General features: G+C 28.1%; 2 protein-coding genes and 1 long non-coding RNA gene across 7 annotated transcripts; 2 read left to right on the forward strand and 1 right to left on the reverse strand.

The window, feature by feature from the left end:
• Positions 1-25,168: 25,168 nt before the first annotated feature.
• On the reverse strand, positions 25,169-52,262 carry LOC111612510. Its single transcript, XR_002754614.1, has 3 exons — positions 52,188-52,262; positions 48,720-48,885; positions 25,169-26,921 (listed from the first exon to the last, which is right to left on the reverse strand). It is a non-coding gene; the product is annotated as an uncharacterized LOC111612510 (long non-coding RNA).
• A 24-nt stretch (positions 52,263-52,286) lies between these two features.
• Positions 52,287-87,168, forward strand: LOC111612509 (microtubule-associated protein 2-like). Of its 5 annotated transcripts, XM_023353742.1 has the most exons (10): positions 52,289-52,505; positions 65,532-68,772; positions 68,812-69,594; positions 70,775-70,812; positions 70,935-71,052; positions 85,308-85,426; positions 85,508-85,708; positions 85,843-85,878; positions 86,090-86,284; positions 86,767-87,168. In XM_023353742.1, exons 2-10 carry the CDS (start codon positions 65,541-65,543, stop codon positions 86,953-86,955), a joined length of 4,911 nt encoding a protein of 1,636 aa, XP_023209510.1. In that variant the 5' UTR covers positions 52,289-52,505; positions 65,532-65,540; the 3' UTR covers positions 86,956-87,168. The 5 variants fall into 5 exon arrangements, with proteins under 5 accessions (XP_023209508.1, XP_023209511.1, XP_023209509.1 ...); XM_023353740.1 differs by having other exon boundaries at positions 52,287-52,505; positions 65,532-69,594; positions 85,523-85,708; XM_023353739.1 differs by having other exon boundaries at positions 65,532-69,594.
• Positions 87,169-90,361: 3,193 nt separating this feature from the next.
• LOC111612508 (microtubule-associated protein tau-like) lies at positions 90,362-93,794 on the forward strand. The gene is made up of 6 exons (XM_023353738.1): positions 90,362-90,368; positions 90,790-90,908; positions 91,005-91,190; positions 91,325-91,360; positions 91,572-91,766; positions 92,249-93,794. Exons 1-6 carry the CDS (start codon positions 90,362-90,364, stop codon positions 92,435-92,437), a joined length of 732 nt encoding a protein of 243 aa, XP_023209506.1. The 3' UTR covers positions 92,438-93,794.
• The last annotated feature ends 24,120 nt before the right edge of the window (positions 93,795-117,914 follow it).

Here is a 117,914-nt window from a genome sequence, read left to right on the forward strand (position 1 = left end):
AACGAAAATGAAAATTTGCTTGATAATTCAACTACGCTTGTTGGAGAACAATAAAAACACTACACTCAACAAGCCACCAATAAAACTCAACTGCCTAACCTATAACCAAAGTCTCCTTTTAATTTGTTTTTTAAAAAAAGCGCTTGACAAACTTGCCCCGCATGCCGAAGTTGCCCCGATCTCCCCTATATAGTACAAAAATAACATTTTTGTTTCTTTAACTACTTTAAAATATTATAATTAAAATAGGCTAATTGTGGAATGAATGTTTATTGTGAATTAATTTTAAATTATTTTAAAGTAATAACACTTCTAAGATATAATACGAATTATTTTTCAACGTATTTTAGAAAAATTGCAAAACAATAAAAAAAAAATTAATTCCCATTCAGAAATATAATCCTCACAATTAAGTTTTTTCTTCATCTTATTTTATGACCATCGATTCAAAACTTACATTAATAATTAGCAACCATAGCAAACAATCGAAATTTTGGTTACTTTTAGTGTTTTAATAGCGTAAAAAATTCGTAAAATATAAAAATATCAATTTAAAACACGTAAACATTATGATTAGTACAACAACGAACAATATATTGAGATATTTTATAATCTTTAATTGTTACTTTCATTGAAATTTTTTGCAATAATCATAATTTACATAAAATTTCCCTTTTAAGAATTTCTGCACGGACATGAAATTAACGCACTTTAGCACAACTGTGATTTTGAACACATTCCTTTGCGAACGTCGTGGCTTTATCACATTCATCTAAGAACATTTTCCGATAGGAAACTCGATTACACTACTTAGTCGAGTGCATCATCTCCCTATTGAAATCCTTGTACTTTGAAGGTATGCGTCCACACGAGCGTTAGCAACACTCTCTGTGGCAGGTACACGTGGTCCGCCATAATTGACCGCCAGTGAATAGCATGGAACTTTCCACGTGGACCACTGAACGATGCCACTAAATGGCGCTAGAAAACGCGACTGCTGGATGACTGAGTTAGTTGTAAAGACGTCAGCCAATCGCACTAGTAGATTCGGGATTAAATCTAGGAGAGGAACTCCTCGGAATTTTTTATGCACAATCCCTCACTGACTGCGCCTTCATTGTGGACCAGGCCAACTTCATGATATACATTATTGGATTGATGAGATAAGGCAACACAATACCAGGGAAATCCACTAACAAGGCGCCTCCTGTAAGATTTTCTCGGAAAAACTATCTATATTTAGGCATTAGTCACGCGAAAAAAACTCAGAAAACACCACGCGACCAACCCGTTAATTAGGTTCAAACCCATGGTCAATTATCAGTGTTGAGTAGTTTTATCCTTTCGGCATCTGATGGGCTATATCCGGAACTGACAGCTGAAAAAATCCCCGTGGTTTTTCCACCCGTCCGGATTCGATCTCGTGTGTCCTCAGAGCTGTATGCTTCTACCTTAAAGTTAAGAACCATTCTCATCTTGTCAGGAAATGTTCACAATTTTAGCATGTATATTATACTGTACCTCAATTAGTTTTAAAGTCTCATATGTGAAAACGGACGACAGCAAAAGTATAGAAACCTACGAATGTAAATCCTCGTTCTGCTTCCATTTTCTATGCATATCTGTCGAGATTGTTATTTTCTATAAATTCGTTAAAACTTTTCTCTGCAGCTGCAAGTAGAAACGACAACAATTACTTTCGAATTGATGAATGTTTACCTCATTAAAGTTAAGCAATAAAATGAAGTCTCTAGGTATTAGAATACGAGAACTGATAGCAAAATTCCAAAACATTTTCAGATAACGCAGGAAATGGCTTTAATATAATATCTCTGACTCACTTTATATTGATACGACTTTACTAAAAGAAAAAGTTTACCCCTTAGATAGCTTTGACAATATTGGATGAATAGAAAAGTTGAATTTCTTCAGATGCCAAATGAATGTTAATTTCGGAATAATTCTGAATAACTCGAGAAATGATTTAGCCCAGTCTATAGATAAGTAACGATGAAATAGCAAAATCGAACCGTTTTAAGTAAAAATATGTATCGACGGTGTGATACTGGAATACTTTTTTTGAATAAAATGTTGGCCTGATGGTTCTTATAAATCTTCGACTTCAGTGTGTTTCAGCCTTTTTCTGATAGAGGCACTTTCAAATTGGTAATTTTTTCTTGCAATACTTCTGCAATACTTTCTACTTCTGTATTGTGCTTTATATAAGTTTGCTTTTAGTAATACATATAAGAAGTGTTATAGCGCTGCTCGGAACTATTTCGCTGCATCCAATCCCAGTGTGCCGCAGCATCCCGGTTGAAAACCACTGACTTAATCTACGGAGACCGGATTTTCGGTTAAAAAAGATTTCGTTTTGCAGATAAAAAAATGATTTAAAAACCAAATTAAAATTTTTAGAGACGATTCGAATGCATTACAGGATACTTCAAGCACTGATTTCATTGACGATGTGGAGAATATTACACATTGTACAACAGAATTAGAAATTGAGCATTAATTAATGGTTCCCCGAAAATGCGATCGAAGTCGTTAAATGGTAACTGTTGCGTTTGACAACTAGAGATTGATGGAGCTGTATTTACACGGATTTCTGAATTTATATTTTTATAAAAGTTATTTCATTTCCAAAATTACTTAGTTTTAAAAATCGAACAACGTTCAGAGCTTTTCTGCAAATAATTTTGGTAAACTGATTTCAGAATACACATCGAAACGAAATATATGCTTGATCGAAAGATTCTTTATTTTAAAAAAAGGAATTATTTAGGAAGTAAATATAGAGAAAACTTTTTTATATGAAAAATTACTTAAGAGTAAACAGACGGAAGTATAAATTACTCTTATCTCCAATGGACAATGCAAATTATGCAGTTTTAGTACGAACTGGAATGGAAAGAACTTGGAAAATATTAAGAATTTATCAAAATAAATTGCACGGAAATCGTAAATTTTGGTTTTATCTCCGGAAACGTTAATTATCTTATCGCTTGGAATTTTATGTTGCATTTTGGATCAAATAGTCTGTTGACAAATGACAAAATGAGCATCCCAAATATATTTTCTACAGCAGTTTTGTATCTTACACTTTGACATTTACACATTCGAAGATATTACTCTAGTTTGTATTTTCCATCTGGAGCATATCTGCATATCGACAAACGTTAAATAACCCGATATCCACTTACTAAATTGCGTGACCAACAAATATCTATCTTTATTCATTAGCATTACAATTTTTCATTAGTTTTTGTTTCGCTTTTTGACGTAATCTTCAAAACTAAGCTATTTTATTATCTCATTTATTTAATATCCTGAAAAATAAGTTCTATATTAACGTTACGTGATATAACAATGACCGTAAATATAAAGGTCAAACAGATTTCACTGAATTTGAATGAATTTATTTTACTTATTTTGTTCGGTTTATTTACTTAAAAACTAAAAGTTTTTAAAATATACATCACTTTGAATACAATTTTTGAATATGAGACGGAAGTTAGTTTATAATTTTTTGTGTTTGTAACTTTCAAAATGCAGAAAATTACATAATAATTGGGTAGTTTCTTTTCTGCAAACAGAATATTCAATTATATCAAAATTCGATCCGAATAATCTCATAGAGAGAGAAAAGAATAATCAAGCTAAATAATTTCATATTTTTATTTCTATGAAACTGCAATAGAAAACATTATTATATTATATGTATTTACGTTTAGATAACGTACAGAGTGGAAAGGTAATTGCTACGAATTGATTGTAGATTGATTGTTCTGACGGTTTTGTCGCCACGACGGTTTGTCTCGACATAATGTCGAGACAAACTGCCATTCCATATTTGCAAAGAAATTGTCCTTACAGACTGGTGCCACTTGCAGAAGACATTTGCGGTAAGATATAATGAATAAATTCTTAAAATGACTTTATGGTATGAAGTAATTACAAACATTTAATTATATTTTTGTTAAATTTATATTGTAATTAACGAAGCTAATGATTTTTACACAAAACTTAGAGTTTTAAAAAACACGGATTTTCAATGTTGAGCTTTTCATACTTATTACTTAAATAGCTGAAGAATTTCTTCGATTCTGCAGAATGTTATATATTAAGTTTTTTGGCAGTTATATTTAAATAAATACATAAATTTATTTAAATTATAATGACTTTTAGCTAGCATTTTACGATATTCTTTGCGTACACTACAGAGAATTTCTTTTATTTAATTCGTTTTCTTAATTATTTTGAAAAAAATGTCCATTACGAATTAATTTATTGCTGAAAGAAGATCAAAAACATCTGTTTATTTAAAATAATTAACAACGTACGAGGCACGGATTTATAAACGGGATGCGAATTTTAATTTAAGAGGGCGTAATTATATAAATAAGGTTATATAAATAATAGTTATATATTCTTCCTTTCGAAAACAAAAAATAATACGTAAATTTAGAATACGTTAAAGGTGTAAAACGAATAACGTATTCGACTTACGAATTAATTTCTAGAAAGTTACGTTAACCTCAAGGCTAGCGCAGCTTTGCCAAAATCCCTTAAAATAGAAAGTGATGCGGATAAACCGGACTTACTCATCGCTTATTTAATCGTTCGTATTTATTTTATCGACATTTATAAATTTCTCATCCCAGCTATATTATGCTAATATGTAATTTATGTTAATTTCGTGACGTCACGCCCACGTAGTAATTCGCCGATCTTGCGATGCTCTTGAACTCTTGCTAGTACGAAATGAGCGTAGAAAAATCGATTCGGTTGAAGTCCATTACGATGCGAAAGGGATGGAAAGACAAATCGAGAATTTTAATTTAGAAAAATTTCAAGAAATATAATTAAATTATTTTAATTTAGTAACTTTGTTAATCGAACTGGATGATGGAAGAGCTAATTTAATGGAGATTTTTTTTTTCTTTCTTAAATTTAGACAGGATGATGGTATTGAGGAAGTGTGAATTAGCTTTTGCCCGATATATAACTTAATGTATGATAAATATAATAATAGTAACGATATTTATCATCGAACTAGAACAGAATTATAATTTCGAATGCAGGATTGACAATGGAAAGGGGAGGAATACGGCGTTGGATGTTTAGTGCGATAATTTAAAAAGGAAAATTTTTAAAGTTTAGTAAAAATTCAGCAATAGAGGCGTAACTAAATCTGTATAAGACATTATTAAAAATATTTTCGTTTGATGTGTCTCGCGATGGTCATATTAAAGCGATTTTGTTGTAGCATCATTAATGCATCCACCCCCGGTGTCGCGAGTGGAGTGGTCCGGCCTCGACTCGGAGTAGAAGCTCCGAAGTAACGTAGAGACTGGCTACAACATCGAAGAGAAGCTTTCGACGAAAATTTTGTGAACTGTAAACGATATTAAATTATATAATATGGATAATCCCACGCAGGAGAAGCAGGAAGAATGCAATTCCGGTAAGTGTTGGTTAGGTCGAATGATAAATCTGCCTTAACTCCACAAGTGTTCCGGTGGTTGGTGGTGGAGCGTGATATTTAGGAGCTAGGTGTAAATATCTATGTTTACTTTTAGCCATTGATACAACTTCCCTCTGGTGGATATTTCCGAAATTACGAAATATTACTCTAATACGATTGTCCTTGTGTGGGTGTTTACTTGTCGGCAACGATTAAATAATTAATATTTCGACATTTAGCGTTCGGAAACTGGTACCCATCTGTTGGCATTACGTCAGGCTGTAATGCCAGGGGGAGTTAACAAGTTTCCACCTGCATCCTCGTAATAATTATTATAAAGAAAATTTGGAATTTAAATATTAAATTTCTCTTCGTTTTAACTTTAAAATGAATATATGCCAGCGTTTTTCGAGATGTAAACATAAATGGAAAGAATGTGTCGCCATTTTAAAGCATGGCGAATGTTTGTTTTCGGTTGTAAGTATACACCGCGGAGGATCCGTTTCGAGAAATTAATCGTGCTAATCTCTAAATATTTTGTTATTCGCCACGATTTAAATTAACAAAAACACGTCGATTATTTTACGAGCCACATTTTTAAAAAATACATGAAATTTGTTGTCATTTAAAACATGCAGATAATGAAAAAAACTATTAATTTCATAAAATATGCTGTAAACGCATCAATACACGTACCAGAGACGTCTCCTGCTCTCATTTATAAAAAAAACAGATAATATATTCTAGAAAGGATTTTATTGTTATAGTGCTTCGATTGATAGCAGTCATGTGAAGAGGCTAACGATATGAGGCCCGAAACGATCGATGGAGATGTTGCCAAAGAGACTCCTAACACAATCATTGAAAATAAGGGACAATTTATTATTGTTTGTTATAAAAGTTTATAATAATTGGAAGATATTAATATACAAACGATCGATACGAGTCGTCAAGTCCCTATACATCGATAGATTATAGATCGGGTTTCCGCCTATTTTCTAGATGGCCTAACTAAATTTTTAATATAGAACTAAATGGGTTTAATATAAAAATAATTTATTTATCGCCGTGTGTTATTCTGGTAAAAATAGAGGCTTTTAGGGTTAACGAACAGATGGGGTTATAAATTATTTATAGTTTTATACTTAGTGAACGCAATTAATTTAGCATACACTTACTTTAATTGCATTTTTTTCATTTTCTTATCGAGTTCGTGCGAGGTTTGGATGCGAAAATGGCTGTTTTAATGGTTAATAAGAAAGCATTAATCGCGTCTTTAAGTTTTACTTTGATTTAATAAAAAGTTTATTATTTAAAAGAGAATTTTCTTTACTCTTTTTGGAAATTTTGTTTTGTAATTCTAACGATTATGGTTTAGAAATTCGATTACGTCAGCATAGAAATTCAAGTAATTGACAAAGAAAATTTCTGTCAAATACTTGAAAAATCAACTGTCCATAATAGTTTTATTATTTTTGTCGTGTAGAAAAATATCTATCGTTGGAAAATTGGCACTTAATCACTTTTAAAGAGGGAAAAATTTTCTATATTGTCACTAAAGTTGAAAATTTTACGTTATTGTGACGTCACGAATTTCGATACGATTGTCCAGATTATAACGAAAAAATTTCTGAACTTAATAGGTCAAATGTTTTCGACCTATCGGTCGCTTAGCAACAGAATTGTTCTATGGTAACGGAACTGACGTCACTTCCTGATAGTGTCGATGTCGTCTTCCAAGGTATATTGTTTCGAATTGCATCTAATAACGTTTTTAACCCCGATAATTACGGTCAAATTAAAAAAAAGAAAAAGAAAATACATTTGTTTATTAACATATTTTGTAATTGTGCTGATAATGTATTACGTAATTCAGATTAATATTTCGGTGCTAAAATTAGAATAACGTGACGTAATTGTAAAACACATTTTTTATCGTCGTCGTGGAAACGTGTTTATTTCATCTTTATTTATAAAACAGTTATATCATCTTTCATATTTGTTACATGCTATAGAATTTTTATAGCAGTTATAACGTTTGTTTAAATAATTTACAACTCAAAAATAACTTCGCTTAGCTGGAGGTAAGGTTATATTTGAAGCAATTTCAATTTGACGGGAAAAGGAAAAAAATCGATAAATTCGACAATAGATGGCGTGGTTGACATTCTTGTAATAGCAATTTATATATATTTTTAAAAGAAAATTTAAATGCTTATTATTATTATTTAAAAATTTTTTAAAAAAAAACTTAAATAACTATCTTGATTAAAATTATGCTGTTAAGCTTAAATTAGTAATTTTTGTTTAATATTAACTATATACTTCATCTAAGTCTTAAAGCTCGATGTTATAAAATTTTTATAGTGCCATCTGTTGTCAGAGTTTTGAAATAACATGGAAATTTTGTAGAGGAGCGTGATTTGTTATTAATGTCCCAGATTTAACTGACATCTGCATTCAAGCAATTAGAAATTTTTATAACCAGTCACGATTCCCTAGTAAAAATGTGTTCTATATTTAAATTCCTTTCAAATTACAAATTTCTATTAATTAAAAATAGATCACATTTAAAGAAATACGCTATCGAACTACAAAAGAATATTACCTCAACCAAATTATAATTATAAAAAATATCTCGAATGTAGTAGTAAACTTTTTATTTAAAAGAAGTGAATTTACATACAAAAGTTATACAATTTTTAATTTTGGAATTCAATTTCTCATCCGAAAATAAGAGTTACACAACGGATTTAAGATGGAAAACAACAATTATTTTTGTTATGGAGAAACCGTTTCCTCTTTGAAGGTAATAAAAATTGCTCGTCTAGTTGCAGCTGTTTTATGCATTCGTGCATATTCCATAATAATATAGAAAATTGTATTAAATTTATTTATATATTTAATAAATCATTACTAATTATATTTTATTAATTTTTTATGTTTGCCAACATACTGTATGTATAAATACCTGTGACGTATACATGCGTGCATACGTCACAGGTATTTACATAATGTAAAATACAATACATGCATAATGTATTTGGGTGTTACATTAAAAATTAATTTTTAAATTCTCTTTACAGTACAAGCGAAATTCTTTATTCATTTTAGTTTCCTTCATTGACACGATATTTATTTATATTTTTTAAACAGTTTCAGCATTAATTTAATTATTACTTTAACTAATAACGGTAAAATAATTAAATAAATCGTTTATGCAAATTTTCTAAATTTAAAGTTTTAGCGTACGACTTTATGACATTTAGAAGCGATTTGAAGATGAATGCAATTAATTTAATAGAATATATAAATTTCTAATTGGAATTTTAAATAAATTATTGAATAGTCTATATATAGAAATTCTGTAAGGAAAAGAAGAGTAATGATGAATTAAATCTACTAATAATAAAGATAGTTGGGGAAAAAATTATTTGATAGTGGAAAATTTTATATAAAAGTTGAATCATTTATGGAATTTTCCCAAAAATGCTTTTTAATTAATTATTAATTAAAATACAGGTATTTACTAACTAAATATTCAATATATAAATCTTTAGTTTTGGCTGTTTTGGGATAATAGTGTCTTTATGTCCATCGTGGGTTCGGCCAGGCCTACACTTGAATCTGCCATGTGGTGAGGGATGGAGCACCACATATCCGGGACACAAAATTCCTGGTTCATCCGAATTCGATCTCGGTTTCCTCAGAACGTAATATAATTAAATACATGTAACCTGTATTTGAATATACATATGTAAAATTATCATAATCAATTATACAAATATAAAAAACCACTACTAAGTTTATTAAGATAATTAAAATTTTATCAAATTTATATTAACTTTGAAGTGTCGTACATTTATAGAATATTTAATAGAAAAATTGCGGACTTAGTATTAAAACATCGATGTCATCAAGCTTTGTGGATCAAAAATTATTGCACAGATTTGTAAAATTTATATCGTTTTTATAAGTGCATAAATTTATTTTTGTACTTTTCATACTATTATGATAATGGTAGAGTATTGAATTAAAAGGAAAGTCGATACGTATAATTATGAAGCAATTAATGTTTCTGAAGTTTTGTATACTTTTCCATAATAAATAAATATATATATATATATACAACCACAAACAATCAAATACCTATCAATAATTATAAATATAATATCATCAACTAAAAATAAGAAGTGCCTGCATTTATAACTCAAATATGTTGTGAAGATATCGTATAATAAAGCGGATAAAATTTAAGAATTTTTATTTTTTTTGTAGTACATTTAAAGCCTTCAAACACACGTAAATAAGCAGAGTATTTGGTTTATTAGTATCATATGTAGTCTATAATATTGAAAGAAAAGAGTGTGACAGTCGTATTAGTATTTTAAAACGAAGTAATATAAAATGAAAAAATAGCTTTATTTATGCTTTTCCTTCTTCCAACTAGTTTACACAATATTAGGTAGGCTATCTTGCGTATTTTTAAATTATGAAATAGAACCAATCATTATGAGAAAATTCAATAAAGAATTCTTCAAAACACATTTCATAAAAAGTTATTTTGGAGAGTTTTGGGATAATTGATTTTTTCTTTCTAGCTCTGTTTGTACATATGGCGTGATATTAGAGGTTTTCGAATTTTTAATCAATAGGATATTCGATGATCTGGAATACTTTCTAGTATTCGAGTATTCGTGAATATTATTAGCCAGTCTCTAGTAAATATTAATAAATAAATTAATTTTTTTAATAATATAAAGTTATAAAAAAGCTATAATTTCTTAGATGGGTCTTAATGGAAGTAGAATGTTATTCAAGTGTATAGATTTTTCTGAAGAGGACAAACGATGGACGAATTTAAAAGTAAATAAACAATTATCAAGCAATTGATTGCTTGATAATGCTTCTTTTATAACAACGAATCATTATTTGTAATTGGAAACGCATTTTATGCAACGTTTGATAACTGGTAGTTCCAAAATTAGTAAATCACTTAATCTATATAAATCAATACTGTACTTGAATAAGTAGAGTAAATTCGATTTTTTAAAATGAATCATAATATTTAATGTCAGAACAATAAAATTATAATAAATAAATAAAAACACTTTAAAAACTTTATTAATACAAATGTTACTATAGTATAAACGTAATCATATAGAAAAAGTAACTAGCAGGATTATATTTTATATGCTAAAATATAGTAGATATTTGTTTAAATATCATTATGTAATTCCATTCCATAGTTTTATATAACGCAATTCAATTTGCAGTAAATGCGTTGAAACTTTAGGATAATTCTGATTTATATAATAAAGAATTTCTCTATATAAATTTCTCCCTTCATTTTAGGTAAGAGTATCTTTCATAAAATGAAGCAGGAATGATCCAGTTTCTTTTATAAAATGAAGCAAGAAAAGACGAGGCGTTTTCTGTTATTGACAATAAATGAAAAAACCTCTTAGATAAAATCCACTACAGCATTTTTCTAACATTTTATAGAAAATATATACGGTAATAAAACTGTTATTGCTGTCAGATCTTAATACTTTATAAAACTGAAATTTTATCCTTTGCGTCGTATTTTTATTTAAAAGCATTATATAACTCTATGCTCCTCGTTAATTATGCATGAAAATGTTGATATAAAGAAGAAATAATATATAGAATTATTTATTAAATAGGATAGAAGAGGTAGAAAAAGTAATTTTAAGTAAGTATGACCTTTTTAAACAGGAAAATAAATTTGTATTAGTTTACCAGATAGAGAGAGATCAAATCTAACAGAAAATAGGCTGCTTTCTCAGCTCCAGTGTTCCGCCGGAAAGCCAAACTTTTAACGACCTTAAGTTCTTATCTTTTTCCTGTGAAGATTAAACGGTAATGCCTGAGAAATTATCATTACAATATGCAAATATGGCAATTTATTTTTAATAAAACGAGAAAGTTGCTAGCATTTCGTTAATTACGGTGCGATTCAGCTGGCCCGAGCTTATTGATATGCATTTCTGTTATGGTAGTGCAAACGACAAAAATGAAGAACCGCAACGAATTCCTAATCGAAGGTGTCTTCAACATTTTATCTTTACCTCGATTCGTTGTTGATTGCGAGCAAATGATTCATTTGTAGACAACAGAGTGAATGCCGAACGCCCTTGGACAGTTCGCACACCGCAATTTGAAAAAGAAGTATTTCAAAATGATAGAATAAAATGGTAGAGGGAATACACAAAATGCCATAGTGAAATTTGATAACTGTACAACGCATGAGTGAGATTATCGACGACATATTCCAGGACAGTTTCCTCTTTCGTAATTCTTGTTAGTTGCTAAAAAGTAGTTACTTCTTTGTCTACAGAATTTTTGAACATAATGAATGGCAAATAATCCTAAAATACTAGTGTAATTGCAAAGAATATTTAAACTTTTTAAAAGTATAAGAATGTAGCAGATAACATAAAAGCATAAGCCGTTACACAATAAATTTATGGAAATAACTATATATTCTACGACTTACGATACGATATGCATTATTTAATTTATTTATTTTGTAAAAGAAAATTACAAACTGGATGGCTGAATACAGTATATTGACCTGTTCGGAATATTAAAAGCAAAAATTTGCTATTCAGTTCCATCTGGTTCGTGTAAGTTAATATTTTCTGAATAAATATGGCTTTTTTATGTTATTATTAAAGCTTTTACATAATATGAAAGCTTTAATGAGAAAGTTGTCTTTCATATTTTATAAATTATTGTTCAAATGTTGCAGGTAGAGTTCAATAAAAGTACTGAGTTCTCCTTCTATATTAAAAAAATGCAAATAAAAGCTTCCTTAATAAAATCACAAATAAATATATTGAAAGTAATTTGCATAGTGAAATAAATATAGAATACTCAATATCTTTCGAAAGAGACTGTATTTAACATTATAAAAAATAAATTGAAGTCGGATCTTATTCTCTAAATTGCATTAAATTTTAGCTTGTCTGATTTTTACTTATTTTAATTCTAAGCGATATAATCCCACTGTTTTAACATTTACCACGTTAAATATTACACATCTGTAGGCCTAATCTCTAGTTTTTCTGTAAAATAAGGTCAAAATTGACGTGTTTTTATAGTTTTACTATTCCATCAATAAATGTCGTGAAGCACTTTACAACGTGGATCTACAATACGGATTATTAACAAGGCTATTATTTGTATACATTAATGATGATTTATTTAGTTACTGTAAATATAAACCTTCATAAGTGCTCAAATATTTGTTTTATTTATTAACATTGTTGCTTCTGCAAATATATCTTAATGTTATTTAACGAAGTCTGAGCAGATTCTTTTGTAAACATTTGGAGGAAACCCAACGATATCAATACAGTTTGGTGCTTGCTCGTTAGTTTAAACGTTACTATAATAATAAGTTATAGCGTTATTAAATATTAATTATAATTTTAAAATTTGTTTTAGTATCGGTAGCTGCTGGATACTTGTGATGCTTTGCACTACAANTGTTGACTGATGAGGGGCTAAGTGCCCGAAACGTGTAGAAGGTTGGTGTTTAGCTATATTAGTTGTATTTTTCAGATTGGTATAGAAAATGGGCGTACAAAAATGCTTTGAATAGTTTATCAGCAATTTGTGGCAGAAAGCGAACAATTTATTTTATTTCCTCTATGTAAGCATTAATTCTCATCCTTCTTGTCAATTTCTGTTTTTTTTAAGGAAATTTTCTATACGACATATGTAAATTTTGCCTAAAAATACAGAATACATGTGATGATAGAATTAGTTTAAGTGAATCATATTGCAAGAAGTATTGAATTATTTATGATAATTTTTTATTCATCTTTAAAATTTGAAATTATGAATTTTTTGTAATAAAAACAATTCCTTACTTGTGTTCGTATATTCTACCAGGGACAGTTTCCTCTTTCGTAATTCTTGTTAGTTGCTAAAAAGTAGTTACTTCTTTGTCTACAGAATTTTTGAACATAATGAATGGCAAATAATCCTAAAATACTAGTGTAATTGCAAAGAATATTTAAACTTTTTAAAAGTATAAGAATGTAGCAGGNTAGAAAAAGTAATTTTAAGTAAGTATGACCTTTTTAAACAGGAAAATAAATTTGTATTAGTTTACCAGATAGAGAGAGATCAAATCTAACAGAAAATAGGCTGCTTTCTCAGCTCCAGTGTTCCGCCGGAAAGCCAAACTTTTAACGACCTTAAGTTCTTATCTTTTTCCTGTGAAGATTAAACGGTAATGCCTGAGAAATTATCATTACAATATGCAAATATGGCAATTTATTTTTAATAAAACGAGAAAGTTGCTAGCATTTCGTTAATTACGGTGCGATTCAGCTGGCCCGAGCTTATTGATATGCATTTCTGTTATGGTAGTGCAAACGACAAAAATGAAGAACCGCAACGAATTCCTAATCGAAGGTGTCTTCAACATTTTATCTTTACCTCGATTCGTTGTTGATTGCGAGCAAATGATTCATTTGTAGACAACAGAGTGAATGCCGAACGCCCTTGGACAGTTCGCACACCGCAATTTGAAAAAGAAGTATTTCAAAATGATAGAATAAAATGGTAGAGGGAATACACAAAATGCCATAGTGAAATTTGATAACTGTACAACGCATGAGTGAGATTATCGACGACATATTCCAGGACAGTTTCCTCTTTCGTAATTCTTGTTAGTTGCTAAAAAGTAGTTACTTCTTTGTCTACAGAATTTTTGAACATAATGAATGGCAAATAATCCTAAAATACTAGTGTAATTGCAAAGAATATTTAAACTTTTTAAAAGTATAAGAATGTAGCAGGTAACATAAAAGCATAAGCCGTTACACAATAAATTTATGGAAATAACTATATATTCTACGACTTACGATACGATATGCATTATTTAATTTATTTATTTTGTAAAAGAAAATTACAAACTGGATGGCTGAATACAGTATATTGACCTGTTCGGAATATTAAAAGCAAAAATTTGCTATTCAGTTCCATCTGGTTCGTGTAAGTTAATATTTTCTGAATAAATATGGCTTTTTTATGTTATTATTAAAGCTTTTACATAATATGAAAGCTTTAATGAGAAAGTTGTCTTTCATATTTTATAAATTATTGTTCAAATGTTGCAGGTAGAGTTCAATAAAAGTACTGAGTTCTCCTTCTATATTAAAAAAATGCAAATAAAAGCTTCCTTAATAAAATCACAAATAAATATATTGAAAGTAATTTGCATAGTGAAATAAATATAGAATACTCAATATCTTTCGAAAGAGACTGTATTTAACATTATAAAAAATAAATTGAAGTCGGATCTTATTCTCTAAATTGCATTAAATTTTAGCTTGTCTGATTTTTACTTATTTTAATTCTAAGCGATATAATCCCACTGTTTTAACATTTACCACGTTAAATATTACACATCTGTAGGCCTAATCTCTAGTTTTTCTGTAAAATAAGGTCAAAATTGACGTGTTTTTATAGTTTTACTATTCCATCAATAAATGTCGTGAAGCACTTTACAACGTGGATCTACAATACGGATTATTAACAAGGCTATTATTTGTATACATTAATGATGATTTATTTAGTTACTGTAAATATAAACCTTCATAAGTGCTCAAATATTTGTTTTATTTATTAACATTGTTGCTTCTGCAAATATATCTTAATGTTATTTAACGAAGTCTGAGCAGATTCTTTTGTAAACATTTGGAGGAAACCCAACGATATCAATACAGTTTGGTGCTTGCTCGTTTGTTTAAACGTTACTATAATAATAAGTTATAGCGTTATTAAATATTAATTATAATTTTAAAATTTGTTTTAGTATCGGTAGCTGCTGGATACTTGTGATGCTTTGCACTACAAGTATCCAGCCTTGCACTGCAGTGGTGTACACTGCTTGCAATATAGGTTTTGCTTGAACTACCGTGTGGGATTTGCATTTTAATGCGGTCCAACCGTTATGATTTTTGTATTGATATTGGATGGGAATGTCATCCTATATTCCTTATCTCACTGGTCGATCTAATGCATTACGGGTCAGGCTCTTCCGTATTGAGGTCCTATACATGGCTCTGAAATGCTGTTATATTATATTGCAAAAGTAATCAATAGTAGTTATTTCCAATACAAAATATAAGGAAATAATAATTTAATTAATAATAGGAAGAATTAATATGCGAAATATCAATTATGTAAATTTATGTACGAAATATTCACTTAAACTGTAAACATCCGAAATTTACTTCTAAGTAAAATAACATTTTTCGATTCAGTAATGATAAATTCAAATATAATAAAATATTATTTTATAAAAAACTTGAATGCACCAGAGTATACTGCGTATTAACACATATCTTTTTCAAATGTAGAAACAAATATAGACTACTGTAATATCGAGAAAGCAAGCCTTTATATTTAAATTTTCCATGTTTCTTTATAGAGTAGGTATCGACCATAACACCTCATAATCTAGATAAGTAATCAGTGAAATTTTAATATATATATAGGGCCTATATAAATAGTAATTTCAGTTTCCTGATAGTAATCCAAATGATTTATAGAAATACTCCTAAATAAATGAAGTACACCTGTTCAGTTTATAACACGTATGTTTGCTTTTAGTATTCAAGTATATGCGTTTGTTTTCGATAGAACCAATGAAATAGATATTTATCTACTTCATCAGTTTAAAAGTGGAAAACCAACTTCGAAAGCCAGAAATATGGCTGTTGCGATAAATAATCGATTCGAGTGCGTTCGATACGTTCACTTTGCTATTTACCGTGCTGTAGTGGTTTGATATTACCGTCATCCATCATCTCGAATGTTTCTCAGCATCACAAATAAACATAAGAAAAATAAAGAGCGAAAAAAATCATATAAAACTTTCTGGTTATAAAAAGCTATGAATGCTGCAATATAAGTTTTAGATGGCCGATTTATATACTCTTTCTCAACTTCACATTTCTTCACAGGTTTTAAATAATGCAACATAATAAGAGAGTTTCGAAAATTTTTTTTTACTTGCCAATAGATGGCATTGATCTATAGAGAAACATTTTCAGCCGCCATTAATAACTTATTGTAAGTTATCATTTATTTTATTTGCTAGGTGATTTTTATCGTTAGTAATTTATTATGCTATCGAATGAAATTAATATTTTGTAAAAACGTGAATCGTCCAATAAATTGCAGTTAACTGCTATAACTGCTGATTCAAAACATTTTTAAATAATTCCGAGAAGCATATATCTTCATTGTGTTAAGTTAGAAGGAACAAATCTCTCTCGGTCATTTCGGCAACGGTAGATCAGCCATCAGGTATACCTCATTTCTCTTGAGATNACGTATCTTCTGTTGTTGATGATGAATGAGATAATGAGTGCTTTAATCATATTCTAGAGAAATGGAATAATAGATCTTTTATTTATTAAAGTACAGACGTCGACGTTACATTTAATTATCAAATTCAAAATTCTGAAAGTTAAAAGTATAATTTATATTTTTTGTTTTGAAAGACCTAAGCTTTTCTCTTCGGTTTTTAACGAAGAAGCCATTTAGATCTTTGTTGATATTTGGTATTTTTAATGGTTATTTAGATTATCACTAGTTATGCTGTGGTTTTTACAATTTTGATTTTTTATTTTGTTACGAATGAACTTGAAAATTGTTGGTAATGATTATATTTTTTGTAATAAAAACTATTAATACTAGACTAAAAATACTAGACGAATAACTGAAATCTTTCCAAAGATCTATAAGTTCTTGGAAAGTTAGGCTACCTTCTAATAGAAATTAAGAAATGTATGTGTGTTTTTTGTATGTCCATGTTGTTATAAAACAAAGTATTAAGGGTAAACCTGTAAAATTGAAAAAGCTTTTAATAACATCATTTCGCGGTTCGATTGTATGAAATTTTCTTTGATAATACAGACTAGATTATTGAAATAATATAAAATTTAAGCAGAGATAAAAAGTGAAATTTTCTTTTAAAGTCGAAATTGTAACATTGATTCTTATTGCATTTACTATGCCTCTTTTGTATGCATTAGATTCATAACAAACCATATACTATTAAATTAATTAAATAAAATTTTATTTTTAATTAGCAAACATTTAGGTAAAATTTCCGACTTAAACCTGGGTCTATTATTAATCATAAATAATAGAATACTGCAATTATTGTAGTATTCTAACTCTTCAATACGAAGTACTCCAAAATCAGTTCGACGAAGTCTTTCTGATCAAGTAAATGAAATTAAAATTAAATGATTTAATCTTAATGTCATTTACTTAAATTAAATTTAAATAATTTAATTTTACTTTCCGCTTACATAAATTTTAATTAGATTTTATATTCGGTTCATCTTTTTAAATTTATTCTAAATAAAGTAATGTATATTCATTTCATTTCTTTAAAAATAGTTTTCGAACTAAAATCTTCGACAGGCAGAAATCTTTTTTACACTTTAAGTATGCATACTTTGACTCGCAGACACAAAAAAGGTTTGCCATTTCTGGTCTACACCACAGTCCTCTAATGTATTCCCCTTCTAATATTAATAGAATCCAGTATACTATTAATGTGCAAATTCTAATACATCAGAAAAATTTTAGTTTTTCTGAAATAAAACTGCTAATGTATTAAAGAAAAACTAGTTTTTCCGGTCTTAAAATATGACTTGTTCTTCGATATGGAGTTCGTTGCGTACGAAATCATTGGTTTGTTTGTTAGGATTCGAATATAGTAACTCATAAAAAAATTCCTTCCGGAAATGCATAATTTTAAGATTTCAACTTTGATAACGATTAAAAAATGTTTTATAGCATTGAAGAAAGTAATTTCTTTTCCAATATTTCAATGTAATTATACTAAAATTTCCGTGATGAACCGAAAACAAATAAAATATACTATAGTAAGTTAAGAGAAGTTTCTCAGATTCTGTGATGTGCCAAAGTAAAAAATTGAAAGAAGTCAGCCGAATATATTCATCAACTTTGATAAGAGGATGGAAGATATACTGTATTGCGTCTACTTAACAGTAAGAAACAACACTAGATCAAACTTAGTACGTCTTTGTTTCATACTCGTATAAGCTTGTATATTTATATAGTGTTTTATTGTTTAATTAGATGCACGTAAATTTTATAACGTTGATTCAGTCAACTTATCCTTCTAGTTTGGAGAATGTGAATTTGTGCTGTATAAGTGTCATTGCGTACATTGCGTGTTTAATGGTACGTTTTTTTTAAAAAAATATACATGTATTTGGATTAAATTTGTATAATTTATTTCTTGTAAAATGTGATAATCCGATATTGTATATGTTCTTTCTTGTTAGTTGACTGATGAGGGGCTAAGTGCCCGAAACGTGTAGAAGTACCCGTATCAACTGAATAAAGATGGAAAAAAGCCAAGTGTTTAATTAATAACACAATGCTGTGTTCAACAGTCAAAAATAAAACTGTACTGTACATATGCTCGATTGTTTTAGGCCTATGTACACAAATTGTTTTACAGAATGACATGGCTCAAGGCTGGCTTAAAATTGCTATTCCGATAAAATATTATGCAATTAATATTTAATATGGAAATTATACGTAATACGTTAATATATTTATAAACTGATAATTCGTTTTTTATGTAATAGACATAATATTCCATTCTTCTGCAAGACGTATTCGAATAGATTTATTTCCACGTCTCCTCATAACTTTCGATCTGCTCCTTTTATCTTAATTAAATATCACAAGAAATAACTTTTTCAGTTGAAGTTAAAGTGCGATATTTACGAGGCATTTTGTCTGTATTTTTTAATACTTTCTATCAACAATGGTCTTTACGCTTTTCTACGTTTCGTCTTACTGCAGTATTTAAAGTTATCGTTTAATGTCGATAATATTTCTAAAAGAATATTTTCAATTTAGACTAAGCTTCTTTTACTTTTGGTAATAATTTCGGCATTACAAAGATTTAATGTTTACAAACATATTGTTTATTAAAGTGTTTTTTGTTCATTGCTCAGACAGATTTTTTCAATTTTTCTCTATTTATGTATAGTAAATCGCAATATAAATTTTTAAAATTTTACAAAGATTTATATTACGATTTTAGTTATCGTCAAGTGCAACATTTTTCACATTTTTTAAAAATGTTTATATCCATAATCAATAAGTATCGATCAAATATTTAATCCACAAGAGAAATTGAACCTAGAAAAATAAGTAAATCCATTACAGAGTTTCAATTGGTTAATTTTTATTTATTTTCTAGACTCTACTAAATCAAACTAAATTTAAGACGAGGAAACTAATATGTAAGCTTTCAGATAAATATTTCAAGCATTTTGATTTTTTTTCTTCACAAAATAACAATTTTTTTAAAACAAACATTTTATTAAATTAAAATATGGCATATGCATATGCTTTGCAGGCATTCCTATTAAAAATAAAATACATATTTATCTGTATGGCAAAGAATAAATAGAAAATAACTGTATTGAAAAATATTATTTCTCTATTAAAAATTTCTCTTTTAAAAAAATAATCAAAGTTTTTAAAATTTTGATTATTTTTTTAAAAGAAGAATAATTNAAAAAAGTGTTTTAATATTGATATTATACAGATTTAAGTTTGACGTAAATTTTATTGATATTTTTTTAAATTAAAACAATATAACTAGAAAATTGAATTCTAATAGTTATTTGAATTGTTTACGTTAGAAAATTTGTAATCTAAATTTATTATTAATTTTAATAATTTTCCGTTATTTATAAATGATTTTCTTCCTTGTAAATTATTAGCTTATTCTTTCCGTTAAAATTCTCATATTTTTTCATGTTTTTATAATGATTATTATTCATCAAAACACATCAAATTATATATGTTTATGAAGTACTTCGCGTGTAAAAGGTTAAATTAATGCAAATAAAAAAAATAATTTTTAACGAACTATAAGTGGATGCGTGGTACTTTATTCATCAGAACTGTCAAATTCGTTGCCGCAAAATTTGAAAGGTTATTGTTTTTAACAAAATTGATTAGCTACGAAAGTATCGGGTAAAAACAGTTTCGAAGTTGTGTCAGATGTTATTTGTTACACGCTTTCACATAAAATAATGCTAATACTAGTGTTATGGCCCTCTTTTAGTCCATTCTTTCCATTATATACATTATTTTAAACTCCTAAACCAAAGCTCATATAAATTTAAATCTGGTGATTGTGGTTAACGTGTTACAGGAAACCCAATTAATCATCCTCCATGAAATGTGAATGAATCGGCTTTTGTCACGATGTGAGGAGGATCACTGTCTTGCATAATATTGTGTGGCTACACCCATGTCAGTACACTTAACAATGACAGTTCTAATCGAAAGAACATCTTTGCCTAATACTACGTGTGAACAATTCAGAATAAATTATTGTTATATCAATTTTTGTCCACGATAAATTTATTATTTTGATTATTTTATAATATAGAAACTGTTGTTATAACTACGTGTAAAAAACGAAAGAAACAATTCATTTTTTCTTCTTTCTCGCTCATATAAACACCCCTCTCCTAAACAATTGAATTTAGAATATGAATATAGAAACATTGTTCATATTATAAGTTCCAAAATTAATTGCTACTATAAATCTTGACATTCCTATTCTATAATCATCTTCCCACTAGTTTAAACATCTCAAATATTCAATTATATTCGTAGGCCTACTCCATCGATTCATAAATAATAATTTTGTTTCTTTATTTTTTTTTATTTCTTGGAAATGATTCGAATCCATGCATAATCTCTGCTTGGATTTAACTCCCTTCAAAGAGATTTAAATCTCTTTGAATAGAGTTTACTTATTTTAAAAACAAGTTACACACAGTGAGTGATGTTAATTGGATGTCAGAGCTTAAAGGATTGTTGTATTTCTAAATGTACTAGTAGTAATTTAACATAATAAATTCAAATGGCATTGTCCCAACAGAAGGAATAAGCACGTGTCTATTGTCTTCTAAAATTCTTTAAACTATTAAATAAAACTTATTTTATTGGATCCTGCAGCAGACTATTTCGTTACAAATGCAAATGTGATTGAATAGAACATTTAATACTTGTTTAATTGTAAATTTTAAATGTTGTAGCTATTTAGAAATGTCATTTCTAAATGAAATGCAACTCAATTGAATGTCTTATTTAACAAAGTAAGACGTGAAATTTGATTGCCTTTTCTTTATTAAACTAGAAAAATAGAGCATTGAGATTAATGGAATCAGTTATTGAATCATTTATTGAAAATTATGCAATTAAAATCACATATAAAATGTAAATTTATACAGAATGTTATACTTTTAATATCAATATATGAAAATATTACAGTTACATTAAACAGGGCTGCTAATTAATTTTATAGAATTTAATATATTATCATTAACTTTATATTTTCTTGTAATTTTAATAGGGAATAAATAAGTGAAAAAGAATGTGAAAACCATAGACTTATCTTATTTTTTTGTAGATAAGAACTATCGGATCATTGGAATGCGGAATTAAGAGATATATATTATATATCTAAGCCTAAATACGTACTGCAGTAGATAAAATATTTACTCAAAAATATGTATTTCTGTATGCAAGGTAATGCGGGAATAAATATTTTTTTAATATAGTTTTGAGTATTATTGTTTGCTATATAAATATTTTATTTGAAAAATCTACGTGTTTAAAAAATAAATTACAAAGTATGTTTATAATGATAAAACAGTTTAATGAATTCGTCAATTGAAACAAACTGATCAATTAAATTCTTTATTTCAGTTCCTATTTTTGTAATTTAGTTGGATAAGTGTCGCCATCTATCCGTGTATATATAATAATGTATTTAAATAAAAGAAGAAAAAATGAAAAAAAGTGTTTTAATATTGATATTATACAGATTTAAGTTTGACGTAAATTTTATTGATATTTTTTTAAATTAAAACAATATAACTAGAAAATTGAATTTAGTTTAAAAGTTGTTAATAAGATGGCGCTTTAGTATATTCCTTATCGATCGCTTGTAGTACAGTATTAATTAATTAATTAATCGGTTCACCTATATATTTAGTCCTAAACATTTTAATTTAAATTTGACTTTATCAAACAGCAGTAATGTAGATATTGCAAACTGCATAACAAATACAAAACCTTATAAATACCCTTATACTTGTATAAAGAAAACTAGTGTAAAACAACTAACAAACAATACTGTTTTTGATTTAGTTTTCTAAACAGAAGGAATTCAATTTATTATGAGCTGCGGTTCATTTTTTTATAATAAAATATTATTTTATAAAAAACTTGAATGCACCAGAGTATACTGCGTATTAACACATATCTTTTTCAAATGTAGAAACAAATATAGACTACTGTAATATCGAGAAAGCAAGCCTTTATATTTAAATTTTCCATGTTTCTTTATAGAGTAGGTATCGACCATAACACCTCATAATCTAGATAAGTAATCAGTGAAATTTTAATATATATATAGGGCCTATATAAATAGTAATTTCAGTTTCCTGATAGTAATCCAAATGATTTATAGAAATACTCCTAAATAAATGAAGTACACCTGTTCAGTTTATAACACGTATGTTTGCTTTTAGTATTCAAGTATATGCGTTTGTTTTCGATAGAACCAATGAAATAGATATTTATCTACTTCATCAGTTTAAAAGTGGAAAACCAACTTCGAAAGCCAGAAATATGGCTGTTGCGATAAATAATCGATTCGAGTGCGTTCGATACGTTCACTTTGCTATTTACCGTGCTGTAGTGGTTTGATATTACCGTCATCCATCATCTCGAATGTTTCTCAGCATCACAAATAAACATAAGAAAAATAAAGAGCGAAAAAAATCATATAAAACTTTCTGGTTATAAAAAGCTATGAATGCTGCAATATAAGTTTTAGATGGCCGATTTATATACTCTTTCTCAACTTCACATTTCTTCACAGGTTTTAAATAATGCAACATAATAAGAGAGTTTCGAAAATTTTTTTTTACTTGCCAATAGATGGCATTGATCTATAGAGAAACATTTTCAGCCGCCATTAATAACTTATTGTAAGTTATCATTTATTTTATTTGCTAGGTGATTTTTATCGTTAGTAATTTATTATGCTATCGAATGAAATTAATATTTTGTAAAAACGTGAATCGTCCAATAAATTGCAGTTAACTGCTATAACTGCTGATTCAAAACATTTTTAAATAATTCCGAGAAGCATATATCTTCATTGTGTTAAGTTAGAAGGAACAAATCTCTCTCGGTCATTTCGGCAACGGTAGATCAGCCATCAGGTATACCTCATTTCTCTTGAGATCACAAAACAAATTTGATAGTATTAGCGAAGACACAAGAAAAGCTTTTTGGATTCCCTTAGGTACTAAAGTATTCCCAGTCGAAAATATCCAAAATCTTTCATTTAAAGATTATAAATTGGAGAAATCCCTTTATTAAGCTCTCTTAAATAGTCAGTTACGAAGATATGAAATAACTAGATAAGATATAAAGTAACCTTTATAACTAGGGAGACGATAATAGAAGTATTAAACACGATATTTTATTTAATTTTAACGAAATATGTTTAAGTAAAATTAAGGAAAAAGATATATGTGGGGAAATTGATAATTTTAGTATTAAACTATCAAATTTTATTCAAATTTATATATGTTTTAAAATTTATGTTTTGATTAATGCGAATTTTATCTAGTATCAGATTTGTGCGTAACCACTTCATCAAACCAACTAATTTTGTTCGAACTGCTTCGTTGCGAAATTAATCTCCAGATGGTGATTAGCACAGGCGAAGTAATCTGTTTTCGAGTGGGGTAGCTTTAATTGATACTTGCCTGTATACTTGTAATAGAGTGTTATCTTGGACACGAAATTCGGTCAGTTATTTAGAGCCTTCGGTTCGTATAAATATCTAATACAATTAAATACACACGATTGTTATTAGTGTAATGACATGATATTTTTAAATAATCAACGTGGATAATAGGAAAAACCATTCGTGGTCTACTACTATTTTAAAAATAGGAAACTTAGTATACTTTCCAATTAAATGAGTAAAATAACTCTGTATAAGTGTATTAATACAAATAAATAAGCAAATATAAATTGCACTCTCGAAACTTTTCTGCTTAGCCATGCAAAACTTTATATCTATCCGGATCGGTAGTTAGATTGTATCTCTGTCGTCGGCCATATAAGCACTTTCTATCGCTAAGAGACATTATCTATTATGATTAAATATCAAAATAAACGTCTACGGTCGAATGTAGTAAGTTACATAAAAGAAAAATCTGACTACCAGCCATTAATCAAATAAAAATTTGTAATGGATTTTAAAATATTTCTATTGCATTGTTCAATTAGCTAAATATTTATCGCTTGTATTAAATTTAATACTCTTAAAAACAATTTGAATAACTCATTATTCATTTTCTGCTGAACAAAATAAACTGAGCAGCTTTAAACGAAGGATATGTAAATTAGACACATGATTGATTAATATTTTCTTACTTGTTAGTATTATATAGTAAATATTTAATAATTGTTTACTTTGAATTTAAATGTTACCTTTAAAAAATCATGGACTAAAATACAAAGGTTTGATACTTTTTTTAATAATATAAATTAACATATAATTTTGATGATGATTTTCCTTTGCTAAAAGTGATGGATTTGGTTTCTGAGCTATAAAAATTAAATCGTTTAATAAGATCAACAATGCTTTTATTTAATTTAATTATCCTTTAGTTGTAAGATACATAATTCTAATTTATACGTCGATTTTTAATTTAATTCTATTGTTATGTATATAATATATTTAAAATTAACTCGTAGATAGCAGTGTTTAACTCGAACATAAACATATAATTCCAAATTTAAGTACTTTCAGTAGTTACATAGTTTTAGTACATTGGTTAACTAATTAGAATTTGAATAAAATAAGATAATTTGTAAAAAAAAATTGAAAAAAGGACATTGTAGAGTGTATTTTCTGCTATTATTTTTCACTTTAAATCCTTCAATGATAGAGAAAAATTCTTTATAACACCTGCTTCATTATATTTAATAATGCAAATTTTTATATTGCTTAAGGCGCATCGAAGAATATTTCAATTTCATACTTTCACATAAAATTAAACGCTGAAAAAATTTTTATTTACATTATTTTTATACATTGTTTAATTTCGACATCGCTATATCTCACATTAATAATGTATAATTTTTCTATGAATAAATCATTTTCTTTCTTTTTTTGTGCGTGAAAATAACTTTTAGTTACACTATCTTAATTTTTTTATTTTCAATTTTAAATTAAATTCAAACTTTAATTTAAAATAAGAAGAAAAACATTCCGCTGCAGTAAAGCTGAATACGTACTGTACATCTGTTAAAATTCCATCGGTGGAAATTGGTAAAACTCCAGGCGATTGGTCAAATTTGATTTTAACGCATCTAATCAACCAATAGCGTATCCCAATATCAAATTTTCGTAATATATGAAAAGATTCTATTAATATTTAAGACGAAATTTTTTAAAATTGAAAAAAATAATAGTTCAAATTGAAAATATTACAAAACAAGGTCGAAGATGACAATACAGTTTCAAAATAATAACGAAAAGTTTATTAGTTATTTACCTGAAGGATGTGAGTGACTCATGCAACATCTATAGGTGGGATTTACAACATTGGAAAGTTCCCTGCTGAGAATACTGAGTCATATATTGTCTACAGTGTACTGTTAATTATCATTTATTGGATTTTGGACAGTCGGGGGCGAAGGGGGAAACGGTAGGAGGGATTTTGACGGACTAGTCACCAATCGTCCCTAAGGGTTTCTTTTCGATTTCTACACGAATTCAGAACGTTAACAAAATATTATAAAAGATTTTGTATGCAACCACACTCGATCGACAATATTTTTACCTCAGTCGTTAATGATAGGATCGTGACTGTCTGATACCGTCAGAAAGTTAAGATTTATGCTGGCTAACTGGATATATATTTGTTCACAATAGGACAGATGGAATTACTTCGCGGATCTTTCTTTGATTGCATTGGTTATCATTTCCTCGTGAGATTCTGTTTTTTGTAGGGAGATTTTTTTCGTAACTGCAGTCTCAAAATTAGATGGATAATGAAGGAAACGAATTTCCATGTATTTATCCCATTCTCTATGCATCTGAACAATTTAAATTGCTCAAATGCGTAGCCGAATGTGATAAATACGTACACTTAAAATCTAATACATTTAGATCTTAGAGATGGAATAGCGATGTTTCTGTTAGATAGTTTTTTTAGTGTTTTTATCTACAAGAAAAATTTAAATACTTTGCAAATTCTCTTCTTTTATGTGTTCGGAGTAGCTGAAAAGAAAAAAATAATAATAATTGAATAGAATTATTATATTTACACTTAATGGCATTTCATATTTATATTATATAATTAATACCTCATTTTAAAATATAAAATCGTTAAAATTTGAATGTAAATGTTTAATTCATGAATTAATGCGTTTAAACTTTTACCAACTGTTACATCGTCGGTGTAATCAGCTTGAACTTTGACGTTAAAAATACAATTTGGCGTAAATGTAGATGGCAGAGCAAAGTGATTTATACCACAAATGACGATAATTAGACTCATTTTAGGAGTTACCAAGTGGCTAAATCGATTGTAGTTGATTCAGTAGCCGCATCATAAATGATCATATCGCAGCGTGCCGCAGCACCCTCGTTTGTATTCTCCACGAAAAGTAGCTCCGAGTGGTAAAATCATTGAGAAATCCCCCTTCTTGTTAGCGGTAATTAATAGAAATTTAAATATTTTCATTTACCTTAACAGTTAATGAGACTTGCACGCTACGAGAAACGAGAGAAGAATTTCGTGAAAGGTTCAATTTGGAATTACTATATTGCTTCTCCCAGGCTATTAAATTTCGGAAATTTAAGAGGAGAATGCTAATTATTTCACTATCGGGGTGATATCTCATATCCATAATGGCCAATACCCTGCTTTTAATAATGCAATGTGTCAGATCACATGGTACCAGATTGGGTGGGTCTTTATTTTATCAACACGCGATGTTAGATTTTTCTTGATTGCGTGGGTGCAGTGTAATGATACAAAGCGAAGAAATTCTTTCGGTTAAAACCCTTGATCACCATTCAGAAGCGGAAAATTTTTTGGGCGATCACTTTTACTGTTTATTGTTGTTTTGCGAGATTGGTTTTATTGGAAAGGTTGATTTTTTTATGGCGGAAGTCTTGGTCTGATGGGAACAAGTTCGTCTTGTATCACAGGTAACATCTTTTACAATTTCTTTTGTTTCTATATAAACTTACATGTTTATGATTTGAAACTTCTGAACCGAAAAGTCAGTCGCCAAATTCAGTATATTCGTAAATTATTAGTTTATTTATCCGCTGTCAAAATGAAATCTCGTTACTCTAATGTTAAGTTATTGCACAATTCTTAGAGTATACCAGAAAGATCCGCCATTTCTTTATAATATAGCAGTTTGCGATTGCATTCTAGAGGGGATATAAGTTAATGGAGCAGAATATGTAGAGAAATTGCCCATCATAATGCTCATAAAATTGAAAATTCGCTATTTATAACCCCACAACAATATAATTACTCTCGATAAAATTGCGGTTTAAAACGGCCTACGTGACATTACTAAAATTTATTGCTAGGCGATATGTAACAATTTTTCTCATCGAAAAATTTATTTCTGATGGATTATTTCTTTCTAAGCTCAATATGTAGAGGTACTTATTCTTCAGTTGTTAAACTACATTCTTCAAGGGGAGGAGAACATTCTTTTTTTTTATTCGCAATCTAAGAAGATTATGAAAATTTTTTTCCATTCATTTCACATTAAATATTCACAAATATAATATTCTCTTGTAAATTTTCATTTCTAACGAGACTAAACGCAATCATTTCTAACGATATGAAGTTTTAAGATATCTGATTTCATAGCTAATGATCGTCAGGCAAATAACGTCTTGCATAAGCTAAACAACCTTTAAAGAACATTAACAAAATATTTGTATAAACGTGATCGAGTTTCATATTTATTATATTTTGTAATAATTATTATTTGAAGCGCAAAACAGATTTCCTTACCCGATACAATAAACATACAAAGCGGAAAATGGAAAATACATTAACTTCTGTTTCGTGAAAGTGATAGAGTTCTTCCAGTCGAGTTTTACCTTACTTTTATAGTGACAGAACTCGATTTCGCTCTCCACTTCATGTACTTCACTTTCTCTAAAAATTGAGTCGAGTAAGAAGCTCGAAATGGATCTGTAAAAATCAATATTTAAAGAACATTTTCTGCCTCTGAGGGCCTAAAATGTTATCTGGCCTAGAATTTATATAAATTTAAATTTACTCTGGTAAGAATGGCTGCAATTTTATTTATTTTCTATTTTAAATTATTTAATATCATTAATGAAAATTGAAAATATTTAGTAGTGTTTGCAGTTATTAACTATTTATACGCTCGTTTATGTTTGTGAATTAAATGAATGAAAATGGTTTCTAGACTTAAGTTCTGTTTTTAAGTTACACATAATCATTCATGAATATGGAAAAATTATTGAAATTTTTGAGTGTAAATGGAAAAAATAACAAAATTTTAACTATTTCTTCAGAAATATAGCAAGGAATATTCTATCCAAACAAAATGAGACGAATATAGTTAGTCGGAATAAAGCTCCTATATCCCTGTTTGCCTGGCTATACATGAGCTGTAGTGAAGATTAAACAATCAAACTATTACCGGGATAATCCAAATAACATTTTCATTGACCGGATTGATCGATTTTTCAGCTTTTCTTCATCAAATTAAAGGACATTGCCGGCTCCAATTAACCAGCTAATGGAAGCTTACCCAATAACGTCATGTGGCCTTGTTCTCGTAGTAAATAAATTTCCTCGAAGGGGAGTGATTGAATAAATTAAGCCAACCACCGTTAAAATATCATATAATTAGAAAAAGTAATGATTATATCAAAGCTATAAACTATACAGTAGACAGTACCCAATTAATATCATTAGCCTACACGATGTGATTTTGACCATACTTTAGGATCCTATTTAAGGATGTATAGATAAACTATAATTTTATTTTTTCAGAAATTGTTAAAATTCAAATCAAATTAATAAATTAGCACCACAACATGAACTTATTTATTTATAAAAAGCTATAATTTCATATTAAAATGATATTAAATAGTTACATTTATAGATCTTGGCAATATGAAGCGATATATTGATCTAAAAATAAATATTATATATTATTAAATAGATAAATTTTAAGTAAGACAATTTATGAAAATATCTTTACTATTTTCCGTACATTATGCTGTTATAAATGTGAACTTAATAACTAAGTTCCCTTACTCCTCTGTTGGCTTTAATAATAATAATTAGTGGTGTAAAGAATGAGAATTTTAAAATATTAATATAGGTTATTGAAAAGAATAACAGCTTTCAATATTAACAAATAATTCATTAGCATCAAGAAATTAAAATTCTTTATTAAAATCATTATTTGGTGTTAGATATTCTGCGATAAATTAAAAATAATCAGAGAAGCAAAGGGATTATTATTAATTTTGTAGTTTAGCTTTTTTATTATCAGTTTAATAGTCCTAGATTCGGCTACCGATTTATAATTGGTCCAGAATGCTGGGATTGTGACATCTGGTAAGGTAGACTGCATTCGAGCTTAGACCTAATTGCACGGTTTCTGTAACGTCGGTGGCGTGAACAATGCGAAACGTTTTTTTAGAATTACACAGTATCATTATTGATGTAATAAGCGGTTTGAAGTATCGCTTAATGTCTGGAGATTGCTAATGAAAGTAATTGTGGAAATAACAAAATATGTTAATAAATGAATAATATTTATTTGAAGATTAAGACAAGAAATTGCAAAATGTAAAAAAATGTAGTCAAAATGGCCTACTTGTATTATTTTTCTCAGAAAAAAACTAGAGAAGAGACTGAAAAAGTGTTCTATTTGTCTAGCACGTATTTTGTTTGAACTCATATTCAAAATCTTCATATTTTAATAGGAAAATATAATATACTGTACAAAAGACTTAAAAATTTGACATCGTCTTAAACAATTTGCTTGAACAAAGGTTTGAAATTAACAAAGAGTTTATTAGTGACATTCCATAATGACGACGAATTTAAGCTCGAGATGCTTCTCTATCTTTATGCTTGAACTCTGAAATGGGCAAAAATAAATTACAGAATAGAACTGGATAATATCCAAGCAGAGCTTTTCAACGAGATTATCAAATTAACAATTAACAAGGCTGCTTAAATACAAAGTGAATTTAATGTTGTTATATCGTGTCTAATCGATACGTTATGCGAGAAAGAATGCACAGGAAGTTGAAAGCTTGCCAAATTTTACATTTTTAAAATTTATTCAATATATAAAGAAACGATCACTTCCGGTTAATAAATTATAACAAAATTCAAATAAGGAAATTGCGTGACTGGGTTACAATCAATTAATTTTGGTTTTACAAGAAACTTCGCACAGATGAATGGCGATAAAGCCAATCGAATCGAATAATAAAATAACAAGGCCAAATACGGCGACGATGGCGAATGAAATATATTAATACCAACCTCGGCCAAAGAATTATTACTAATAGACGTATTATGATAAAGGACCTATAATTTTGTTTATTCGAGAAGCGGTTCACGTTCCAGCGGTAACTAGTTGTCATAGCAACAGAAGCGTATAGAGGTCGAGTTGAGAAATATGACAGCTGTAAATGACCGCGTCGCATCGCTTCGAGATATAGTCTCTATTATTTTTTTATTTATTTTCGTTTATAAGATGAATAGCCATATCGAATATATTTCGAATCTCTACGATTCTATCTTATTATTAATTTAGACCAATAACTAGGGACGAGTAAAGATACATTTATCCCCGTTGTGTTTAATGTCTAGCTAAAATTAATGATGCGAAACGTATGTGAAATTTTCACAATGGCAGTTTTCTAGTCGAAGATGTTAGTTTGAAATATTCGTCCTGTTTCTATACGTAGGCTGTGACCCCTAGGTCGGACTGTGGGTGGAAGAGAAGGATTTCTGTCCTCTCCAGCTGACGGATTCTCTACGGGTTGTCTATGTCCAATTGGTTTTTGCTTCTTTTATTTGCTACCGAGGCGCTATGTTCGGTGATAGGAATGGGCTGTGAAGCATTATTATTATCTATAAATTTGGCTTCTAGAATATATTCATCTCTAGCGAACTTTTCATGATTTACAATTGGTTTTAAATATAATTAACACTTAACATTACACCACTAACATTTAAACTGTTTGAATACAGTTTCAATAAAACTTAAGTTTTACTTGACAAACATATTTTCTAACTAAAATCGAACAGCAGAAAAAAATGTAAAATAATAATTTAAATTATAATAACTTTAAATTTTCAATAGAATTAGATTCTATTTATATATTTATCTGTTTCACACACACACATACACACACCATTTAGATTAATTGTTAATCATTTTGTTTACAGTTTCTTCTGTTCACAACTCTGTGTTTGTTCGTGTAGGCCCTATAGTTATTTTATTTTTGGCTTTAAATAATTCCTTCTGCTTAATCCAAAATAATCTTTGCATTGTTCTTTCAAACTTTTATAACTGTTGAAAGAATAAAAGAATTTTGTTGTTTTTAAGAAGTATTAAATAAATAATAGACTTATTTATTTTATCTTTTTTATATTTATATAGTTGAATGTGGTAAAAAGTAAAACATTTGTTTTACCTGACTGAGCAATTTTTTAAGTAACTTAGTTAAAAAATATTTTACTTGCTTCGGTAATTGTACATAATCGACTTTAATTTTATATTTCTTTGTGTTTGTTTTTCTATTTTAATCTTTTATAAAAGTAATTTCCTTTTAAGTAACTTAAGGCAGATGTAGAAAATCATTTCTGTTCATTTACTTAACGTTAATCATCGAAATTTCTTTCTTTATAAAGCGAATATTATGAGAATGAAATTAATGTGTGCTTAAAAAATATTGTTGATTTTTTTATATAGCTTTTTTATAGCGTTTATATATATTTTTAACAAAATAAAAAAAAATGTTGAAAACATTTTATAAATATAAATATTATACACGTTATTGCTAAAATGTCTTTTAAAAATAATATGCAGTAGATATCCGAATTAAACTTTTATTTGCCATTTAAATATTTATGCTATTGTACAGTTTAAATAAGTAAATATGTATTTGAATAGTGAATAAGTTAGAAGCATAAAATATATAAAATACGAAAATATATGCAGATAAACGATATTATAGCTTAAAACTGAGCTCTAAATTTAAATGATTGAAATTTGAAGGTCTATGAAATAATTTAAACAATTTATTAGAAATTTAAATATTGTAAGAAGGAAAAGTATATTTATATATATTTAAAGGTATAAATTATATTTATATCTACATACTGCTTACAAATGCGCTCATAGATATACAAGATCAAATATGATTTTGTTATGTATAATTTTAATTTTGACTGAGTGGAGAATAAGTTAATTTTTTTTAAATGATTGACGAAGACAGATTCAATTGCAAATTCAAGTTTTAATTTCATTATTGCTTCAATCTACATTTTAAAATCGATTAATACATTTAAGAAAGAATGAATCTTATAATATTGATCTGATCTCTCATTCTCGGTACGTTCTGCCAGTTACAATATTCAGTTTATTCATTCTCTGCTTCTGCTAAGTACAAAGTTTCTAAATAGGAATTTATATTATTTTATCGGAATATAATCTATCGGTAGAAACGACGAATGTCGAATTTCAAATATTTATTAAATAAGAAAAAATACTCATCTCTCTACTACTGTATTCAGTAAATGGTAAGCTTAATCGGAAAAGAAAATTGCTTTCGATAAAGTATGTGGAACATCATATTTTGTTTATTTTTGAGCACAATAAAACATCAGTTATTGGAGTCTAGAAGACTCCAATAACTGATGTTTAAAGTAAAATAAAGATTATTGAAAATCTGGATTATTCGAGACGGGATTTATAGAATACTTTTTTATTATTTTAATATTAATAAAACATATTTTTCCACAAATTCTATTAGTAGTAAGGAATATCGGATGTTGTATGTAATATATCATAATTATATGCAATATATCATAATTGTATGTAATTTATCTATACAGAATAAAATGATATATGACACGATAAAATACCAAATTTCAAAGTGAAACGTCGTAGGAAATTATTTTATCTTTGATATTGAAATAAATAAAAATTTATATTAATTAAGCCTGTAGGTTTTATTTATTTTGGGCTAAACTAACAGATTGTTGTGTTCCGAATTTCGAAAATTAAATCGATAAATAAATTTTTATTGATTTTTATTTTGTCTCTTCGAGATATGATACGACTACGAAGTATTGTATGATCTATTTAGAATTTTCTTCGTATTTTATTGTAAAACATAAATAAGAAATTTAAAAATCTTAGTCTGAAGACTGTTACAAAAGGTTAAAACGACTGTTTATTTCTAGAAATAACTGAATTTTGATTGATGTTCATAAACACATTGGTAAGCAATATGTAAAGTTATGAAAAGTAAGTATTTGTTCGGATTTAGACTTCATAAAGGGCCTACACTTACCTAAATCTTCACGAGAAAATTAATATAGAGATATTTAGAATTTATAAATTTTCAGATTCTTATTAATATATATTTATCAATCTGTACTAGGAGCTTCACCCCGATCACTTCGATAGCTTAACCCTTGCATTTACGATGCATCTATGTTGCAATTTTCAATAGTTTTTATAAAAAATACTAGTTATATATGAATTAAATATTTATAATAATAAAACAATGATATTATTAAAAATAAACAAACAAAATTTAATTTAAAGTAATGTGGAGCATAGTAGTAACAAATATCTTCGAAAAATAGGCAGATGGTGCATAAATTAAGAGCGTCCAGACACTGCGGCTTCAATGGGGTGTCGAAGATTGAACCTTGATATCACGTATAAGAGAAAAAAAAAACATGATTGCAGATATTTATATACTGTATATGTGCAGGTGTTTTTTTTGTACGTCTCTATAAATGCGTGTGTTGAATATAGAAACTTGTATATATATTCATATAGAAAATAAATAATGCTCAAAGCAAACTCGTTGTGAATATATCAGTAAACTTTCAGGAAAATAAAGTATTACTTTTATGGGATTACAGTTTGGGAAACTTAATTGTACCAACAAAATATTTTAGTTCCACGAATTTGTTTAGTCGGTTACTCGACATCTCCTTTTGATTATTATTTCATTTTACTGTAAGAAGTCTTTAATGCAGCTTTATATAAGATATTAAAATACGTTTTAGAATAAATAATAATAAGTTAATAATTTCATAAAGTATTATTCTTTAAAGAATAATGCTTTTATTTTAGCTTTGAAGATCTTACTAGCAAACTGAAAATTTAAACAAGGTTTTATTGTGTCCATTTTTCCGGTGATCCTATACATAGTTGTCATTAAATCTTAAAGCGTAGATGTAAGTCTTTGTGAAGCATTTTTGACATTTTCATTTGTGATGGCTTGTGTAAGTAGGATCTCATTGTATAGGAAGCTTTTCGCAATACATAATATAAATAATGAATGAGGGTGAACAGCGCATTGTAAAGGGCAAAGATGGTGATTCTGCAGTTCATGCGTTGATCGAATGATATTTGTTGCAAGTTACCTCCAGGATTCTCTGAAATCGATTCCTGTTGGTTTCCGTTCGTCTACCTCTTTGGTCGTCTTATATAATGAATCTGACCAGCTGGCATTTCTTTCAGTTAAACAACACACAATTTTAACAAAGAAGATTATCATTTAATCTATGATTTCTGTATCTAAGAAATTCTTAGCTTGACTTATTCCTTTTTTTATTAGAAAATATACGTATTGACCTATTGGTTTTATTAATTTAAAATGTTATTTCAAAAAAATTTCCTGAAAAATGAAACAAGTAAAAATAATTGTTTTATAGATGTAATTGAAAAATATTTTCTTCATTTTGAAATTTTGCCAAAGAGGGGTTGTTAATTTGTTGATGGTCTCACTATTCAATAATATTTTTTGAACTTTCGATTCGCTATATTGCTATACGCATTACAGAACAAGAAATATTTTTATTTAACATAAAGTTAATCATCTGATCAAGTCTTATTATTGCATTTAAAGTGGTGAACGAATGGCTATAATCAATTAAAATTTTAATAATTCCAGAATAAAATTACGAACTGAAAAATTCCATTACAGATGCTAACAATATACAATACCATAAGTTCTATAACTATTAATATATGTCTACGTGGCATATAGTTATAGAACTTAATAGACTTTCATCATAATTGTTTACGTCATTCTTTTGCTATGTTATCATGTAATTTTCGAAAACGTAATCTCTACAGGATAATTAAAATATTTCTCTATCAAATGTAAACATGTAATTATTACTTTTCACAATAGAGATAGAATCATTATTGATGACTTTGTTCTACCTTATGAATTTTGAAACGGATATATAATATTTATTATATAAATGTTTATTTTTAATGACATTTCATTGACGAAAAGAGCTGTAAATTTTTAATATATTCACTTTGTAAAATAAAATATTTTTAAAATTTTAACTTTCGATTTTCTCATAAATTCATTGACAGTTTCTCTGCTGTAAGGTAAATTATTAAGTTTGAGAAATATTAAATGTAAGATTAGAAGAATAGGAAAACTCAGATAATTTATGAAGCGTATTGAGAGGTATAAATATCGTATGATCCTAGAGAAGTATGATCAATCAGAATATTTAAAGTAGAGTATATATCCTTCGGATAAAGTAGTAAAATTATTTTATCATATCACTAATTAACATAAGATATTTGTAGTAAAGTTAACGAACACTGGCTGTATATAATTTATTTATTTTTATATAATCCACAAATTCGTAGTGTGCAATTCTTTGATATCATATCCAAATAATTCACAAGTCTTTTGAGACTTCTTATACAGCTTTTAAACTAGAAGTGACACGATTCAGTATTATCGCTCTCTTTAGACTATATTTAAAAGCAATAAAAGTGCAATATATTACACAAATTTGCCAAGTACTAAAGTAACATACTACTAAACCAAATATACAAGGTATATATACATATTAGAAGACATTCNATAATTAAATCAGCAAACTCTTTCATTATTTGCCGTTAAGCTTTCGTTGCCTGCATTAATTATGAAAAAAATAAATTATTTCAAGTAATCTGATTAACTTATTAAAATAATCAACGGATAAAAATGAGACTTGCACTGAAAAATATACACAAATGACACAAATTTAATTCTGTGATTATCTATTATCTTTGTTTTCTCAAATGTAAACTGCAGACAATAAATTATATGAAATAACTAATGGGTAATCATATTTATTCAATAGAATATTTTGAAAGTAAAGTGATTTGAGTAAATATTAAACCTAGTTATGGAGTAAATGACGTCAACTATCTCGTTGTTGGTAAATGTATATCAACTGGAGTGATATTAATTAATGTTGTTTTCGATTAGAACTAATTATTTTGGTGATTAATTAATTAAATTGTAATACGCAAGAGCTAAAAAGTGTACATTATGTTTATGCGTACAGCCTTTCGGCATAATCAGGATATGACTGAACATTATTTGATTAGTTGATAACATCGGGGCGCTAAACTAGTACGCACCTGTACCTTGCGACTGGTTGTATTATTCATTAAATCATTGTCTGAGTTATTCAATAATTAATACTGATAATTTACATAATAAAACCAAAAATATACTTTTTAGTGAATGTTTTGATGGGACGCGTGTTATATTTGTGTTTAGTTTTCTGTAATTACGTTTAAGTCTTTAATGGGTTTATTACGTTTATTAAACGCATAAAAAATCTTCCAAGTTTTAAAAATACCATTTTGGATTTATAAATTTACAAAAATCTAATTATTTTATTAGAAATATTTGTAAATGTTTTAGTGTTTTTACATAAATCAGTCTGTTGTTTTTTTTAACGTTCTACGAATCGTGACATTTTCTGATGAAAGAATTTCAAAATCAGATGACATCAAGCGATATTCTAATTATCGGGTTATTTTCATCATTTCAAATAAAAGAACAGAAAAGTGATGACGCTATTTAAGCTACAGTAACTTTTAACAAGATTTTCTGGCATCGTTATTGAAAGGAGGGCGCCTCTTCCTCTAACGATCCGAGAATAATTTGAAAGAAAAGAAAAATGAAGCGGAATCTTTGTTAATTAAGAAACCAAATCGTTAAGATAAAAATCTTTGACGGTTTCCGGAGAGAAAACATTACTTAGCGTCGTACAATTGCATCGTTTTTGTCCTCATCTGGGCTTGATGTGGATAGAGGATTAGTTGGATCATCTCACCAATCACGGTTTTTGTTAGAAAAAAGTAATCAGTGAAAACTATTTAATAGACGAATACGTTCATTCAAAAAAAGTAGAACATCAAAAGGGTGGTTCTAGCTTCTTACTGAACTAAAGTTGGCTTTCCACTTATATTTTTCTATATCTTTTTCTCTGAGCAAATAGAAAAGTTTTGATTCGGAAATACATACACGAAAGAAAGATTTACATATATTCATACTATTGATTTTCTTGGAAAAATATTTCATTTTATCATTGCGTTATTACGGGAGAGAGTGTCAAGCTAATATCTTAAAGCGAGAGATTAAACATTACCTAATTTATCATTGCGAGTATTGTACAGGATAATTCTTAAGATATATTCTAAATTGATTTTTTAACATGCAGAACTCAATTCCATGTTAGATATAATAGCAACAAAGTCGATTTATTTAAATATTTTCAAGATAAAAAGTTTTAAATATTGCAGTATCACTTAAAATAATTTAAAATTTAGACTATGAAAATGCTGATACATGAACGATGGTGATGAAAGTCCATTACATCAGATATTCATCCTGGTATTTGCTTTAATAACTTCTAGAAGAAAAAATCCTTTATATAGATGCGAGCTAGAAAATGCCGTCTGCGATTGTTCAGTCACGTTTCAAACTATCAAACTCTCATTAAGAGAGTGACACATCGCTAATAGCTGAAGCAGCTCTACTGAATCATGCTGAGAAGAGCGGATAGTCTACAAATATAAATAACATCTTCTTTCCGTTTATGTGTAATTTAGCTTCATTAGAAATTATTCATTAAGTACCAAATATGATAAGGATATTTTTTTATAAGAGCAGGTGTAGATGACAATCATTAGAGAAACTTCGTAAAAATTCTCTTTTATATTATCCTAATCGAGGCGGGTAGGAACGCCTTACTGTTTAAATATTTTGAAAAAACGCCTTCCTTTTATTAAAAATTGAATTTTAAATAAACTTAGCCCAAATTATAGCATTCTCAACTATATATAGAATTAAAAAATGAATAATGTTCACGTAAGATTTATTATCGTTACTCCAATGAAAACTAAAATGAAGGCCTAGACACACAATCAGTGCTTGCGTGTCTTTTCGTGTCGTCCGGCTTTTATTTATTTTTTTTCTTCGTTAGGGTTTGCTGCACGCCTTCCTTATTGGTTACATGCTACCCAAAGACAAAAGTCGTACATTGTATGTCCTTGGAAAAGAAGACACAGGTCGAGCTTAACCTATTTGTTATCCTTTTATTGGAGTTTTTGTTTTGTCTGTTTCGAACAATTAAATAAACTCTATCACAGCAATCCATTTCAAAACTAGAAACTGACACTACAGACATACAATAATTTGTCTCTTCCAGGTTTATGTTGACGTTAGTATTTAAAGTAGGTTACAATTTTCATTGTAAATTCAGAATATGAAGTTACGTCTGCGCTTTTTGTTGCGAAACCGATCTGGTTAAATAAAAATTAAAAGTTCAACCAGTCGATTAATTTTTAACAGCGAAAAGTAAATTTAATTTGAATTTTTAAATTAAAAATTCAAATGTAAATATCTGGTTGAGTAAATAGTGTAATATTACAAAAATTTTATTTACCCGAAATGAATGTGATTTATGAATTTTTTTCAATGAAAATTTATGATATAATATCGCTCTTTGTAAAGATTCTCTGGCTAATATGGCAATAGTTGTATTTCAATCTGCTCACTTTATGTTTATTTTTAATTTAATCAGTTAAGAAAAGAGGTGGAAAAACATTATATTTCTATCGATTTCCTCATAATAAAATTATTTTCAAGACGAAACACAACGTTTAGAGCGAATTACATCTTAAATATTAGCTGTTGGATTTTTCATTAAATACATGAAAGACCAAAGTCAATATTGTAACTAAGGGCAAAAATTCGTGATGACGAGAGTCGTTTGTGCATGGAAGTATTAACATTTTAGCGGTGACACGAAACAAACTGCAATATAAAGTACCACGTTAAAAGGTTTTCACTTATTTATGAGAAGTTAGGAGTTCGATAAGGAACGAGATAGTTCGGCCTTATCTAGATGAGGTCAATTTGAATTTCTCGATTCTTTCGCTTCGTTTATTGCATCATTTGTAAAACATTTACATATTTCCACAGAGTAAAGATAATTTGGATTTATGCCAAAAACTGGTAATTTAAACAATGTTTGGTGCTTGCAAAATGACGTATTAACAATGGACAAAGACTGATAAGCCAATTTAAATGTTTCAATAAAGTAGATTACGGATTAGAGATTGATTTTTTCGCTAAGAGTATGATCAATATTTTATTAAAATGTTCTTTTATTCGTTTAAAATAATTTTTAAACCGATTTAAACGGACGCTTACAATAATGAGCTATAAATTTATACATATGAGTAATGGAGGAATTCGAATCGATATCTGTTCGATTATTTAAAAAATATAGGTATAATTGGTATTAAATAATAGGCTGATCTCATTTAATATCGCGTGAAGTGCAACTGCAGGAGAATTTTTCTGTTAAAACAGACAACTCTTAGTTTTGTTCTGTTCATTACAGAAGTAGTCATACATAACTTTCCCGTTTTCTGACCCTCATTCAGTCGAATATTAATGCCGAAAGGGACTGTTTTAATTAAAACTGGATCGTATTTAATTGTAGTAGAAGAAGTGGTATGTCAGTCGCTTCCTCTTACTATATTTAGAAGACATCCAATTGCATAATTTCTGAAGGAATATTAGTCAGTTGAAATTTTTATTTTGAGCGATTTATTCTGCAAAACGGTCTTTTCAACAAATCTTGTAGATATTTGCCATAAATTCATCGAATGTAACTAGTGTTATTCGTTTAAAATGCCAAGAACTTAGATTAAATAAAATCCCATTTTAAGGATTTATATTTTACATTATTAAAAATATACTTTTATTAACAGAGTTTAACTGAAATTCCTCGCATTATTTTAATTTATTTTAACTATTCGTTATGGTTACTATTAAATACAGTTGTTTACATATGAGTAACTAATTCAAGCCAGATTTATAATTTGGCTATTATTTTACATTTATTAGACTTAAAAGTAGGCTAAATTTAAATTATTAAGTGATGATACAACCGATTCCTTTTCTTTACAGTACTGCAATTAGATACAATAAGCGAAACGTTATTTACAAAATGAAAGTTAATAAAGCCTAATTCATGCTCTGTTTTTTAAATGCTTCTGTAGGCATTTTAGGTGAAGGTAATAAATAACATTCTAATGTTAAATATTAAGCAAAAACGTGCCGCAATGTATAAAAACGGAAACAAATATATTATTAAAATACACATTTAATCAATTACATTACAGATACTACGATTTAGTTTTAACATGGACGTAGGCTTAAATCAATTATCGTATTAAATCTCTTAAGTTTAATAAGAAAAATTTTTTAAATGTTTCTTCGTAATGTTGAATTAAATCAACATAATTTTGAATAATTTACAGATTTTTTTTTGTTTAAATCGTAATTTGCTGTATTACTTATTTATAAAACTAATATTCTGCTTTATAATTATGTATATTATTTCTATAAAATAATGAAGTAAAACATTACTTTTGCATGATTCATAAAATAATTATTTATAAAATAAAATTAAAAATGGAATTTTTATACAGTTTTTATATTTATTAATAAAATATTACTTGCTTAAATATTTATTGTTAGCAATTCTTTTCGTTTAATGAAATTAAAGAAATTTGCCAATTTTAGTTTCTACGAATTATCATAGTTATTAAAATAGTGTTTTTATTAAGAGTTTTAAAAAAAATATTTAACCAGATATCTGTTGCATATTATCATTAATATTATTTGAAAATTGGACTGATTAAATTTTTTGTAAATTTGCATGATTTGTCGTTTGACATGAAAAAATGTTCATGATTTATGGTCTGATTTTATTCAAACATAATTGTTTAATTATCCGTAATTTTAAATCTTTTAAGGAAAATTCAAAGAGTAGGAATACATCGACTGATTTTTCAAATATAAGTTTAAATATTTATTTATTTTTATAAATTATAAATAACTTTAATTGACGATATTAAATACATTAGTCACTTAGTATTTTATTACTTAACAATGTTGCTATATTGGGGAAATTTATACGTAATATTTACTAGCTTTATTTTATTTGAAAATGAATTTCTCTATAATTTTTAATTATCGTAAACTAATATGCGCTATTCTTCACTTCTAATTAATTAATTCTTCATCACAATTATTGGCTAAAGATTTATATAGGCTTTCTCAAATAAATTAATTTTAGTTCTGCAACACTTCTTATAGGATAACTTTAATAATAAATGAAAGTTATATTATATATATAAATTTTTCCATTTTAAACAAACTAAAACTTTATTTTATATCTATTAAAAATTTTCTTACTTTTAATAATAATATGAAAATATAGGCAATCCTTCAAGCCAGTTATATATATATAATAAAAATATCTTAATTTTATATTTCATTTTTCTTATTAATAGTCAATTATATTTATAAATAAATAATATAACCTTTTTCTCTCTATACGCCATTCTAATAATCCTACAAATGGTAAAAAGTAGGACCACTTGCACTTAGACATTTTATTTGGTCCGCCATTTTATAAGGTTGTCCACCCCTGGACTAGACTAACGTAAAAATATTGGGTCATTAAAAGGAGTTATCTTATTTTATTTCTCTATAAATAATGTAGATATCATTGATTATAATTAGAAAAACTATTGTAGATTAAATTTTAGATTATCAGTGATGATATAATTTGAATGATGATGATAATTTATTTTTCTCGATAAACAAGCTATTTGAAGTTTGTTACTATTGATATATTAATTCATTCGCATCTCTTTATATTCGGGCATGTTAAATTTTCATGCAGGTTTTAGATTTTCTTTTATTTTTTATTGTAATTTCTTATTGTAGTCTATTTATCAGATTTGTCCGGTTGATGGACTTGACAACATAAAAGAATAAAACTATATTCGCTGATGTCAGCATAAAATTAAATTTAAAAAGTTTGAAAATGATTGACTACTAAATAAAATCTTCTGCTAACGTTAAAGAATATTTCGTTTAAATTAATCGCAAGATTTATTTTTTTGCTAAAAAAAGAACTATTTTACTAAAAGAATTGTTCGACTTATATTTTTTTAACTTTGATTCTTGTAGATAAAAACATTGAAAGAAAGAATTGAAGTTTTCAAACATACAATTTATTGCCCTTTAGACTTTTGCCAAGTTTCAGTTAAGCATTTATTCCGTTTTAGACATAAATAGAAGTTAAAATTATTTTTGTTATTTCGATTTATTAGTTATGTAGAGGAATCTCTACAATACTCTTTTGTTTTTAAATTTTTAATATATTCACTTTGTAAAATAAAATATTTTTAAAATTTTAACTTTCGATTTTCTCATAAATTCATTGACAGTTTCTCTGCTGTAAGGTAAATTATTAAGTTTGAGAAATATTAAATGTAAGATTAGAAGAATAGGAAAACTCAGATAATTTATGAAGCGTATTGAGAGGTATAAATATCGTATGATCCTAGAGAAGTATGATCAATCAGAATATTTAAAGTAGAGTATATATCCTTCGGATAAAGTAGTAAAATTATTTTATCATATCACTAATTAACATAAGATATTTGTAGTAAAGTTAACGAACACTGGCTGTATATAATTTATTTATTTTTATATAATCCACAAATTCGTAGTGTGCAATTCTTTGATATCATATCCAAATAATTCACAAGTCTTTTGAGACTTCTTATACAGCTTTTAAACTAGAAGTGACACGATTCAGTATTATCGCTCTCTTTAGACTATATTTAAAAGCAATAAAAGTGCAATATATTACACAAATTTGCCAAGTACTAAAGTAACATACTACTAAACCAAATATACAAGGTATATATACATATTAGAAGACATTCATTACCGATAATCTTAACTTAAGGGAATACAAACAAAATATTTCAAATAAAATACAATTATTTGTAAAGTATTACAACAGACCATATTATTTCACTATCACGTAAATCTTGAAAGGTATCTTGTAACTAACTGTAAGCATGTTTCACTCACAATCATATTTCTCATCAGTCGTATACTTTATTTTAGAACTCGTTGTCAAAATATAGACAATTCTGACATAAAATCTTCTATATACAATAGTATAACATCTATATAATAATAATATTTTAATTAAATTTTATTTCACACTATGAACTAATTGAATCGTACAAATTTTAAGCTACCTTCTATCACACTATATGTAAATAAACTGTAGTATCAAACAATACTGTAATTAATTATATATAAGTGAGGATCAATCAATTAAAATTATAAGTAAAGAAGAAAAAATCATGAAAAGTAAAATGTGGAAAAATATTTAAGGGAGATCGGGGCAACTTCGGCAAGCGGGGCAAGTTTGTCAAGCGCTTTTTTTTAAAAAACAAATTAAAAGGAGACTTTGGTTATAGGTTAGGCAGTTGAGTTTTATTGGTGGCTTGTTGAGTGTAGTGTTTTTATTGTTCTCCAACAAGCGTAGTTGAATTATCAAGCAAATTTTCATTTTCGTTCAATTCCATATAATATTTTTTTTCCATTTATATTGAATTGGCAGGTTTTGTTATAATTCCATGATAACGAAAGTTACTTTTCCTGTTAGAAGGATGTAACTTCAACTTATTCACGTGGCCAGATCGTGGCTTGGCATTCTGTTCTCAGGGTTGTACTTAATGTTTCGAAATCATGACTAGCGGGGTAAGATCGGCAACATAAAGCCACATTAGAAGCAAAGGATAAAAATCAAACAGATGATAAATGAAAACATGTTTGCATTTGTTATTCATGTATATATGTCTTTGAACTTGCATTTCGTTGTAATAATATTAAATGGGTGTTGGATTTGTATTTCTTTGTTTTAATAGTGAATTCCAACTTATACATTGTTAATAACATAATTTTATATACGTGCCTATCTTGCCCCATTACTGTTGCCCCTATACCAGGGGCAACTTTAATAAAAATAATTAAAATAATTACAACTTTACAAAAAGAGAGAAGTTGCCGATCTTGCCCCTATACCCGGGGCAACTTCGTCAATTTCTCTCTTCTTGTAAAGTTGTAATTATTTTAATTATTTTTATTTCCAAACTGATTTTAACCAGTTCTATAGTAAGGTAACATTCCAATAGACAATATGCAAAGCTTTTTTTTTCAGTTTACAGCAGTATTTATTACACAAAATTTAAGTAAAGCTTAACATGCCGATCTTGCCCCGATCTCCCCTATATTAATAAAAAATAATAATACAGTAATGTAATAATAATAATGTATATCAAAATGGCTTGATGATGTAATAAAAGTATGAGCGGCAATGTTTTAGATATTATTTTATTAATACTTGAAATGTAATAAGTTATATTATAGGATATTGAGTTGAAAAATATAGGAGGACTGTAAGTTGCCAATGTTGTAATATCAACTATTACAATCTTAAGATGATATTTATTTTATCTGTAATGACTTTTACAGTGATTTATTGATCTGCAATTTGAAAAAAATTGTAGACCTATAAATTCCCATTGTTGTCCACCTGTCCGTCTGTCCATCTGTCTGTCTTTCCTTAATCTCGAAAATGGTGTTAGATACATGAAAATCAAGACCAAATGTAGAAAGCGTAGGGAAGGAGGTTCCGATTAACTGTAAATCAATGTCCGTTGAAAACCGGAAGTCAGATTTTTTTCAATTCAAAACATTTCCCCTGAAAGGAGTTAGATGACCGGCACGATTCTATTGTTAAAAGAAAGTGTGATGTACAGGGGCAAGATATTACAGTACTAATTTGAGGCAGAGAGAATATATTTTAAATTAAATAACTTAAAAATACGATTAAAAATTGCAGCCCGGCGTTGTGACGATGTCACAATAAATAATTGCTCGTTTATAATTTATGACTTATGAGGACGGACTATAGATAAATCGAGTCCACTGTCAGTGGTATTGGTAGAAGGTAACTTATATATTGTATGATTTAATTGGTTCGTATGATAAAATAAAATTGTAATAGAAATATTAATATTGTGTAGATGTTTTACTGTTGTATACTGAATATTCTGTGTCAGAATTGTCTACATTTTGGTAACGAGTTCCAAAAATAAAACTAAGATTGATGGGTAAAAATGTTTACAGTTAGGTATAAGGTATCTTTCAAGATAAATTGTCTCATAAACATGATCGTGAAATAATATAATCTGTTGTAATTTTTTTACAGATAATTGTATTATATTTGAAATATTAATGTTTATATTTTGTCTTCCCTTAAGATTATAGGCAATGAATGTACATGAGGTATAGACCTATATAGCCTACTGTAGATGGTAAATATGTTACTTTCATGGCAAAGTGGTGTAATGTATTTTTATTGCTTTTAAATATAGTCCAAAGAATGTGATAGTGCAGAAACATGTCACTTCTAGTTTAAAAGTTTAAGCAAAAGGAGTATTAAAAGAGTTATGAGTTCTTCGGATACAATATCAACGAATTATACATCACATATTCATATGGATATTAAGAAACCAAATAAATTTATGATATTAGATAATATGATGAGAAATAATGCAACATAAATAGTGAATAGATGGGACGATTGTATACTGATAACTATAAAAACTAGGTTTTTAAAATAAACTATAAACTAATAATCATTTATCCTAATTAGAAATAATGTTATTAATTAATCACGACTGCCCTAAATCTGTTTGCAGAAAAGGCCAGTATGTATAATTTTATTCTGTTATCAATCCGTATTTTATGAATAATTAAAGTTCTTTTTTTAAAGATCTAAATAAGCATCGAGGTGGAATCACTAAATGCTTTACTTTCCAAAATTTTCTCAATTATATATGAAGCAAAACAATTCGAAAATTAATGCTTATAATGCTGCTAGTCCTGAGAACGATAGATGAGTTTTCACAGTGATAATAATGCATCAGTAACATTTGAACTTTAGATTGATTTACAGTCGAATGTACTGAGCAAAATTTCATAATGGCATTGTTTTTCGAAAACGTACCTTTATTGTGTTTATCGCTATTTTTACTAAGATCTATATTATATGAAGAAATGTGCGCATCATTTGTTCGTCGCACGATTACCAACATCTGAGAAGACGGTTGCCATTCCCAACAGTATTTATGATAACTTCGCTTTCCTGTTTTCTCTTTATGCATATATGTATATTTCATATATATATATATAAACAGCTAGTTTTCAAATTTTATTTAATTTGCAGTCTGACTTTAATCTTTGATCCGTAAATATGCGTCGCATTTCTCCCGAATTAAATCAAGCTGTTTAAACTCCTATAAACACTATAAGTTTTGCTAGTAAGTAGGCTTGCATTTTTTTCTTCTTTTCTCATTAAACGAGAATTAAGATTTTTTATTATAAGCTTAAAATAATTAATATTCTGCTAAATTCTTTTATAAAATAAGTAAAATTCCTAGCTTTATCTTTCAATTATAATTGTTAAATATTTAAAGTATATCAAGTCGAATTGTTAGGTATAAAAATATAGGCCTAAATCAGTTTAAACACTAGTTAGATCTGAAACTAGCAGCTGTTTTATCATTTCTCATTCCCATTATCTCTACTGGGCTGACGTGACTGCGTGGGTTTCGCAGATTGGAATGGAGAGTTTTTCCCTATACGATCTTAGTCACCCAATTAACTATGCCGTTAGCTTACATCAACTTTCGCCAAGATGGGATTAGGCTACCTAATTTGGTTTGCAAATGCTACTCGAAAATTTAAAAATAATTTGATATCTTCTCTCCCCCCATCTGCCGAAAAGTTATTAAAGAAATTGCAACTTTAGCATAATTAAAATTTGCTTTCTAGTTGTCGAATAATTTGTATATTTTCTTCTAATTATTTTCCTACTGACATAAACTTGGGAATACACACGAAGATCGTTTCTTTTACGTCTCTGTCACAGAAGTGGCGTGTTTAAAAATAAAATTCTGTAACAGCGCTCTTCACTGTCACTAGTTTGTTAGATTGTCACATTGTGACACGAAGTGCCTCATTAACTCCGATTGACTTGGTATGGCATGGGCATGGGCGTAGATTAGAAGACAATTGCCGCCTATATTATCTCGAGTGATTTATATAACGTGTAGTTGGAAAACATTTATCTTCTTAAATACAACTTTTTGAACGATTTCAGATTACATCTTCCTTCGCCAACCAATTTCTAAACAAACAACGAAAATAGAACCGCATAAAATAACGTTAATCTCATGTTTGGAATAGTTTATCTTCAAATTGGGATACCAAAACCATCTTCAAAGAGACTAAACGAACGAACAAACAATAGTTTCGAATCTTAAATAAAATCGTGAAACCATTATAACAACGTAGTTCGTTAAGAACAATCGATACTAGGCGCCATTTTGAAACATGGATCACTCGAAAATGCTGGATGAGAATTATCGATAAGTTTCGATAAACTAACGACATTCGTTATTCGTGAAATAATAATTACAACATTTTATCTAAATGTGGTTTAAAATAAATTACCTGATTTTAAAATATTTTCGTCCAATAATTCTTCTCCATTTCGATGACATCACGTCTCGACTGGCGCAATCGATGCAGTAGCCATAGCAACATCCCGCGGGATCTTCTCGTGTAAAAGGAGAGAGTTTACTTCGGTTACGTTAGAGTAGTCCGATACAAACTATTGCTGAATAATAAATAATACGATAAAATTTTAATAAATTTATGAATAAAACTAATGACGTATTCAAAATTTTTATAGAAATATATCCACAAGTAATTTATAACTGTCGATAAATAAAAGGAAAACGTAGTTATCATTCGAGTGTGACGTTAATGGATAATGCGCGTGATCTCTGTAAAATATAATAAAAATTGTAAGTTGTTGATTTCTAAAGTCAAAATTCGAAATTAAATCAATATAATAAAAGGTAAAGAAATTTCTTAGGAGAAAAGCCATGATGAAATACTGTCTCGCACTATTTGATTCACTTACGTGATATTGCGTGATTTGGAACAGTTAATCTAAATTGCCGACGACAGTTTGAATTGTTTTTAAATCAGTTTGTTGTAGGAAGTTATTATCTGTTAACATCTTTGAAATTGAACTGATATTTCTATTCTCGAATTAAAACTGAATGTCGTGATCAATCGAATCGAAAGTTTTCTCAATATCTAAAAATCTCCTATAAGAGGGAAAATAGGACATTTGAAAACATACAAAAATTGTTTTATATATATTTCAAATATAATTAACGTAAAAACTATTTGTTATATGATGCAATGTGTAGGATATATTTGTTTCTTTTTTCAACAGATTTTATAAAAAATGTGCTGATTACTAAACTAGATATGCCACTTAGTCAGCCTGACTGCGTAATGTTACTATTTTTGTTATGTTTGTCTGTATAATGCCTTAACGTATCACGCCCATGATAACTTTCTAAATTTCGGGTAGGGTCCCATTTAATTAAGTAGAATTGAAGCCACTCCCTAGGGTCAACGGTTCTCCCACTTCAAGGTTATTTTTCCTAGACGCGACCTAATCTGTTATCTATAAATAAGCCGTACGAAACGGGCTCTGCACTAAATAATTGCATACATAAAAATAATCGTAATCCGTTCGAGAGGTGACAAATAACAACAAAGGTTTGGAGACAATTTCTATTCTAGACCAACCAACCCGAAAGAGGAAGAAGTGGTCGAGACCTCTCATGCTCTACAAACTGTCCTAATCTTGACAGGATAGTTTCCGGTGACTCATCTACTACGATGACGAAACCTTTAGGGTTGTTTTGCTTCTTAGTATTCTCTACCACGACGTAATTCTTTAAAAACGGGGAGTGTTCGCTCTTTTGAGTGACGAGGCTCATAAGCATTGCCGACGTTACTTTCAAGGTTGAGATTACGTAAAATAAATTGCGAGATGATTAGCGGAAAAGGAAAAGAATATCCTTCCAGAAGTTTGTTTTCATTTCTAGACACAATAGAGTAATTTGTGTGCTTGTTGAAGCTGCAAATTTTTCATCGGAAATGAATTAGACAATTTTGAAAATAATCCGTACGAAATTAATTTTTTACTAGAAAAATTGCTTGCCGATTCTTATTTAATGGCACAATAAATAAGAAAAGTATGACCAGGTCATAGCTGCTTTTATACATTAGCTATTGTGACGGAAAAGTAGACATTATTATTGAAGATGAGGACATTTGTCATTGTGGATAGATATTCTATTCTCTTTCTCGATCGCTAGGAAAATAAAATATAATCATTCAGACAGAGATGAAAAATTACTTTTTTACATTTTAATCCTCCTCAAAGGCCGATTTATTTTAACTAAATAGATAATTTCCGGAGAATTGATGTTAAAAATACATATCTTGTTATATATATTATTAAATTGTCGATATCGACGCGATGATAGTAATAATATGTTTAATGTATGTGAGACTGATTGATTTATTATTATAGCAGACAGTAATAACTACATATGATGTACTGATTAAATACATTATTGTAATTTTATAAGTAAAATATTAATTTTATAGATGAAAAAGATCGATAAAAACGCATATCGAGTATATGCATGCTGTAAAGATTTTTATAAGAAAGATGAAAAAATTTGAAAACTTTTGCTATAAAATTTCGCTAATATTATTGTAGAAATGATTAGAATTGTTTTTTTTATTTTAATTTTTATTAAAATTTAAATTTATGGGAAATGAAATTGAATTAACTGATGTTATGAAGTTGTTAAAAATTGATATTTTCTATTTAAATTTATAAAGTTTGAAGCTAATGTTTTGTACGCGATTATATATCAAAATGCGAAAAGGGTTTTCTTTGCAGATTGATGATAGAAAGGATGCGAGTCAACACTTTCGCTATTTGTCACTCTTTTTTATTATTAAAGAAATCGAGAATAATGAAAGCGTTACTTTTGCAGCCAATTTAATAAATTTATTTATTCGAGTCCATATGTTATTTATCATCATTTGTACCAGTTTGACGCGAGAAATGTATAACTGAATACTGCTTAAAATTCATAATTATGAAGACAGTTAACAATGTTTAATGAGTAGTAACTTGTTCATGCCCTCCAAGTTTGGCTTTTCCATTTCTCATAACTTATATTAACTTGTCAAACCTGATTAAGAGAAGAAGGATAAAAATATTGATTCTTATTGAAATTTTTATACAAACGCACTCTGATTTAAGTAACCCTTTTATGAATTTAAAAGTGTACTTTTCGATGTGTAAAAAATACTTCGATTGTTTTTTAAGAATGAATTATTTAGTTTATATTTTTTTAATAAATGGCAATTTTGACCTTTTAATGAGCGTATTGTAGAAAGATCCAACGCCATTCTATAACATTAGGCAATTCTGTCAGGGCTCACCCGTTTTAGCAAATGGCACATTCCGCAGAAGGGAGCATGATCTATAGAGGAATTTGCACACATTTCTGTATTGCCATAATGTGACGCATCGTGTTACCCACCGAGAGATTACCACAGAAAACACTAGAGACGATACACCGTATCGAGCATCCCTACACTAAATATGAAAGGTGTGATGCGCAGTTTCAGTTAAAAAGTGGCAGCTTCGTACTAATGAATAGACCATACATTAAATTATAAAAGAACGATTGCACTAGCTGAATATTTAAGACAGTGCCGAATCAAATAAACAAAACAAAAAAAAGTTTTAACTCAAAATAAATTTTATAAATAATATTTAGAATTTAATATATTTATTTGGTTCTATGATATTTTAGGAATAAATGCTAACCCAAGCGTCGTAACTGAAGGTGATCGTGCAGAAGAATATAAAAGAAAAAAAAAGTAAACTTTAGTTATGGGTAAAAGAATTTAAAGATTTCCAATTGTAGCCGACACGCGTCAATATTTTGAAAAGAAGTATTTTAGTAATTTGATGAAGCAAATAGAAATGAAATAAAAATGATTGTTAAGTTTAGGCATACTTACAGGAAGTGCAGGCAGTTGATCTCGATGTTCTTACACAAATATTGGGGGTAAAAAGTGTCGAAATTGGAAAAAATGTTTCGTATTTCCAACAGGAGGCGCTGTAACCGATTCTTCCTGCTATTGGCTGTCTAGTACTCCACCCATTGCGGTATTCCGTCAGGCCGGAGGTTCCGTCTATCTCTCGCTCGCTTTTCGGCCCTCTCAAGCTCCTATCATGGAAGGAGTTTAAAAGTTAAAAGTGCATAACTGTATACTACACAGTATAAAAAGCTGCATATCTGCCTCTCATACACAGATAAATACAGAAATTGTTAAGAGGTAAGAATCAATTTTTTAAGTGTGCTCTTTTTGATATTTATTTCTAGAAATAGCGAATATTTCGGTCGTACGAAATATTTTAGTATTTACGAAGCTGCCAGAATTGTCCGACACCAAACGTGAAAGCCAGACTGCCTAGCAGACTGCAGCCACCCCCAAATGGTTATCCCCAAATTCTTCTGATACGTCACCTAGACTCAGAAATGAGTTTCGAAATTCTGACTCATTTCTTTAAAATTAATTTCTACCGACTGAAAATAATTAGTAAAATCATAAATGCATAACAACGTTGACCTAATGAATACGGTATTTATAATTTATCCAATAACAATCGCATCGTGTATTTATTCTATGCAGATGAATTAAAATTGTTTATTTATTTCCAGTTTATCAGCCGTTTAAAAAATTGAAATGGTTTTTATATTATTTTTTTACTTGCATAAAATCGATTCAATCCTTTTCCTAAGCTTCCTTTTATATTTTAACAAATTCCTTTTCTCCGCATTTCTTTCGTTTCTTCAATACTGTACATAACAACTCTAAACATATATATATANTTGGCATCGAATGCGTTTAGAATTTTTAAAAAAATAATATATGTGTGTGTGTGTATATATATATATATATAATAACTATATATATACACTATATCTATATTGTTGACATAAAGAAGCCTTGCAGTACATTTGGACATTTTTTATTATTTTTATTTCATCGTGCGCAGCTCTGAACTTTCCTATTATCTTATACAACGTATCCTTCTGACTTCAACAATGCTCATATTTTATCAATTATTCACGATCTTTTTCTATTTTTCTTGAATTTTTAAGATTTTTATATAATATACCAGACTGCGTAAATAGGTATAAATATTTTATTAAATTACTAGAAAGTTTTCAGTTATAAACGAGCCATTATATTATCTAGAGTAAAGCTAGCGTGTCTAGAAACATAAAATAACTAGGTTGGGGTCGAAAATTTTGGCAAATTTACAGTATGCGGCAGCTTTATGCAGCTCGAAAGGATGGAAGAATTCAAAAGTAATAAGAATGAAATACTTGGAAAAAATGAATTAATATTTATATAAAAATGCTTATTATAAAAGATTACGTTAAGCAGACACAACAGTATGTGTATAATGCAGCTAAATAGCCCAGACTGCGCCCAGACGATGATATAAATCAACCACGCCCTTACCTAGACCTAATATCTATAAAGTAACTGACGTGCAGCGATGATAATGCAAAATTAGTGTAAAGTATACGTGAGAATTGGAAGGATCGTCGACACGTCTACGTTCCTCTTCGATGACGTCATCAAGTAGGAAAAAGCTCGAGTGAGTAGGAAGATGGAGTCATATCGACTTCACTTAAAATAAATTTCTCCCGGTAGATAATAAATTATTGGTTTGAGTACGGAATGTTGAAAGAATTAAACGAGTATCCAACATGAAAATTTTACCTCTGAGAATGATAAATGCAAAATGGTATCAATTAACCGGAATAACTGCCCTTTAATCGGATTAGAGGTATAATTCATTTAGATTATGCGTACTTTAGATCATGGTTATAAACGACTCTCTTCATCTTGTTTTCCTACATTAGTAACGTTTCGTTATCCCGTTGATTATCAAACTGATGATGGTAGTCCCGAAAGTAGATAGTTTGATCGCTGTAAATAATGCGAAACACTTCATTTAAATATTAATTATCCTGCAGTTAACGTCCAAATTCATTCATCTGTGTACGTAGTTTTTGCCATAGTTTTTGTATTTTTCCTAAACATTTATTCACACAAATAACATTTCGAAAGATTAAGTCATTTTTTGACGTTCCCAAAATAAAATATTACCAAATATTTCTAAATTCTTTATCAAAGTTCGTTTAAATCGGTGATATATGGATTTGGGAACGTTCCAAAGGACATTTATGGTTGAGCACTTCCCGAATATTTTTGTAAAAGCGTTACAATGCCTGGCAAACGCATTTAAATATCCGAATATTTAAGATTATTTATAGCCAATCACATTTTTGTAAAAGTTTAATGCGCCTTGTATAAAAATATGACGAAATATTTAAAAATTTCGAGTCCAAACGTTTGTGTCTATTGGCATCGAATGCGTTTAGAATTTTTAAAAAAATAATATATTTTTTTACTGTTTCTGGGATTTTTATTGATATAGTAAATGTTTTTATAGCTATTTTATGAACTNTGTATAAAAATATGACGAAATATTTAAAAATTTCGAGTCCAAACGTTTGTGTCTATTGGCATCGAATGCGTTTAGAATTTTTAAAAAAATAATATATTTTTTTACTGTTTCTGGGATTTTTATTGATATAGTAAATGTTTTTATAGCTATTTTATGAACTTTTAAAAAATTATTAAACATCTTATAATAAATTAAAAAAGTACAAAGTTGTAAAGTAACTAAGATTTCTTTTTATATTTGTATGTTTTACAACTATCACAAACACTTTTAAAATTTAAAAATGATATTTTCGGCGTTATAAAATCCTCCGAACGTTTCATTTAAACATGCGAGAAATAAATATCGAGTTTTTATTAGTGTTCTATAGGAACATGAGATTTACGCCGTCCAGGTGTTGTTGCAGACAGTTGGTTACAGGTGAACGAATTTTAAAAAGGTGAGGTTATTTAAAAGATTTAGACGTTTGTCTTAAAAGTGATAGTATCACAAAGTTCAGGTGTTGGCTTCTGCACGCTTCAGTGCTTCAGACTGAAGAATTCTAAACAAGGGTTTTTTTTTTGTGAAATTTTGACAAGAATATATATTATTTTACAGTAGTAATTTGAAAGTTGATAAGCACTGCTAGTTTGGGAAATGTTCTCACGGACGTTTCTATTTTTATTATTTCTTGCGATATTTTTAAATTAGGCTTTTAATTGTTAAATCGATATACTTATCAATATTTGGGCAGCAATCGTTAAAAACAGGAAAAAATTGTAGGACAAACAGATAAAAGAATGTTAAGAGACAGACGTAAAAAAATTGAAAGAATGATTTTTTTTCACAATTTTTATTTGATAAAAGCATTACTTTTTATTATGGTCTTTAGTGCTTGGTATATAGATACTGATGTGGAATCGAGAGATATTTAGAAGAATAGTTATACATGACTTTTTACTGTAAAAATCCATACAAAACGTCTTTAAACATGAAGTAATTATTACGGTTTTTTAAAGTTTTAACGTTATTCTGTTGTCAGTATTACAGGCTAATTAGTTATCATTATTTTATTTGATTATTAATATTTATAAGTACAATGAAAAGATTGGAAAGATTGAGTGATTGTTCGATTATTGTTGATAGACAGGTTGGGATATTAAGAATTTTATTACAATGCGAATGTTTCTATCAGTTCCGCCAAGAACTTTTATTACAGAATTAAAAAGAGGAATTCTCTTCGGTATAAATTATGTTAAATAAGCATGGCGGAAGGATTGGGCGTATTCCGGTAATTGGCCGACTATTTTCTATGTTAAAATTGAAATGGCTTATAGAATTATAAACGAGGAAACACAATTTTTTTTTTGCATAAATTATCACGTTAAGTCAACCTATGATAATTGAATAAAAATAATGTTTTTATTAATATAAAATACGAAGATTTCAGTTTTATTTTTGGATAAGATTTTATATAATCAAATTTTTAAAAATATTATTTTATATTTTGTCAATTTTATTCGTTTTTGTTTCTCTAAGTGAAGTTAAATGTAGGGAAAAAATAAATTATTATATCCTGTTTATGTATTATTTTATATCTTTTAAAGAATTTTAATTAGTTAATTTTATATTTATATTATTCGATAATCCAGGAAAGGATTTTAATAAAAATTTTGTTAAATCACAATTTATTTTATGTCAAGGAAAATGATAATAGCACTAATTTTAAGGAAAAATATTATATACGTGCTACGTATTAAAAATATCTTTTCGATAGTATCTTCGAATGAAACTTAATTAATAATTCAGATATTGAGCAATATTTAAACTGACATTTTAACGTCTTAAAGTCCGAAGAAAAATAAATAAATAAAGAGAAAATAGAAATAGACAACTTTAGTTACATTTAGGAGAAGATAAAAGACGTGATTTAAACTTGTACATTTTGTATTTCCTGTTAGAAGTTGGTAGTTGTGATTGACACTCCCCTCATTTGTTGACAGCTTCGACTTGGTGGTTAAAAATAGAAAATCCCGTTTCCCACGTCTAAAATTTGCAACATTTCTAGCGAATTGTATGGCCTAAAAATGTTAAATTTCTTTTTAAAGAATTGTTTTATACTCTCGTCTGAAGCTGTTATTAACAAATTTACTTCGCCCATTTATATATGTAGCAGTCGAGACATTTATTTAAATGAAAGACTCGGATCAGACAAAATAGATGGAATTAAACTTTAAAAAAATGAAATTATGATTCGATGATTTCATCAGAAATAATTAATAATTTAATAAAATAATTTTTTTCTGATTTGATGATGATTATATACTAAATGAAAGAAATTATTAATCATTTTCTAGATGTGCGCAAAATTACTTATTTACTTTAAAACAACGAATTTAACTAAAATTTACAGGAAGAATACTAAGTAAATTTTGATTGCATGTCTGAATGAATAAAATTTATTTCTAAATGGTTTATGAATTATAGATTTTTCTATTTCTATTACTGTTAAATTTTATAAATGTTAGACATATCAAACAAAGAAGAGTCTAGATACGTTTTTTGTTATTATTTCTAGAAAAAAGTCTTTAAAATTTTAATGTTATAAGACACGTAAAACATTATTTAAGTAGTAAAACAATAAACTGTAAATTTATTTAAATTTTAATTTAAATGCTCTATATCACAGAGGTTTTTAAAATAATTTATGCAAACAGCTTCATAAAACGTTATAATAATAATAATATATAACATTTCCACTTCATCTAGCATTATTTATAAATTTATTGATAAAATATGAAACAGATTTATAATTTTCTTATGCGCTTCTCGATACGCATTCCTTGTTAATCAATAAAACTAATAATCAACGACAGAGTGAAAAATTTAGTTTAAGTAGTAATTCAAGTTAATAAAATTATATATAAAAAAGAAAAAATTCTAGAAAAATTGATGACACTAGAGATTCCCATTGCTACCGATAACAAGACGCAGTACCAAGAATAGCAATGAATTTTCTAAAGTTTTCGAAAATATATAAGGAGAAGAAGTAAGCTAGACACGACACAAATTTAGTTTTTGCAAAGAATGTTTCTTTAAACGCAAACCTACTTAAAATTTAAGGCGCAAATACTGTTGGGAGTCACGCTTCTATCATTTGTAATAATTCGTGGAATTTAATACGATTAGACACACGAAAAAAGACTGCTCCACATAAATGTTTGATGTTAAACTAGATCAAATTCTTATGAACTGTTAAATTATATATACTAAGAATTAGCTAACTTATCGAATCCTGAAACTTCTTGATATCGCAGATACAATATCAGTGTAAAATAGTACTATAAACGTTTATTAATATAGATTTTATTGTATATAAATTTATATTTTTATTCTTTATGAAGATAAGTTAAAAAATGTATTCTTCTTTAAAGAAATTTTGCTTGCTCGACATTTTATAAGCGAGAATTATTAGTAATTACATCTATACAATTTTACTTAATGATTTTCTTATCTAAAGACGAGTCGATTTACGAATTAAAAGATTCATGTTACTTTAATATTTTATAAATTTTATGCTTTAGTGATTGAATTTTTAATACAGAATAGCAATTTATGAATGTTGAATTAATTTTTAAGTCAATATTTAATTCATTCAAAATTAATATATTAAATTTGTAAGGAAATTAATTTTATTTCGTTTGTTTTATCAATTTATAAACACTTTAGTTTGTATAAAGATTTATTAAAGAAATTTCTGAAGACTTAATGGAAGGAAAAAATTTTGAGTTTAAAAATCGAAGGTAGGTAGTCTTATATAGTTTGAAAGAGAAGAACAGAATCAATTTTTATAAGAGTGTTGGATGTAAAAATATCCGATCAATGTACTAGTGTTGTGTTTGCCATAGATATGGTAGACGTTAAGCTTTAACCCCGACCACAATGGAATTTATCCAAAGTGATATGTCGAATTCAATTCCCAAGGGGTCGATTAACTTTTTTGTTGGAGTTTTTGGTGATTTTTCTATCGTGTCATACGCCCGGAGCCATTATATAAAAATTTCTTTCTTGTTAATAATTGTCACCCTGATAAATTGTAACAGTGTTTGTCATTAAATAATTTATATTCATTTCATCTAAACAACTGTGTAGGGTCGACAAGGAGCGTGCGTGAGTAAGGATTTACGCATGACTAATTAATTTAACAGTAAAAGCTTTATAATAATGTATTTAAGATTTAAATTAAGAGCAAATCAATTTATTTCAGAGAGATTAATCATACTTCCGAATCATTACATTTTGACTTTAACAATTTATTTATTTACAATTTAATATAATATATACAAAGAAGAAAAATTTCTCGTCTATATCTGTTCTTTATGCTTTTGGTACGGGTACACTGGTAGACTGTACGGGTACACGCAAACCAAACTTTCCAAAAATCAACCTTTTATCCAGGAGAAGGTCGACGATTATTTTTGTCCGTAAAGAAGACTCGTTGTCGGTTTACAACAGGGCGGCCTATGTATCTGAGGAAAATGAAATTGAAGCATTGTAATATTAGGGCACTACTGAACGTCACACTGCAAGCAAGTATAGAATTTTGAGAGTTATTTTACATTATTAAACATGAAATTTTATCCAATCACGGAATCGTCGTTATATTCTCAGGGCTTGTGCCGAATTGCCTACTAGGCATGTGAGGCATATGCCTAGGGGCTCCGGGTCTCTTGGGCCTAGAAATTGGAAAAATACACAATTTGAACAGTAAAAGTTCTTTATCATAATTTATAAATAATTCTTTAGCTACAATAAAGCGTTATTAAATTATGATGTCGAAAAATTATATAGAGGGGCCACCATCTTCTATGTCTACGGGCCTGGAAGGTCTTAATCCGTCACGTCTTCAGTACTTTGATTAGTTTTTTTAATATATTACTTTGCTTAAAAATAAAAAAAAGCTTAAATCTATCACAACAAATTCTGACTTCTGCTCGTTTCACACATAGCAAAATTAAAGTAATAAACATATATGTTAAGCGAAAACTACTGTACTTTAAGTCTCATAATGCTGACTTCATACAAAATTCCTCAATATTCAAATTAAGACGGAAAATGTGAAGCATTTTCCCACATTATCCTTCAATACGTTCAATTCATTACATATAAACGGGTAATTTAGGCAACTTTAAACTAATTTGTCTCAATTAATATTAATATGACAACTGATGTCGATTTAAATATTGAAATGACACAAAACTAATTCTACAAATATACAGGCCTATATATATATATGTACGCCATACATATATATAAAGTATTATTTGTCGTTTATGTAGCTCCTTTGTCACTCAATACTCCTTAAAATACTGTGTACAGTACATACAAAATACTTTATGACAACGCAGTTAATCTCTAAAGTACTTTATTATTTCTTGACTATAAATAGCAGTTCCATTAATTTAAGACTTAAAGTAAGGCATTACATTTATTGATAAATGTGTATTATATTGAGTTTCTCGTTATGTAATATCTATTTTAAGATCTCGACCCAAATCTTCAAACTGTTTTTCTGGATTCTTTCTACATACCATGGTATATTTTTCATTTTAGGCATTAATTTTTCATTACGATTGCCACCCGACTGATGTTTAGAAAAGGTAAAAATAAAATTAAATCGATTAAAACTATTCACAATTCATGTCGAGTCGGAAGATATTTCAATATTTGATATAAAATAATGTATTATAAAAGAAGTTTTACTATCTTCCCACCTGGGCATTTAAAATTCAGTAGCAGATGTCATATATATATATATATATTCTGAGAAGTTATCCATACTGCTGTGGTAGACAATATCTATTGTTTTCCATTTTTAGTAACGGGACTGATGCGTAAAGTCAGCACATGAGAAGAATCTGGAAGTAATAAAATTCCGAGTTTGTGGGCATCATGCTATGACAAGATGATATTTCTTCCAGAAGGGAATTATTGCTACTTAAAAAGCATTGGGTGTTATTTTTTATTGTTTGTTATTTAGATAAAACTTTTATGAAGAAAGAACTGGATGATATGTCAACAATATTATATTAATGGTATCAAAATTGATTGTTTGGCACAGCTTAACTTTGGAAAAAAAAAAGAAAAAAATAGAATTTTCAAGCCGTTGAGCTTGCTTAATTATAATCGTTCACTTTTAATGATGTTTGTCTAATGATTTTGTTCCGTATCAGATAGATTGGAATAGTTGAATTGATTTCGTGAGTTCTTCTATAAATTAAAACAGTTCAATAAGTTTCTTTTTATTTTTTTAAAGTGTATTTGAAGAGTTCCTTGTCTTTCTAGTAAAAAAGGAAAGGAATTTAGTTGTTTTCCATTTTCTTTATGCTGTACGAAAAACTTGCATTTTTTTGAAAACATGTACAATTGAAAATCCGTTATCTATTCGAAACTGTCCAAGAAAACAATGCAGAAATTCTTCCAAAAACAATTTCGTTTTTGTTTTAAAATTCTGGATGCAGAAACCAAAGAAAATTTTAAGAAAATTTATTGATCTAAATACCTTTTTACTTAAATATTTATTACTACACATTTTAGAGAATTTTTTAATTGATTAATGGCTTATTTTTTTTTAGAAATGTTTTTGTAGTGGTGCTGAATATTTGGCATTCCAATATGGATGCCACGTAGTGATTAAGTAGTGCATCTGTACTAGAAGAATAACGTATTTAACTGTTAAATATAGAATCCTGTTAATATTCTATAATAAGATTTCATTTAGTTTTTTCTCATTTTAAATAAAAAACTAAAAAATTAAAATGTCTGAATTTTAAAACTTAAAAAATAAAATAAGCATATTTAAACAGAAATATTTGATTTATTTTTGTAAACGTTATGCATTTCTAATCATTGTTAAAGGTATTCTAAATTCTTTTATATAAGTTTATTTGGCTATTTAACTATTATAATTAAGTAGACCTATATCGAGTATTTTTCATTTGTAAACAGAAATAATTGTATTTTAAGTAATTAATTGACATATACCCTATCATATTAAATATTTCGAGATGTTCATATCTTCTAAAATTATATTGTAACTACTAACAAAACTTTGATATATGAAAAATTAAAAACTGACAAGTAAAACTCAGACATTTTAAAATGACATAATTAATATTTATTTTAGAAGGAAATAATTTGAAATATTGAGATAAAAAATAATTGAAGTGATTAATTATTTATCATTCTTTTCATTATTTATTTTTAGATATCGAAAGTAAAAATATTTTTGTAGTTTATTTCTTATTAAATAGATAAACGCCGTACTTTTTATGATAAAATAAATGTTTTACTTACAATTGTTAATTCAATTTCCATCTGTATTTTTTCGTTAGTCTCTGAATATATTAATAAATTAAATTTTTATATTGTGGCATATTTATAAGAAGTTAGACACTCAACTGTAAAGACTTATATTTATTTAAACACTCACTGAATTTTAGTTAAAACTTATGAATTGCATTAAAAATTTAAGTGTTGATAAAATAGCTTTTCAAATAAGTTTACATATTTTTTTAAAGTACACCATTTAAACGAAACTTATAATATCTTCGTTTAATCAGATTGCTTAGGTAGTTTCTCTTCATTGTTCTACTGAATATTCGAAGAGCTATTTTTTGAGCGTGGCATCGTTAGGAGTTAGGAAATTGTTTATTTAAACAAAACTGCTTGTACAATTTATTGTAATGCTTAAACTCTAAATTGCTTCTTTTATATTAGTATGCTAATTAATTTTTCATGTTATACAGTTACCAATACGTTGTACTAATAAATGTTATCTTAGAGGCATTTAAATTCTTCACTGCAATTCATCCTTAAAGTAGGTAAAGCCAGCTTTACAGGGGAAATAATGAAAGTAATTCTACACCTCTCTAGAGAATCTTTCAATACGAAGATCATTAAATAATTGCTGAAATATTTTCGGAAGCGCATATTTATCTGTGGAGTAAAATTTAATTTATTTTCTATGTGAAATTTATTTTTTTTTTATATTATTTAACTTTTGATAAAATTTTTTGAATTTATTATAAGTTAGAAAAAAAAATTTAAAGTACTTCACAGAAGTTCTCATTGTTGATGAAGAAAAATATAAATGCACTTTTCTAATTTTGTCAAAGACGACTGAATCCATTAAATGGATAGAGATGGTTAAATGAAAACCTACCTTCCAGTCATTAAAATTTATTAGATTTCTCCTTTGCTTCCACCAAAGAGGCGAGCCTTGTTTTTTTAGAACAAAAAGTATTTTTCATTGCTAGACTACCATTGTTGATGAAATGTTTATTCTCCGGGAATGGAATTTTTTCCGATTTATTACTAAGTTAAATTTCCACGTTAGAATGCCTAAAACTCGTTTAATAGACCTTAAAATTAATCTATTATATAGTTAATCCACAAATATGATCCGTTATTATATATTTTACAACAAAGTACACGTTTGCGATATACGCCAACAACCTATAACTACGTTAATGCGCTGTAAAAAATGACCACAAATTAATGGAGATACTTGAAGAATACAGAGCCGTCAGATATATGCTATTATTTATTTCAACATATCGTGAATAGTAATATAATGACAGCACTTACTACAAATTGCGAATTTTCATTTCATATATTGACATAACGAAGACGATTAAGCGAATTTTTAAAACTTGATATCTTGTATAATCAGAAAGATTTCGAGATTATTTTAGTTGAAAATTTTTCTAGAATAATCGAATGAGATATTTATTTTTGAGAATATTTCGTCGTTGGTCGGTAATGTTGGAAATCGGCATAAATAGCAACTACAAATGATCGTCAAGTGTCGTTAGGCCTGTGTTGATCTCTCCATTTTCTCTCTTCAGAAGTATATAGAAAAATCTATTAAACTTGAATTAATTCAGGACGGTTTCGGTACTCGATAAACTAATTCTCGCTTTGATATTATTAGAACAATTATATTAAATTGTTTTTTATTCGCCACGGATATAATACTTATAAATATAATATATATATATTAATATTTATTAAAAATTATTAAATAGATGTATGTAATTTTATGAATTTTTGAAGATATTGTCTTGTTTTGAATGCCTTTTATAACACTTCAAAAAGCATTGCAGTAGAGCATAACATAGTTTAACGTTAATGCAGATTTATATTATAAAATAGGACGTATTGAATATTTCGGAAGTTTCGTACTTACAAATTTGAAGAGTTTCGTATTATTACGATCTTATCACACACTTTATTAAAGTAATAAAACAATTAATTTGAATGCAAATGGAGCCTGACCGTTTTCAATATGGCTTCATCCAAAGGTCTAGGATGTTTTTCCTGGACGGCGAAACAACAGGATGACACATATCACGTGCAGCGTCACGGACCGATTGCCGGCGACATTTACGGATTGATAGATATGGGAAGGGTTATTGGCACGAGACGGCGGTTGCCTAGACAACAAGTGATGACGGAGGACGTTGCTTAGCAACGTAGACGGATATTCTTTGCTGCAATTGATCGAAACTGTTTCGCTATAAATGCGAAAGGGGTGTGTTCGCTCGTCTTCAAAATATATTTTGCACTTATAAATGTGTGTATATAAATTTTGTTTATAACATCTGGAATATGTTTATTAAACTGGATACGTTCCACAATTTTCGTGCGTGACCGGATTTATTCGCAGGTTGGAGATGTTAACAAATTGTATCGAGTTCCGTTTCTGATTTTAAAATATTGATGAGTCCAGTTTCATGATACCTTTTTATATACGAATATAAGGTTTGAATAATGAATTTGAAAATACTTCGATCGATTTTTATTTCAATATTTTGTCCCCACGTTTTCAATAATTTTTCTGTTTTTGCACAATTTCTTATATTTTTGGGGTGTTGTTAAAAAATATATTTGATCCTTTAATCGTAAATACTTTTAATAAAAATTATTTAAATATAAAAATTATTTAAATATTTCGATAATAATAATTTTTAAGAGACACTAGAAATTTAATTCAGATAACAAACTTTTTATTTTAATTGTGACAGTAATTTCTTTATTCATGAATTTAATTAATGGGCGCAGTTTTAAATTAATAACTATTTATGAAATAATTTAAATCCTATTCAATTAAGGAATATAATTGAGAAAGTTTATTAGAAAGGAAGAAGTTGCGCATCGATGCTTTAAACAAACCGAGCGTGATATTGAGTCGAAAGGAAAAAAAAAAAAAAACACTAGTTGAATTCTTTGACGAGGAGGAAGCCTCTCTTATAAGGCGTCAACTTAGCCTTGAAAAAGCACTTTTTTAGACTGTGTAAACGACCCTTCGAAAATTTGTTTCTTTAACCTGTTAGTGAATAACAGTCGTTTTAAGACACTAAATGATTGATTCTTTCTGGTAATAATTTGGAAAAAATTAGAGGGAACAGAAGAAGATAAAAACTGTAATTATAGTTTTTATCTTCTTCTGTTCCTCCTAATTTCTTATTTAGTAAAATCTAAACTCGTACAATGAATTTATCTTCTAAATTAGCTGTTTATTAATACATTTCTCCTCATTTCGATAGATTAACACACATTTTTCAATGTATTTTGTTTTTATTTTATTTTATTGAACCTTTAATGCTTTTTTCAAATTAGAGAGAAAAAGAAAATAAGTTTCCGCGGTTACGATAAATACTGTTTATCTGAAAATAAATTACTTGCGTGAAATATGTGATTCGTTCGATCTTTTCTGGCAGCTTCTATTGTTAAATATGTTACGAAAATTGAAAGATGTTATTTATTTGAACCAGACAATCGTTATGGACCAGACCGGCCCAAGCCAACCCCAAAGTCAGGTGGAAAAAGAAAGTGCACCGGACAAGATGGCTCGGGTCGGCCAAGCTACTGCCTTAAAAGAAGTTGTGAACGGAGATGGTAACAGGCACCTACTCAGGGAAGAGGTCGACGAAGACGCAATACCCACCGAAGTCCAAAGGCTAAATGGGACGTCACACGAAGAAACCGATTTCCATTCTTCTGTCACAACTCTTCCGGATCGACCGGACGATGACGTGACTGTGATATCTAGAAACGAAGTGGATCGACACGTTCTAGACGGAAGTCGAGAGTATACCGTTGGTGCTGACGAAGGTGTTCCTACATTAGACAGTTTAACATTAGATAATTTAGAATTAGATATGGATTTATCCCAAACTGTTTCCTCTACGACACATCCGGTAGAGGTTGCCTTAGATGCAAGTGATACGATTAGTGCTCAGGGAGAAGTTTGTGCTTTACATAAAGTTGAGATCCAAGCACAACCGTCAGATGCTCAAAAAGATATTCAACTAGTAGAAAAAGATGCCAAAGAAACAGAAACTCTAGAGCCAAAATCCGCACCGACGGAAACAAAGTCTTTACAAAGTACGATCGACGATCAACAAAGCAAAATATCAGAAAAAGAAGAGGTTTCGTTGGTAAAAGAAACTGATAGGAAAGAGATGGAAAAAGAAGAAATTTCATCTGATGACAGGCGGAAAATAGACGAATTGGATGATAAAGTTACTGATGTACATATTCCTAAGGACGAAGAGAAGGATTCGTTAAAAGAGACTGAACAAATAAAAGATGTAGTCGAACAAGAAATTAGTGAAGAGATTAGAGAATACGAATCCGCCGTAACGCCAACGATAGAAGACGTTAATGGACTCCAAGAAGAAACAGACGAAATTGTTGCACCTGACCAAGTAATTTTAATTGAGAAAAAAGAATTTCAAGTTGAACAAAAAGTAGATGAAACTCATATCAGTGATGTAGAAGTGAGTAAAGAAGTTTCAAAAGACGAAATGAAAGCAGAACCTACGAGTGTGGAAGAAACAAAAGAAACAGAAGACACTCAGTTCAGTAAAGATAAAATCGCCGAAGAAAAAAGCGAAAGTGATTCATTTAAAAAGGAAACTTCTTTACAAATTGAGAAAGAGATTAAACAAGAAACGGATGAGGATATTTCAACGACTAAAGAAGTCGAAACGGAATCGATTACGGCTGAAACTGAAAAAGAATCAATTGAAATTGAAGAAAAATTTGAGAAGAAAGAAGAAATTTCTTTTGAAAAGCAATTACATGATTATCAAAAACTCGAAAGCGATTTGGATTCAGAAATACAAATTAAAACGCAGTCGATTAAAGACGAAAATGAGAGTGAAATTGTGGAAGAAAAACCGTCTGCCGAAAGGAAAGAAGAAGAAAAAATTGAAGAACAGGTTTCAAAAGAAGACTCCTTACTTGAAGGAGGAGATGTCGAAGGGAAAAAAGAACAAGTAACATCAGAAACTATTGAAAAAGAAATATCTGTTGATACTAAGGGAGATGAAACGTCTTTAATGGAAAAAGAAAAGGTTGATCAGAAAGAAGAAACAGATAAAGAAAAGGAAATAGAAGGAGAAACAATTACGAACGACAGAGATATAGTCAAGGATTCTGACAAAATGGAGGATCAACATGAAACTAAAATCAAAGAACAGGAAGACCTAATCCAGATGAAATCCGAAGAGGAGAAGGAATTGAATAAACAGGATGATGCTGATGAAATGAACAAGCAAGAAAAAGTAATTGGAGAAGATATAGAAGAGGTTTCAAAGGGAGATATTATTAGTGAAATCGAAGATAAAAGTGTAAGTTTAATAAAAATAGAGGAAAGCGAAAAAGAAACAAAGAATAAAGAGGATGAAATAATTCTCGAAACACTTTCGTCTGCGCTTGATATAAGTGAAGAAACAAAGGAAACGATTGCAGATTTATCTATTCACGACAAGGAAGATATAAAGACAGAAGAAAAAGAGAAAGGTGTTGAACTGAAAGAAGAAAAGGCCGTAGAAATTGAAAAGGAAGAAACCAGTGAAGAAAAATCTGATAAATCAGTAGAAAAAGTAGAAAAAATAGAGGAACAAATAGACGACTTAAAAGATGAAAGTGAAGATAAAGCTATTTTCCATGAAGAAGCAGCGAAAGACAAGGACGAAGTTTTAATAGAAGAGAGTAAGGGAATTCCTCAAGAACAGAATGAAGTAATAAAGGAGGATGTAGATGAAAAAATAATGAAAAATAAGGAAGATGAAGAAATATTCTCTAAACAATTGGATGAAAAAACTCATGAATTAGATAAAACAGAAAAAGCTGAATCAGAAGCAAAAGATACTTCTGTTGATCAACCCGAAAAGACAGAAGAAAAGATTTGTGATGATCATCGTGAAGATGTTGATGAAATGTTGGATATAGAGAAGGAACAACAGAGAGAGATCGCGAAAGAAGAAAGTAAAGAAAAAGAGATTCCTGTGGAAGATGAATTAAAAGAAGGGATTGTAGAGAAGATGGAAGAAACAACACATGAAATAAGTGAAAAAGAAATTTCTGGAATTTCTGAAGAAAAGGAAGAAACTGAAAAAGATATTGTAGGAAGAGAGAGGGAAGTTGAAGGAAGGAAAACGGAAGACTTTAGCTCAGAAGTGACAGTAGAGGAAACAAGTAAAGAAGTGGAAGAAGTTTTGAAGGACGTTGTTACAGAAGAACAACCCGTAAAAAAAGAAGATACTGTTAAAGCGGGAGAGATAAATGAAAGTGAATCTAAAGAGGATGAGAAAGATGTAGTTTGTAAACCTGCAAAGGAAGAATCTGATACGGATACGAAAAAAGATGATGCATTGACACTAGAGAAAGATATTGCTGAAGAAGAAATTATAGAAGACAAAGTAATAGAGAAAGAAGCAAATATCATGGAAGAGGATTACGAAAAGGATTCAACAAAAGAAAAGGAAATAGATGAAGAAAAATTTACGAAAACGTTGGAGGAAACCGTAGAAGAAAAAGTAATTGAAAAAGAAGAATTAGTGAAAGAGGAAGCAGTTGTGAAGGAAGAGAAGGAAATAGAAGAGGAGGCAGTTGTAGAAGAAGAGAAGGAAATAGAAGAGGAGGCAATTGTAGAAGAAGAAAAAGAAATAGAAGAAGAAGCAGTTGTAGAGGAAAAGAAAGAATTAGTAGAAGAGGAAGCAGTTATGGAGAAAGAAAAAGAATTAGTAGAAGAAGAAGCGGTTGTGGAGAAAGAAAAAGAATTAGTAGAAGAGGAAGCAGTTGTAGAGGAAGAGAAAGAAATAGTAGAAGAAGCAGTTGTGGAGGAAGCGAAAATAATAGAAGAGGAACCGGTCGTAGAGGAAGAGAAAGAAACAGTAGAGGAGAAAGAAGTTGTGGAGGAAGACAAAGAAATAATAGAAGAAAAAGCGGTTGTGGAAGAAGAGAAAAAAGTTGAAGAAGAAGTAATATTAGCTACCGGACAGAGTGAATCCGAAGAAGAAAAAGTTATGAAAGAAGTGAAAGAAGCCGAAGAGGAAGAAGGAAAAATTACTAAGGAAGAAGCAGAAACAGAAGAGGAAACAGAAATGAAGGATGAAAAGGAAATTGCAGAGAAAATAGAAACGGAAAAAGAAATTACGAAAGAAGAAGAAGAATCTGAATTGGAGGAAGAGAAAAAAGATAAAACTGACGTTCAGGAGGAAAAAGAAGTCGAATTTACAAAAGATGAAGAATCTTTGGTAACAGAAGAAGAAGAAAAAAGGGATGCCGAAAAAGACGAATCGGAAGAAGAAAAGCAAGAAATAATAGAAAAAGAACCGGTTAAGGAATATATAGCGGAAATTGAAGTTCCTAAGTTGGAAGAAAAAATAGAAGAAGTTCCGAAAGAAGAACAAAAAGAAGAGAAACAAGAAGCAGTTCCCAAACCTAAACGCCTCAAAGAGAAAAAAATTAAAAAAGACGATGTTCCAAAATCGCCGTCCAAGCGGAGAGCTGGAAGAACTCCACCCAGAAGTTTATATAAAAAAGGTACTAAGAAGATGTTTATCATTATTCAGCATCTTTGGAATAAATAAAACATATTATCGCTTTCTTCCAACGACTAAAACAGTCAAATAACTGTTTGATTTTACTGTATTGCTGCAGTGTTAGCTTACATTACAACCATATGATATAATTATATTAAAAATGAAGAGGATTTATTATAAAAATCTGTTCGCTTGTATAGTTCATTTAACATAAGAAAAAGATCGTAAAGACAATAAAAATTAACTCTATTGAAAAATACTCAAACTAGAAGATCGGAAAGGGTCGGGATGCTGCATCGATTGATAATGTCAGGTCGTTGACTTTCTATCTGGTTTTGTTACCATGGTGATATGCGTGCTCATTTTCGTGACGTAGTCGGTAGACATTGATTCTTTCCTAAAGTGAAACATTTTCCGGCTTCACCTTTACGAAAATTTCGAAGGTGATTGATTAATTATTGTAAATAATTGTAATTTATACATCAAATTATTTTTTAACTAAATTGAGTGGTTGCTATTCGGTTGCAGTTAAGATACTGTTTCGTACTTTTTTCCTGTGTTGTTTTTATTTTATTTTAAATATTTAGAATTAAAATAAAATAAAAAATTCCTTCACTGTATAAAATTACATTAATTATTTTATTATTCGATAGTTTATTTGAAAACTTAATAGCGACTTTTAATTATTTGTGTTTTTTGTTTTATTAAAATGTTTCATAGAGTTGAAATTTACACATCGAAAAAGTTCTCGTTTCGAAATATTTCGAAGAGTTTTCACATATTCTTTTGTTTCGATAATGCGAAAAATTGACTTTTCCATTAGATATGATGCCGTAGGCTATATTTTCCTTGCTTACAGTTATTAGAATTTTAAAGTTAGAATCGAATCGAAAATATTGCCTGGGGTTTCGATTTCGAAATTACAATATTGATGATTTACTCGTATTTAAATTAGTGAAAAGCCGAAAAGAAATAGGCTATTTCGATACACAGTGTTTCACAATTCAAATTGTTCTTTAATAATACATTATATGCCATTTGCTAGCAGCTCGAATGTCACTCTCTTCCTGTATTGAATAGTCAAGCTGCTTCATTTCGGTATTGAACAGGATAGTAAATATCTCTTATTACATATGAAGATTATTTGAACAATTTATTATAAAGAATTTTGCGTATTTCAGATGGTGTTCCTACCGCCGAATCTGCCAGACAAGCCAGAGTGAGTTTATTTTACTTATTATATTAGAAATTTTTATATATATATTTCAGATTTCTTTTTACATACTTCGAAATATATCAACTCTATATTTATATTAGTATATTCTGTTAAATTTTCTACAGACTCCGACGTCTCCTAAAAAGCCTCTCAGTTCAAAAACCACACCTTCACCAAAGAAGACACCGCCTGCTAGAAATGGAATGACGTCACCTGCTCGAACTCCAAGTTCTGAAGGAAAAAGTAAGATTATTTTCTACAAACCTCCTAAATATTAATATTCTAATTTAACATTATATTTTTTCCACGTTAGTCCACAATAAGCAAGTTCTCCGCATATATATTTTACATACAATAATTTCAGACTCTAGAAACAAATTTTTTAAATAGGCCTATACATTAAATAATTGACTGAAATATTGCAAAAAATAACTGTCTGACCATTATTTTCATCTCCATCTTTAATAGTGGTAGGAAATTGCAAAATAAATACTGTCTTAATTCATAATGAATAATTAAAAGGTATTTTCGACTTTAACTATTTGGGTATCATATTTGCTATTCGGATACTTTAAATTAAACAAAATATTATTTATCTACCCCTAATATATGCGCATGAATGACCAAAATCCAGAGTTGTGTAGAGTTTTAAATATAAATTTATTGTGCAAAAGTGAGTTTACAAAATACAATCTGACAGTAAGTCAGGTGTGTGTGTTTCAACTATAGTCGTCATCACAGTCAAAGACTGATCATAGGTTACTTAATAATCTTATCACAATAATCTTCATGCTCCCATAAGACGTACTCTATTAAATGTTGAGAAATCGACGAGCTTTTTCCTATTAATAGGCACGTTTGCACAATATCCTGGCCGGAATGTCTGATCAGTCGGCAGTGTTGTTAAGCTTAAACGTGTACCTCGTTAATTCGTCAATGACAGTACTAACCATTCGAATATTAGGTTTTACTGATCTGAATTCGAAGAATGTGAATGAGGATGTGAGTTCATCACTGATAGAATGCTTGATTTTTGATCATCTTGAAACTTGTCAGAGTACTTTCTCAAGCATTTGCAAGTATGTTGTAAGCTTTCGGTCTATAATCTATTAATTGAGGAGTGATATAACGTTTCCCGTTGGTGTTTTTTGACACCAGTGTGAGGTCCAGGCTGTACCTAATTGATCCCAGTGGAGTTTTATACGGCCTTTCTTGCCTTCTTATTGCCGAATGTAAGTGATTAAACTCGGAAATTCTGATACCAAGTAGGTTACGCCTGCTACTCGAGTTTTTGAGCATTTTTGTGGATGAGAATAACGCGGTCTCGTATGTGAGACTAGAGTTAAGAGAATGGAATAGAAAATGACGAGATTTAGTTGGAAGGAGTCACTCAACACAATTAACTACACATAACAATTTAGGTTTATATGTAGTTAAACCGCACGAAAGTTTTTACAGTACGTTATACTACTGAATGAGATATAACGTTTGCATTTATGCGTGTTATCATCTCGGAGAAAGATAGAGTTCATAAATTTCGGTATGTTTCGAGTCTGAACTAGAAATCCTACGTTGAGGAGTACCGGAATTAAGTCCTGGTCGTCGATTAACAGTTCTGGATAGTAGTAGCACACAAGCAGAAGGACGACGAGAAATCTGAAGCCATGAACGAAACTGCAGATGGTAATAGCACATAGGTACAGATCTTGAAGGGCGACGACTGACCAAAATCGGTTGTTCTTCGTCATATGCAAAGGTGCAAATTCTCTACAGATGACTAAAAGTCGAAGGAAAGGTGTCATAAGGTGTCACTATCAACTCTGAGAAAGCGTAAGTTGACACTCTCTCAGTCAGAAAGTTGACATATACTAGCTTCTGATGAGGTCATTATCAGGTTGTTTTCTTTAACTCGTTCTCACAGTAATAAGTAAAAGCAATTGTAACAGCAATGTAAATATGCTTGTATAGTTACTTATTTCTATGCAAGTATTTTCTGTCGTATGTGGTGACATCATCTGATTCTGCAATTAAGGTTCTCCAGTCCTTTCACTTTCTTATTTTTCCATACATTTCATCTTCCCACAACTCCTCGTGTCTTTGTTTTCTTTTTGTTTTTTAAATATAACTTACTTTCTCGTCCAAACTGGTTATTCTTGGTGGTGAAAGCTCAAAAGCAGTAAAACACGGACTCGGGTTAGCAAAATGTAGAGAAGACATGCAATGTAAACTGTAAAAGACACGTAGCGACATCTGAAACCTTAACTTTTCCTTTGGTGTAGAAACGGGTTATGTACTAGATAGGCCGATTTCATACTATGGATAGGTTTAACGATGACGTCAAGACTTAAGGTACTCGGATATGAGGATGAAACTAAAGCTAACTCGTGAATGGAAGATTCTAGCAGTGAGCACATTTTCTTGAAAAAATATCGAAAAGTTAGATTTTATTTCATCTCCATTTACAACGCGCGATTATATCGATAAATTATGGGATGAAGATGAAGTTATTTAAAAAAGTTTAAATCAGTAATTTAAATGTCTGTCTGTGTGGTTTTCCAGGATGTGTATGGAGAAATAAATCTATTAGCGTATGTGACCTAAGATAAAACGGCGAGATATTTATAATTATTTAATAAATTATTCATTCATATATTCACAGAAAGCAATAATTGGAAAATATCTCAAAGCTTACAGTTATTTTTAACCAGCTTTTTATGTAGTTATTAAATTTCATTTGTCTAAAAATTAAAAAATAACACACAACTAATAACAAAATTTTCTAATGCATAGTGTTAAAATTATTTTTGACTTATCTTTGAATTGAATGTAAAGTCTACCAAAACAGTTTTTTTTTTCAGAAAAGAAATTCAAATTAGTTTAATTTATTAAAATTTTATATATTATCTGTATATTAATACACACATACAAGTGAAATATAGTAAACATTTTATCATTTAAGGGAAAGTAGTGTACAGAATTTACGAAAAAGTTTGAGCTCTGTTATAGCCAGTTGACTAGAATTTAAATTCGATTGCATAAGCAGGCTTTATGAGCCAAATACTTTATAAGTAATTTTATAGAATGAGCAGAGACGATTCTAATAAATAAAGAAGAAAATATTGTACATTTTCAATGTAGTAGGACATAGATTCTCCGGCAAAGTTTTATTTCCACATTAATTTCAATCAAATGACAGAGTGAAAGTAAATCTTAATTGTTATCCTTACAAGCAAATGTAGCAAAATAATTATGTCGAATGATAATAATTATTATTATCACTTAAATCGCCTGGAATAAGTTGTCATACAAATATGTATATTTTTTGGCAAACACTATAAATAATCATTAATTATTTTCACAAGGATCTATTTATTTCGCCTAAAAAACTTTTTGTCTGTATATGAGTGAGGACAAAACATGAATACTTCGCAAGGTACTGTCGGCACCAGCAATAAACTAAAATATTTTGTTTGTGATTTACAAATAAAATTAGAAATATATTATTAAAAAAAGAAGAATCTTTTTAACGATGTTATGCCGTGGTAGGGCTAATGTGGCGGTAGTCAACAACTGAATATACTTTTTTCTCGTGCTGTTTTGCGTATGGGGTGATTTGGTTCAATTTCCATGGAGTGAATCATTAGGATTTATGAAAATTTATTAACAGAAATATGAACACAATAAAGGCCATCTGTTATCATATTCTTTTTATTTTAAATTATCATTTTATACAGTAAATGCATTAGAACAGTTTTTTTTAAAATTCACAATAGAGATAGTCTAATATTACTTATTTAGTACAGCTGGATTACTTAGGGCTGTCTCAAGCTATACACATTATGGACAAGGTCTAACCCGACTCTGAGCTAGCCAGATTGTCAGTAGGGTTACTAGACAGGGACCGGGGATCTTGGCTCTCCAGAACGCGAAATGGCCCAAATAAATTCTAATTTACTATTTCGGAAATTTCTTAGAAAACCGGAGCGAAATTTTTAGGGATTAGTCCAGAAGAACTTAAACCGTAGGACCACTTAGTAACACAATGATGGTAACGAACATAGGTCTTATTTTCATGTTGGTCTCTTTCTGCTTTGTGAGTATTAAAAAGACCTTTCAGCCATATCCATCGGGTAAAAAGTGTTTTTGAATTGTTCTATTTTAAACTATTTTAATGCAATGAGTTTGTGCATAATTGAAAAGCATGCGAACCATTTCACCCTATATGGATATTGAGAATGATTTATTTTACCCTTACATTGCGTGAAAGGATCGTTTGACAATATATTTTGAAATGTCAATATCATCGCTCCCAATAAACATAGGTATTTGCGAATTATGGTCTTTTAATCACTAAGTTATAATACTTTTTGCGGTGCAGTTAATTTAATTTCATCTGTTATAGTTTATTTTTTTTTACAACAAATGATTATGTTAAAGCTGAGCCATTTCACTCATTGTATTTTTACCCATACATTCGGATTAAGGTATCCGGATGTAAGGTTACCTTAAATCTAGATATCATCGTTAAACCTATTCATAACACACGATACACACATCTTAAAGTAGCAAAGGGAATATTTCGTTTTTCCATGAAACGTTAGATTTGACCTCAAATGCTATGTAACACCCAAAAGTTGCTTTAAGTCAAAATCTTTGTTTATCCCATTTTTACAATATTGGATTCAATTAAATAAAACCAATTTATTTACTTTCATTCATTTTTATTATTTGGTTTGTTATCCTTATCTGTCTGACAACAGTATTAGATTAAATTGTTTTAGAACTTTGATAAAAATAATTTGACGTTTGGTCAAAAATGAGGTCAAATCATAAGGATATTTGAAATTTTTACATAGAATTATTTGGAATCTTTACTTTTAGATTAAAATTATATCTATTTTGAACATTTAAAGTTATTTATTAAAGAAATCTTTCATTTCTGGAATACAACACTAAATGACTCAGAGAATTTGATTATGAAACGAAATTAACCTACTTAGTTAAACGAATTATTTAAGAAAAATGTTAGACCCTAATCTACAATATAACTTATTCAATTAAAAGAATAAAAGGAGTTAATTATGTATTCAATAATTAGATTTTTTCAATGCTCAATGAAAATATGGATTTGTATATTACTTTATAATCCTCACGACAACGTCTTAAATGCCTAATGATATATCTTTGTATTCGCATAATTATTTATTTTCTTTGCTAGTAATATTTAAATTTATTTAAATTACTCTAAACCGATTTAGAATTTACAATAATTTAGTTAAATTGTACTTAAAAGGGAGTTATTTTTGTCCTTTTTTTTGCAAAATATGCAGAAAACAATAGCTATTTAATATTCGAATAATCTATACATATATAAATGAATTCTTGTTGGTTTGTCCTTAATACTTTAATCTTTATTCTTAAACTGATCTGGACCAAAGTTTGTATGAGTATTACTTAGAATGTAGAATCGACTCTAAGCTATATAATACCCCAAAATATTGGTGTAATATATAGCTTACTTGTTAGTGTCCGACTTTCTGTCTTTACATATAGCACCATCTGTTGGGAAAACTGACTGTTGTTGGTTTGTTGATAATAGATTACTGCTAAATTATTATTCAACAAACCAACAATCCATAAGTAACTGAATTTTAACCGATTTTGAAAATGCCATCGAAAACACGAGCTTCAATTGCTCAAGAGTGCAGAAGCGTAAAGAAAAAGGTATTAAGAAATAGTGAAAGTATTGAAGATCGTGAAGCCTGCCTTGAACAAAACTGTTTCAGAATGTCTCAATTGGCGGTCGAATTGAATTTGCAAATTTAAGCATAACTTCCAGGAACTTGTACAACGAGCAAATACATTTATTTCGTTTTGGAGGCAGATCAGACAGTAATGTAATCGGTGGAGTTTTTAAACTCCTTGGAACCAGCTGGACTACCATTCCGTAATCTAGAGCTAAAGGTTGAAACAGTAGTAATGCTTTTGCGAAATTTGGACCTACAAAAGTTTTTCAATGGAACGAGAGTGATCGTAAAAAAATTGATTCCGAATGTCACCGAGGAAAAACTATGAACAGGAAGTGTAGCGGGAGATAATGTCTTAATTTTAAGAATACCATTAATTTTCATTGATATGCCATTTCAATTTAAGCGGCTGAAATTTTCAGTCAAATTAGCTTTTGAAATGATTTAATGATTGTCTTTGCGCTTTGTTTATAAAGTGGTTGGTGTGAACTTGGAAAGTTCATGCTTTTCTCAACGTCAGCTATACTCTAGAGTCAGTAGTAGTGAAAAATTATATGCGCCAGAGGAAAAAAAAATATTATTTATCAAAAAGCTCTACAATAGAAAATTATATGTAAGATGTAAAATACAGTATGTAGAGAACAATAGAAAGTGCTACTTAATATTCGAATAATAATAGAAATCACGAAACACTCATTTCAATAAATAAAAATAGTAATAATAATAATGACTATTGTCTTCAATATGTCACCAATAGCAATACACAGGATGAAGTAAATATATTTAAAGAAAAATATGACGAAACAATTAAAAGAAATGTATTTGAACACCAAAAAATATAATAATAATTATTATTGTTATTTATTTCGTTTAGGACAAGTCAAGTGGAAGAGAAAGAAAATAAAATCAGCTCCATTTATTATATTTCTTTACATACTTAAAAACAATATCACATTTTAATACGTTTATTTACATTTAATATCTTGTTATATTCTTTTTAAATATGGTCTAAATTCAGCCTATATTTATTTAGTGCTATGTAATTTCACACGTGTTCTTGACGAATATTATTACTGTTATTCCTAAGTTAGTACATAGATATTAATGATTGAAATTAGTGCTCTGAGACATGGTTCTTTCTAAGATACTCAGTGGAAACCACACCGGACAGCATGGTATTTAGTACTTAGAGCTCTTATTTAACAATTACACAATAAGACATCTTCAAACAATATGTTTATAAGAAACAGATTTTCTCTTGGAAATAAATCTTTTTCACTTGACTGAATTCAACAAAGCCAGTATTTTTAGCAAATGTATATGGAAAACAATACTGCCAAAATGCATTTTCCCTTTGTTAAAAGCATATGAGTATAAAGTAACGATTATTCCAAAACCTTGGCTATAGGCTAGGGCAGGGGTCGGCAACCTTTTGAGTCGGAAGAGCCAAAAATTACAATTTACAAAATTTCAAAGTTTTTAAAGAGCCACAAAATTTTTTCTTGCCAACAATAAATAGTACTCGCATTAATAAAGTTTTTTGATAAAAAACTAATCTATTTATTCAGAATTGTCTTGCGTCGAAAGCGAATTAAACCTCATAGAAACATCCGATGACGGCGTCATTCGAGAGCTTCCAACGGACTGACGACAGTGACGACGCATGTCACGGGGGAGGGGTGCGATGAAAAGCGAATACAAGTGGCTGAGAGATAGAATCGGTGCCGAATCCTCGTTAATCGATTCAGAACGATTTTTAAATGTTTTTTTTTTTTATAAAATAAATAATATTTGCGTATGGAACTAAAGAGCCGCAGCTTCACATCCAAAGAGCCTCATGTGGCTCGCGAGCCGCAGGTTGCCGACCCCTGGGCTAGGGCATATATAAGATTATATATTCGTAAATTTCATCGCATGCGGTCTATGCACAAGGATGACTAATATACCAATTATCTAAGTATCGCAATGAACGGACTAACATATGAAGGATATAGGTTGTAGACCTTTTCAATCAGTAGTTGCCAAAGGCGCTTCAAAAATAGCCAGAAATGGTCAAATACTTGTAAAAGATAGCCTAAATGGTTGTCACATTTTTGTTTTAAAATGTCTAATTGATGATGAGATAAAATCAAATATGCATATTTAATCACATCATGTTTCTCCGCGATATACTGATGATAATAATTTTAAAAGCCTTCTTAAAGTTTGGCAAAATTGACCAACAAAATGTTTTAATTACACGTCATTTTGACGTAATTAAATCTAATACATAATACAGTGAGGATTATATAAATAGTGTTATCCTGATGATGTTCCTTTCTTATTGGATTTTATTCTAGAATCGTACGCTAAGTCCTTGGCTACAGGCGAGGCCATCGTTATTCAAGGCCTGCTTGTAAGTGTTATGACGTCACAGTACTGGTCATTTCCTTAGTGATCATCAAAGCGTTGCTGATCATTTATCGAATAATTTTTATAAAATAATCACTTTTTAAATTACTTTATTGAAGTAATATTTAAATGTCATAAAAGTATTAAATAATTTTTAAGTAAGAACGTTTCATAAATAGAGAACAACACTGCATGATTAACTTTTAAATTTATTTTAAACAAACAAATATATCAAAAGTCTTGCAAATCTTGATGTTTCAATATTTTGAAACAACTTAACAGCATGGGTTACTTGTGGTTGATGGGTTGATTATCACGTTCAAATAATTTTTTTCTTCTGTCATCACCAGTTTTTCTTTTGGCAGGAGGCTTATGTGAAAGGTAAGCTGGAAAATTTGGAAATATAGAAGGATATACTTCTTCAGTTAGTTTTGGTCTTAATCTAAGACTATTTACCATGACCCATCATCTCTTGTTACTTTATCTTCTTTGATGATAAATTTGTCATCAAAATGTTTAATACACACAACACTGTTTTTAGAAGGAGAAAAGTCATTAGATGGTATAGCTTTATTCCACTTACTAATCATTTCTGGACTTTCGGGAAAAGAGAAAACTGTTGTATACCTTCTGTAGATGAGTAATTGCTTTTACAGCCTGTCATACAGCATCTTTGAGTGAATCTATTAAGTAAATACATATACTGTATGTAAATTCTTTTTAGTTATAATGTAAAGTAATTAGTAACATATTCTTACCCATATCTACTGTAGACAATTCAATATATTATTAACTTTTGTTATATAGTTTTTTCCAATTTTATTCTAATTAAACTAGTTTATTCATTTCACTTAGAATTATAAGAAATTATTAATATTTTAATAAGTGGGGCAATTTAGGTAATTTGTACAATTTATACAAGTTGTCGAAGTCTTTTATTGAATTGCGAAGAAGAAAATCTTACCATTATTTATAATATTCAATATATAAATCAAACTGATTTTATCCACGAAAAAATATAATGTATATTTTTATATATGTAACTAAAATATTTTTTCTTTTAAAGTATATTTACGAATTAATTTGAAAATGTTTAAAAATGTCCTACATAGTAATTACAGTAGTTATGTGCTTAAAATACTCCAAATTTCTTTCTTTTATATATTTAATAATTAAAAAAAATGTCTTACCGTTCATTAACTATATGAAGATAAATATCTAAATAATATCCAATTTGATAAAATTATAAAATGAACTGGAAAGACAATCTTCAATATAACCAACGCTACGTTGTCCAGTAAACTGTAAATGACCAGTGGTTTGACATCACGATTTTTAACGGGGATTACAAGAAGGCCTTAAATAACGATGGCCTCGCTGTCTGTATGATAAGTATATTATTCTATATTGTTTGTTTTAATAAACACAAAAAAATCATACAATAATTTAATTTTAATAAGTGTACTTTGAGAGATATTTTCAATCTATTCGTTTCTTAAACTAGGTTATATCGACATACTTGCAGTTAAAAGGTAGAATTTAGAATATCCCGTTGAAACATTATTGAAAATTATGCAACGTTTATAAATATTAATTCTATTTTTAATTACATTCTTTAGCATTGAAGATGGAATAGTGGCATATGATTGTCTTTAATTAATTTTATTATGGATATTTAAATAGTACCGAGACAACATCCAGTAGGAAAGATGTTTTATTTGGCTACAATTTTCAAATTACAGAAATTAGATTCCCACTATCGTCCGTTTGTCCGTCTGTTTGTGAATTTCGAGAACGGAGTTAGATAAAAATCGAGACTAGATATGGAAAGCGTAGGGGCACGAGGCATGATTAACTATATACGAATTTCCGGTTGGAACTGAAAGACACATGATTTTTTTAAAATTAAAAGGTGATTAAAAATTGCAGCCCAACAATTGCTCATTAGGTTTGAAAATTATTTTGATAACATTTCGATAGAGTAATGTTTGAAAACTTGTACAAAATTAAGAAGACGAAATACAGTCGACCCCCCTATAATTACGGTCCCTATAGTTACGATTCCTATAAAACTACGAAAAAATTGCTACCGGTATCCGTAAAAAATAGTAAAAGTTCCCTATAAACACCTCAAACGTCATCGGGAAGCCGAACTACTTTCCCGCCGTCCGTAGCGCCACGCTACGGAGAGATTTCTATCGTCTGGACAGTATTATATAAATTATATATAAATTAGGTACTGTACATATAATTATATATTAATTATATATAAATTAGGTACTGTATATATAATTATATATTAACTTATTGTAACTTTGTTATAATTAAATATATAATTTCCGCCGTCTAGCGTGGCGCCACGCTACGGAGATTTTTACGCTAACTATCGTCTGTCAGTATGTAAATTAGGTACCGTAAGTCTAATACAGTACTGTAATTTTATACATTTCTTGTGAAAGAAACATTTCTTATTCAACGGCGATTAAAATTATTTATATTAATGATGTCTCCGAAGTTCTACGAAGTTTTCACAGAAAAATAAGTTGTTAGAAATCGGCCGCTCTTTGCTGAGCTGTTCCGCGACGAAAACAATGTTGAGCAATGGCAATGTCGAATGGTGACACTCGGTAAGTAATCCTACAATTTTTTGTTTATAGCGTAGTTTATACGGATTATTCCCAAAAAATATATACGTATTTTGGAAATGTTGAGTCGGATTAGTCTAGAATCGATTAATTTTATGGAAGAAAATCTTTCAAACAGCCGTAGTCCGTAAACTTGACACGTGTCGGGTTGTGATTGGAAGGATTCGTAAGAAAGCGGATTCCTAGAGAATGGAACGTATCTCTGTCTTATAGGGGGGTCGACTGTAATTTATTTTGGTTGATTTTACTAAATTTCTTATAAGTATATAAGAAGAAAGGAACGTAGGAGAAAATAAAGAATTAATGACAAGGTTTAATTTATTGATAACTTTATTTTTAATATTGTAACATTTTATATTAATTATAAATTGTTTCAATATTAATATTCCAAGAATTTACAATAATACGAGTACTTCTTCTACCTTCTTAATAGCCTACAAAGGAGGGCTGAGTTGACATTGTGTCAAGTTCGGCTAACAAAACATCTACAATTACAATTAAAAGTTTATTATATTTTAGCCTTTTCTATATCATCTGCATGAATTAGACTGGATAACAAAATGTTTGTGATTTTATCACAGGATAGTATTGGAGAATAACAGTATATTTTAGGCTGAATATTTATGCTATTATAATGTTATGAAACTAAATTTCTGTCGTAACACATGGCCAGTTTACGTTATCTAAAATATACCTATAGTGAATATTCCACTTATATTCTGCTCAAGAATATCTTTTAGAGTTCAGCAATAGTCAACTACTATATTTTCGGTCCATTTGTCCTGTAGCATTTTCCTCGTCCTGATAAAAATGTTCAATGTTCATTACTGATGGTGCCAAGATTATCAAGAAAGAAGTCCTAAAAAAATAATTTTTTTTAATGAACAGTAAAACCCAATGATTAATATGAATTCTAAAAATCGACTATTTCATCGTGTATAACTTTCCAAAACGTTTTTTGTAAAGTTTTAGAAAGATTGCCTTGCATGAGTTTCCACTTAAATCAACTGATTTTCAAATTGTTCATCACTAATTTCATTATTTGGAAACTCATAAATAACCTGCTTTGATTTAAACATCATTCAACCTAGAAATGCATATCTGAAATACATAAATACAAGATCAGTTTGGTCCATTATCATCATAATAAAATTTTTCATTAGATCAAGTTGGATGTGTTTTGCGGGTAGATACTTTTACAGGATTTACCGATTGCTCACGCTGTCCACATACTGATTTTCGTTTTAATTACTGCTTTTGTATATAGCGAGTCTTTGATATCTTAAAGAGAAGGACAACAGAAAACTTTATTTGCCTAATCTGTAAGCCTCTCTAAATTAATCACTAAAAATCCTTCTGCTAGAAAATCTATTTTATGAAAATAAACTAATTAATATAAAAATATAATATACAGGGTGGTTATAATTCAACTGTGACCGTACTCAGAGCCTGCTAGGATCAGCTCAAGGTCGATGGCGGACAAAGGCCGACGAAAGTTGGTATATATGATAGTCATACTGCAGGGAATAAATTTCTAGAGAAAAAAGCTAGCTCGAATTTTCGCCAATAGGCAAAATTACGGCGCTTTAAGAACCAAAATCGTAAACAAGCAAAGCAAAACGTTTTTTCCACATTATTTTACATCACGTGTCAATATGCGAACCATTTGCGTCGATTGTATGTTGGAAGCGTAATTTTGGTGTAATCAATTGTCTCACAAAGCATTTCGGTCAGAACATTAACGATATGCTGCCTCACGCTTACTTTCAGTTGAGACAGAGACTGTTATAGGTCAGGCACGTTGTTTTTCACAGTAGTTTGCATAACATTACAATCACCTTACTTATTATTGAAGCGCCATATTTTCGCCCTGTGCTGGAAAATTTCAACTAATTTTTGTTTTACAAAATCTATTGTTTCTGATGAAAATAACATATATGCCAAATTTCAGCGACATAAATTCATTAGAACCTTTTCCAGAAGACTCCGAGTAGGGTCAGATTTAATTATAACTACTCTATATAAAGTTTTGCCTTTGTATCCAGAGTATAAATTTTAATATTTGAATATTATTATTTATTTGCTGTATATGAAAATAATATTAAACGATTCGAATTTTAATATATTTTTAATTAGATGTTTTCTTGTTTATTCAAATGAAAATTCGTGCTTTTACTAAATCAGTAGTAATAGCAAGAAATAGACATATTTTGATAATTTTGAATAATGAATAAATGTACATAAAACATTAGGTATGCAATTATAATTAGTTATAATTAAAAAAGTTTGACATTTATTTTCAATTTTGTTGATTGTAAGAAATGATTATTGAAGAAAGCTTAATAACACTGCACTACTTTTATGTATTGTCTAATGAATCTACTAGCGAGGTCGAGACTGAAGTTTTAAACGCGAAAACGTGTACGTCGGACGTTCAGCGCCGCTTTCCTGAAAGCCTAGAAGTTTGACAATGGTGTTTGGAATGTCGAGCATGCTTCCACTGACTATCCAATCACCATTGTCAAACTTCTAAGCTTACAGGAAAGCGGCGCTGAACGTCCAACGTACACGTTTTCGCGTTTAAATCTTCGGCCTCAACCTCGCTATTGTGTTTTGTAGGAATCGATAAGTAACTTTATGAAAAATAAGTACAATATTCACTAAAAGAAAGACATCTTGTAGAATGAAGTACGAGTTTTAACTAAACTACTTAAACCTGTCGAACGTCTTCAGTTTAAATCAAAGCAAAATCATTATTTTTTTTTTTTTATTAGAAATCGAATTCGGGACTTCTGCACTTTTATGGCATTCAGTACAGAATTCCTAACTAGAAATTCTTTTCCCGGATATTATTTATAATTAAAGTCATTAAGCAATTTCAACTTCATTATTATGTTGTTTAAAGACAAAATACATTTTAATATGAAGATAATTGTTGAACTATGTATTCTGTTTAATTTTTAGCTTTTACTCATTCAACATCATTTTTTTCACATTAACATATTTTCACTAAAATTTATTCTACGTAAACTTTAATGTTCATCTTGATTTCATTGATTTCATTAGTTACCAATTATTTTTACATTAGAAAATTTGAATATTCAGGAAGAAAATGTTTTATTGAATATTATTAGATATATCGATGCTGATTATATGAATCGTAAAATGGCATTTTCCTGATCTCATTGGCTGCAATTTAAAAAAAATTGTAGTCCTGTAAATTCCCACTTCCGTCCGTCCGTCCGTCCGGCGTCCGACTGTCTCTCCTTAATCTGGAGAACTGAGAGATGAATGGCGAGACGAGATATGGAAACCTTAGGGGCAGAAAGCCCCGATTAACTATATAAGAATTTCCGATCCAAATTGGAAGTCACGTTATTTCAATTCAAGTATTTTCCCCTGAAAGCAGTTAATAGGTAACCGGCAGGACTTTATTGTTAAACGAAAAGTATGATGTACAGTACAGGGACAACCCACTACTAATAACTTTAGGTGGAGAGCATATATTTTAAATAAAATACATAAATAAATATTTTTGAAAATCGGAGCACGGCATTGTGACGATGTCACAATAAATAATTGCTCGTTTAGAGTAACAAAAAAATTAATGCGTTTAAAATTAAAATGATGTACAAAATATTGGCTAGCAAATAAATTTTATCAAAAATAAAAGAAGAGAAAGAACAAATTGATTATTTATTATTGTAATTTTCAGAACTTCCACCAATTAAAGCTCCCGTTGGTCAAGCACCTAATCCTAACTTGAAGAACGTTAAATCTAAGATCGGTTCCTTAGATAACATCAAACATAAACCAGGAGGAGGCGAAAGAAAGGTGATTTTTAATTTGTTTTATTTTAAAATTTTTATTCGTTTTTATTGTATATCTTACGTATTAATCTAAATTAATTCGAAGAAGTCAAATATTCAGGTGGCAAGTCAAAAATTAGAATGGCAAGCCAGTTCAAAAATAGGATCATTGGAAAAGGCCAGTCATAAGCCGGGAGGAGGCGATAAGAAGATTTTGGTTCAGAAACTCGATTTCAAAGATAAAGCCCAATCTAAGGTTGGATCACGCGATAATATCAAGCACCAACCTGGAGGAGGTACAATTAAGGTATTCAAGTTAAAATATTATTGCATGCTTTGCTAAATTTTTTGTATTGCTTGTTATATTGTAATGTTCACTAATTTTTATTTGCATGTTAGCATGAATCTGCTTAATTTCATTAAATGTTTTTTAATCTTCAGAAACAGCATGTGCAAGCCGAAAGTGGACAGGATAGAGTACGTATGATATGCTTAATTCACCATAATCGAAATTGTAAGCATCGCCAAAGATGCATGGTTTAAAACAACACACGCTGATTTATTGGTTAACATTTCTCACATTTAAAATTTGAATTATCCAGTCCGAACTTGAAAAGTAGTCTGACGACTGATTGCTTAAACTTTGAAATTTAGTGTTTGATTGTAATGTTTTTTCGCCCTTTTATAGATCGAAACACAAAAGACGGACTTCAAGCAGCGTGCCTCTTCCAAAGTAGGATCTTTGGATAATATTAAGCATCAAGCTGGAGGTGGTAATGTTAAAATAAGATCTGACAAGTTAAATTTTAAAGAAAGAGCATCTTCCAAAATAGGCTCTCTTTCGGGGTCTGAGAAAGGAAGTACTCATGGCTCAGATTCGCAGGTATGCGTGTCAATTGTTTAATTTCAGAATATCAGTTTATTCTAAGTTTACAATAAACTGATTATACGTCGCTCTTATTGGCATGCATTAATTAAATTTACCTCTGCAGAATCGCTCAGCATTTGATTTTAATTTTAAAATAAGATTATCTTTTAATGGAAAATTACTTATTTAAAAAGATATGTAAGATGTAATATATTCGTATAGTCGATAATTCTCATAGATTTACGGTAAAAACATATCTTTTGCGTAATTTTTGAAACCAGATTTAATTTAATGTATACAGATTTCTTCATTTCTTTCGAAAAGTCCGAAAATAATACGTTTGAATGTAGAAACCAACCGTACTTATATAACGTCAGATCAATATAATTTAAAATTGCAAAATTTAATGTACATTGTTTGAATTAACAAAGATTTTTCCATGAAAACGGTATAATAGTGGAATTACTCAAATTTCAAATAAAACTAATATCTTTCAGAGTCCCATCCCACCTTCATCTCCAACTCCGGGAGACGAGCCAGGAACTTCCATGCCACCCGTATCTGAGAATGGAGAAGAGAATGGGATCTCTCCAACCGAAGATAGACAACTGGATGGTGATGCATCACCCGAATCACCAGAAGCTCTCAAAGCCACTTCGGTTAGTCCGCAAGCCGCTCAATGCTGACAGAAAACACCGATTTCTCTGTAAAACCTACTTACTTCTTGTGTGTAATCTTTCTTAGAAGAAGAAACTAAAAAGTTTAAAAAAATTTAAAAATTATTGGGAAGATCATCCATCAATCGTAAACATAATCCAGGGAAAATTCATTAAAATTTACTTTTCCCTGTATTAATTATTAAATATATTACCATATTATGATAATGCTATTTATCGGCTTTCGAANTATAAGATTATATATTCGTAAATTTCATCGCATGCGGTCTATGCACAAGGATGACTAATATACCAATTATCTAAGTATCGCAATGAACGGACTAACATATGAAGGATATAGGTTGTAGACCTTTTCAATCAGTAGTTGCCAAAGGCGCTTCAAAAATAGCCAGAAATGGTCAAATACTTGTAAAAGATAGCCTAAATGGTTGTCACATTTTTGTTTTAAAATGTCTAATTGATGATGAGATAAAATCAAATATGCATATTTAATCACATCATGTTTCTCCGCGATATACTGATGATAATAATTTTAAAAGCCTTCTTAAAGTTTGGCAAAATTGACCAACAAAATGTTTTAATTACACGTCATTTTGACGTAATTAAATCTAATACATAATACAGTGAGGATTATATAAATAGTGTTATCCTGATGATGTTCCTTTCTTATTGGATTTTATTCTAGAATCGTACGCTAAGTCCTTGGCTACAGGCGAGGCCATCGTTATTCAAGGCCTGCTTGTAAGTGTTATGACGTCACAGTACTGGTCATTTCCTTAGTGATCATCAAAGCGTTGCTGATCATTTATCGAATAATTTTTATAAAATAATCACTTTTTAAATTACTTTATTGAAGTAATATTTAAATGTCATAAAAGTATTAAATAATTTTTAAGTAAGAACGTTTCATAAATAGAGAACAACACTGCATGATTAACTTTTAAATTTATTTTAAACAAACAAATATATCAAAAGTCTTGCAAATCTTGATGTTTCAATATTTTGAAACAACTTAACAGCATGGGTTACTTGTGGTTGATGGGTTGATTATCACGTTCAAATAATTTTTTTCTTCTGTCATCACCAGTTTTTCTTTTGGCAGGAGGCTTATGTGAAAGGTAAGCTGGAAAATTTGGAAATATAGAAGGATATACTTCTTCAGTTAGTTTTGGTCTTAATCTAGGACTATTTACCATGACCCATCATCTCTTGTTACTTTATCTTCTTTGATGATAAATTTGTCATCAAAATGTTTAATACACACAACACTGTTTTTAGAAGGAGAAAAGTCATTAGATGGTATAGCTTTATTCCACTTACTAATCATTTCTGGACTTTCGGGAAAAGAGAAAACTGTTGTATACCTTCTGTAGATGAGTAATTGCTTTTACAGCCTGTCATACAGCATCTTTGAGTGAATCTATTAAGTAAATACATATACTGTATGTAAATTCTTTTTAGTTATAATGTAAAGTAATTAGTAACATATTCTTACCCATATCTACTGTAGACAATTCAATATATTATTAACTTTTGTTATATAGTTTTTTCCAATTTTATTCTAATTAAACTAGTTTATTCATTTCACTTAGAATTATAAGAAATTATTAATATTTTAATAAGTGGGGCAATTTAGGTAATTTGTACAATTTATACAAGTTGTCGAAGTCTTTTATTGAATTGCGAAGAAGAAAATCTTACCATTATTTATAATATTCAATATATAAATCAAACTGATTTTATCCACGAAAAAATATAATGTATATTTTTATATATGTAACTAAAATATTTTTTCTTTTAAAGTATATTTACGAATTAATTTGAAAATGTTTAAAAATGTCCTACATAGTAATTACAGTAGTTATGTGCTTAAAATACTCCAAATTTCTTTCTTTTATATATTTAATAATTAAAAAAAATGTCTTACCGTTCATTAACTATATGAAGATAAATATCTAAATAATATCCAATTTGATAAAATTATAAAATGAACTGGAAAGACAATCTTCAATATAACCAACGCTACGTTGTCCAGTAAACTGTAAATGACCAGTGGTTTGACATCACGATTTTTAACGGGGATTACAAGAAGGCCTTAAATAACGATGGCCTCGCTGTCTGTATGATAAGTATATTATTCTATATTGTTTGTTTTAATAAACACAAAAAAATCATACAATAATTTAATTTTAATAAGTGTACTTTGAGAGATATTTTCAATCTATTCGTTTCTTAAACTAGGTTATATCGACATACTTGCAGTTAAAAGGTAGAATTTAGAATATCCCGTTGAAACATTATTGAAAATTATGCAACGTTTATAAATATTAATTCTATTTTTAATTACATTCTTTAGCATTGAAGATGGAATAGTGGCATATGATTGTCTTTAATTAATTTTATTATGGATATTTAAATAGTACCGAGACAACATCCAGTAGGAAAGATGTTTTATTTGGCTACAATTTTCAAATTACAGAAATTAGATTCCCACTATCGTCCGTTTGTCCGTCTGTTTGTGAATTTCGAGAACGGAGTTAGATAAAAATCGAGACTAGATATGGAAAGCGTAGGGGCACGAGGCATGATTAACTATATACGAATTTCCGGTTGGAACTGAAAGACACATGATTTTTTTAAAATTAAAAGGTGATTAAAAATTGCAGCCCAACAATTGCTCATTAGGTTTGAAAATTATTTTGATAACATTTCGATAGAGTAATGTTTGAAAACTTGTACAAAATTAAGAAGACGAAATACAGTCGACCCCCCTATAATTACGGTCCCTATAGTTACGATTCCTATAAAACTACGAAAAAATTGCTACCGGTATCCGTAAAAAATAGTAAAAGTTCCCTATAAACACCTCAAACGTCATCGGGAAGCCGAACTACTTTCCCGCCGTCCGTAGCGCCACGCTANGCACTTTTATGGCATTCAGTACAGAATTCCTAACTAGAAATTCTTTTCCCGGATATTATTTATAATTAAAGTCATTAAGCAATTTCAACTTCATTATTATGTTGTTTAAAGACAAAATACATTTTAATATGAAGATAATTGTTGAACTATGTATTCTGTTTAATTTTTAGCTTTTACTCATTCAACATCATTTTTTTCACATTAACATATTTTCACTAAAATTTATTCTACGTAAACTTTAATGTTCATCTTGATTTCATTGATTTCATTAGTTACCAATTATTTTTACATTAGAAAATTTGAATATTCAGGAAGAAAATGTTTTATTGAATATTATTAGATATATCGATGCTGATTATATGAATCGTAAAATGGCATTTTCCTGATCTCATTGGCTGCAATTTAAAAAAAATTGTAGTCCTGTAAATTCCCACTTCCGTCCGTCCGTCCGTCCGGCGTCCGACTGTCTCTCCTTAATCTGGAGAACTGAGAGATGAATGGCGAGACGAGATATGGAAACCTTAGGGGCAGAAAGCCCCGATTAACTATATAAGAATTTCCGATCCAAATTGGAAGTCACGTTATTTCAATTCAAGTATTTTCCCCTGAAAGCAGTTAATAGGTAACCGGCAGGACTTTATTGTTAAACGAAAAGTATGATGTACAGTACAGGGACAACCCACTACTAATAACTTTAGGTGGAGAGCATATATTTTAAATAAAATACATAAATAAATATTTTTGAAAATCGGAGCACGGCATTGTGACGATGTCACAATAAATAATTGCTCGTTTAGAGTAACAAAAAAATTAATGCGTTTAAAATTAAAATGATGTACAAAATATTGGCTAGCAAATAAATTTTATCAAAAATAAAAGAAGAGAAAGAACAAATTGATTATTTATTATTGTAATTTTCAGAACTTCCACCAATTAAAGCTCCCGTTGGTCAAGCACCTAATCCTAACTTGAAGAACGTTAAATCTAAGATCGGTTCCTTAGATAACATCAAACATAAACCAGGAGGAGGCGAAAGAAAGGTGATTTTTAATTTGTTTTATTTTAAAATTTTTATTCGTTTTTATTGTATATCTTACGTATTAATCTAAATTAATTCGAAGAAGTCAAATATTCAGGTGGCAAGTCAAAAATTAGAATGGCAAGCCAGTTCAAAAATAGGATCATTGGAAAAGGCCAGTCATAAGCCGGGAGGAGGCGATAAGAAGATTTTGGTTCAGAAACTCGATTTCAAAGATAAAGCCCAATCTAAGGTTGGATCACGCGATAATATCAAGCACCAACCTGGAGGAGGTACAATTAAGGTATTCAAGTTAAAATATTATTGCATGCTTTGCTAAATTTTTTGTATTGCTTGTTATATTGTAATGTTCACTAATTTTTATTTGCATGTTAGCATGAATCTGCTTAATTTCATTAAATGTTTTTTAATCTTCAGAAACAGCATGTGCAAGCCGAAAGTGGACAGGATAGAGTACGTATGATATGCTTAATTCACCATAATCGAAATTGTAAGCATCGCCAAAGATGCATGGTTTAAAACAACACACGCTGATTTATTGGTTAACATTTCTCACATTTAAAATTTGAATTATCCAGTCCGAACTTGAAAAGTAGTCTGACGACTGATTGCTTAAACTTTGAAATTTAGTGTTTGATTGTAATGTTTTTTCGCCCTTTTATAGATCGAAACACAAAAGACGGACTTCAAGCAGCGTGCCTCTTCCAAAGTAGGATCTTTGGATAATATTAAGCATCAAGCTGGAGGTGGTAATGTTAAAATAAGATCTGACAAGTTAAATTTTAAAGAAAGAGCATCTTCCAAAATAGGCTCTCTTTCGGGGTCTGAGAAAGGAAGTACTCATGGCTCAGATTCGCAGGTATGCGTGTCAATTGTTTAATTTCAGAATATCAGTTTATTCTAAGTTTACAATAAACTGATTATACGTCGCTCTTATTGGCATGCATTAATTAAATTTACCTCTGCAGAATCGCTCAGCATTTGATTTTAATTTTAAAATAAGATTATCTTTTAATGGAAAATTACTTATTTAAAAAGATATGTAAGATGTAATATATTCGTATAGTCGATAATTCTCATAGATTTACGGTAAAAACATATCTTTTGCGTAATTTTTGAAACCAGATTTAATTTAATGTATACAGATTTCTTCATTTCTTTCGAAAAGTCCGAAAATAATACGTTTGAATGTAGAAACCAACCGTACTTATATAACGTCAGATCAATATAATTTAAAATTGCAAAATTTAATGTACATTGTTTGAATTAACAAAGATTTTTCCATGAAAACGGTATAATAGTGGAATTACTCAAATTTCAAATAAAACTAATATCTTTCAGAGTCCCATCCCACCTTCATCTCCAACTCCGGGAGACGAGCCAGGAACTTCCATGCCACCCGTATCTGAGAATGGAGAAGAGAATGGGATCTCTCCAACCGAAGATAGACAACTGGATGGTGATGCATCACCCGAATCACCAGAAGCTCTCAAAGCCACTTCGGTTAGTCCGCAAGCCGCTCAATGCTGACAGAAAACACCGATTTCTCTGTAAAACCTACTTACTTCTTGTGTGTAATCTTTCTTAGAAGAAGAAACTAAAAAGTTTAAAAAAATTTAAAAATTATTGGGAAGATCATCCATCAATCGTAAACATAATCCAGGGAAAATTCATTAAAATTTACTTTTCCCTGTATTAATTATTAAATATATTACCATATTATGATAATGCTATTTATCGGCTTTCGAACCCCCCAGACGACTCGCTGGATCTAAACATGTCAGCTTTCTTCCCTTCTATACCTCTTCCATTTATATCGTTCTTCATAGACCCATGATATATACATCTGACAATTCAAAGCAGAGATCCAACGAATCGCCCGCCATCCCTATAGAAACTGTAATATTTCTGTCTTATTTTAGGTTGGAAAATGTCATTCACAATTGTCACAAATCGATGTTGTTTCAACGTATCCACAAATAAAATTATCAAGTTATGTCATTCTTCTTGTATGTGTGTTTTCAGGTTTATGTACGTATAGCTGCAGGGAATCGTAATTGTTTGACCATCATGGACTTCCGAATGATAAAAATGATTGTGTAACCACACGATTGTTACGTTTCCCTGTATTTAGTTAGTTTAATTGTTCAATTTTGCTTTAATTTAATGGAGGTTGAGCGTTTTTTGAATGTCAACCCCGATTGTCCAAGTGGGGGGTGGCGGGTTATAACGGGATATGGGGATAAATTATAAAAACAAAAAATATATATATATACACACACAAAAACTCACCTTTTATAGCAGTTTTTTTGTAATGTTCGCAGGAAGGTCAGTTTAGCAAATTTAGGGTACAAGAGGTACCTGCTATACGTCTTAAATTCGGAACATATTGCTTTGCGGAATATATCATCGGATCACTTGGTTGTGTACCTGATCAAAATGGCGCCTCTTCCAAGAAAATGTTGATAAGGATCTGCGCAAAAATTTGTGTATATTTTGTGTGTTGGATGGGACTGATTTTATGTTCTAATATCGATTTTTGGGAAGCTTTATAAATCTGGTCAGGCTGACAGATTTTAAAAGAAAAAAAAAATAAAAATAAAACTACAAATCGGTTCAATCATTGATTTGTGTTAAGATATGATAATTCAATATCTGATTGAGCTGATGTCGTCTATTATGTATATTTTGTCAAATTTTTCGCTTTATGCTGAACCAGTTGTGCTGTGTTCGACGTTATTATGGAAATTGTTTAATTTTTTGTAGAGATAAATAAAATTTAGTCCCCAACCATTATGAATTGCTTTTCATGGGATTAGACATTTTAAAAATTATTTAGAGACGCGTTGTATCAAAATATAAACAATAAAACGAACTCTGAAAGACAGAAGGGCTTTTATTTAATTTTTTAAAAATAAAAACAGCAATTTTTTGCAAGATAGAAATTTATACTTTGTGCGGGATTGAAAAGTTTAGCTTTATGAACTTTGTCGAGTCCTATAGATTAGACAGATCCATTAGGATAGTTTTCAATCCATATTATATAATATAATGTCACAAAGAGTTATAAAATTTTTGTTTTTATAAAATTTACTTATTTGAATTTATTTATTCATTAATGCTTTATTTAGGAAGTAATAAACATTTCCATAATAAAGCATATTTTTGTCAAAGCTGAGAAATAATCAATGCGATCACGCTTTTACAGCCATAGCAAAACGGAAAAACAGTTTTTATAATCCATTAGCGGTTCAACCAAATACACCACAATATAGCAATTTTGTTACAAATGAAAGGGACTATAATTATGAAAAATTATTTCATTTCTAAATTAAAGAAAAGCTTTTATATTTAATCTGAAAAACTTAATTTTAAGAAATCTTTAATGACTTTTTATTGCTGAAGTAAGATATAAGTTGCCTCATTATAAGAGCATTACTGTATTATTTATAATACAGGGATTTTGTGTTCATATTTTTCTTACTAATACTTCTTAGATAATTCCCTTAAAAGGATTGTTTATAAAATATTTAATTAATTTTTTTTATCGCTTTAAAAAGTCTATTGGGCCCCGAATTTTTTTGTGCAACTTGGAAATGATGTTCCCGTTGATAAAGTTAGGGTTTTATATAAAAGTTTTGATTTTGTCGTATCGATGAGGTCTAATTATAAAATAACTTATGATTCTTTATTGAAACAAGCATAAATATTTAAAAAAACACGGACATTTGTTTGTTATATTAGAATCTTTAATATAGTTTTCAATTAAATTAGGATTATTTCCTGCTAGTTATAGCTGGAGGGTTTCGTTTGATTTCGGATTGCAAAGGAAATACTTCCAACTATCTGATTGCTAAAGGAGGAAGTATGTAGCTCATCCCGAAAATTCAAAGAATGTGCAATTTCGAGCACTGTACTTATCCACAACAACGTTGATTAATGGGTTACCACAGGAGCAAGGAATTATATGCGTGCCATAACATTTTACTTTAATCCTGACAATTAGCTTATAAATTTATAGTATAGATTTAGAAAAGGAATGGATGCTTTTAAATGAAGAGTTCATCTATATACTTGTTAATGAGTCTATAGCAAGAATATTGTGTTCTGCGGAACACTAGAATTTCGCAAGCAAGCTTCCAGACTTCTACAAACATATCTATAAAACATTATTATTATCTTTACTAAAAAAAATTGAAAAATAAACTTTTTAAATTGAGCCTTGTTAAAAAACAAGGAGTTTCATTACTTAAAAAACGAAAAAAACATTGAAGAGTTTACAAGATCATTCTTTGTTTAAACTGCGAAACCACTGGACTATAATCAGCGATGGATGATGATAACATTTCAGACGAGCGTATCACTATAAATGGAAATGTATTCGCTAATTAGTCGTAAAAAGTATTTGTCTTTAGATATATAAACGTGAACAATTTATAGTAAAATAACTCTTCTTATAAGAATAATAACTTTTGTCTTGCTATCTGCGAAACCTTTAAAAATCTGAAGTAATCGTTTTTACCACAGATAAGGCTTCTATATATATTTATCTTGAAAATAACGGGCAAATTTTGGATATTTTCTAGGAATACTATAATATAGACTAAAATCCTGATTCTTTAAATAATGAATGTGATCTTAATAAGTACGTCTTAATGAGTTTCTTAAGAGACGACAAAATTAATTCTGGGTGAAAGTCCAATAAAGGATGAAGAGAAGTATTTGATGAGAGGTAAGAAATTAGGGTGCATCAATATTGTTTTCTTAATCTAAACTAGTAAAGAAGTTTGTTAAAAGGTCGAGTTAACTAATAAATTTCGAGTGGCCAATAAATCCAATCGATTCAATTTTGCCCAGTGTTGAGTAAAAAAGTGATGATAATATTTATCTATTATCTAATAACTAGTCCCCGGATTTATCCGAGAATCAGAGGATAGTTCCGAAAATAACACATTTTGCTTCTAACCGACGAAAATGAACTTTTTACAGTTTTTGAACTGAAATCAGCAAAAATGCTCGATTAATGGATTTTCTTGCAATTTTTTAAATACATTCATAATTTTTGGAGAAATACTGTAATGTATGCGGTCCTTGATGCCATTGTAGGCACCAAAAATCCATTTCGGATTTCAGAACAAAAGCAGCGATCTTCTGAAGTCGTTTTGTTCACTAAGTTGCCAGGTTGAATTACATTATGCCAAATTCAGGATTTGTTTTTTTTTTTTTAAATTGACAAAAATAGATAAGAAGCTAATAAACTTTATCTTTTGAGCTAATTTAATTTTATTCGGTAACTTTTTGACTACTTTTTAAATAAATTACTAGTGACATTTCCTAAGACCTGGCAACAGTGTGAAGTGCAGAAGTGTGCGCAGCCTTTAGCTTTTATATTCGGTTTACAGACCAAGAAATTTAATGGGTAAGCATAAAAGTTCTGTGCATGAACTTTTATGCTTACCCAGTGGGGGAAGGGAGTGAAGTTAGTCGAGAGAGACTTCACAGTGGATGGCTCAAAAGTGTTCTGCCAGGTATGCCAAAATACATTTGTGTGCATGAAGAAATCATGTACGTTCTGCAAGACACATGCAAGCAGCACGTCGACAGATCGAACATCGCAGATGCTGATCATAAAAATGGAATCTCAGGATCAAGGAAATATATTTTTCTTAGATATTTTTCTTAGATACAGAACCCTTATAGGATGTAATATAGAATTGCATAAACTGAAACATCCTTTGTTCAGGAAGTACTTAGAAAAATACACGAAGCAAAATCTTCCCGATGAATCAACACTTCGGAAAAATTATCTTCTACGTGTTCATCAGGAAGTGCTTGAAGAAATCCGCAAAGAAGTTAGTGACAATGCTGTAGATAAAACTACAAACTCATGAAGACATGCTTCAACGAGAGTAGGAAACTTGACGGAAAGACTACACTAAAATTCATCTTTTATGCAAATTTCTGGAGAGGATAAATGCAGAGGTGATAGCAATATTTGTTCAGGAAGGTCTAAAGTTATTGCGGCAAGATAAATTTCTTCAGAATACTGAAAAAATTCTCGTCATGCTTACAGACGGCGCAGCATACATGAAGGCTGCTGCACGCATTTTGAAGCCTTTTTTTATATAATCTGATTCACGTGACTTGCCTGAATCACGCAGTACATCTTCTGGCCGAACAAGTTCGTTTACATTTCAAAGATGTAAATGCCCTGATTTGTTCCGGCAAGAAACTACTTGCAAAGGCACCAATGCGAGCTGCTATGTATCGTGAGCGTCTGCCAGATACTCCTTTGCCATCCACTCCCATTGTCACGAGATGGGGCACATGCGTGGAACATTTACGTGTCTTTTAAAATTTTATCGATGAACTGGATGAATCAGAAAGTTCTTTCATTGTGGATGTTAAGGAAGCTTTGGAGAATCCACACATAACTGTTTTTCTAGTTTACATCCGCGCCCGTTTGTTAAATATTCCGGATATCATCGAAGCATTAGAAGCAAGAGGGTTGTCATATGAAGAATTTCTAAAAATTTTTCAAACATCAGAGGATTCTATACAAAATCATCCTGGTGTTGAGACAAACTTCGCATGACGCTAACGGCGCCTTTGGAGAACAGTGCTTTTTCAATGCTTCGCCAAGTTAATAGCTGTCTAGTCGGAAAATCATCGGAGATCCCTGAGATGTAGGGCTTGCCAATGTACCTTTGCTGAAATACTGTCCCGTGACTACAGTCGATGCCGAGAGAAATTTTTCATTGTATAAAAACATTCTCACTGACCATCGAGAGTCTGACAGAAGAAAATACTAATAGATTTCTTGTATGTGCATGGTCATATTCAAATCGTTTATTAATTAATGAAGTATACAATATTATAAACAGATAACTGAAGAAAATTTGATAATTTTGTTTTATTTTTATTACTTTTCTTGTTCCGAAAATAAATCCGAAAACACGATCTTTTGATCCCATTTCAGAACCGAACCTCCACTTTTATCGATCCGAAAAATCCGGGGCATACAGTTATAACTATAAAATTAATACTAGATTGAAGCTCTCCCCAATACGTTAAAATTATCGTTAAGTATAACCCGATAAGATCCTTTTTCAAATTAAATAAGTTGTAGGCTTCATATGACAATTGGAAATGATTGCTATAATCATTATTTTAACTTAACACACATTATTCTCTTAGTTGAATGAAAGAAAAAAACCAAATTTGATTGTTTGTTCCTCAGAAATTCAAATTAGAAGGATAAGATAAAATAAAAATATAAGCTTATATACCTATAATCAAATTAATAAAATAATTTTGGGGTTTATCTCGAAATTTATGATAATCAAAAGCTGAATTTAATGGACATCGAGTTCCATTGAATTATTTTTATTTAAATTCGCTAATTTTTTTTAGTATTTTCTGTTTTAAATTAGAGAAGAAACCAATAAAATAATAAATAATTATTTATATAATCAAATGTTATAAATTTAAGCGAACGAAAATCATAAAGTAGAACTGAATTTTTATTGTAATNTGTTTTACAGTTCTAAATTTTTGATCTAAAGAGAACATGTACAGTACGTTACTAAATACAGCTCATTCTCAAATTTCTCGTAAAAATGTTTTTATACACAGCAATTTACACAAAATAGAAAGTGTTGGCAGATGAAGTAAATGCTTGAGATATGAGAGAGCAGCTCCATTGTATCGGCAATTTCCAACACTAATGAAACGCAACAAATACAGTCATCTGAAACTGAAGGTGTTCTGTCATTTTCAAGAAGTGTGAGAAATTCAGAAAAAAACCATGAGCATGTAGAATGTCCCTTGTCCTCGTAGGCAGTTCCTCGTCATCCACCATACATCCAGATCTTGCACCTTTTGATTATCACCTACTACCTAATACAGGCATGGCCAACATACGGCCCGCGGGCCGGATCCGACCCGTCGAATGAATTTATGTGGCCCGCGATTAATCTTTCAATATTAGCTACTCAAGTCCGAATAGCTCGATGAAAAAAGGTCAATAACTCACTGTGCGTTTCGAGTTAACCCTCCATTACAAATCTCTTAAGACAGCGTAGAATGTTGATAAAGCATGATAATGTGAAAAATGTATCTGTAATCTCTATGTACAATTTAGTCTCTACGGGATGACACCACAATGAGATCTCGCACCACCTCAAAATCTTCTAGGGCAGCCTCTGGTTCGGCCCGTGAAAAAAGTTTTCTTTTCAATTCGGCCCGGGGGCAAAAACTGTTGGCCACCCCTGTACTAATACCTTCTTCAAGAGCTTTTTGACCTCCTCAGGAAGGGGCTAGTGGATTACAGCTTCGAAAATAACGACAATATAAAGACAGCAGTTTGACTTGCTGTATAAGCAACCGAACATATTTTACGAGAATGATATACAATAATTTGTGCCATGATGAAAGAAATGTTTAGCTCGTCTTGGAAACTACGTAGAAAAATAGGGTTTGAACTGGATTTTCAAATGTATATTTTAAAATTCCGAAATAATAGCTTTCGAGAAAAACGCAGTTGGCAAAGAATTTCGATTCCACTTATAATTACATGGTTTAATAACAACCAGTACCTAGATAAAATTGAAGAAAATTTTTTATATTTAAGTCGATAACGTCAATTAAAATTAGATAAATAATTAATAGATTGTATCTAAATGACATTATAATTATTCGTGATTTATCTGTATTAATACTTTTTAAATTTAAAAGTGAATTTTGACACTTTAACACAATGAAACTTTTCCGACAACCTTATTATTCTAAAAATGAAAATTAGCTAAGCCGTATGGAAAAATGTAGATTATCTATTCATATTTGTAACTGTAATAATTAATCATTTCTGTTTTTATATTTAGCTGCTGATAAATAACGTATGATAAATAAAATTAAAAAAACTGAAGAATAAAGAAAATTAATTATGTAGAGAACTTAATTATAATGGTTGATAGAAATATTAATTGTTGGATATAATTATCTATGAAAGGATTATCAAAAAGTATAGGAAAAACATCTTAAGTTTATATCACATATAGAAAAGAGTAACCTGATTTACAACACATGGTGGTCGAGTTGTTTTCCAAATTGCTTTGGGCAAGAATATTCGACCTTTATTTTCGAAATTAAAATATTTTATCAAGTGCAAGGTAACTAAAATATAGGATATATAGGCATTAGTTGAAAAGTTCTAATTTACCAAGATGTGTTGTACTGACTCTAATTTGTGACTCTAATCGAAGGATGAATTAACGAAATTAACACGTCCTATCAGACTTGGGCCTTGCATCAGTAAAAGTGTAGTCTTATGAGCATAGAATTTATATTAAATATACTAAAGTCTTCTAGATTATGATTTTTACATCATTTTTTATTTGTTTATTATTTAAATTTATTAAATATTACATCTACTATCATTGTACAAAAGAAAACTGATTTTAGTAAATTGTACAAATAATAAGTTGTTACATTAATACATTTTAAGTTCTCGATTTTTGTTTCGATTTTAACATAAAAATATAATTTAATTATTTATTTTGAGGATTCTATATCCTCTGTTATCTCGACTTTATCACGATGTCTGCCACCAATCTTAGTGATATTTTCCACATATTTTATCATGTATAAAAACATAAATAATAATAAAAGACTTTTCTCAGTTTTCGAGAAATGAGTACTGTAGTTTTAGTGTTTTCTACTACTACTTTGTAGTAGACTACTTGTATTCTACTTGATAGTAAATTGGCATAAAAGAGAAACGTGCCCTTGTGACATTTTTCTTTTTACACTATAAGTGACATACGTTGTCGGCTTCGTTCGTAGGATTAAGAAAAAACAGGAAGTTGTCAATTAGGAAGCGTACTCACCCATCGACACAATTTGACCTCTGGCAAATATCTCAATGCTAAGCAATTTTGGTATTTTTGATGTTTTATTGTTAAAATTGAATTATAACTTAACACTAAACTAGACGTGGAAATTGATAAGTACTTGTCATATTGTATTTTTAATTAAAAATGATATAACAATATAGAAAATTTAATAGGGGAAATGAAAATCGAATGATCAGCCTCCAGTAAATTCAATATGATAAACTTCATTTATTATTTTATTGTATTAATTTCAAAGCTTCCGTTATATCTCGACAAGATAAAACGATTATTATATGAACAAGTAATTTATTGGCCATCAAAACTTAGAAAGTTTCTCACTCTTTCGGATCATTTGATTAATGGAATCATTGATAACATTCATAACAAATTGTTTGATTTTTTGAGTTACTTAAATCAATACGACTAGCCAAATCGATAACCATTCCATTCAAAAATCGAAATGAATCAAATAAATTAAATGGTTGAATTGAATGATTGGAATTATTCTGTCATCACTAGTAACGATAAACTTAAGGAATAAGTTAAGCAATTTTCAAGCGCAATCAATAATCACATGATTTTTACGAATGGTTGTTGAAAGTGTGCAAAATTTCCCATTGAAAGTTAAGTTTTACCATTACAATTATAATTAATTAAACGCATGCAATATTAATTATACAAACAATTTTTAACACTTGTAAACTTTTCTTAAGTGAACATTAAAATTGATTTTTAAACAGAATTTGTCTCTATGTTAATTCGATATATAAAGTGTTTAACTTTTTGCTTACTAAAGTTTAGTATTTATTTATGAAATATTATTTCCGAGAATCTATCAGTTTTTGACATATTTTTTACTCTAACAGTAATAGTTAAAAGTTTCTAATACTGACTTTTGTTTTACAGTTCTAAATTTTTGATCTAAAGAGAACATGTACAGTACGTTATTGAATACAGCTCATTCTCAAATTTCTCGTAAAAATGTTTTTATTCACCGCAATATACACATGATAGAAAGTGTTGACAGATGAAGTAAATGCTTGAGATGTAATGACAAGATTGTCAATACAAAATTTATACATAAAAACTATTTTTGTGTAATTTAATGAATAAAAATATTATACATAAATCACGCGATTTCATTGTTTACTTACTTTAATATAAAAAATACAATCGGGTATTAAAAAGAAGTAATTGTGAATTTCATTTCATAATTATATAACAAAAATAATTTATAGAAATAATTCTGTATCTACTTGAATTTTGATGTAATGTTGATTTTAATAATCATTTTTATCTTTTCTACTCACGTACCCTGGAGAAATTTAGTCTGATAACATATTATTTTAGTGAATTATATACTTTTAAGTATAATAAGTTATAGTGATATGTTAATAATAGTATTATAATGTTAAAGAGCAATTATTTATTGTGACACTGTTAAAATGCCGGGCTGCAATTTTTAATCATATTTTAAATAAATTTTTAATTTAAAATACTGTATATGCTTTTCATCTGAAATTAGTATTGTATTGCTTTTATATATCATACTTTTCCGTTAACAATAGAGTCGTTCAGGTCACCTTACAGGAAAAACTTTTTAAATTGAGATAGTGTGACTTCTAATTTGCACTAAAACTTCCTATACAGTTAATCGGGGCCTCCTGCCTGTAATCTTTCATCATTCATTTATCTAACTCCATTCTCGAGATTACGGAAGGATAGACAGACAACTGTGGGAATTTATAGATTTACAATTTTTCAAAATTTCAGCCCAATAATATGTTAATAACGTTAGTAACAACAGTTATATGTTAAGTATAATAATATGTTAATTCATTTGAAATTTTAATTCGTATTTTTTTAATAATTTAAATGATACGATAGTTGATTCTTAAAATTTTTCTATTTTTATTTTTTATATTAGTAAATAAATACATCACAGGGAAAAGTATGGAGATCGGTCATAAAATAAACCCCAAGATTTTTATTTTTTACTCGGAAGTTGAAACGTCCAGAAATGAAAAAAATCGGGTTTATCTTTTTCTATATGTAGGAATATTAGTGTGTGTGGGGAGGCAAAATTTGCTTCAATCATTTTGAAGCGCATTAACTCCTTAGCGTTATGTCGAAAATTTCTGAAATTTTTCAGGGAGGTTTGTGTATTGGGTGATTGTGCTATTACTTTTTGCAGTCAAAGTTCAAGAAAATCGGGGTGGGTTCATGTATGATATCTCGAGTGGAGTCGAACATAATGAAAATTTTACTCGTTATTTGTATTTATAATTTTTTTCTTTTGTTTTATAAATCTCACTGCAAACTGAAAATTAACGTTTTTTGGCATTTTATAATAATAATATAAAAAATCTTAAAAATAAATTCTCGTAATGGATGACGCCATACGCAATTTTAAATTTTTTTTTTCCGAAAGTCACATAATTCCATTCTGGATTTATTCGGAAACAACATTTATGATTTGAATGTAATCAATAAGCATTTTTAATAGATAAAAAAATGAAACTATAATAGAACACGCATTGTTTCTGTTAATTTAATTGATATAGCAATTTTCGTTACGTAATATAATCGGTAATTATATTTATGCAATAATAGGATAATAAGAAATTGATCATAAAACTATGTTAATTGGATGTAATAATTCCGTTTTTACTATATCTTCTAATATTGCCATAACATATTATTTTGAAGTTTTAAATATGATTAGTTGCACAATTTCCCTTAAAGGTAAATTCGGAGTCTTAATTGTATTACTACGATTTAAAAATATACCAAAATTTTGTTTTACGCGTTTATTACATCAGGAGTAAATCTTTATCGTTACTGAGCAAACTAAATCCAAATGAATACAGTGCCATTTTTAAACCGATAAAGAGCATGGACATGCTCTTTATCGTTTAAAAGGAAACGTCTATCTCTTTTCGTTTCAGTCGTAACATTTATTTTAAATACAATATAATTAATCTATTATCGCGAATATATTAAACAATACATTACGAGAAAGAAAGATTGAAAGTATATCAAGGAGTACGTCCGTAGCATAAATGACTGCTTAGTTATTTGATTATTTATATACAGTTTTATTATAGAATTAATTTTTTCAGTTTTACTTTGATGATTGTTGTGAACTTTAATCGCATTATCTTTAGTTGCGAAATTTACATTAACAGTGAAGTAATCACTTGTCTTCTCCGGTGTTGGTGTGGATAACCTCGCAGTACTGATGAGCCTAAAATTAAAATTTATATGTATATATAGGCCTATAAATACGTGTTGTTCAATCGCGTCATATACGTATTTCAGTTTAATCTATATAGCCTAGTTAACGTTATTATAATACACCAGTAGATAAATTGAATATAAAAAACCTTGTTAAGTTTTAAAATATACAATGAAATAATAATACTGTAATACTGTATTTGAAATTTACAATTTTTAAGTTTATAACATTAATTTGAAAGTTTATGATAAAATACATTCTAACGTCAGATATGAAAACTTAATTTTCAAAGAATTCATATTTAAAATTCGCTTTCGTAATCGTTATCGATTTTATCTCAATTGAGGAGTTCTATGAAATGAGATACCAAAATACTTAGATATCTTTCTCATTTAAAAGTTTTAGTAAATGCAGATCATAAAACTATTGACAAAAGTCCTTGAAAGTGCAAATGAAAAATTTAAGAACTTCATTACTGAGAAAAAATATAGTCGATTTACTGTCGTATTATCTAATGACATTATATAATCAAGTCTTGGGTATGTGAATTCTGGTTAAAGGTCTTATTACCTTAGTTAGGAAAGCGTTTTGGTTTATATAAGAAATATTCTAGGTTTGATAAAATAAAATTGTGATGGAAATTGTTAATGTCTTCAGTGTATTATTATGTAAATTCCAGCTGAAGAGGAGTCGAGAAGACTGGAAATTCATACTGGAAAATAAAGTTGTTTCTTAGAGTTATGTTTTCGTTATTAAATGTTTGATAAGTCTGGAATAATAATAGTCCTTTTGTAGACTAAAAAGCGTATTAAACAATATCAGGACAGGAAAGCTTAATTCAATACATATGAATGTATTCGAAATTTTATGAACTTCTTCATTTCCATTAGAAAACTTGACTTCGGAGTACTATGAATAATACCATATTAAGTTATGTGTGCCTGATTTCAATTCACTGGAAAATGATTAAATCCAATAAAGATATTTTCATTAAAAAATAATTTACTTCTAAGTTGTATGTCTGTCTAAGTTGTATATTGCTCAACCATTCCAGTTGGGCAATATAATCGAAAATGTAAATTATTGATGCATAACGTATTACGTAGTCACATGCAATAAATTTAGATTGTTAGTTCAGACAGGGATTGTAAGAAATCTTTTATCTTTTCTAAAACAAAATGTTCACATATTAAAAGTAGACGGCTGAGAAAATTAACAGAAACTAAAAAACCAAAAACAGAATTCAGTTTCCGTAATGATACTCTCGTACGAAAATTCTGTTATAATTTGGAAAGCTGTAGATTTAGACAAAGACGTCTCGAAATATTTAGCCTCATGTCAGTTTAACTTTTCATTTATGTTTATCGTTAAGGAATAACTCAAGAACTGTTAAAGGAGTTTTAATCCTTAAGTTCTTTCTAGATCTGACAAAATTATGATTATAAAACAGCTCTGTTCCAGACTTGTAATGATGAGTACTTTTTCAATAAATAAAATTTTAATATAAATAAGAAAGGATATAATAAGAAATATAATATATAATATTTCCACATGCACGCAACACACACTTCCATTTATTCCTATAACTATCTTCTTTTCGATTCTGAACCCCACTCATCGTTTGATTCGTATAACTCGGATTCATAATTATTTTTTAGTCAGTCTTCTCCTCTTTTTGATACTACATAAAATCTTTCTACAGTAATTGTAATTTGTGAGAGAATGCGTAGAACATCGTAGAAAATAATAAACTTTGTAGCAATAAACACAGATTTAGAAGTTGTAGTTTAGTTATTATTTTATACCAAACATAAGACTTAATCAGCTTTGCAACTGTAATAAGATTTAACATAAATTTTATACAACATTAGAATTATAGAATGATGGTAGATGAAATTTAAATTAAGAAAATAAAATTTTCATTCAATATAAGAAAATATGATTAAGTTGCTTCAAGTATTGAAGCAACTTAATCATATTTTCATAGGAAGCAACTTAATCATAGGAAGAACAAATGCAACCAAGTATTGGATTAAAAACAGCTTGTTTTGAATGTGACATCGACAAGGTAACAAAAAAAAAAAAAAAAAAAAAAAAAAAAAAAAAAAAAAAAAAAAAAAAAAAAAAAAAAAAAAAAAAAAAAAAAAAAAAAAAAAAAAAAAAAAAAAAAAAAAAAAAAAAAAAAAAAAAAAAAAAAAAAAAAAAAAAAAAAAAAAAAAAAAAAAAAAAAAAAAAAAAAAAAAAAAAAAAAAAAAAAAAAAAAAAAAAAAAAAAAAAAAAAAAAAAAAAAAAAAAAAAAAAAAAAAAAAAAAAAAAAAAAAAAAAAAAAAAAAAAAAAAAAAAAAAAAAAAAAAAAAAAAAAAAAAAAAAAAAAAAAAAAAAAAAAAAAAAAAAAAAAAAAAAAAAAAAAAAAAAAAAAAAAAAAAAAAAAAAAAAAAAAAAAAAAAAAAAAAAAAAAAAAAAAAAAAAAAAAAAAAAAAAAAAAAAAAAAAAAAAAAAAAAAAAAAAAAAAAAAAAAAAAAAAAAAAAAAAAAAAAAAAAAAAAAAAAAAAAAAAAAAAAAAAAAAAAAAAAAAAAAAAAAAAAAAAAAAAAAAAAAAAAAAAAAAAAAAAAAAAAAAAAAAAAAAAAAAAAAAAAAAAAAAAAAAAAAAAAAAAAAAAAAAAAAAAAAAAAAAAAAAAAAAAAAAAAAAAAAAAAAAAAAAAAAAAAAAAAAAAAAAAAAAAAAAAAAAAAAAAAAAAAAAAAAAAAAAAAAAAAAAAAAAAAAAAAAAAAAAAAAAAAAAAAAAAAAAAAAAAAAAAAAAAAAAAAAAAAAAAAAAAAAAAAAAAAAAAAAAAAAAAAAAAAAAAAAAAAAAAAAAAAAAAAAAAAAAAAAAAAAAAAAAAAAAAAAAAAAAAAAAAAAAAAAAAAAAAAAAAAAAAAAAAAAAAAAAAAAAAAAAAAAAAAAAAAAAAAAAAAAAAAAAAAAAAAAAAAAAAAAAAAAAAAAAAAAAAAAAAAAAAAAAAAAAAAAAAAAAAAAAAAAAAAAAAAAAAAAAAAAAAAAAAAAAAAAAAAAAAAAAAAAAAAAAAAAAAAAAAAAAAAAAAAAAAAAAAAAAAAAAAAAAAAAAAAAAAAAAAAAAAAAAAAAAAAAAAAAAAAAAAAAAAAAAAAAAAAAAAAAAAAAAAAAAAAAAAAAAAAAAAAAAAAAAAAAAAAAAAAAAAAAAAAAAAAAAAAAAAAAAAAAAAAAAAAAAAAAAAAAAAAAAAAAAAAAAAAAAAAAAAAAAAAAAAAAAAAAAAAAAAAAAAAAAAAAAAAAAAAAAAAAAAAAAAAAAAAAAAAAAAAAAAAAAAAAAAAAAAAAAAAAAAAAAAAAAAAAAAAAAAAAAAAAAAAAAAAAAAAAAAAAAAAAAAAAAAAAAAAAAAAAAAAAAAAAAAAAAAAAAAAAAAAAAAAAAAAAAAAAAAAAAAAAAAAAAAAAAAAAAAAAAAAAAAAAAAAAAAAAAAAAAAAAAAAAAAAAAAAAAAAAAAAAAAAAAAAAAAAAAAAAAAAAAAAAAAAAAAAAAAAAAAAAAAAAAAAAAAAAAAAAAAAAAAAAAAAAAAAAAAAAAAAAAAAAAAAAAAAAAAAAAAAAAAAAAAAAAAAAAAAAAAAAAAAAAAAAAAAAAAAAAAAAAAAAAAAAAAAAAAAAAAAAAAAAAAAAAAAAAAAAAAAAAAAAAAAAAAAAAAAAAAAAAAAAAAAAAAAAAAAAAAAAAAAAAAAAAAAAAAAAAAAAAAAAAAAAAAAAAAAAAAAAAAAAAAAAAAAAAAAAAAAAAAAAAAAAAAAAAAAAAAAAAAAAAAAAAAAAAAAAAAAAAAAAAAAAAAAAAAAAAAAAAAAAAAAAAAAAAAAAAAAAAAAAAAAAAAAAAAAAAAAAAAAAAAAAAAAAAAAAAAAAAAAAAAAAAAAAAAAAAAAAAAAAAAAAAAAAAAAAAAAAAAAAAAAAAAAAAAAAAAAAAAAAAAAAAAAAAAAAAAAAAAAAAAAAAAAAAAAAAAAAAAAAAAAAAAAAAAAAAAAAAAAAAAAAAAAAAAAAAAAAAAAAAAAAAAAAAAAAAAAAAAAAAAAAAAAAAAAAAAAAAAAAAAAAAAAAAAAAAAAAAAAAAAAAAAAAAAAAAAAAAAAAAAAAAAAAAAAAAAAAAAAAAAAAAAAAAAAAAAAAAAAAAAAAAAAAAAAAAAAAAAAAAAAAAAAAAAAAAAAAAAAAAAAAAAAAAAAAAAAAAAAAAAAAAAAAAAAAAAAAAAAAAAAAAAAAAAAAAAAAAAAAAAAAAAAAAAAAAAAAAAAAAAAAAAAAAAAAAAAAAAAAAAAAAAAAAAAAAAAAAAAAAAAAAAAAAAAAAAAAAAAAAAAAAAAAAAAAAAAAAAAAAAAAAAAAAAAAAAAAAAAAAAAAAAAAAAAAAAAAAAAAAAAAAAAAAAAAAAAAAAAAAAAAAAAAAAAAAAAAAAAAAAAAAAAAAAAAAAAAAAAAAAAAAAAAAAAAAAAAAAAAAAAAAAAAAAAAAAAAAAAAAAAAAAAAAAAAAAAAAAAAAAAAAAAAAAAAAAAAAAAAAAAAAAAAAAAAAAAAAAAAAAAAAAAAAAAAAAAAAAAAAAAAAAAAAAAAAAAAAAAAAAAAAAAAAAAAAAAAAAAAAAAAAAAAAAAAAAAAAAAAAAAAAAAAAAAAAAAAAAAAAAAAAAAAAAAAAAAAAAAAAAAAAAAAAAAAAAAAAAAAAAAAAAAAAAAAAAAAAAAAAAAAAAAAAAAAAAAAAAAAAAAAAAAAAAAAAAAAAAAAAAAAAAAAAAAAAAAAAAAAAAAAAAAAAAAAAAAAAAAAAAAAAAAAAAAAAAAAAAAAAAAAAAAAAAAAAAAAAAAAAAAAAAAAAAAAAAAAAAAAAAAAAAAAAAAAAAAAAAAAAAAAAAAAAAAAAAAAAAAAAAAAAAAAAAAAAAAAAAAAAAAAAAAAAAAAAAAAAAAAAAAAAAAAAAAAAAAAAAAAAAAAAAAAAAAAAAAAAAAAAAAAAAAAAAAAAAAAAAAAAAAAAAAAAAAAAAAAAAAAAAAAAAAAAAAAAAAAAAAAAAAAAAAAAAAAAAAAAAAAAAAAAAAAAAAAAAAAAAAAAAAAAAAAAAAAAAAAAAAAAAAAAAAAAAAAAAAAAAAAAAAAAAAAAAAAAAAAAAAAAAAAAAAAAAAAAAAAAAAAAAAAAAAAAAAAAAAAAAAAAAAAAAAAAAAAAAAAAAAAAAAAAAAAAAAAAAAAAAAAAAAAAAAAAAAAAAAAAAAAAAAAAAAAAAAAAAAAAAAAAAAAAAAAAAAAAAAAAAAAAAAAAAAAAAAAAAAAAAAAAAAAAAAAAAAAAAAAAAAAAAAAAAAAAAAAAAAAAAAAAAAAAAAAAAAAAAAAAAAAAAAAAAAAAAAAAAAAAAAAAAAAAAAAAAAAAAAAAAAAAAAAAAAAAAAAAAAAAAAAAAAAAAAAAAAAAAAAAAAAAAAAAAAAAAAAAAAAAAAAAAAAAAAAAAAAAAAAAAAAAAAAAAAAAAAAAAAAAAAAAAAAAAAAAAAAAAAAAAAAAAAAAAAAAAAAAAAAAAAAAAAAAAAAAAAAAAAAAAAAAAAAAAAAAAAAAAAAAAAAAAAAAAAAAAAAAAAAAAAAAAAAAAAAAAAAAAAAAAAAAAAAAAAAAAAAAAAAAAAAAAAAAAAAAAAAAAAAAAAAAAAAAAAAAAAAAAAAAAAAAAAAAAAAAAAAAAAAAAAAAAAAAAAAAAAAAAAAAAAAAAAAAAAAAAAAAAAAAAAAAAAAAAAAAAAAAAAAAAAAAAAAAAAAAAAAAAAAAAAAAAAAAAAAAAAAAAAAAAAAAAAAAAAAAAAAAAAAAAAAAAAAAAAAAAAAAAAAAAAAAAAAAAAAAAAAAAAAAAAAAAAAAAAAAAAAAAAAAAAAAAAAAAAAAAAAAAAAAAAAAAAAAAAAAAAAAAAAAAAAAAAAAAAAAAAAAAAAAAAAAAAAAAAAAAAAAAAAAAAAAAAAAAAAAAAAAAAAAAAAAAAAAAAAAAAAAAAAAAAAAAAAAAAAAAAAAAAAAAAAAAAAAAAAAAAAAAAAAAAAAAAAAAAAAAAAAAAAAAAAAAAAAAAAAAAAAAAAAAAAAAAAAAAAAAAAAAAAAAAAAAAAAAAAAAAAAAAAAAAAAAAAAAAAAAAAAAAAAAAAAAAAAAAAAAAAAAAAAAAAAAAAAAAAAAAAAAAAAAAAAAAAAAAAAAAAAAAAAAAAAAAAAAAAAAAAAAAAAAAAAAAAAAAAAAAAAAAAAAAAAAAAAAAAAAAAAAAAAAAAAAAAAAAAAAAAAAAAAAAAAAAAAAAAAAAAAAAAAAAAAAAAAAAAAAAAAAAAAAAAAAAAAAAAAAAAAAAAAAAAAAAAAAAAAAAAAAAAAAAAAAAAAAAAAAAAAAAAAAAAAAAAAAAAAAAAAAAAAAAAAAAAAAAAAAAAAAAAAAAAAAAAAAAAAAAAAAAAAAAAAAAAAAAAAAAAAAAAAAAAAAAAAAAAAAAAAAAAAAAAAAAAAAAAAAAAAAAAAAAAAAAAAAAAAAAAAAAAAAAAAAAAAAAAAAAAAAAAAAAAAAAAANTACAGGGGCGGACTAAGGCCTAGGCAACCTAGGCACGTGCCTAGGGCCCGTAATTTTTGGGGCCCCAAAAATTAGGTTTTTAATTTTTTAATTTTAAAAATAGACCCGGAATTACAATGTTGCCTAGGGCCCGCTTTAGCCTTAGTCCGTCTCTGGAATTATGACAAGACAATGTTTTGCTCTTACTAATCTTTTGTACGAAAAGTTTCAAACTTTTCACTAAAATAAGAGATGCTTATGAAAATGACTCGAATTGTGTGAAAGTATGAGAAAACAGCATCTGGCCGATACACATGTATTTGTCATAAAACATAGATCATTGGATAAAGAAATAAGTAATGATTACGGTTTATAATTTCTTGTAAATAATGCATAAGAATAGGTTATAATTAAAGTGGTTTATAGATAAAATAATTTTGCTGCCCAAAGATTGAGAGGATCTTTAAAAGATCTTATGAATTTTATAAAATTCATCAAAAATAGATAAGGTAATTTGGAATTTTGTGTTACATTCTGAGGGAAAGCAAGACAATGGATGCTCAGAGAACCAGAAGAGATCATTTTACCCTGACATTTCTTTTATTTTCTTCAGCTTTTTCTACAAATAACAGTTTTATAAAGCAATAGTGGTCTAATAAGAATAAATTGATTTTTTAAATGTCTATACTTAAATAGTTTTAATCAGTGTGCGACGAATATATCCATTACTTTCCATTAAATTATACGCAGGTGTGTACGTTTTTGAAAGTCCACAAATAGGATAGTGTTTGTTTTTAAATGTATTACTTTTGTTTCAGTTTCGATTTTAAGAAATTAAACATGTGTCGTACAGTTTATTAATAATTATTTAAAGTGAATTCTACCCATTTTAATGTTTTCATCTATTTATTCCCAAATCTACTCCATCGTAGATAAACAATCTATCATAGCTGAATCCTGGTTCAAGACAAAACGAAAGTAAAAATTAAATTTTAAATAAAACTCATTTATTGTGATTAGTAAATAAAAGCTATTTTTATTCACTAATCACCTTCAATAGTTATACACTATTAAAAGTTAAACGAACTAAAATTTTAAAATATCTCGATCCTCTATTGAATATTAATTCTCTTGAATTAATTCTCTATTGAATTAATATTCAATAGAGCAGGGATGAGCAACTCGCGGCCCTCGGGCTGCATACAGCCCGCATTGGCTTGCGTCGCATAAAATTTGAATAAATATATCAATTTCCCAGCTTAAGGAAGTTTGTAGAAAAATTCAAATGTTATTTTCTACAACTTATGTATGTGAATAGTTTTTCAGCAATGAATTTTGTAAAAACTAAAACAAGAAACTGGCTAACAGACACATCGAAACTAACTTAAAATTAGCAGTGATTAATATTTAGCCAAATATTTCCGATATATGACGTCTACATCAGTCCCGGAAGGTAAATTAAGTATACCTATGCTAATTTATAATTATATATAAATAAATAATTGTGATTTACTGGCATTTTTTTTTCTGTTTTCTCTTGTATGCGGCTCACGTTAGTTCAAAAGTTTTGAAATGTAGCCCTTACATAGAAAAAGGTTGCCCATCCCTGCAATAGAGGATCGAGAAATTTTTGTACGGGATGCAAAAGGGTAAAAATATACTTTATAAATATTTTTACTCTATGAAATACCTAGATTAACTCGGAAGAAACCTCGGAAGCGGGCGCAGTTACATACTGCTCATCTCTTAAATTTGCTCTTGTTAATATTTAGCTGAATTCAGCCTTCTTTATAAATTCTCTTTAATTAATTTTAAAATTTTAAGTTGGCAATAATGACGTGAAAAAACGATTGTNGATTTAAAAAATATACCAAAATTTTGTTTTACGCGTTTATTACATCAGGAGTAAATCTTTATCGTTACTGAGCAAACTCAATCAAAATGAATACAGTTTCATTTTTATGCCGATAAAGAGCATGTCCATTAAAAGGAAACGATAATCTCTTTTCGTTTCAGTCGTAACATTTATTTTAAATATAATTAATCTATTATCGCGAACATATTAAACAATATATTATGAGAAAGAGAGATTTGAAAGTATATCAAGGTGTATGTTCGTAGCATAAATGACTGCTTAGTTATTTGATTATTTATATACAGTTTTATTATAGAATTAATTTTTTCAATGTTGCTTTGATGATTGGTGTGAACTTTGATCGCATTATCTCTGGTTGCAAAATTTACATTAACAGTGAAGTAATCACTTGTCTTCTCCGGTGTTGGTGTGGATAACCTCGCAGTACTGATGAGTTTAAAGTTAAAATTTATATATATATAAATACGTGTTGTTCAATCGCGTCATATACGTATTTCAGTTTAATATATATAGCCTAGTTACCGTTATTATAATACACTAGTAGATAAATTGAATATAAAAAACCTTGTTAATTTTGAAAATATACAATGAAATAATAATACTGTAATACTGTATTTGAAATTTACAATTTTTAAGTTTATAACATTAATTTGAAAGTTTATGATAAAATACATTCTAACGTCAGATATGAAAACTTAATTTTCAAAGAATTCATATTTAAAATTCGCTTTCGTAATCGTTATCGATTTTATCTCAATTGAGGAGTTCTATGAAATGAGATACCAAAATACTTAGATATCTTTCTCATTTAAAAGTTTTAGTAAATGCATATCATAAAAATATTAACAAAAGTCCTTGAAAGTGCAAATGAAAAATTTAAAAATTTCATAACTGAGAAAAAATATTGTCGATTTACTGTCGTATTATCTAATGACATTATAATCAAGTCTTGGGTGTGTGGATTCTGGTTAAAGTTCTTATTACTTTAGTTAGAAAAGCGTTTTGGTTTATATAAAAAATAATCTAGGTTTGTTAAAAAAAATTATGATGGAAATTGTTAATGTCTTCAGTGTATTATTATGTAAATTCCAGCTGAAGAGGAGTCGAGAAGACTAGAAATGCATACTGGAAAATAAAGTTGTTTCTTAGAGTTACGTTTTCGTTATTAAATGTTTGATAAGTCCGGAATAATAATAGTCCGTTTGTAGACTAAAAAGCGTATTAAACAATATCAGGACAGGAAAGCTTAATTCAATACATATGAATGTATTCGAAATTTTATGAACTTCTTAATTTTTAGTGGAAAACTTGACTTCGGACTATGAATAATACCAGATGAAGTTATTTGTGCCTGATTTCAATTCACTGGAAAATGATTAAATCCAATAAAGATATTTTCATTAAAAAATAATTTACTTCTAAGTTGTATGTCTGGAAACCGTAATTATTAAATTGCTGTTTAAATCAATTTCAGAAGAAATCACGTAAACTGAATTATGTTAAAAGTCATAGGCTTTTAAAATTGTAACTAAAATTGTAACATTTACTTGTAACTGCGTATGTAATCAATAAAAAAATATAATCCAAATAATTCAGACCATAAATTCAGTAAGTATTGTAATTTTATTGTCGAAATTTCGGAATTTTTTCTATGAAAAAAAACATTTAAAAATAATTTTAAAAAAATGACATATTAGAAAAACAATACAAATGTGACGAAACAGCTGATGCCCGGCAGTTTTATTTCCAGGCTCTTTTGACTATACAATAACGTTTCTTTTAATTCCGCATTACAATGTTTTAAAAGCATTTTAAACTGCGAAAAGAAGTCTAAATTAAATGCTCATAATCAGCAAAATTTATTTGATTTAATATTCCCGTTGAGCAATATAATCGAAAATGTGAATTATTGATGCATAACGTATTACGTAGTCACATGCAATAAATTTAGATTGTTAGTTTAGACAGGGATTGTAAGAAATCTTTTATCTTTTCTAAAACCAAATGCTCACATATTAAAAGTAGACGGCGGAGAAAGTTAACAGAAACTAAAATACCAAAAACAGAATTTAGTTTCCGTAATGATACTCTCGCACGAAAATTCTGTTATAATTTGGAAATCTATAGATTTGGACAAAGACGTCTCGAAATATTTAGCCTCATGTCAGTTTAACTTTTCATTTATGTTTATCGTTAAGGAATAACTCAAGAACTGTTAATGGAGCTTTTAATCCTTAAGTTCTTTCTAAATCTGACAAAATTATGATTATAAAACTGCTCTGTTCCAGACTTGTAATGATGAGTATTTTTTCAATAAATAAAATTTTAATATATAATAAGAAAGGGTATACACACAACACAAACTTCCATCTATTCCTATAATTTTCTTCTTTTTGATTTTGAACCCCACTCATCGTTTGATTCGTATAACTCGAACTCATAATTATTTNATTTTACTTAATATGCTACTTGTAATTTAATGGAGAAGTTTTGCAAATAAATGTAAAATGATTACGAATAATTATGAAAAAGATTTCAAAATTTTGAAACGCTATTTTTTAGCAGTTTGAAGATGTTTAAACATAAATTACAACTTAGTAATTCTGAAATGTATTCTATAGGCCATTGGATTCTTAAAACAAATCACAACATATTCTCGGTATTTTACTTATATGAAATTAATCAAACATAAACATCGATCCAATTAATTTATTACACACTATACGAATTAGCTAAAATATATTTTAAGTAATCTATNAAGATATAGCCAAAGATTGCAGCGCCACAGCACTAGCGAAAATTTAAATTTGCCGACTGGAATGCTTTCGGATAACCGACTTTCGGATAAACGACGGTCTACTGTATTAGTATCTTCAGCAATTATGGATGGCTTCGAATAGTGAAGTTACAACTGTACAATCAATGTTCTTTGCTGTGAATAAAATATTGCTAGTTTTTCCTATCACAAAAGAAAAATTTCATACTTATTTCCTTATGTTTCGGGACAGACTGAATTGAGATTTACTTTGATCATGCAATTTTGTGTGTATTTTTGATATTTTAACGATTTTATAAGTGATTATTGACAGCAACTGTCCTAGAAGATAAGCATTTTGCCAAGGGATTGGATACATTTTATTATGTGGAAATTCATCAGTCCATTAATTAAATAACGTATACAATACACAGATAACATTTATGTGAGGTGGCCAAATTGGGAATATCCAAATGCCAGGATTTCGTATCGTATGTGGGGTGAAGGAAAGTGAGGCAGACAGCTGCAGTGACAAATAAATCTGTCTATTTATACTAACAAGGGAACTGTCGGAGTGTCTTCTAATAAATTTTAATAAAAATTAGTTAATAACTACGTTAAAAGTATACAAACTCTATTTTAAATTTCTAGCAGTCACTAAAAGTGTTGATCAGAGTTATTAGCAATCAAATGTTGCACTACTTTATAGTAGTTTAACACAGTTATGCAAATTTTTAGAAGTGAAAGGGCCGCACTTCCACTCAAGTTTATTGTCCTAGACAGGTGCCGATGTTTATTTTTACTTCTACTGGAGTTTAGACTTAGGCTTTTATTTGAACCTTGACTACTTTGGTTACACAAGGTGGGGAGATGGGTGTCATGTGATTGCATACCCGATTTTATCAGCAAATTNAAATATTTGTAAATGGCTTAAACATTATTACTGCAATATTGAATAAATATTTTTTATAGTCAAGGTGTCTTATGATTATTCATATAAACTTCAATCGAACATTAATAATATAAAAGTGATGGTTTTTCCTTGTGTGTTGATGTATATACAGGAAATTTCCTAATTTCCTGTATATACATCAACACACAAAGAAACAATATACAGGAAATTTCCTAATTTCGAATTTCTGCTAAAACGAACTTTTCCCTCTATGAAATATTTCCGATAAAAAACAAACAAATATATGTGGTTTATTACGTATAACGATCATACAAGGTATTTATAAATCTAGAAAAATTCATTTTACTTCAAAGTCTGTCGTTCATTATGAGACAGACAGTCAAATTCCAAACATCCACAAGTTCACAAAACGTTTATAATGGCAAATAAAATTTACACAAACTTACGATGTTCACAAGAACTACAAACGACAACGTTTAATTAAGATTTACAAAGTAGGTTTCACACACAAAATAAATTAGAGTTCAAATAGTCAATTAATCCAGAACAGGTTCGTCGAAAAGACACCTTACGACGTATTCCTGAGATGTAGTTAGATGTATAATCCTTCCGGCGTTCGTCAAGGAAAACAGCCAAACGAAGACAACCTCCTTCAATACGTTCGTTTGACCAACCAATCTTCGCACCAGAGCTCTAACCTTTTATACGGATTGAAGATAGCGCTGACTGACCAATCAGCGCTTCGTAGCGCTCTCGGAGGTCCGCAGATCGTACGATGATCTTCGGCAAATCAGCGATGCTGTTTTCAAAACTAACGGTCGTTTCTTGATCCGAGTTTCTATGGGGACAACCGTTGCTCGTTTGAAAAGAGAAAAAGCACGGGAATCGTACGTCCAGACGATTCAATCCCGACATAGAGTATATCGAAAATATCCGTTTGAGCATTACTATGAGTACAGTAGAGCGTCGTTTACCCGAATCAATTGGGGACTGGGGTTGTTCGGATAACTTATTTTTCGGATAACCGATTATGTACAAAAAAATATATTAACCTATCCCATGTTGAAATTTTTCTCCGTTGCGTGTCGCTTCGCGTTGAATTTTCATCGATGTTAAGCCTAACGAAAGCTTTTTAAAGTAATAATCGTGGCTACTGTATCGTTAAAAATTATTTTTTTTATTTTGTACAAACAAAATAAATATATTGAAAAATATAAAAACAATANTACCCATGGGCGTAGCGAGGGGGGCCTGGGTGGGCACGGCCCCCTCCAGTGAACCTGGTGCCTCCCCAGAAAATCACAGCCGAAAAAGCGTCGAGCCGATTTGCAAAAAGTAAGAATACCCTTACGCTAAAAACTTTGAATACAAAAAAAAAGGTCAAATGCTCCCTGTGCCCAATGTTATGATTAAAGGAAGTTACTTATTTCATGTGTATTAAGTTTTCGTCGATTATCATGGAATTTTCATTTTAGTGAACAATAATCTAAAATAATTCGATTTTGTGTCAGATTGGCCTTTACTAGGCTCCCATAACAAAACTCTGGCTACGCCCATGTCTATACCGACTTTTGCATTCCCATGTATATTTTAAATATAAAATATAGGGGAGATCGGGGCAAGATCGGCATGTTAAGCTTTACTTAAATTTTGTGTAATAAATACTGCTGTAAACTGAAAAAAAGCTTTGCATATTGTCTATTGGAATGTTACCTTACAATAGAACTGGTTAAAATCAGTTTGGAAATAAAAATAATTAAAATAATTACAACTTTACAAGAAGAGAGAAATTGACGA

The sequence above is a fragment of the Centruroides sculpturatus genome, unplaced genomic scaffold (assembly GCF_000671375.1).
Source record: "Centruroides sculpturatus isolate CEXI.00-Female unplaced genomic scaffold, Cexi_2.0 scaffold981, whole genome shotgun sequence".
NCBI lineage: Eukaryota > Metazoa > Arthropoda > Arachnida > Scorpiones > Buthidae > Centruroides > Centruroides sculpturatus.

Excerpts from the sequence above, each read along its gene's own strand:
- LOC111612509 (XM_023353739.1), top strand. The coding sequence starts at position 65,541 with ATGGACCAGACCGGCCCAAGCCAACCCCAAAGTCAGGTGGAAAAAGAA. Across the intron at positions 69,595-70,774 it reads CAGAAGTTTATATAAAAAAG|ATGGTGTTCCTACCGCCGAA; the intron begins GTACTAAGAAGA and ends TGCGTATTTCAG. Across the intron at positions 70,813-70,934 it reads AATCTGCCAGACAAGCCAGA|ACTCCGACGTCTCCTAAAAA; the intron begins GTGAGTTTATTT and ends AATTTTCTACAG.
- LOC111612508 (XM_023353738.1), top strand. Across the intron at positions 91,361-91,571 it reads CCGAAAGTGGACAGGATAGA|ATCGAAACACAAAAGACGGA; the intron begins GTACGTATGATA and ends GCCCTTTTATAG. Across the intron at positions 91,767-92,248 it reads CTCATGGCTCAGATTCGCAG|AGTCCCATCCCACCTTCATC; the intron begins GTATGCGTGTCA and ends AATATCTTTCAG.